Source organism: Tachypleus tridentatus, chromosome 10, assembly GCF_004210375.1.
Source record: "Tachypleus tridentatus isolate NWPU-2018 chromosome 10, ASM421037v1, whole genome shotgun sequence".
Lineage (NCBI taxonomy): Eukaryota > Metazoa > Arthropoda > Merostomata > Xiphosura > Limulidae > Tachypleus > Tachypleus tridentatus.
Genome location: NC_134834.1, coordinates 157,469,169 through 157,613,347, shown reverse-complemented (window position 1 = coordinate 157,613,347; position 144,179 = coordinate 157,469,169). Strand labels below are relative to the sequence as shown.

At 33.0% G+C, this 144,179-nt stretch overlaps 5 protein-coding genes across 18 annotated transcripts; 2 read left to right on the top strand and 3 right to left on the bottom strand.

The window, feature by feature from the left end:
- Positions 1-14,901: 14,901 nt before the first annotated feature.
- On the top strand, positions 14,902-22,448 carry LOC143230737 (uncharacterized). Of its 2 annotated transcripts, XM_076464820.1 has the most exons (11): positions 14,902-15,236; positions 17,134-17,190; positions 17,277-17,327; positions 18,354-18,428; positions 18,947-19,006; positions 19,439-19,510; positions 20,007-20,054; positions 20,563-20,595; positions 20,925-20,966; positions 21,736-21,774; positions 22,255-22,448. In XM_076464820.1, the coding sequence occupies exons 1-11, from the start codon at positions 15,090-15,092 to the stop codon at positions 22,270-22,272; spliced, it is 642 nt and encodes a 213-aa protein (XP_076320935.1). In that variant the 5' UTR covers positions 14,902-15,089; the 3' UTR covers positions 22,273-22,448. The 2 variants fall into 2 exon arrangements, with proteins under 2 accessions (XP_076320935.1, XP_076320936.1); XM_076464821.1 differs by lacking the exon at positions 17,134-17,190 and having other exon boundaries at positions 15,075-15,236.
- Positions 22,449-26,491: 4,043 nt separating this feature from the next.
- LOC143230735 (pappalysin-1-like) lies at positions 26,492-60,617 on the bottom strand. 6 transcript variants are annotated; one of them, XM_076464814.1, is made up of 18 exons: positions 59,580-60,594; positions 57,343-57,572; positions 55,566-56,002; positions 52,506-52,922; positions 50,782-50,927; positions 49,910-50,200; positions 49,473-49,790; positions 48,282-48,556; positions 47,267-47,439; positions 45,378-45,506; positions 44,523-44,614; positions 43,493-43,689; positions 41,459-42,191; positions 39,631-39,847; positions 35,405-35,561; positions 30,608-30,743; positions 28,283-28,443; positions 26,492-27,131 (listed from the first exon to the last, which is right to left on the bottom strand). In XM_076464814.1, the coding sequence occupies exons 1-18, from the start codon at positions 60,007-60,009 to the stop codon at positions 26,898-26,900; spliced, it is 4,773 nt and encodes a 1,590-aa protein (XP_076320929.1). In that variant the 5' UTR covers positions 60,010-60,594; the 3' UTR covers positions 26,492-26,897. The 6 variants fall into 6 exon arrangements, 5 of the variants coding, with proteins under 5 accessions (XP_076320929.1, XP_076320930.1, XP_076320933.1 ...); XM_076464815.1 differs by having other exon boundaries at positions 39,631-39,844; positions 59,580-60,228; XM_076464818.1 differs by having other exon boundaries at positions 59,584-59,724.
- A 12,589-nt stretch (positions 60,618-73,206) lies between these two features.
- Positions 73,207-104,908, top strand: RabGGTb (geranylgeranyl transferase type-2 subunit beta). Of its 4 annotated transcripts, none has more exons than XM_076464811.1 (10): positions 73,207-73,542; positions 78,333-78,440; positions 78,638-78,835; positions 81,516-81,621; positions 84,714-84,766; positions 89,127-89,237; positions 90,868-90,979; positions 98,373-98,461; positions 100,503-100,577; positions 103,153-104,908. In XM_076464811.1, the coding sequence occupies exons 2-10, from the start codon at positions 78,336-78,338 to the stop codon at positions 103,294-103,296; spliced, it is 993 nt and encodes a 330-aa protein (XP_076320926.1). In that variant the 5' UTR covers positions 73,207-73,542; positions 78,333-78,335; the 3' UTR covers positions 103,297-104,908. The 4 variants fall into 4 exon arrangements, with proteins under 4 accessions (XP_076320926.1, XP_076320925.1, XP_076320927.1 ...); XM_076464810.1 differs by having other exon boundaries at positions 73,209-73,244; XM_076464812.1 differs by having other exon boundaries at positions 73,212-73,331; positions 78,331-78,440.
- Positions 104,909-106,120: 1,212 nt separating this feature from the next.
- LOC143230733 (XK-related protein 6-like) lies at positions 106,121-112,379 on the bottom strand. 2 transcript variants are annotated; one of them, XM_076464808.1, is made up of 3 exons: positions 111,692-112,379; positions 109,451-109,656; positions 106,121-107,753 (listed from the first exon to the last, which is right to left on the bottom strand). In XM_076464808.1, the coding sequence occupies exons 1-3, from the start codon at positions 112,234-112,236 to the stop codon at positions 107,074-107,076; spliced, it is 1,431 nt and encodes a 476-aa protein (XP_076320923.1). In that variant the 5' UTR covers positions 112,237-112,379; the 3' UTR covers positions 106,121-107,073. The 2 variants fall into 2 exon arrangements, with proteins under 2 accessions (XP_076320923.1, XP_076320924.1); XM_076464809.1 differs by having other exon boundaries at positions 106,121-107,713.
- Positions 112,380-115,219: 2,840 nt separating this feature from the next.
- On the bottom strand, positions 115,220-142,273 carry phr6-4 ((6-4)-photolyase). 4 transcript variants are annotated; one of them, XM_076464803.1, is made up of 12 exons: positions 141,989-142,272; positions 138,193-138,415; positions 137,546-137,740; positions 132,974-133,086; positions 132,072-132,226; positions 127,245-127,391; positions 125,567-125,734; positions 122,918-123,058; positions 120,765-120,916; positions 118,732-118,801; positions 118,438-118,573; positions 115,220-116,208 (listed from the first exon to the last, which is right to left on the bottom strand). In XM_076464803.1, the coding sequence occupies exons 1-12, from the start codon at positions 142,221-142,223 to the stop codon at positions 116,141-116,143; spliced, it is 1,803 nt and encodes a 600-aa protein (XP_076320918.1). In that variant the 5' UTR covers positions 142,224-142,272; the 3' UTR covers positions 115,220-116,140. The 4 variants fall into 4 exon arrangements, with proteins under 4 accessions (XP_076320918.1, XP_076320920.1, XP_076320922.1 ...); XM_076464805.1 differs by lacking the exon at positions 141,989-142,272 and adding an exon at positions 139,296-139,434; XM_076464807.1 differs by lacking the exon at positions 141,989-142,272 and adding an exon at positions 138,536-138,796.
- Between the last annotated feature and the right edge of the window lie 1,906 nt (positions 142,274-144,179).

Sequence of the window (144,179 nt, the reverse complement as noted above, 5' to 3'; positions counted from 1 at the left end):
AATAATTGGAAAGTCATCTTTAACAGATTCCGAGAACTTTCTCCCTCAGAGCTTGACTCTAGAATTTTCCAGTCTATATGTCTGAAATTAAAATCACTGATAATTATTACTTCATCAACAGCTGAAATTTTAATCTAATTATGAAATTTTCCACTAATTTCATCAACATCATTTGGTGTTTTTAACAAATTCTTACTCTAAGCGTTTTCTCTTTATATCTACTAATAGAAATCCAAATGGATTCGATCTTCTTGCTGTTATCTTTGATATCCTCAACTTCGACAGAATGTAACTCACGTTTTACATAGCTACTCCTCCGCTTTACTATTCTATCCTTATTAAAGAGCTCGAAATTCTGTATTTTAAAGAAACTTTTGCTATCGAAATAATCTACGTCTAATCATGTTTCAGCTATTCCCATTATATCAAAGTATTCCATTTCTACTAGCTCTATAAATTCTTCTTTTTTATTTCTTATACTACTAGTAGTACAATAGTAACAATTATACCTATCCTTATAACTCTTCACTAGTAGTACAATAGTAACAATATACCTATCCTTATAACTCTTTACTAGTAGTACAATAGTAACAATATACCTATCCTTATAACTCTTCACTAGTAGTACAATAGTAACAATATACCTATCATTATAACTTTTCACCAGTAGTACAATAGTTACAATTATAATTATCCTTATAACTCTTTCTTTTATATTCAGTTTCTGTGCTAAACTTTTCACTGCCTCTTATTCATTTTGCATTTAATTTTCCTAGCCTTCAGTACTATCTAGGCCTACTTTAAAACTTCCTTTACAACTAAGTTTATAGCCTTATCAACCATACCAGTCACTATCTAATTTAAATGTAAATTATCCCTTCAAAAAATCTCCCCTTTTCCGGAAAACTGAACTGATTCCACAAGTCCAACCAGTCAATCTGCTCATCCTTACATACTAACCTAAGTCTAGCATTTAGTCCTTGTGACCTATTGATAACTTCCTCTTCATAGTTATTTCTGTTCAGTATCCCTGACAAAAGTAAGTTATGGTCTTTTTTTTAATGCCTTTTTCAATCCCTTGTACTTATTAATTAAATCCTCTGATCTACTTTTCTTTATATGTACCTCAAAAATTATATTTCTGCTAGCTTCTTTAGTCAATATCCTCCAGCTGTGCCCCTAGGTAACATAAACTTATCCTTTTCTCCCCAATTACCCCACAAACTATCTTATCCACATGCCTTGTCAAGGATTGTTATATCCTTTTTATCATCCACAGCCCTCTCTGACCCTTTTTGTTTTTATTTTTTCCTCCAATCGTTCCTCATCAGCTGAAGTCAAGGGTTGAAATTTGTTCCTCAACAGAATAGGCTCATTATAACTAAATTCCCTGTTTTTACTTTAATAGTACTGTTTCTAAGTTCCTGAAAGTCATTGTTAACAGATGTATCATTTCCATGCAAATGTTTAAGCTTCTCCTGAAATCTCGTTACCACTTTCCATAGTGTACACTTCTCTTTATTTATTGTCTCTACTTTAATTAGAGCACCCTCCATCTTTTCCTTCAACACAAAATTTTTACAAACATATTATACGTCTTCACTGCTAGCTTCCTTTAAAGTACATGCCAGTTTCGAGTTCTCAAATAAAACCCACTCATTGCAACCATTACACATAAACTGTGAACGCATAATTCTTACACCAATCTTAACGATTTATTGTTATTTATAGCCTGAAAATAAATACTGAATACCAAGAACCAGTAGCCTGTTGTCAAGACTATTACTATTTAGCCTAACGTTGAAGAACCAATTATATTCTTATCACTAGTTTGTCTTCACACTAAAGTAATAATGTTTATCTTTAATTATATAGATCTTAGAAATGGAACTTTATTACTAGTGACAGTAATTAGCCTTTGATTATATGTAATGTTAGTAATGCAATCTGTTTAGCCTGATTTATATTATAACCTACATATATATATAAACTGAATTTAAGCTAATTTTATCTAGTTATTCTTGTGTCATTTAACCCAAATTACTACAAACTGCAACAGTAATATTAAATAATTTTCAGAACTCTATAAGACATTAACTTTTCAGAGTCTTCTGTCTTCTGTAGCGTCCTCTAATGGAAAATGTTTAGTGATTCTTCAAAGAGCTAACGCTAATAGGAAATGTTTAATGAAACTTTAAAAAATATACGTTACTGAGATATGTTTGGTAGCACTTCAAAAAGCTGACATTCGTGGAAGATTTTTACTGATACTTCAAAAAGTTAACATTAATGTACGATGTTTAGTGATTCTTCAAAAAGGTGATAATTTACTATTGAATTCTTCATAACTTATTAAACTGTGCCCTAGAATGGTCTTGGGGGTAGTCTGCCTGAACTGTTAGTCCCAGGATTCAGAGTCCGCGGCCTGCTGCCACAGAAGAGTAACTGTCAAACCAGACTGTCCCTCAGATAGTCCACGGCCTGCTGCCACAGAAGAGTAACGGTCGAACCAGACTGTCCCTCAGTCCACGGCCTGCTGCCACAGAAGAGTAATGGTCAAACCAGACTGTCCCTCAGATAAGAATATCTCAAGTCAGAACTTACGTTGTTTTTATGTTAACTCACTGCAAGCCTTCCCTTTAGTTTATCAATTAGACATTAGGTACTGCTATGGTGGCGCACTTTGTAATATAATAAAATTATCGGTAGATCTGCGAAGCTCTTTGCTTTTGCCTCTCAAGATATCTTTGATGTGGCTTACCTTGGAATACTAACATCTGGTGGTGGGCGTATAGCAAAGATTTCGTAACATGGTTTTATGTGCTTTATAGATATTTGTATTAACCAGTTTCATTTAAACTCTACGAAAACAACAACAACAACAATAGAATAGTTGATCTAAACTTTCATTAAGCCTGGATGGCATCAATCTTACCTATTGTATAACAACATCTTTACCAGTTGAACAACCTGTATGGCGAACTGGTGATTAAATAAATTTTTATCCAAATCGGTCGAAACTTCATTCAGTCATCATTTCATCAGTTAGAACATTGATTTAATTAAACAACTTTAAACTGTATACTACCTGCTAATCCTGTTTGAATGAATGTCCATAATTATGTACACTTATAGATATTGATTAAACACTAATAGTTTGGATTTTGCTTTAAATTAAATCTTTTAAATGTTTTAAATTAATGGTATTATATTTTTAATTTACTCAATTGTGCCATTATCATAGTTTCGTGACGTCTTAATTATGAGGTTTTCACGTTGTACTACAACAGGTTCAACAGATAACACTGCCCACTATGTCATTCCACTATGATAGTCTCGCTAAATGTTAGTTCACTGAATCGTAGAATTTTGCTAAAACAGCGTTAAAATGCCGATATGTACATGAAGCGACCTCTACTACGTTTTTACTTGATCTTTAAATAAATCGTACTTTATACTCTCTTAAAGACCAGGCATGGCCAGATGGTTAAGGCACTCGGCTCGTAATCTTAGGGTGACGGGTTCGAATCCTCCTTCACACCAAATATACTCCCCTTTCAGCCATGGGGGCGTTAAAATATGACGGTCAATCCCATTATTCTTTAATAAAAATGTATCCCAAGAGTTGGCTGTGGGTGGTGATGACTAGCTGCCTTCCTTCTAGTCTTACACTGCTAAATTAGAGACGGCTAACGTAGATTGCTCGCGTGTAACTTTGAGCGAAAGTCGAAAGGCAAACAAATAGTATCTTGAGTATTGTTACAAACTGTCAAAATGTCTTTTTTAAATCTCAACAAAATAAATCGAATTTGTTTTTGGTGTTCTGCTCACACATTACTGTATAAATAGATCACTTAAACACAAGTCGAAGGAAACAAGACTGTTTTGTTTGTTTGTTTTTATTGAAACTGTAAGAAGTGTCTCTTTTTTTTTTTACATTGAAATTTTTAATTAATAGTCTTAATGGTAATTTTATTTTGTTGGAAATGAATTCCTGAACAAGCATTTGGAATTTAAAATTCTTATCTTCAAGGCACTTATTGCGTACGTAGCTATACAGCCGAGTCAAAGACCCTAAGGATCAAGTACAGTCATATTCTATGTTGAATTACTTACCAGAAGGGAGTTAGCCATTAGAATCACTCAAATACTTTGTCTCAGACACTCCTCTTGTAGAATATAATCTCTATTGAAATGGTTTCAATAACAGACACTGAAATTTCTTGCAATTGATGTCACTACACAGTAGCCCCACGCTAGTACAGCGGTAAGTCGACGGAGTTACAACGCTCAAATCGATTCTCCTCGGTGGGCTCAGCAGATAGCCCGATGTGGCTTTGTTATAAGAAAAACACACACACACTACACAGTAATCGAAGAAAAAAGGTGTTAAACATTTAATAAGATAAAACTGATAAAACATGGAATATTTCGATTTAACCCCTCTTACCCATCTGTATAAATGAGGTGAAAGCAAAGGAAAGATCCATCGTAATCGTATATCCATCTTTTCTAAATACACAAAGATCATTAAGGATGTTGATAAAAAATAAAATAGTTTGGTGCTTCCTACTGATCCGTATAGGTCAGTTGCAAGCAAAGAAACGGTTCATCATAATCATATATTTGTATTTTCAAAGTAAATTAAAACTATTAAGGATTCATATTATTGCTTTTATTTACTCCAAGTACTTTGAAGATTAAGTAATCTCACATTTTAAGCTGCACTTTATTTTGATCATTTGCTGGTATGAAATGACATTAATGGTTGTTTTTCAACCCAGTCCTCTGTGCTTTACCTTCGTATAGAAGCAGCCACTACAAACAACATAAAACAGGTCTTGTCAACTCGTCTATGTGAAGTCAAAATGACGAGAAATAGGCGGTTTAAGCCACCTGGAGTGCTAGGTACCACTCTGAAAAAGTTTCACCTTGACCTTTATATTAATGGTAATATCAACCATAAAAACGGTAGCATGGCAACGTAAGCAAACAGCAGTTTCATAGTCCCTATAACACACAGTACAAAAAATTTTCATTCAACTGATTCAAGACATTCTTCGCATTTGTGGATCAACATACCTGTAGTTTTTGTATCACTGGATAGCCAATATGAAAAATCGTATCACAAAAGATTTTGAGTCAGAAGAGGAAAGAGAAAAAAAAATTGTTTTGCCAACTTTTTTAGGAAAGATGTCGTACAAGGTCAAACTCGTCTTTCCAAGAAACACGTGCGACTGGTGTTTGTTTTATGTGTTTGTTCCAAATACCTATGCTAAAAGATTAAGGTAAATGTAAACCAGTCATCTGCACGATTCAATTGCTAATCCTGAATTTTATAAACAACTTTCTTTACATCTATATCTCATCATCAGGTAAATCTTTCCTATTCACCTACTGATTTTGCCTATCGTTAGGGGAATATCATTCAAACTAAGTACGATTAGAAAAACTACAGCAAATAAATGAATATTTGTACTGATTAAAAATGATAAATATAACATTTTATTCGTTGTTAAGTTTTCATCTTACTATTATGTTACTATATACTTTTAAAACAGTTTTATAGAAATGGCTCTAAAAATTAAAAAAAAGTAAACAATCGTGTATTCAAAACACGTATTCTACTACTACCAGAAATTTGTTGGATGATTTTTAAAATTTGTGTTCCCATAAGTAAATGGTCAGAAATGTCAAATTACACATTCTTTTGACGTAAGCTGTGCGATGACATGGTTTTAACGTAAATGATTTAGCAACATAAAATGTTTTAGTGTAAACTATGCGGCAACATGTTTTTTTTTTTAGTGTGAACTATATGTAACACGTTTTTAGTGTAGACTATGCAGCATGCTTCAGTGTAAGCTACGTGGCAACGTATGTTTTCACCTAAGATTAAAGACGCTATCTTCCACAAAGCAAAATTGAAGTCAGAAACTTCTACGGACTGGATCTTTCTAGAGTGGTGGTCAATATTTCGATCTTTGTAATAATAAGTCATATGCCTGGAGTCTGGTGATGAACGCAGTTTTGATCTCTGTACTAAACCACATGCCTGATCTGGTGATGAACAACGTTTCGGTCTCTGTACTAAATTATAGAGGCACAGCATGGCCAGATGGATCAAGGCATTCGACTCGTAATCTGAGGATCGCGGGTTCGAATCCCCGTCGTACCAAACATGCTCGCCCTTTCAGCCGTGGGGGCGTTATAATGTTACGGGCAATCCCACTACTCGTTGGTAAAAGAGTAGCCCAAGAGTTGGCGATGGGTGGTGATGACTAGCTGCCTTCCCTCGAGACTTACACTGCTAAATTAGGGACGGCTAGCGCAGATAGCCCTTATGTAGCTTTGCGCGAAATTCAAAACAAACAAACTAACTAAATTATATGTTTGGAGTCAGGTAATAAACAACGTTTCGGTCTCTGTACTAAATCATATGCTTGGTGTAAGGTACCAAAAGACGTTTCGGTCTATGTATTAAATCATATGTCTAGAGTCTGATGACGGGTGACGTTTCGAGTTCCTTCTCTTCAGTGACAACTGCCAGGAGATTGGGTATGTAAAGGCCTTCATCTCACGAAGGCTTGAGCACAAAAATGTAAAAATCATCTATTTTATATTTCTCAGACGAATAAAACCAATAAAAAGTTCCAAATTTTGAAATTCGTCATCTATGTCCAGTATCGGTCCTTTTCATGTTTATTATGTCTTATTTCAACCACCTCTTGTGCCATCATACAAAAAATATAAAATTAAATGAACAATAGCTACAAAACTACTACACTAAAAATATAGTTGTGTTGGTATAAAACTAACTGAAACTTAATATTGCCGTGTTATCTGAAAGACGTTGACGATTGAAGGCGAATAAGTAAAACACGGGTTTACTAGATGAATTTTCTTTAAATAAAAGGTTTTACCAATTGTTCCTTCAGACAATTAACTCGAAAGAGAATGTAAACTGGTATACACCGGTGAGAACCTCTAAACGCATTTAGTTCTGTCTCTTGTCACCTTTCTTACTTGTTTTAGTTTGTGCAATCCTGGGGGGAATCCCTAGTATGTGCATGTTGCATTGTTTGGAAAAAGAGTCATATAAGCTTGTAAGTAAAACGAACAAAAACACGTAATCAAACCTGGTGATGCCTGAGGCCTTGAAGTCCTAGATAAATATCTGCAAAAACATACGTGTGTGCATGAGAATAGTGGTGTTGTACGAATGACTTTAAAATATATATATCAAGGTTAATGATGTGCTAAAAAAAAGTATGGATGGTGTCAGTGAACATTCAACTGTAACAAAGCACAACCCATTCATGGTAGGTTTAACCTGCTTCAAAGTAGTGCTTTTTTACATTATATAACACTGTTCTTCGTGGTCTCGTTTCCATAGGATCATAAGAATATTCTTTATGTTTTCACGATCATTCTTACGTCAGTTAATTTTTTTAATCAACTATTCGTACGGATGGAAAGTTAAGGGTGGTACATTGATCTGTAGTGCTCGAAATTGTCTGAAAAAGTGAAAGTTAAGACTCGTCATATATCAAATTGAAGAGTTTACTCGATACTTTTTAAGAGCTGTGGTTGTCGTCCAGGTGTGGCTAAGTGCTGTGAACTCCCAGAAACGTGCTCCGTGTTGGTCAAAGTGGTCAAATAAGAGCAGCACAATAATTCGTAGTTAGTGCTGTTGACTTGCTGCTTAACTTCCAATCTATTACTCCACAATTAGGGCATAATATAATTTTTTATAATTGTCTATAATTTTTTTTAAATGACACTTTTATGTAAAGAACCAAAATGTGTTCTCCTTTATACCAAACAATATTGATAGGTGCATTTCACCCTTAAAGGGGTTCATAGTTATCCTGTAAGAAGATAGGCTTGCCCTACAAACTGTTTGTTGATACCTATTTTACTCCTTCTTTCAACTCTTCCTTCCAGTATGGTTTTCTTCAACTAGGTCCTGTATGCCCAAAATATGTTTCTTCACCAAACTTTTTTTTTCATATCATATTTTTCTGCACCATTTTCTTTCTTTTTCCACGGTATTCCTTGAAGAGAGGTTGTTGTAGCTCCACGATTTATCACTTTCTGTCTTATTTTCATCACTCTTCCTTAAAGACCAATGTTTACAGCTTCATATAATGCTAATGGACACATAACTGCTTTAGGCAAATGAAACTTCAATGATATGGGGGACACACACAACTGCCCCCTTAACAATACTCTTCATCATCATATGCCACTCGATTCCTTTAAGGAACATAGGGGCGCAATTGCTGCGGTTTCTGTAACAGGCTGGTGTTTTAAGTGAGCAGGTTGTTAGTCTACTGCACAACCCCCAATCTGGAGGATAATTTCTCAGCCCACCGAGGGAAATCGAACCCCTGATTTTAGCGTTGTAAGTCCGGAGACATACCGCTGGACTAGCAGAGGGCAACAATACTCTTTCTTGCCATTTATAATCTCAACAGAACAAAATCCCTTATTAGTAAATAATAATGGATGGTAAATATTTGAAATGCTCTTGGAATCATGTCAGTATGATAAAACTTAAGGCATAATCCACTTACCAATATGATAAAACTTAAAGCACAGTCCAGCATTAAATTAGGTTGATACAATCACATCAACATGAAACAAATCAGTTTTAAGATGCGTTCATTATATCGTCTAAAGATTGCCCCTCCAGTGGCTCAGCAGTAAGTTTAGAAACTTTTAGAGCTAAAATTTGGAGTTTGTTATCTGTAGTGGGCACAGTACAGAGGCTCCACTGTGAGGCGTTGTGTTTAACAACAAACAAAGATTTATTGACAAATGTAACTTTAAAGTGAGTTAATACCAGTATGATAGTATCTATTAGTTTTGAATAAATCGTTAAATCTCAGCTACTTAGTTTTACGTTACAACTTCTTATCCTGCTCATTATTTGCAGATTTTATTGCAGTATCCTCAACTTGTATCAACTGAGAGGTTAACTACGTTAGCTATGGACTCCCAATAAATAGGCCCCAGCATGGCCAGGTGGATAAGGCACTCGACTCGTAATCTGAAGATAGCGGGTTCGAATCCCCATCACACCAAACATGTTCGCCCTTTCAACCATGGGGACGTTATAATGTGACGGTCAATCCTACTATTCGTTTGTAAAAGAGTAGCCCGAGTGTTGGCGGTGGGTGGTGATGACTAGTTGCCTTCCCTCTAGTCTTACACTGCTAAATTAGAAACGGCTAGCGCAGATAGCCCTCGAGTAGCTTTGCGCGAAATTCAAAAGCAAACCAAACCTAACTACCATGTAGTTAAACCTGTATAACTTAGCCCATGAAAACCTTTTTCTTGATATATACAGTAGGAAAAATTAGAATAGTTATTCTTACAATAACATTATGTAAAATTGTTGTAAACTCACCCACACGTGGCATCTGTGAAAATTACGTATAAAATAGAATTTAGAAAATATTTAATGAAGAAATCTTCACTGAATAATTCATTAAGAGTTTGGTTTTGATTTCGCACAATGGTTGGATTGACACATTAGAGGGAACGCAGCAACTCAGCACCATCCATAGCCAACTCTTAAGTAAATAGCGGGATTGATTATAACATTATCACGCTCCCAGATCTCAAAGAGTGAATATGTTGAATAAAAGAGATTAGAATCCATGACATGTAAATCGCGAGTTGAGCGCCCTGTTTATTAGGTCATGCTAGCTCAACATTCTCTGTCACCTATATATGCAAAACGGCTCGTTTGGGTTGAGAAAAATATTTTACGTAGAAGAGCGAACAACGTTTCGATCTTCTTTGGTCATCGTCAAGTTCACAAAGAAAGAGGTAACTGACCGGAAGCTGACCACATGTTTGGAAGGGGTTGTGTAACTAAGTATCGGAATGTAGAGGGCGGTGTTAAATGTTTGAATATATAATAAGTTTATTATATTAATATAGGTATAAAGGCGTTCCTTTATATTGGTTTATTTTGGGTTTAAGTTGTTGTATAAGTAAGGCTTCTTTAATTTTGCGTTTGTTTATGTTTGTTTCTTTATTTAGTATTTGAGTGTTTTCTATGGTTATGTTGTGTTTATTTGACTTGCAGTGTTCGAAAACGTGTGAAGGTGACTTTTTATGTTCTTTGAATCTGGTTTCCATTTTTCTACTTGTTTCTCCAATATAGAAGTCGTGGCAGTTATCACATTGTATTTTATAAATAATGTTGGTGTGGTGTTTGTCAGTGTAGTTTTTACATAGTATAGACCTTAGTTTTGTGCCTGGTTTTTGAATAGATTTGGTATTAACTGGAATGTCATATTTTGTTACTAGTTTTTGCCAAATGTTGGTTATTTGTCTGCTGATGTCAGGAATATATGGCATGCAGCAGTATATGGTTTCGTGATTTTTTGATTCGTGAGATATATTTACTTTTGTTGGTTGATTTTGCTTTTTGTCTAGGTGTGTCCGTATAATGTTTTCTACGGTTTGTGGAGGAAACTTATTGATGTTGATGAAGTATTGTTTAATTTTGTCTAATTCATCATTAATTTTATCTGGTGAGCATAGTTTTATGGCTGTGTTTATTTGGTTTCTTAGTGTGTTGAGTTTTTGTCTTGTTTCATGTGCTGAGTCCCAAGGAATGTATAGTCCAGTATGGGTGATTTTTCGGTGGATTTTTGTTTTAAATTATGTGTCGGTTCTTGTAATTTTGAGGTATAGAAATGATATTTGATTGCTTTTTTCCTGTTCACATGTGAAGTTAATGTTGGGATGTATAGAGTTAATGTGATTAAAAAAATTAAGTATGTGTTCTGTAGATTTGAATCCCGCAATCGTGTCATCTACATATCTGTACCAGTATAGTGGTGGATGTAATGCTGTGTTAATTGCTTGTGTTCCAACTTGTGTCATAAAAATATTGGCTAGAACTGGTGATACTGGATTGCCCATGCTTAGGCCATTTGTTTGTATATAGTTGTGGTTGTTGAACATGAAGTTTGTCTTTATCGTGGTGAATTCTAAGAAGGTTGCTAATTGGTTGCTGGGAATGTCTATAGTTGGGTTAGGGTCTCGGATATAGAGTTCTAAGGCTATCTTGCAGGCTTCAGTGGTTGGAACTTCTGTAAAGAGGGATATAACATCGAAACTGGCCATTAAGAGTTTTCTCGACATCACTGATTCTCTGTCACCATTTAACGCCGTTTTTGTTTAATTATTGTTTGACAGGTAAAAGAACAATTATTTACTTCAACCACAAAATATATAAAAGGCTATTTTTCCGTTTGTCCGCAAATCTCCTCCCATAGTTTAGATCCGATTTGTAAGAAATTTGTCACGACTTTTCAGTGTCATAAGGGAAAACTCGTAACCAAATTTCACTATAATTGTGTTTTTATAAACGAGTTTATTTAGTGCATCTGCCAACTATTTTTTAAAGAAATTAGCCAATAACAACTTCATATCGCACCAAATTAGAAAATTCTTAACTAATACATCTTCACTAAAATTTTGAAACTAATTAGGGTCTTATTTTATATTTTCCTAAATCGCATCTTAAATGAAAAATGGTACTTCTTTCTTTTTTTAATATTTTACATTAATTTTGTACATTTATTATTATCAACGAAACTAATTTTAATATATCAGGTCATCTCTTCAGAAAATGAGAAAAGATTTCAAACGCTTTTCATGTTATTTAATCAATAATGTATGTTCTATTATTATTAATTACTTCCTGCCAATGATTCACAAGCTTCTAAATGCCACTTCTATAAAATTATTGGGGTTTGGAGGGAAAGAATGTAGAGAGGGCAGTTTTTGACATCTTCATTTGTTCCAAGCTCTTTTCCATCAAGATAGTTCTGCGAACTTCGAAATAGACGATAATCAGATGGGACAAGGTCTGGATTTGTAGTTTATTGAAAGACAGTTCTCTACTCGATAATTCATATCTCGCTACAAAAATCAAAATTATGGTTTAAACTGGACAATAATCTAACATTTTATATAAACTAAACGATTGAACCAATGTAAATAAATTAAAAATATATAGAATAGAACGAAGAATTTAAAAACCTGCAATCAAAAATAAAGGACCTGAGAATACCAGCAGCTTCATAGTAATACTATTATATAAAAACAGGAAATTTAAAAACTGAAAAAAATATAAAAATAAGAAAAGTGTGTTCCGATAAAGAGAGAGTAGTGTGTGTTTCTTTTTATTCTTTTATTTTGGACTGGATTCAAATTGGTTATTTTATAATTAGCACAAAGGATCAATTGGCTATAAAGCGCAACCTTGAAAATGGGCCATATATGTCGTTCCCACGTTAAGAATTGAAGGCCAATTTTAGCATTATAAGCAGTCAAGAAAAACTCTGATCCACCATTACAACAGTCTGAAAAAAATACTTTGTTGAAACCGTTTTCACTTTGATGTTAAAAATCTATCGTACTTTCAATTACTGAAAAGAAACTGACTAAAGAACAATGAATTGTCTTGAAGTAGCCACATGTGACACTGTAGCAAAACATGCCAATAATAGCTTCTCTTGAATGTGGAGAAAAAAATATAAGCTGACATCTAGCGGCGTAGAATGTAGCAAGTCAGCTAGTGATACGCCGGTTTGGATCGCATTGTGAGAAAGATATGTCGTAATGGTGAAGACGAAACTAGTTCGAACTAGTTCGTAGCATATGATTATATTCAGTGAATCGTGAAGCCAGACGGCATCATTTAGATTATAAAATTCTCGTAAATTATTTGGTGTCTTCAGACAGAGGTTATTGAAAGCTAGAATATTTTGTCTTTGTTTCTTTTACTGTCTAGATAATAAAAAAAAAGAAGAAGCAAACGGTTGTTTTCATTGTTTCCCTATGAATCGTTTATTACGCTTAAAGTCTTGAACCAGATTAAACATTTAACTGTTTGCAAAGTGTTAGACTGAAACCCAAGTGAATTCAAATTGTTGGAAATAATTTATTTTACCAGATCTAATAATGAGTAGAACAAAGTTTTTTTTCATTATGTTATCAATATTTTCTTTTAGAGTAAGGGTAAACAATGTTTCCAAAATGACATAATTCTTAAAACGAAGCACCTAATTGTGTGGAAAATTCATGGAATAGTATTAACATTTTCGGAAGTTTTAGTTTGTTGGTTTCCTTCGGTTCGAAAGTGTGTTAGCTATTTGCTTCTCTGCACAGAATGAAATTATAAAAATACTAATGGTTAACGTTATTTAATTTAAATTTCGCGCAAAGTTACTCTCCCCTAATTTAGCAGTGAAAGACAGGACAGCTGTCAGAACGAGCTACCAACATATCTTGGGTTACTCTTTTTACTGACGAGATGGGCCTTCATATTGTAATATACCCACAGCTGAAATGGCAAGCCTATTCGCTCACTGAGATTCGAACTCTCAAATCATGAATCGGCTTGGTTAATATTGTTGTTGTTATTGAAATGAAATTGTTAATATGAACTTTAATAATAATTCTTCTATGTTTGGAAATTACTTCAATGTGTCTAATTTTTACTTCATTAACTCACAGGCTTGAAGTTTGTGTATCATCCTTATGTATCTAATCAATCTGAAAATTCATCCGAAAACCTTGTTCTGTGTTTGTTGTTTTTAACTCAAGCCAGACAGAGTTCAAGATAGAAATTATGAAAACGTAGTCAAAACGTATTGAGTGTTACTGACAAATACGTTTTTTGGAAGGCATTACAAAACAACAAGTAACAGTGTATTATCATGTACATATACTAAGAATAAAATATTAACCAACTTTCGATTTTCGTTTTCTGGATCGAATTGTATCATATCTGGCGTTTGATTATATCAACCTTATTTGCTCCTTATACAACACACGGGTTAAACAACCAGGCAGAAACAAACAAGAAAGAAATACCACGGGATGCAAGAATAGCCACACCTACTATACCTTGTTATAACGATGAAGCATGACGGCTAAAGAGATAGGTTTGTGTGAGGTTAAGATAAAAAGAATTATGTATAATTTATATCATATTAATGTCACGCAATAAAACTTAAGTATGCACAGTTACTTTAACCTAAAAGCAGAACTAGTGTATTAATTACGAATACCTCCAAAGTAAAAAAAAAACAACAGGACTTCACTCCTGAACTTTCCAATTCGCAACCTCGTACGTCAATCACTAACCACTACTCTATGCCCAGTCCAATTACACAAACCTGCGATGTTTTATTCTATTGAAATTTTTGGATATGCTACGATAATTCCTGTAGATAAATCTGAAAATGTTATCCATTTTCCTCCATTACGTACAGTTTTTTTCACAAATTGTGATAACGCAATATGGAAAATCAGTAAATGAAACCGAAATAACTTTTATGAAGTTGCAGTCCTGTGTTATCAAAGATAATTTTATGGCAATAAATATCCAAAATTTGTTCAGATGTTGGTACAAAACTACACAAGATATAACTGAGTTAGCCGTCCCTAATTTAGCAGTGTAAGAGTAGCAGGAAGGCAGTAAGTCGTCACCACCCACCGCAAACTCTTGGACTATTTTTTTACCAACGAATAGTTGGATTAAACGTCACATTATAACGCCCATACGACTGAAATGGCAAGCATGTTGGGTGAGGCAGAGATTCGAACCTGCTACTCTCAGATAAAGAGTCGATCGCCCAATATCAAGGGAACATTCAGATATATGTTGACCATAAGTAAGGAAAAAATCAGAAATAACAATATATGAATTGTTATTAATTTTCAAGAAATTGTAGTAATTTATTTTTAAAATTGATGTGTTCAAGTGCATTAAAACAAACATTTTAACTTACAAACCATTTCAACATGCTTTTAGCATCTGTGTTAAACCAAGAGCAGAAATATTTTTTTTCCAGAGCTATGATATGTGTTAGGTGGTCAAGTCTAGAACGCAAAGATCCATCTTTCAACTTAAGTACCAGCTTTTCATGCTCAAATGTGTCATATTCAGGTTTGGACATTTATTCTTGTCGTACAACGTCATATCAACTAGCCAAATGTGCTTTCAAACGGAACGAGGTAGCTTGTGATTGGTTGCAGAGTGTTTATAAATGTCTGTCTTCTCCGTCTGGAACCAGGATTATTTTGAAGATTCCAGTTCTCAAAAGACAACAAAGATGAAAACTTTCCATCTGGCTGTACTAGTTTGTGTCTTGATGGTTGTAACTGCCAATTCTCAAGAGTCCCGGACAGCTCCTGTAAGGTCTTTAATTCTCCTAAAGTAATCTTATTATCTTAAGTTTTCTGACTATTTGCAAGTGTACAGTTAAAGGACAGAAACCTTAACTCTAATTTTATTGAAGGACTCCATTAAGTAGATATGATAACAATTAATCGTTAAGAAATTCAACAGAACTCAAATATTTTAAACAGTGTGTAACTATATTTTATAAATCTCTCCAGGTATAAGAGTTAATAACACATTCACTACTTTAAACTATCTGTGATTATTAAAACAAGCATGATTGGTTCGCTATGACTTGTATATACCTTACGATGTCATTGAAATAAAACGACCTCTAAAATGGATATTGTACTGGATTACACTGATGCCACAATTCTCAACATCCGCGGCTGCGTATAATACTGAAGCGTATTCAGACTAATTCTTCTCGTTTCGCACATAAAATTGAAAGTTTATCTTAACTCTTCCTGTTCGCTCAACATGTAAAACTAACATTTTATCTTAATATGTCCTGTTCGCTTGGCATTTAAAACTGAAAGTGTATCGTAATTCTTCCTACAAATTGGGTGTGAGAGTTTATCTCACTTTGTCCAATTCATTTAACATGTAGTACTTAGCTTTTGTAATAATTAATCTAGTTCATTTGGTTTCAAGAATGTGCGTTATAAGCCTTATTTTAAATATATGTCGTAAAATTATATAATTTTATGTAAAAACAAATTTAAATACATTATATAAATACATGTAAAATTGTTTATTTTGCCCATATATTCTTCAACCATAGCTTCATTTTCTTCTATTGCTTTATATGTATAACAATAGTTTTGAAAAACATAGATAGTGTCAAAGTTTGCTGGACCAACAAGGAAAAAAACATGTACAACACACACATTTAAAGTCACAGCGATCCTTACAGTTAACTGACCAATCACTAATAAATACGTGAGTACACATTTTCTCTGAGGATTTGATTTTTATAATTAAAGTATGCTTCTCATTATACTTAACTCGTCATGAGACATCCATAAAAAAACAAGTTCCTTGTAGCTGATTTACCCACTGTATTAGCTATCACTGAAAGTAATGCGTTATGTAAATAATTGAAGGAACTGTCAATCTAGATAGAAATATCTGAGCCAAATACCAAATCTTTGTTTATATCTGTTTGTAAATACATAGCCTACTTTTACATTTCCTTCTATATCAAGTTATTTGGAGAATACTCTGAAGAACTCTTATTGTACTTTTTAACACTTATATAGTATTTTGATTGTTAAAAAGTATTAGTAGAAATCGATAAGGTGCTAACCCTTTATCTCAGTTGGTAAAGCACTTACAATAAATAAGGCAAGTCTAATTAAAACCTGAAACGGTAATATATATATTATAAAAACACATTACAACAATTAGCTTACCGAATTGTAGACCTGACGTTTGGTAGACGTGTCTCGTTACAATTAAAAATAAAATCGCATTTTGCATTTGTGGATGTGTAATAAGAGTGACTGTAAAATCCCACTAATATGGTGTTTTTTTTTTCTTTATTGTGAGGTATTTTCTCTATGATAACTCTGAAGATAAAAACCCTACAAATTATAACGATTAAAAAGGAAGAAAGTGGACCATTTTCAAACACTTGATTGTTTGCTTTTTGCTCGTTTTATTAATTCATATAGTCTATACTAAAATGTAGTTCGGCCAAGAAAAGACTTAAAATGTTTCAAAGTAAAAGAAAAAGAAAAACACTGAATATCAAAATAAATCGTTTTAATATACATGAGAAGTGATTAGTAAACAAACATTCAACCCCTGAACTAATACTGGGATGAAACTGAACTTTCGAATGTTCATTATGATATGCATAACTGAAAAAATACAGTGTTTTGTTTCATCACTTTGTGTGTTTACAGAATGCATATGGACTCTTTCAAAGAAGTTCATCTTCTCCTACAAAACTCCAACATAAGGTAAGTTGTTGTAGAAACTCAAATTCTATTTACATTTAGGATTTCGAGCTCCAGGTTTCTAAAATTGCAATATTACTGATTTTCAGGAAATCAACTGGGGAAACTGCCCACAACTAAAGCCAACCACTGAGCAACAAGTAAGTGAGAATCAATCAATCCAGCCCGGATTATCCAACTTAAAGTTACACATAGAGTAAGCAGACGTGAATTAAAGGCAATTCCTAATGAATTAAACATTTTAAAACATTTATAATACTTATTACCACTTCACAGCCCCTTAGTGATATAGCGGTAAGTTTGTGAGCTTGGAGCCTTAAAAACCGGGTTTCGATACCCGTGGTCGGCAGAACATAGATAGCCCATTGCGTAGCTTCGCGCTTAACAAAAACACAAAAACATCACTTCATACATTCTCACTGGTCCCTCTAGTTGTTTCTTCTTAATTTACATTAATGAACTAATTAGTGCTATGTACTTAAAAACATGTGCACGTAAATTAATGACAAACATTTAACTCAACTTCTGAATATATTCGAATGCTTCAGAATCATTATCTTTGAGCCATGAAGGTATTTTTATAAAAACTGAAAATATTAGATAAGACGATTCATTTATGGGTATTTTTAAAAGCATTGACTATAATTTACAGCCTATTCTGGAAAGGACAAATCACTTCTTTAATTATAAAACATTTCGATATATTTTCCTTTTTTTGTTTATTAAGCACACAGCTACACAATAGGCTGTCTGTGCTCTGCCCACCGAGGGTATCGAAACCCGATCTTTAGCGTTATAAGCTGTGAGACTTGTAGCTGAGCCACCAAGGGGTTAAATGTCTTTATAGAAACAAAAGGAAATTAAATCAGTTTCCTCAATAAATATATGTGGTTAAAGGCCTGTATAACTAATCAAATTAAAAGAAAAAACACCTAAAAAACTTACCACAATATTCGGGTATTCTCTCTCTACCACGCATTCTGTAAAATGGTTCTTGAATTCTATTAGTTTTAAAATCTGGCATGTGGTTTAAGTAAATCCATAAATAAAAAATAAGGAACTCTTCACTTTAAACGTACACAAAAAGCTCAAGTTTTTGAGTTGCAGATTAAATGAATACAGTGTTAACAAAGCACGCGCGATCATATTTGTGTTTTTAATTTTAGGAAAAAAAGCAACAGGTGATTTCTGAATGCCTCAAGAAAATTCCTCCTCCTAAACCAGAAGACAATCCTAGCGCAGTAAGTTTAACTTAACGTTAAGACAATCCTAGCGCAGTAAGTTTAACTTAACGTTATATCTTTACCCGATTCTAGCTTAAAGCAAGATAATTTCTCGTAAATGTTATTTGCCCAACCGTTTTATTCTTATTTTGAAGTTCTTAATTTCTTAATATGCTAAACTTTAATTGAATATTTACTCTGACAAAATATTAAAGCTCAAACATATTGAAAAGTTATTTAATATAAGCCAAGAAAATCATATAAGTTAACAAAAGGTAATAGTTGAAACACCTGGTTAAATTGAAGGTCTAACACAATGTATGCTCAACAGTTATTAATTGAGATACCTGGTTACTTTGAGGGGTCTAACATCCTAATTATTGGTTCCTTTATATCATACTCGAACGTAAATAAACCAAATTAGTAACTAATAAATAACTCTTGTAGCGTATTACTAATCTAATGTAAAAATAATTAATTGTTTAAGTAAGATCATAATATTTTAATAAAAAAGAAAATGACTATTTTGTTGTTAGGAAGAGCTGGAAAAACATCGTACGGATATTACAACTTGCGCCTTGGAAACTGATGGATGGGTAAGATTACATTAAACCCCTATTTTTTTCATGATTGATGGGTAGCATTACGTTAGACCCCTTCTTTATTTTTTCAGTATACTAGATTTAATCTTTATTGAATGCAAGTATAGACTATTTAAAATTTCAATGAGAATAAAATAGTTTAGTCAGTGTGTGATCATTTTTCGATTATTAACCTGAATAACCACATAATTACAAAAGGGAAATCAAAAACTGTGGTGGTCATTATACATTGAAATTCATAAGTTCCTCATTTCGCATAGGTTAACTTATAGATGCTATCACTAATCAGTTCGTCGTCTCACTAAATCTGTCATAAAAAACTATATTTTAACTTACAATAAAAGCTATTACCATAAAGAAATGTTTTTTAATTGTACTGGTTTTTCTCAGGTTATGAGTAGATAAATAAATTTTATTGTGTTTTAGTTTGATGAAAATGGCAAATATAAGTACAGCAAAGCCGAGGCAGAGATTGAACAGAAAGGACTGGAGACTGAGGTAATAATTTCCTGGTATATTTATAAATAAAAGTGTATAAGTGTGATTTTAGTCAGCTTATCCACATGCTTACATATTCTCTTGTAACATAAAAGCTCCTGTCATATCAAAACAAATTAATAAAAGTACACAAAATTTCCTAGTTTCAGAATGGTGGAAAATATTTCCATATATTTTATTGAGTTTATTCATTTCTTTTTTATTTGAGTAGTAGAAATATTTTGGCTCTATTATCTCTTGTATGGATTTAAGCTTCACTGTAAACTTCAGTTCTTATAGTTTATTTATGTATTTTTTCATGACATTTAGCATTAAATTAGTTTCCTAAGTTTCGTACTTTTGTTTAATTGAAGTAGTAGACTTTGTACAGTTATTAATTGTTTTAATTTTAAAATGTTTTCTACTTTTCAACGTGTAGAAAAGAAAATGTATGCTTTGATTTTTCTTCTTCTCCTAAAGTTATTTTAGATGTTATTAACTTAGTACTAATTTGTAGCTCCTGAAGAAAATGAAGGAGGAGCACTCATCTTGTAAGGATAAAGCTGTAAGTGCTGTTTATCCTATTTTATGATAATAACGTGATATTCTTTGACATTCAATGTTGAAACGTCAACGGAAGTAATTGAAGTATATTTGCTTATTGAATCATCTCCATATGTTTTCACAGTTGGATTTGATATAACACTAATTTAACCTCAAATAAACGTTTTGTTTTTTAGACAAATAACTGAAAAAGTATTTTTATTACTAAACTAACTTACAACATTATATATAGAGGATTTATGTTCAGTTAAGTGGACTTAGATAAGTTAATATGTTTATTTATGTACAGTTAAGTATTTTTAGAAAAGTTAATGTTGTGTTTAGATAAGTTAATATGTTTATTTATGTACAGTTAAGTGCGTTTAGATAAGTTAATATGTTTATTTATGTACAATTAAGTGCATTTAGATAAGTGAATATGTTTCAAATAGACAATTTGACGTTTCACTTGGTACTATAGTATTTTTGTTTTATGTAACAACTATATTTTTATATTTTGTGTTATACAGGAGCAGAAATTTTCTGAAGATAACGTATATCAGGTAAGACTGAATGTGTCGTTACTTGAAAACATTATATTGTAATTTAGATCTAGTATTGTTTCTTGAATTTGGTGTCTTAGTGTTAACAGCTACACACATTAAAATGGATTTATTGTGAATGCAAAGTCTTAAATAAATTATATAACTACTAAGATGCACATTCACACTAACTAAACTATGACGCGCTGCTATCTCGCTTTAATGGGTTTTTAACTTTTTAAATATGAATATTTTTCTTTGAAACATAAAGACTGGTTTCTGTCTAAAACTGTTATTCGTGTCTTTCTGTTTCACGTATGGTCATTTAAAATGAATGTTGCCTGTTTCAGGTTCAATTTTATCAAGAGTGCATGGATTACAGTATCTCTAAGGTAAGCAGAGCAATTTGTTTAAAAAAAAACAGTTTTTGCTCTTTTTAAATATTAGCTACGTATGTACTTCTAATTGCCCAACTAAAAATATTTAAATATACAGATGTGATGTACAAAAATCAAACATAGCCACAAAAGATTACCGTGAATACGTTACTAAAATACTAATGAGCAGTCTGGTAGCTCTTATATTCTTTCTGAACTTTATTTACTCATTGTTTTATTATCAGTGCTAATAGTTTTATTAACCTGTGTTAGTTAAGCAGAAAAAGAAAATCTACAAGTAAACAAATAGCAGGACTCTCTTTGCACTGTTTTTGAGAAAGTTTTTATAAATAAGTGTTTAAGTACAAACTGCACAATGAGCTATCAGTGCTAAGCCCACCGTAAAAATCGAGTTCCAAATGCTTAGTTTATAAGCCCTCAAGTTCAGTCCAGAAATGGGTTTTAATTGATAATATGTTTTTAAGTTAATAACTTTTCATATGAAAACACACACACAACATATATACCTCCAGTAATTAAGTGTTATGTCTGTGAGCTTATAACGCTAAAACCTAGGTCTCGATACCTGTGGTGATCGCAGTACAGATATCCAATTGTGTATCTGTTGTTAAAAGTATAAAAGCAAATGCTACATACACACACACATATATGTGACAAGAAAGGGTTAACTATCATAATCATGTCTCTATTGGATATTCACGCTTTCCATAGAAATATAAACAAATGTATTTAAGATTTTCTATTTATTTTTATTTGCTTCTAGATCTGTGAAATCGAAGTTGTTCCTCAAAGCACTAACAAGGTAGGTTAAAATTTAATTAAAATGAAACTAGAGTACAATTTTATTTTAATTTAGTCACATACATTACAACAGATTAGTTAAAGTAGTTACATATAGCATACTTCTTTAATAATGTAAACAATTTTCAGTGCGATAAACTACAATGGTGAATTGTGAATAGTGGCATGATTGTAATTTTCTTTGTTTTACATTTAGTTCAAGTTCACTTAAACTTCATTCAAAAACTTCTTTTAGCGACCAAAATAAATCTAACTAAGTAAGATACTACTAAAACAGAACTTGTATTAATTTGAACACTAACCTCAAAATTCTTAGAGATCTAATTACCAGTTTCATATTCAAACGTTCTTAGCAGTTTTATAGATTTTTGGTGGAGGTTAGTTTTGAAGCTCCACTTTGGCATTACATAAAGCATGTTAAAAGGTGTCATGTACCTTTCTGATGAATAAGGTTTTAACGTTTACTTTTCCTTGTTTATAGAGTGAAACTGAAGAATGAAGATTAGTCGTAATGTGGCAAAGCATTTATTGAAACATTTCATATCAGCTGTGACATGTAGACCTGTTGTGACTTTTGTAAATGTCTGTTGTTGTTCTTTTATTTCTCTGAAAATTCTTTAAGGTTCTCTTATTTCCACTTTTTAGTTTAATAAAACTGTTATTAAATTTATTTGATCCTGCACTGTGTTTTGGTTTGATTGACCAACAAAGTCAAATAACATCAGGTATAAGCAAACAAATAAATAATTGTTATTTAGCAACTCATAACTTAATATACAATTATTAAAACTGTTTCCATTAAATAACAGTCATTTTGAATATGATTTTAAGTCTGAGAAACACTTATAAGACAGAGGTAGCCTTTATAATTTTTCGTATATTACAGATACTTCTAATACACTGTCACATCATAACAATGTTAACTGCAATCAAGAAACACTTGTTAAACACAATGTAAAATTAACAAAATGCCATAATACATAGTGGAAGAAATCGTGACATTAAATCACAGTACGACTGATAATAATCTCCCCTTCTCAACTGCTCAGGAATGAATCTGAAGGTTAATTTATAACCACTAAAAACCGGATTTACAATATACACAGGGTAGACGCAGCCCATTGTATAGCTTTGTACTTAATAATAAACAAGCAAAACAAACTGATAATAATTTTAATCATATCCGGGTTCATGGGTTCGTTGAGGGTTTTACGGGTTTTCAACTGCTTACATTCTCTATTGGATCAGACCTCAGCACCGAAAATATGTGCGAATTCTAAAGTTCAACGCTGACATTCGATGTTGGTGCGACCTGTACCTTAAGGTCACTTTTGTTACAGTTGACCTCCTTAGCTGTTTCAGCGTTGAGTTCAGTCAACTCAACAGCCGAAAGCGTTGAGATTGAAAAATTCAATATGGCAACTTCTATGAGGGACGTGGCACTTGTGATAAGTGATTTATATTTTACTGTAAATAAATACTGAAATAGGTTTTTCTTTTAAAACAAAATCACCGTAAAAACGCAACGTTTTTTTTTTTTTTTCACTTACCGTGTTTCTCCGAAAATAAGACAGGGATTATATTAATTTTCACTCCAAAATATGACACTAGGGCTTATTTTCGGGGGGATGTCTTATTTTGATATATTAAAAAATGAAGTTACAAAGCAAAAATTATAAGACCTATAAATAAATAGAAATTACGAAAAACATTCAGAAACTCATTAACAGGAATTTATTCAAAAACAATCATATCATCATCCTCTGGAATGTCTATGCAAATCATATGTTTTTAAAATTCCTGCTGAGTTTTCACTTTACTCAATTTCTTGTAGAATTTTCGCACCTACTCTCTCATGTTGAGCAATAGAGGTTTCATGGAATGAGAATTTCTTATCCAAGTAGCCTGCTAGTAACGCGTTGGCAATACAGTTGTCTGTAATTTTGTTCCATGAGTTTGTCACCCAAGTCACAATCTCTTGTAACCCGGGCTTCACAAAGTTTCCACGCTCATTTCTCACCATTCTATTTTCAATGTAATCAAAATAAACTATTATTAAACTATTAAACTAACTGATTAATACTTAAACAAACTAATTAACTAACTATTAAACTAATTAATAAATTATTATTTTTTTATTTCTTTCCTCTTCCTGCCACTCTTAACTAGGGCTTATTTTAAGGGTAGGGCTTATATTAAAACTATCCCCAAAAATCACACTAGGTCTTATTTTATGGGTAGGTCTTATTATCGGAGAAACACGGTAGTCACGTTTAAAGAAATCAGTTTTCATAAGGCTTAATATAAAAAATTAAAATTACACCTGACGAAGAACAGTTGCTCGAAACGTCGCTAAAAAATAATTTTATTTCTATTTCAAATTTGTAATTTTACTTTATTACATGTTTACTTTATTACATGTATCTCCTAATGTCGTGCAAGTTACGTTTCTTCTTAAAACTTTCTCGAAAATTTCAACAAAACTGACAAAGTGTTACAGTCAGTATTGAACCAATCGTGACGCTATGATGGATCGTCGAATTTTGGAGTGCGCCTTATTCTGAGGGACAAATCGCCCTCTCACACTGTAATGAATGAAATTTTGTTGATGAAAGAATCGCAGCATACAGTACCAATGTGCTCAGTATGATACAAGTGTTGCAGAAGTGTGAACTTGGTAATGAAAAAAACCCCACGGGGAGTGTGAGATATCCCCATCTATAAGGTAAAGGAGAAGAAATATCTCTCCTCCCGAGGGTGGAAGTTTTTTTGAAAATGAAAGTGATTTATATACAATTTGTTTCATAGACAGATTATATGTATATACAGGGCGAGGTAGAATATACTATACAGCACGTGCTTGAGACAATTTAATTATTATTTGTTTCAGAGTAAGATATTATAAATTAAATTATAAATGAAGCAACTGTGTAACTTCTGTCCAACCCTGTATACAATATTTGCGGAACAGTTTCATTGTTTAAAGGTTAACGAACTTTGTTTTAGGTTGTATTTAATATTTAGATTAAGTATAATCGATAAGTGCAATTTTTAATCTTGTTAATGCACACTCTAATGTACAAGCAACAAATGTATCTTTGTTACTTAATACACACACAAATGTTTCAGTTCTGTAGATGAATACTTACATTTCCAGGTAACAGTGTAAATAAACCATGGAATTATTTTTGTCGGTTTTTCAATTAAACAGTGTTACATCTAAGTAACATATCCATTTATAACTTACCAAAATACATTCAATTAAACAATTTTTTGTGCAATATATACCTATTTAGTAAAAATTCGAAGAAAGCATTTTTCCAATGTGTTTTCGACATTCGTACAAGATAGGGCTAAGCAATCCTTGTTATCAAACTAAGCCAGCACAAAATTGCTGTTATTATTTACCCATATACAGATAATTCTATGTAACTGGTGCTATAACTACTTTACAGAAAATATTTAAAGATGTTAAAAGCTATTTTTAAAATACTATTATTGACACGTTAAAGTACGAGCTGTTTGCCTTGTCCAGTGAAATCAATAGCTTTTCAAACATAACGGAACCAAATCATTACATTTAAAATGTTCTGCAATTTCCGCTTTTTTATTTGCAGTTTCTGCACTCGAGAGTTTGTTTGTTTTTTTGAATTTCGCGCAAAGCTACTCGAGGGTTATCTGCGCTAGCCGTCCCTAATTTAGCAGTGTAAGACTAGAGGGAAGACAGCTAGTCATCACCACCCACCGCCAACTCTTGGGCTACTCTTTTACCAACGAATAGTGGGATTGATCGTCACATTATAATGCCTCCACGGCTGGGAGGGCGAGCATGTTTGGTGCGACCGGGATTCGAACCCGCGACCTTCGGATTACGAGTCGAACGCCTTACCACGCTTGGCCATGCCGGGCCACAATCGAGAGACACTGAATAATAAATAAAAGGTAAAGTTACTGGTGAACCAGAGATTTGAATAAATAGTTGTTTTTGTTTTTTACTGGGAAGTGTTTTTATTGCTGTCCTTTTCTAACGGTATGACAACATATCGTAACTTGAAAGACGAACTGTGGCAAAGTTACTGGATGCTGTGTAAGATTAACACGTGGACTGTAAAGAAGTTGTAAAACACTTTGTGAGGTGAGGATATGAAGAGGTTGTAATATGAAGTTACGACGCGACCCTTGGAGAAGTTGTAATGTGCTGTGTGAGGCTAAGACCTGAACTATGAAAAGTTGTAGAATAGTATGTGAGGTAAGGAGGTAAACCGTGAAGAAATTAGTGTGCTGTGCAAGGTTAAAAGATGAAATGTGAAGAAGCTGCAATGTGATGTGCAAAGTTGAGAGGTGAACTGTAGGGAAAGTGTAATGTTTGTATTTAACTTAAAAAACACATGTTTTGTATATAACTTTTGTACGATATTCATAAAGTAAAATTATTACTCATAACCTTTAAAATAGAGCATCTTTGTTGCGAGCCGTAAAGAAGCAGTTAATAGGCGTTGTTATCATAACGTCTTTTCAACGTTCATTAACTGTTTTACAGATAATATTATAATGTAAAACTTTTTTGTAAGCATTTTAATAAAGGAATTGCTTAATTGCGTTACCCGTATTGAATTTCTTTGGTTTGTTACAACCTTTACCAAATATCTCTTAAAACTGTTTTTAAGACATGCTTAAGTCTTCTGTCTAGGAAAATATTACCCTGTTTCACAAATTCATTCACGTACGAAACCTTTTATTACACTATAAACTTTACAACAGTTTCAAATATATCTTAAACGTTTTACATGCAATTTCACATGTAAATTTATATATATATATATATATAATTTCCACAGTGTTAGTGTTAACAATTTTCTTACAGACTAAGTTACTGTAGTGTCGGTAGAACATGTTGACAGTTAATATTTATTTTCTATTAAATTTGCAGTCTCTTAAAACCATTATGAGACTAAATCTAATTAGCTTCAACTTTGTACAGAAATTTAAATAACGTATTTTCAGTAAACTGAATAAAATTTTAAAGCAATATTATCTGGTGTATTAACTTTTATTCGGAGAGGTTTTGTCTTAGGAAAGTGATTTAAAGGTTTCAACATGTAATCTCGACACCATATGAACAGTTTACCCTCCATTTCTGTAGCGCCTCTTCGCTACAAATTCTTTACCCTGTTTATTGTCAGTACCTCGGTTGTTCTCTAGAGCATTCGGATCTAAACAACGACACTCGGTTTTACAATGGGCAGGAAACGGTTTTACCTCGTGACCTTTCACCGTGGATTGACAACAGTCGCCACCGTCCCAGTGACAGAGTTCTCTGTTGTTAACACCATCACAGTAGCTGTCACCTACAAACATCTTCCAACAGCAGACCGTGTTTCTAAAATTACTTTCTGAGGATAGTAAAACTTTTTTTTTTCTAAATTATGTTGAAACAACTTAAATTTGTGTTGTAAACATAACTAAAATACGATGTTATATAAAGACATATAAACACTGTAATCTACTTAACACCTTTCCTTCTCTACACCTGATATAAATATCACACCTTCTAGGAGTTGAGTTTGTGTGATTGTGTAAATTTGTATAGTGGTTCGTATGCTGCTGCATTTTCAAAGTCTTGCAGTTACATACTACACAAAGACACTATTTCACGTCCCAGCTAATGTTGTAGCGTGGTCTTTATTTTGTAAGTGTACTCACGTGTTTTCGTACTTTAGTACTTATACACTCGTATTTTTCTCTTATCGTCTCTACACTACAAATACATTTGCAAACACTCTTGTAATCTGGTCTTCCATTCATTGTACACGTACATCATAAGTAACGCATATTACAATTAAACCACTTTTAAATCTACGGAAATCCATAAACAATCAAAACATTCATCTGATGTATTTCTTTCCATAGGCTAAAATTAAAACAGCTTAGATATCTCGCTCCTCTCAACAAAGCAAAAGAGAATCCTCAATAGCCGTGGCTGAAATTAGATCTTAAATCGATCAAAAGATGAAGCTACAAGCTGAAGGTTTGTTCTTAAAAAAACAATAGTTCAGAGCCATTCTATGAGGCGCTGTGCCACGGCTAATAATAACACCTCTACTCTTACGCATTAAGCTAATTACGATTGAAATGTTTGTTTGGGCTCAAGCACAAAACACAGTGGGCTGTCTGTACTCTGCCCACCACGGGTATCGAAACCCGGTTTATAGCAGTGTGAGTCCACAAACATACCGCTGGGCCACTTTGGGGCAACAGTTAAATTATCTTTTATAACATTATGAGACTCGTTTTGTTAGCACAGTCTTTTAAGACATGATGGAAATGTCACTTTCATAGGAAAGAAAACATATTTTGTTAGTATAAAAATCACTAATAACGTGACGTTATTAAATAGCTTATTAGTTATAGCGCAAGTTTTCATTCCTTTTGCCTAACAAAAAGTTACGTCGTATAGTGTATGCATATCTTTTATTTAGCATTACTAGAATACAAAATATCACTGTTACCTCTTTACATTTTTCCACACAGAAAATGGAAGATGGATCAGGGTACCATTTTTGCCGGGCAGTACACGTAATTTTTTGCTCAACAAACTTGATATTTTTGCCTGCTGTCCTTAACGCTAGTTGATGGTCATAGGTTTGACAAGATACATTGCAAGCTTCACCTGAAACCAAAGCACAACCTGGAGAAACGGTTCTTAACGATACACTACAAAATTTTAAGTTATATTCTAAATACTACTTAAAGTTAATTACGAGGATCATTCAGATGTCGCCCTTAACTATAAAATAACACAGTATTCTTCCCGAAGTTCTTCATGCTTGTAATATAAAATTTCTGTTTTACAAAAAACACAGTTAATCATATATAAAATTGACATATATTTCTTAATGTTAGAAGTCATGAAAAACAAATATCATTATGCTTAGCATTGATTTAAATATAGATCTTAAAAGACAAAAGTTAAATATTCTCAATAATTCTTAAATACATTCATTTCTACTAGGAAGCCTATATCTGTAGCTTCAAATCTCAAAACTAATCCTTGAAATATATCAATCATCAGTTAACATCTTCGAAATTCTAAAATGGCTAACCAGTGACGACCTGTTTTTCGCTTCACAAATAAATATTTTTCCAAATGGCCATAACATCTGAGCTTACTTTCAAACTCCGATCAACCAAAAACAGAAGAAATGTTGAAAGATAACCCTTCTTCTTACATAATATTCCTCGTTTGATTATTTTAAATATTGACCAATGACTTGAAGAATATAATTTTATATTCTTCAAGTCATTGGTCAATATATCATTACATAAAATATTCATAATCGAAACAAAGTCAAAAATTATTTTTGTTCATGGGTATAAGAAATTATGATTAAATACACTTATAACGCTAAAATTTGGAGTTCGATTGTCCGCAGAGGATATAGCAGAGAGCCCACTGTGATTTCGCTCTAAAAATAAAATTTGCAAACATTCTAAAATGTTTCACTGGATGAAAAAAGAAGGCTTAATTATGATGAAATGACTTATTTTTTCATAATAGTAAATAACAAACAAATTAATTAAAAGGTACTGTTTATACTTCCTGGAAAACAAAATGACGTTAAATAAATAGGCCAAAAGCTAAACTGACGAAAACATTTGAAGGCTGTCCAAATTGCGAGTAACGAGAGCAGTCAGTAAATGCTAAAGAAAATGTCAGTGCCATACTTATTAACGTAAAACTGCAGCTACAGAAATCTACCTTAAGTGATTTATTAATTAATAAATAAAGCATGTGTACGTGTTTTCTTACAATAAGGCCACATCGTACTATCTGCTGAGCCCAACGAGGGGTATCGAACCCCTGATTTTAGGGTTGCAAATCCGTAGACTTACCGCTGTACTAACGAGGGGCATAAGTAAAGCAAAACAGAGCTTTGTACATTATAACGGTGACTGATTGTATAAAGTTAAAACTGCCATGAATTGAAATATGGATATGAGGAAGAACTTCCAACCTGTGGACATGACCAATTTGGGAGTAAATTCCCAATGGTGTGAGAAGATGGGCGTGTAGATTGGTACATCGTAACGAATGGTTATCTAAAAACTGCGTTATAGAGGAGGAATGCTGGCAACTACAGCGAGACATAATGAGCAGTAATGCTCGTCCCATTCATGCCTTTATCATCAATGAAGAGGAAGAGCTTTTTTCAAAAATTCTGTACGAATTTCAACTCCAGTACATCTAGGACTAGCTACAGTTGAGATTTATCAATCAACTAACAGGAGCAGGAGGGTTTGGTTTGTTTTGAATTTCGCGCGAAGCTTCTCGAGGGCTATCTGCACTAGCTGTCCCTAATTTAGCAGTGTAAGATTAGATGAAAGGCAGCTAGTCATCACCACCCACCGCCAACTCTTGGGCTACTCTTTTACCAACGAATAGTAGGATTGACCGTCACATTATAACGCTCCCACGGCTGAAAGGGCGATCATATTTGTTGCGACGGGGATTCGAACCTGTGACCCTTAGATTACGAGTCGAATGGCTTAACCACCAGGCCATGCCAGGCCCGAGCAGGAGGGAAAAGCCTTGATAAAAGATGAGGATATATTTTCAGAGGTTTCATACACAAATTACTATACAAAATACAATGAAATAGAAGAGTTGTGTTGATTGTTCAAGGCAGACATATTTGATATTAAATGAACTCACACATTCTAGGAGCTAGAATTCTGACATGCGTAGATTATCATGTTGAATGTAAGAGAGTCGTTGTTTATATATGTAATATGAGTGTGTGTATGTGAAATTTCGCTTAGCCAAGTATACTTACCAATAGTGACTTTATCACAATGAAACTCGACACCTTTTCGTTCAGATTTTGGTTTTTTGCAAAAACCACTGCCAGGAGAACACAGTGGGAAAGGTTCGTTCCATAGTCCATCCACTTCACAGCGTCTAACAGTCGGCTAAAATTTACAGAAAGAAGAACTAGATTGGTTACAGAGTTACGAAATGAACATGTAGCTAATAACATGCTCTGACCTGGGATGGTTACAAAGACACGAACTAAACATGTAGTTAATAACTTGTTGTAAACTGGCATAGTTACATTCACGAAATAAATGTGTAGCTAATAATTTACTGTGAACTGGAATGGTTACAGAGTCACTAACAAACGTGTAGCTAATAACTGACAGTGAACTGGGATTCTTTATCTAAGAATCTCGCTTCTTCTGATTAATACATTTTTATTACACCATTCACAGTCATGTTTAATACAGTTTTATGAGATCCAACCTTCACTCTGGCAGGTCAGCAGTAAATTTATGGACCTATAAGCTACAATTTGTGTAGACAGCTGTTGTGTTAGGAAGGAACCAATCAATCGCTCAAAACAAAACACACATTAATGTTTATGGCCTAATTTCAAGGGTTTATATTTTTACTTAATCTTTATTATCAAATATTATAATGTATATTCAATGGTTTCTCTTTTCTGATTTTTAGAATTATTTATATCCCAATATTCTTGTTTGTTTGTTTGTTTGTTTTGGAATTTCACACAAAGCTACTCGAGGGCTATCTGTGCTAGCCGTCTCCAATTTAGCAGTGTAAGACTAGAGGGAAGGCCCCAATATTCTTGTAAAAATAAATAAAATTCATATTATTATCTGGTTTTGTTTTTAATTTCGCGCAAAACTACTCAAGGGTTATCTACACTAGTCGTTCCTGATTTAGCAGTGTAAGACTAGAGGGAAGACACTAGTCATCTATCCACCGCCAACGCTTGGGCTACTCTTTTAGCAACGAATAGTGGGATCGACCGTCATATTATAATGCCCCCACGACTGAAAGGGCAAGCATGCTTAGTGTGATGGTGTTTCGAACCTGCTATCCTCATCTTATCCATTTGGCTGTAACGGGCCATTTTTATTTACACACACACATATATATATGTTTGTATATATGAGGTTTATTAAATCTGTGTGGAGGTAAACACAAACTCTCAGTTTCACACTGCACGACTTTAGGTTTCCATGAGACGTCGCTTCTTGTTAATCATGTCTATCGTGAAAGTTTTTTGGGTCCGATATGTGAAAATTTCTTGTTTCACATTATATATCTTGCTCTTTTTATGGACGTTTCTGCGGTTTTTACATACAATGAAAACAGTTTTTTATGTCTTAAGATAACCTTTCATTAATCACGAATTTACATAACTTCCGTCCAGAAATAAAGTGCCTCACAGTAAGATTTTCTACATTAATTGTATTAGTTTTTGTATTTCTCAAAAAAAATTTAAATATTCTATTTGGTTTTAGTTTGTTTCAAGTTAAGCACAAAGCAACACAGTGGATTATCTGTGCTCTGTCTACTATGAGTATCAAGACCCTGTCCACAGAGAAAGCCCCCCGCCAGTATAGCGGTAAGTCTACGGGTTTACAACGCTACAATCAGGGATTCAATTCATCTGGGTGGGCTCAGCAGATAGCCCGATGTTGGATTTGTTATAAGAAAACACACACACAAAGATATCGCGAGGCAACTGAGGGGCAAAACTTAAAATTTATCACAGTTCATCGTACAACGTGATATACAAATAATTTATCACAGTTCATCGTACAACGTGACATACAAATAATTTATCACAGTTCATCGTACAACGTGATATACAAATAATTTATCATTGCTTACCGTACAACAATGTGATATACAAATAATTTATCATTGCTTACCGTACAACGTGATATACAAATAATTTATCATTGCTTACCGTACAACGTGATATATAAGTAATTTATCATTGCTTGCCGTACAATGTGATATAAAATAGTTTATCATTGCTTACCGTACAACAATGTGATATACAAATAATTTATCATTTCTTACCGCACAACGTGATATACAAGTAATTTATCATTGCTTAACATACAACGTGATATACAAATAATTTATCATTACTCACCGTACAACGTGATATACAAATAATTTATCATTGTTTATCGTACAGCATGATATACAAATAATTTATCATTGTTTATCGTACAACGTGATATACAAATAATTTATCACAGTTTATCGTATAACGTGACATATAAATCAGTTCTCAGGTTTATTAAATGACAAGAACCACGAATAACTTATATTTTTTTCTTCCGGCGTTAAGACTTCACTAGAAACAATGAATTTTGATATTTTAATACATTGCTTACTACAAACTCACTAACAATAAATGAAATTTGTTTGTTTGTTTTGTTGGAATTTCGCACAAAGCTATTCGAGGGCTATCTGTGCTAGCCGTCCCTAATTTAGCAGTGTAGGAGATGGAAGGCAGCTAGTCATCACCACCCACTGTCAACTCTTGGGCTACTCTTTTACCAACGAATAGTGGGATTGACCGTCACATTATAACGCTCCCACGGCTGGGAGGGCGAGCATGTTTAGCGCGACCGGGATGCGAACCCGCGACCCTCAGATTACGAGCGCATCCCTTAACGCGCTCGGCCATGTCAGGCCTACAATAAATGAAAAGAAAATAGGATCTTTAAAATCCTTTTCTCTTGAATAAAAAGAGTTAGATGGGATCTGGATGAAGTGTTTAAGATTCTAAAAGGAATTGGTAATGTTGATGCATAAACATTTCTCATACACAATAGCGAGAATTGTAGAACTAAGAGACAGAAATATAGATTTAGGTCATCAGGTAAAACAATTTTATTTTTCAAATTGAATGGTTGGCCTACGGAATGGGTTGACTTCAAATGTTATGGAGGCAGTAAATTTGAACGAGTTTTTAAGAATAATAAGGGCTGGATCTAAACTTTTACTTTGATATTTTTAATTTGGCTTAGAGGACGGAACATTATACTACGTTGTTATAACACACTAACAACAAATTAGCTTGCTTTAATACTCGATTTATTTGTACGTAATTCACTGGCTTTGACATTGGTGGAAAAAAAGTTAAGAAAAGAAGTACAAAGAAGATAAATTTTAGAGGTTTATTTTAAAACACGTTAAGACAGATATTTATGTGTTGAATTTTAGTGAATTAAAAACTGAGCATGCAAGAATTTTCAAGTAATCTTTCTTTAAAGAATAATACAGGCCTGCGTGTGTGTGTGTATTAGGCACATCGGGCCGTCTTCTGAGTTCACCGAGGGGAATCAAGCCCCTGATTTTAGCGTTATAAATTCGTAGACATACCGCTGTACCAGAGGGAGGCCACAGGCCTGCGAATTCAAACTTCATAAAAAATTTCTTTGGTTTTGCTAAGTGATTTTCGATGATTTAGCTAGACAGATTTCGAAAATAATATTCAGTTTTTTCTCTCAGGATTTTTTTTATAAATTGGAAAGGAAATAAAACTCTGACCTAGACCAAATTAACCACAAATATAACAGAATATGTTTGGGCCACTTACACAACCTTTTGTTGCCATAACGACGATTAAATATTGAAAAATAATAATAATTATGTCAAAGTGCACGCACAAACAAAATCTACCCGGAAATGACATATCATGTGACCTGTTAGCAGCTTATGTACTAGCGATGTGTTTCTTCCGGGTTCTAGAATAATCAATAAAGAAATCTACAGCCAGTAGTTATAAAATGCTTAAATATAAGAAAATGTGAGCCGATTTTAATAAAAGTAATTCGCTTACGTAAAAGTACATGTGACATTTTGTTAAAAAGCTATACGTTATGAATGTGTGTTTTCTTTTAGCAAAGCCACATTGGGCTATCTGCTAAGCCCACCGAAAAGAATCGAACCGCTGATTTTAGCGTTGTAAGTCCACAGACATACCGCTGTACTAGCGGGGGACTCTACATGATGAAGAAAAATGATTACCTTTTTCAGATTAAGCGTACAAGAATTACTGTAAAATACGTAGAAATTTCAAAACAAAAAAAAAAAACATCGCAGGCCTGTGTAATAAACCTCAGAAAGATACTTCTTTCTCCAAATAGACTAGAATAATTGAGATATTTTTAGAGCAGTAAAAAGCATCACGGATCCAACCATTCTCGAGTATTAATAAAAAAATTAATTTATATAATTGGGTAACATTTTAGGTAAATAAAACATCAGTGAATCTTAAGAATAAACTTTTGGCATTCACCTTTTATAATAATCTCATTTTGTAGTAATGGAACAAATTAGTTGGTCTTTACAGAAATATAGCCCCCCGCTAGTACAGCAGTATGTCTACGGACTTACAAGGCTAAAATCAGGGGTTCGATTCCCCTCGGTGGGCTAGGCAGATAGCGAAATGTGGCTTTGTTTAAGAAAACATATAAACACTCAGACTATACAGAAGTATAGCATTAAATGTCAATTCAATTTGATGCAGTGCAGATTAAACCCTTGTAACAATTGGAAGGTAGAAAATATTAAGCACCCATGTTTTATTCTTCTGATATTTACAACTCTTTTATATCTGAATAACGAATTAAATTGAAGGAGAGAATATAACGTTTCATACAAAATGAATATTAAAGAACTTCCCAATAAGAACCTCAAGAACTATCTGGTTTATTAATGTTATTTATTAACTATTGTATAGATCATACAAACTAGGAAAAAGCCTATGCAGAAATCGTATGTGTAAAATGCTACTTACTTTTCTGTTAGGACAGTAAAACGTACATTCACTGCCGTACAGGAAACCATTTGTGCAGTTATATACTCCAGAGTACATAGCGTGCATTGGAGGACAGCTATCTGGAACACAGTGTGGCCCATACCACACTCCTCGATCACCACAGCGCAGATAATGGCTGTACAATATAGAAGGTAGACACTTATTGACTGTCTACCTGAGTCAGGCAGAGCAAGAGTTCAACAAGAGTTCAAAATCTTGAGAATAATAATAATAGAGTAAGATGCATTGATTTTGTTTTATTCAGGTGTACATGGCTCGGCATGGCCAGGTGGGTTAAGGCGTTCGACTCGTAATCAGAAGGTCGCGGATTCGAATCCCGGTCGCACCAAACATGCTCGCCATTTCAGCCGTGAGGGCGTTATAATATGACGATCAATCTCACTATTCGATAGTAAAAGAGTAGCCCAAGAGTAGGCGGTGGGTGGTGATGACTAGCTGCCTTCCCTCTAGTCTCACACTGCAAAATTAGGGACGGCTAGCGCAGATACCCGTCGTGTAGCTTTGCACGAAATATACAAACAAACAAACAATTCAAGTGTACAGTGTAGAAGGAATGGCTTGGTTCGAATTTCGCGCAAAGCTACACAGGAGCTATCTTTGCTAGCTGTCCCTAATCTAGAAGAAATAGACTAGAGGGAAGAGAGCTAGTGAACTATACCCCCCGACAACTCTTAGACTACTCTTTCATTAACGAATATGGGACATACCATAACATTATAACGCCCCCACGGCTGAAAGGGCGAGCATGTTCAATGACAGGGATTGGAATCCCAAACCTTCATTTTGCTAGTCAAGCGCCCTAACTATCTGGACGTACCGGGTCTATCATGAAAACAACTCAAAGAAAAATCTACAACAATGATACACAGCCCGAGTGTTTTAAGAGAAATTGGTTTGGTTTGTTTAGAATTAAGCACAAAGCTAGACGATAGACTATCTAGACAATAGATTATACCACGGGTATCGAAACCTGGTTTTTAGCTGAGTCCACAGATATACCTCTGTGCCACTAGAGGGCAACATAAATTAGTATTCTTTAAATCAGTACAGTACCAGAGCCAGGTACGTAACATTTAGTTAAACAATAATACAATAAAACAATACGTAAAACCTTAAAATCTGCGTAATCAGTTTTGAATTCATAAGCTAATTAGGAAGGCCCTCAAAGATTGCAATCTTATCCCGCAGGGTTATTTTCTTTTCTTTTTTTTACTTTTCTGTGATCTTCCTAAAACACACACCAAACAATTCCTTGCCCTCGAAAATGTAAGTCTATGTGTCAAAGTTCTATTCCAGCTTTTTCTCGACGTTTGATAGTTTTTCAAAATACCAATGCTAATCTTCAATGTGACTTGACGTATAAGCTAATTCACTCAACCTTTGTACTAAATCTGAACAAAGTCAGGTTAAAAAAATACATAAGTTATACGGTTAACACAAACACGCACATCGGTGGAAACAGCCGGAAAGAAGTAATAAAGCAGTATGTGCAAAATAATGTGTGTGTGTGTTTTTATTATAGCAAAGCCACATTAGGCTATCTGCTAAGCCCACCGAGAGGAATCGAACCCCTGATTTTAATGTTGTAAATCTATAGACTTACAGCTGTACTAGCCGGGGTGTGTGCAAAATAAAATATATTCTCTTTGTAAGCCCCCCCAATAGCTCAGCGGTATGTCTGCGGACTTACAACGCTAAAATCCTGGTTTCGATATCCGTGGGGCATAGCACAGACAGCCCATTGTGTAGCTTTGTGCTTAATTCAAAAACGCCAACTCCATTCTCTTTGTACAATATGTGGTTTAGGGTTTACGGAAATTTCCTCGAAACCAGTTCTTCAAAATAATAACTAATAATTTTAATAATAAATAATAATTTTTTAGATCGATTTTTCATCATAAATTAATGTATCATAGTGAAAATAAGAATATATATTTAAAATGTCATATAATTTATATTTAGATGAACTTTCAAAGTTAATGGACTTAATATAAAAATGAGATATTTAATCAGAATGGAGAATATTATTAGATCATGAAATTAAAATAAGCAGTTTAACAGACATTAAAGACATTCAAAACAAATAATATTATTACTTTATTTTAATCATGTAATTATTAATCATTAGTGTTATGTGCAATAAATGTTATGAGTTATTTGTTGATTGAAAGACCTTTACAGTCACGATATATTTTGTAACCAAGAGAAATTTAAGTTTCATAACTAACGTAGTTTCCTCACGTGAACTTCCATATATTAAGATGATTTGCAGAAACTTGTTGTAAAAAATCACGATTTCATCTTTACATAGAATTGTTAGTTTTTAGCAAGTCCTGTTGCAGGCTTCCTAGCAGTTGCACACCTGAAACTTAAATACAGAATGTCAGAATCGTTGTCTTCGATCAGGACGTCTAATCCAAGTATCCTCAAAATAATCAACCATAGGTTGAGCTTCGGGTAGAAAAATGTTTTCATAAAATATAAATTTAAACATCTCTGACACGTGGTATGTAAGAATAAATGCCAGTACAAAGAGCATGCGAATCTTTAAAGCGAAGTCTGCATCCGTGTTATATCTTTCTTTGAAGCCACTTTCACTATTTTTCGAAAACCAGTTACGATTAACTGTACTTGAAAATTCAATGTTAATTATTTATCGTTGCAAGTTCAAAATCTGTTAGACAAGGGATTTAAAACAGGCATTAGCTCCTTTATCTCTCTAAGAAGTCTAATATTTGAAGTCTAATATCTTAAATATTCCAAAAGCATACAAATGGTCACAACTTGCTAGTAATTAACTGTAAGTTCTTTATTGTACAGAAAACCAATATTCAATCATCTGAAGCTCCAAATTCAAACATTAAAACTGTTCTCCATTTCCAGTCTTAGTGTATTCTTCTTGAAAAACAATATTTCTTCGATAATTTGGTGTAACTAACCCTAGATTTGATTCATATATAAATTCCGAATAGTTATTTTTATGGTGTCTACGGACGGCAAATTAACTGCCGCAACTTGGCTGAGTCCAAAGGATGCGTGTGAGAAAATATAGTGCGCTACATCGCATGTATTCTTTGAATCACTTCACGTGCCGTGCATTGGACTCACGTTATCCTCATATTTTACCACACAACCTTTGGATTTTTTTTCAACTTGTTCACATTTCTAATAAAAAAATGTGCGCTTTTTTGTCTTTAACAAATAAATATCCATCCGTTCAAATCTTACTTAGGTCTCCCTTTCTCACTTTTAACAACATTTAACACTTTGGAGGAACAAGTCTGCAATAAATTTCTTATATATTTCTCGATATAATACACACAAACAATGTACTGTGTACAATCACTTCACGAGATTGTGTGTATACAGTGACTAATAGTTAGTCGATGGAACTTTGAAACACATTCCTATGAACGTTGTCCCCCAGTGACTCAGCGGTGTCTGCGGACCTCCGACGCTGAAAACCGGGTTTCGATACTCGTGGTGAGCAGAGCACAGATAGCCCATTGTGTAACTTTTTGATTAATTCAAAACAAAGAACAACAACCTATGGACGTTTCAAATTATCCAACACTACTCAACACTGATGGTGAGACTAACACATCAAAAGAATTTCTATTTCTATTAAAACTACTTTTCGGAAAAAAAATTTTAGCATTTGGATGTTGCATCAATGTGTCACAAGTGTTATACTATGACCGAGATATCAAAAAATACTGCTTACTGACCACTTCATCACACTTGCTTAACTGTCATGTGAAGTAAAATCATTGACATTATGGGGTGTTGTCATTTGACCTGCCTTGTGAACTTAGTTTCATATTTTTGCTCTTAAGAGAATTAAAATTAAACGAACGTTAAACAGACAGTGTGGTATGTGAGAAATTGCAGTGAACCACTAATGCTTGTGAATATGTGTTTCGAAGAATTGCTTTCAAATAATTTACCACATACAGTTTCGAAGAACTGTTTTTCAAGAAATGCTTCGAAGAAATGTTTTGAAAAGTTGTTTCTCAACAACTGTTTTGAAGAATTTGCCGCATACAGTAGTTTATATTTCTATAAGGTACAGTAAAATAACAATTTATTAAATAGACAGTATTATCTCGGTAAAGTCTCTAAAAGCTCTAACATTCATTCAAAGTACTGTTACGTTTAGCAGCAGTTCCGAAATGTCTACTAACCTTCGTTCTGAATAGCCAGAAACATGATAGCCTAGCTTGCATCGATACCAGCATCGTTGCCCATACTGGAAACTGTCAGTTATCTTACACTGTTGACTAATTAGGACAGCATGTGTTGGAGGTGAGGGCGCCACACAAGTCACTTGGCACTCACTAGTCGGCGAAGACCACTGACCTGTTTTTAAACAGCTAACAGCTGACAGGGTGTCGGCACCTGCTTATAATCAGAGATAGATAGTCAATTTTTTTAATTGTGGAATTTTAAGCATCCAAGAATGTGAAACTGTAATATATTTTCTTAATATTAGCTAATAATGTAATTGTAGAAATTAAAACTAAAACGTCAAATAGAAAATAACGAAACAAATTCCATATATAACAGACTGACTAGAAGTGCTTAATGTCATAAAGCAATATACAAAAATGTTAAACCTATTACAGTTGGAATGCATTGAATCATCTATTTGAATTAATGATATTTTCGGTCGCAATTCTAATAATATATGAAATTACATTTGGTCAACTTAGGATATTTAGATTAGTCTGAAATCATCAACTAAGCAGTTAACGCAGAACAGTATTTACAAAATTAAACTTAAAAAACAAAATATTGTTTGTTTGTTTGTTTTTGGAATTTCGCACAAAGCTACTCGAGGGCTATCTGTGCTAGCCGTCCCTAATTTTGCAGTGTAACACTAGAGGGAAGGCAGCTAGTTATCACCACCCACCGCCAACTCTTGGGCTACTCTTTTACCAACGAATAGTGGGATTGACCGTCACATTATAACGCCCCCACGGCTGGGAGGGCGAGCATGTTTGACGCGACTCAGGCGCGAACCCGCGACCCTCAGATTACGAAGCGCACGCCTTAACGCGCTAGGCCATGCCAGGCCTAAAACAAAACATCAATTAACAATTACCTAAAAATATAAGCAATAATATCAATCAGCGTAACTAGCTATAATAAAGAATGAAGTACATTATTAGAAAATGAATACAAAACGTTAGTTATTAACTTCGAACAGAGTCGAAGACCGAAGACCAGCGAGCGGGAAATTTAATCACCCGCGCCCGCCGCCTACCAACTGGGGTACCCATTGTTTTGGTCTGTTTCGAAGATCTGCATAGATTTGCTCATACACAAAACCTAGATACATTTATAAGTGTTAAAACTTCAAAAGAACACTTGTCAGTAAACTTCAAGTTTAAACCTCTGAAAAGTTATTTTAATCAGAAAGGCACCTTTTGCGCATGTGGGCTTAAATAAGAGATCAGAGATATAAAGGGTGCAAATGTAGCTGTCTATAATTTTGAAATATTGACCACAAACATAAGTGAACTTATCAGGCACACCTGTCGCCACAAAAGCTTTGTCTAGCGCTTTGAACCAAATAACTGGATTAGCTTTCATCTACTTTTATAACGGTTAACCCCTAGACTTTCCAATTTCCAGCTTGATGCACTAACTATAAGGCCACGCTAGCGCCTTATGTTAAAGGCTGTCATAACTCAAGGGGGCCCATTTACCGAAGAAAAAATCCATGGAAAAATTAAAAAATAAATTAAATATAACGAAAAAAAGAGGTACAACAAAAATATAAAAAAACTGAAATGGAAAAAAACATTAATCTCTCTATCAAGAAGACTTATATTCGAATTCCAACCACTACATGAAAGTCTTCCTGAAGATTTTAATAGAAACAGCAAGAGATTATCAGACTAAACGTAAGATAAAAGCTAGTCATTAATGAGTATATTGTAATTTAATGTCACTAAAAAAATCACTCAGCAACGCCACTCTTTATTTAATGTTATTTTCACAAACTACCTTTTAATCTAGCTGGTGGTCGACATTTGAAATTACACTGTTTTCCAAACGTCGTTCCTTCAGGACACCCTGCATCAGCGTGAGGTATTCTGGGAAATCCACAGTCTAGTGGTTTACAGAGAACTGGCTCGCCTTTCCATTCTCCTTGATTACAAGTAATTGTTTTGTCTGTAGAAAAAGCAACGTAGCCATCCTCACAAGACCATCTACAAACATCTCCATCCTCGTATCCCGTACAGTTTAAAAAAGCATTCTTCACCAAAGGCTGATGACATCGTGGTTTCTGACACAGATAATCTACACATCTACGTAGCGTCGGGCTATAAAGTTGCCTTGGCAAACACTGGGACAGAGCGATGGGGTCCAGGTATCTAGAAGAACGCAAGAGTATCCCACTGATTGCTATTCTGGAGTTCATGAAGCTAATTTTCACGGCTTTTGTATGAAAGAAAGGTTGGCTGAGGTCCTGAAACCAGGGTGTTTCTAAAGGGTTCCTGTTACAAGACAAAAAGAATTTACCCATCAAGTGACTGGATCCTTCGGTGTCCAAAAGCTCTATTGTTATTTCAGAAGAATCGTGACTAATGGCAGAAATTCCGTCAGAAGTAAAATAAATGGACACTGATGTTGCAACCACTGTGTCTGGAAATAACGCTTGTAGCCAGAAATCGTTATTATTAATACTATCACAAGGATACCACGAATAGGAAGTGTTTGGTGAAGCTTCACAGGTCTGAAAAATAAAAATAAATGATAAGAGGTCCACTACTGTCAAAATTACCAGATTTGCATGTAATTGGTGCTATTTAAATCTTAGAATATGCGAAATTTTATTTCAGATTTTGTTATTTTTCAGTTTTCATATGAATTTTCAAAACAGAAATATGAAATTCACGTTACTCTTGTATTTGTCACACGTCATCGATTAGACTATTTCCATCTTTTGTGCAACTCTGAACAGAGAAGCAATTAATCTTTCTATAACGTCTGTTTGATCATTACTCTGAAAACAAGAGCATCATAATGATTGTAAATTTCGTCTCCTAGTTAGTTGTCAAGATTGCAAGTTTGCACAAGATGGCGTCATATTTCACCTTCGAAAACTTAGAAGGTCCTTTCCGGATCAAGAATTATCAACGATCCGAATCATTTTTATAGTGCAATTAGGAGTCTTAATGTAAACGTGCACATTAAATTTGGCACAAATTCGATCATATTTTACAGAGTTATTAACCTAAAACCACGAAAATCCCCTATCACTCTATTATAAAAAACGCATAAAAGTGATTCAATAAACGAATCCGGACCAAATTTTGAGAGAATTGTCCCTTACTTACTCTCCATCTTATGTAAACTTTTCATCTACATCGACTTATTAATATTTGAGATACACTTGCAGAAAGACACACACACACACATACGAACAGCATCAAAGAGTAAAGAGGGTAATAATAACAGAAAATTTAGTATTATTTTTCCATAAAACAATTATAATCTGTTTATAAAGTACATTATGTTTATCTATAAAAAAACAGTAATTTATCAGACTCATTCGCAAAGTAACATTTGGACATTATGTTCGATTTATACTTTGTACTCATTACTGAACACAAAAAGTGAATCGCTCAGATTCCTCACTGGTTTCGAACACACTTAGTTCATCTGTAACATTAGTTCTCAAATTGTGGGTTGTAAGGTATATAAGGATTGGCCACAAAATAGAATACATAAAACATAAATAACTTTTTATTTTACTATTATTCATAAAACCACTACTAGTTACTATCTTTTGCCACGAATAATTCTTGGCAAATAATTCACTGAACTTTTGCTCAGTTGTTTCTGAGTACAATTCTCAGGTAATTGCTTGGTTATTGTTTAACCAGTTTAAAATAAATAAGAATTAATTTGACGAAGTCGTTTTTAAAACGATGTTCAATATTTTTGCTCTCGGTTGTACACGACATATTTTATACTAATATTACACACTATGATGTAACTTAAAGGGTCCATACACCTATAAATGTTACTTACCCCTGGCTTCACCGGAGGACCTATAATCACTTGAGGAGAACATTGTAGGGTATGTGGTTCGTTTGTTTCCACTTCTGAAGCCCATTGGTCCCTGAAACCCGAAGGAGTGTGAAATCCGCAATCACGAGGATTGGAAAATTGCTCAAAATGTTCACACACTCCATCTCCTTTGTGCCAGTAGCAAGAACTTGGAGTGCCTACACACAAAGCTTTCATTTGTTATTAAAGCCAAGCTAATTTCAAAGCAACACAAGTATATTAGCATATGTTTTACTATAACTTACAGTAAGAACAAATCACAACCTCCTCTTTCACTTCCATTTAAAATGTAGTCACCCAATCGGATTCTCCTTAGACTAAACCTGATTTTTTTACTCTAACTATAGAACATAAGCTACTATGATCTTTAACATATATAAGATACTTCTAAAGAACTACGTCTAAAAAGAGAGGATAATTTAGTCAGCAGTCCATGTGTGTGGGGTTCTGTACATTTATGAATACTAAATAATAGGGATTTTGACCATGTTGATTATTATATATTTTTACCTGTTTATTTGTACCTTTTACATATTTTTCTGATAAACCATTGAAAAAAGCGATTTTTTTCAAACCTACCTAAATAAGAATCTTCAGTTTGTTTCCATTTAGTATAAGAAGCGTCACATTTTATTTATTCTGTTATCAATACTTTTCCAGGAATTAATATTTTATGCATTATTGAAATTTTTCACATATGCTTCCAATGATTCGACAAAGTAACTTCTCTTTCATCTATATAAACTACGATAGCAATTATATATCAAATACAAAGTTAACAAACAAAGTAATATCACGAATATTTCACCTAACTACCATGCAATGTCTTAAATCTTTGTGAGCTGAATATTCATAATAATGTCATGTTTAAAGTTTAAATATGTATTAATTGTGGACTTGCGAATATATAAACCAATTATTAAAATCAATAGAAATATTTATCAGAATTGATTTTATATAATAAAACACTTTTAAGAGCAAACTGTTGTACCTCGACAGAGAAATGATTTCTCCACTTTACATTGTTTATCACAACCATCCCCGTCTATCAAGTTTTCATCATCACATTCTTCTCCATTTGATCTGTAAAATTATTAATATTAACGAAAAGAAGCTTTAGATATAAATATATTCTAGATAATTTGAATATTGTCGATTTTCATATTCAGCCATAACTGGAATTCACTTCTAGCTAAGTTATACGATATTAATCAATGAATTATTGTTCACGTCTTTGCTAACAATTCTGCTATGTATCTCAAACAAAACAAAACTAAAACATTATCCAAAATGACACGAAGAAAATAAGGATACTAAAAAAAACACTTCACATTTCAACAAAAATACTAATTATTATTTAACAAACAAAATTACTAATACAGTCATGTAATGTGTTTTTTATTACTTTTTCTATTAATGCCTTGAAAAAAAGCAGTATACTTTGAAACTTTATGTCGATTACCTTTACCATGTTATGAAAACCAAGTTCGATAAATTTCTGAAATCAGCCACTCATAAATCACATTATGATTTATAACTGATACAGTGATACCTCTTAAAATAATTAATTATATTAATTACATCATGATACAGTAATACTCCTTAAAATAATTAATTACATTAATTACATAATAATACTGTGATACTCCTTAAAATAAAAACAAAACATTTCCAACGTATATTTAAAAAAAGCAGAAAGGAACCTAGAAATGTTCGGACAGAATAATATGTCTCTTTTGTTTAGAAAGAATAATTAAACTCTGTTATATTTTTCAAGTTAGTAGGATAAGTATATCATTACCTCATGTGTTCTGTTAAAGTAAATAATAGTTTTAACGCATCTCACCTAGAAATCTTTCCATCTCCACAAGTCTCATTTCCATGGAGATATTTCAAAGAGGGAGAAAGGAAAGTCTCCCGTGAACCTAGCCATGCTTTAACTGCATATGTGTAGACTTGTTTCTTGACCACTTCACTGTAAAAAAGGTATAAAACTTGTGGTATTATGTTAAACACTAAACTTTCTCAGCCAGCTAAACATTTCGCAACTTCATAGTGTGGGACATATTTGTGGTACTGAATTTTTATTGTCTTCTCAGGGCCATACCTCATCATACCGAGTATGAATTCAATACTTTTGTCCAATTGGATTAGGCTCGACATGGCCAGGTGGGTTAAGGCTTTCGACTCATAATCTCAGGGTCGCGGACTCGAATCCCCGTCACAACAAACATGCTCGCCCTTTCAGCCGTAAGGGCGTTATAATGTGACGGTCAATCCCATTATTCGTTGGTAAAGAATAGCTCAAGAGTTAGCGGTGGGTCGTGATGACTAGTTACCTTCCCTCTAGTCTTATACTGCTAAAATAGGGACGACTAGCGCAGATAGCCCTCGTGTGGCTTTGCGCGAAATTTCAAAACAAACAACCCAATTGGATGAAAAAAAATTGAAATCTGAACTTCTTCTTTTCAGGGCAAGGAAATTGAAATTATTAGTTGTGATAATATTTTAAGCTTTAGTTAAAAGACATTATTTACAAAAGTTTTATTTTTTAATTCATATTAACTGCATTATTATCATTTTTATACGCATGTGTTTTTGTAGTTTCTTCTATGACTGAATCTTAACTTTACATATACAGGGATATCGATGCTACTTCCTAGTGAATATTTTTTTCATATTGTTTATACTTGTAAAAAAGCTTAATTTTTTATTGTAACTGTTGTCTAACATAATTGAGGTATAAATTAACACCTCAAAAACGCGACGTACTATCATCGATTACAAAAAAGCCTAACCTAAATTAAACCTATTCTATCAGTGCTAATAAAACGTTGATGTCAGAGTGCTTCATCAGGTTAGTTTCCTCACCTATTTCTTAATAGACTTGTTCGACCAAAAGAAAACTAAGCACCCACAGAAACCTCCAACATTAATTATCATTACTATTCATTAATAATAATAAACAATTTCAGGTTGTAGCAAGAAAACATGTTACAATTAAAAACACAATACCGTGATACTATACTAACATTTCATAACAAGGTAGAGCATAGTGCTCAATGTCAATGACTATTCAAATAAGTCTTGTTCGGGTTACTATAGTGAAGATGTAAAATCCCCACTGCCTCTATGAGTCCCGATGCTCTGCTCGCAAACTAAGGGTCGTGGGTTCAAATTCTTGTCCTTTCAAACGTGGGGCTGTTATAATGTGACGGTCGATATCACTATTCGTTGGTAAAAGAGTAGCCCAAGAGTTGGCGGTGGGTGATGATGACTAACTATCTTCCCTCTGGTTTCATTGCTAAATTAATGGCTGCTAGAATAAGTGGCCCCCGTGTAGCTTAGCACAAAATTCAAACCAAACCCACCTCAAGAACCATTATAGGAATACTCCAAAAGAAACTTCACGACTCTCTTTCAAATGTCCTTTATCTTGAGACGATTTAATTTTTAAAAAAGTCTGCGAAAACCTACTGAATTTTATAAACTTTTATATGATGGAAGGAAATAATATCAACTGCACGCTAATCATGTATTACGAGAATAAGTATTAGATTATCCCATCAATAAACAGTATATACTAAACTGTATTATAAGTGAAGTCTTGGAGATCCAGACCATATTACTGGAAAACTTTTATATGCGAATAAGAAATGTCATGGTAAACTTTAGCCAGTATTCACTTTAATGCAATATTACACAGTTACGGATAAGTAACAGATTAATAACAACCTATCTGTAAACTCAGTATCATCAACAACTTTGCTATCCCCAGAAGAAAACGGCGGAGTTCGGAACACTCGATATCTTATTGGTTTGCAAGGATCACACTTTGGGTGGTTTGGCACAGAAACGAGCTGAACGGCGTCCACTGTCACTGATGGGGCTCGAGTTTTCAGAAGAATCTGCAGAAAATGTATCATACGTCAACTCTTAATTTCGAAATGTTATTTAAAACGTGTTTACAAATAATATTTCAAAAAGTTGCAGTTGATGTTTGTTTGATTATTTATAACAGAAAACGTTGGGAAAGATACTCTGAGGTTGTTCGATTCTTTTATTTTTACTGGAGGTTGGGAATGCATAGATTAAAACTTATCTTATTATTTCTCAGTATATTAGTGTGTCGGTAATATTTCTGTAGATTTTATACTAAACAACGAGAAAAAAAAACACTGAAGCGTTTTGAGATAAATATAATCTATAGTGTTAAATAAGACGTTGTCGATTTTTTTTGCTTTGGTTTATTCTACAAGCACTGATGACATGTATTTATTTCCAAAACCACTATGTTAAATTATCGCTAAGCCCTTTTTGATAGATTATTTAGGTAGAGTATTCGTGATAAAACTGTGTTAAATGGAGGGTAACTGCCTGTTGTAGAAACACAAGAGTAGAGGACGACGTTTCGAAATTTTCCGCCTTTTCTCTTCAGGCGGAAGTTTTTCGAAACGTCATCCTCTACACTTGTGTTTCTACAACAGGCAGTTGCCGTTAATTCAGTTTAGTTTCATAGGTGAGCTTAATCAAAATGTTGCACTTTAGCTAAAATCTCTCTTCATCAAACCTTTTTAGTGCGGAGAATATGTTTATCAGTTATGTTTTTTGTATTTATTAATTCACGCTATAAACTTTACAGACCATGCATTAAAAAATCCTAAAATTTCGGGAAAAAACTTGACAATCGGAAACAAACATTAAGAAAAGTTTCATACAATGTTAACATACAGACTAATTAATGATTTACCTTTTCCAATGTCTTGTCCGTTGAGAGTGACAAAGTTAACGGCATATCACAGTAGGCTTTTATATTTGTAATGACATCGACAGTGCCATCTGTGAACGGAAATACAACTTCGGATAATCCTTCTTTGGCATTATAAGAAATCCATATTGATAGTATGGCCGGGATCATTGGAAAGTCAAATATCAAAGTAATCGTGCATCCATTTCCATTGCAATGATGGAAATCTGGCATCCAAGCTTTTTCACTGGGTGTGCATGAGATGGCGTCGGGAGGCCCTGAACAATAGATATTTTACTGTTAATGAGGCTAGTAAGTGAAATAATGGCCTAATCCAACTACTTTATCATTTAAAAGAGAAACACAAGTTTACGATGTGTGAAGTATATGCGTCTGTGTGGTTTTCTTAGAGCAAAACCACATTGTGTTATCTGCTGTGTCTACCGAGGGGAATCGAGCACCTAATCTGTGAAAATTAACGGTAGGATTATGAGGGATTGATTTGTGCCGAGTTACACCGTACTTTTACATGTTAATGTTTGTTCCTTTGGAATGAATCATAAAGCTACACCCCGAGTATCAAAACCCGGTTTATAGTATTCTAAGACCACAGATATTCCTTTGTGCCATTGGAGGACCTTGATGTTAATAAACCCTTTGAAATACTTAACATAAACATTTGTCCCCCAGTGGCACAGAGATATGCCTGCAAACTCACACAACTAGAAAACGGATTTCGATACCTGTGATGGATCGAGCACAGATAATCTATTGTGTAGCATTGTGCTTAATTCTAAACAAACAAACGTAAAGACTGTAATAAGTAATTCCATACCAGGCATTATTGCACAGGGTCGTCTTGCTTAATGTGAAAAATACGTGACCAACTCGTTTCGAAACACGATAAACATACTTCCTTACCACATTTACCTTACAGTGGTAAATCTACGGATTTACAACGCTAAAATAAGGGTTCCCCTTCGGTAAACTTAGCAATAACCCGATGTAGCTTTGCTATAAGAAAACACACACACACCACAAAAAATATTAAAATGTTGTTGTATTTTTATTATAATGGGTGTGAGTGCCTAAAGCAGGATTTTAAAACTATGGTACTATTTTTATATCATTAAGACTCAAACTTCACGAATCGCTTTTTTTCCTGTTCGAACTTGGCTGAAGCAACCAACTGACCTGTAGCCTGGTGTGGTTTCCATGAATCTCCATAAGTAGTGGAGGTACTAGTAGCCTCGGCTTTACTGGCGTACTGGAACAACGCTCTGTCACTGGAACACATGGAACAAACTCTGTCGTCGTGAAATCCTTCCCGATCTAAAGGTGGAACCCAAGATATTGTTACTGAATCTTCTGTAGCCTGGACTACTACTGGAGGAATTGGAGGTGGTGGAGGAGAACGAAGACTTTCATCTTGCCATTTGTGATATTTTAGATCAAGGTAACAGTGCATTCGCGCCACCTGATGGTTTGTAAACGTGGTTGTACATGGATCATCTGCGAACACAGAAATTAATAATGCATATTAAAGCAAGCAAAGTTGTGTTCATGTAATTTAAAACGTTGTACACAATAATTGAAACATAAGTCAAGAAAAGACTAGAAACAAATCAAACCTGCATAGCTCATGTAGTTATCATAAGGGGTATTCTTAAAGTTCTTAAATCCACATTTCCCTTTCTCGGAAGGGGGATCCGTACATTCGTCATTCTGGGGAGTGGGGTTGGTATCTGCACATAAATCCCCAAGCGTCAAGGAAGCTTCTGTTTCAAGACAGGTGTCGTGGCACCCCATTTCTGACACACCTCGGTGAACATGCCACAGACCTAATGCATGACCGAATTCGTGTACCAAAGTGTTCATGTGGCCATCAACTCCAAACTCATTCAATTTCACTACAACTCCCCCTGCGATAAACAAAGATCAGCAGAAAATTTTATTATACGTATTATTAATGTGTGTGTGTGTGGGCGCGCAACACATCAACATAAAGTTGAAAAAATAGATCTGAAACCATTGAAACCTACGAAACCGACCATTTAAAGAGCATGTAGTTTTAAATAAGTCTATAAATTAAAAGGGAGAAATAAGGAAGTTACTTTATGAACTACATATATGTATAAGTATTTACAATATGATATGAACATGAATTTCTATAATTATTATTGTAAAACAACAATGTCTATCTCTTATAACAGTATATTAAAGAAATACAATAGTACAATTTATAATTCGGTAAACTAAAACGAATTTCAAACAATAAATGTCTCAGTTAGTACAATTCTATTCTTAAACGTATTTTAGATTTTATCTCCTTAATGTATTCTATCTTCGATATTACCAGGAATGGAACAGATTTATGAAATGGCTAGTGTTAATCAAAATGTATATGGTAATATATATATATAAAAAGCTGTATCCAACAAAAGCTCATATTAAGTTCATTCTTTTGTTTCTTTAGTTGTTAAGAATCTATACGCCTTCTTACCAAGATAAGAGAGCACCTCCTTTTCCCAAGGGAAAGCAGCTATGCCGATTATGTCTTTGTTGGTCCAGCGTGCAAACAGTACATTCAATTGTTCTTCGTTGCTTGAGTTCAGAACTGACTTGTATTCGTCTAGGCTGATGTACATTCTAAAAATTAAATCAAAAGTGATATTAACGGAAAGTAAACAACAGCATTATGCAGCGGTTAAGTGCATTATAGTAAAATGACTTTGTAACCTCATCATTGTCACAGTAATTTTCTATTTGACGGTCATGCAAATGAAAATAGCTCTGCCGCAAACTTTTCATTGTAAAAAGCTCCATTACAAGGTTTCCAAGTCCAAAGCACATCACTCCTCCATGTTGCTTTCAATAATCCATTTAGTATTCGGAGAAAAGTTTTACAGCACCTACTTCAACAGTTTGATCGTATAGAAATCCCTACGCATTGCATTTGGCAACTTCACGGTATTTCTTATGGAATAGCATTGAACACCTTGAGAGGGCTGAATGGATATATTGTGTATCAACTTTGTATATACAACTTGTCGCTCTTCATGAAAGAAGATATTTCAAATTGTTACATATTATCACCTGGGCACGTGAACGGCATTTATCTCTTACCTTTGTATTCGTGGATTTTCAACTATTATAAGACATCACATTTTTTTTAAGATGTCTTGTTGCAAGTCCCCTTCGAGATGGTCGTAGTATCCCAAGTTGATCTATATTTAATTGTCTTCTAATGCAATTAAGTAAAAAGGATATCTTCGTCCTGTACTTTTTAAAATTTCGATCTAAACACATCACTATGATCTAAGTTTATGAATGTTTTACGGTGGAAACTGTTATTACATGTCCTTCGCAAAAGCGATCAATTTTTAAGTGATATTACACGGTCTACTAAACTCCAATGTGAAAATATCACTTGACGAAATGCCGATCCAAAGCAAATTTGTTTCAGCTATAATTACCCAGTGAATTGCTGAATTACATGTTCAAAATTGTTTTAATACAATTTACCCTACGCTTATGATATAACACAATAATCAAATGCTATGTCCGCCGATCGTTTCATACATTACAGTGGTATGAATACGTCAGTTTATAGACATAAGGGCAAAGCTCAAAACAATTTTTGTTCACATCTACTTTTCATCCTTCAACCTTTTCTTCTCAAATTCTTTTGATTTAATTTTTGCTTCTCAAGACAGTAATGGAGGTTTCATTACCCAGTTATCTATAAAAGCGTCTCTAAACATATACTAACTGGTAACTGGTATTTAAACATTGTTTTATGGCAGTAATTTCCTCGTGTTCATTCTCCTATCTTCCCCCTCCTTACTTCAATCTTCCCTCCTTTCTTAGGAGCGGATACAGCTAGTCTTCTGTACAAAACTTTCTTCACATTCCATTTCCCTACATCCTAATCACTTCTTAACTTTTTTTTCCCCTTTGGCTTTAAGAAAACAGGTCCGCAATCTAATGTATTGTGACTCAATTAATCAAATTAAAATGTTGGCTCAGCACCATTGTTTTGATAAATATAAAATATAGTTTGTATTTAGATTATTATTTTTTGCACTTTTTTGTTTTGAAAAACATCACATATACATACATATATTTCATTATAAATTATGGCTGCTGAATAGTCTTTCTCCAAAAATAAAGAAAAATTTACAAAGATCTCGTTATAGCTTAAGAACTGGTCAGGGGTACTATTACCTGTTAGGAGACGATGGATCCAAACACGTGGAGAGGAATTTCTTAGCCTTACCAGTACAACAGTCTCCTCTGTCCCATTCGTTGTAGGCCTTATTACACTCATGGTCACATTGACCATCACCCTTTTTCGCTTCCGGGCACAGAGAATGCTCAACATCACAATCTCCTCCGTCATTTCCTGTTAGCGAAAGCTGGCATTCAGGATCACATATTCCATTTCCAACGGACTGCGGGCGGCAATCCAACAAGATTGTACGTCGACGTAACGAGGTGTTGCGGACAGGAGTATGTTGTAACACCCAACTAATATTGTAAGGGAAAAAAGCATTCACCAACGCTCGATGCTGCTTTCTAATCTGCTCATCTGACACAGTGGGGTTCGAACCATCAAAATTTTTCACGTTGATGACACGATAGCTGAAACATAGCGATAAGAGACTGCGTTTACAGAAGGGCATGTCTCACACTTTATTTAATAAACTACTTAACCATTGATCAAAGTATAAAGGTAGATCTAAGTTTGATACTTTGTTCTCTAATATCATTAATAGTATATTGTACTCATGGATTATATGACGACTCTCCATAACCTTGACCATAACGGGATCACAAGTAAGTCCTAATATAGCTCTAAACTCTTCACGGTATACGTTCTTGTACTTTAAAAGGCTTATGCAATTATTTTTAGGTTAAAAGTCAAGTAAGCCTCTATTACTAGTTACAACTGGAACAGTGTTTGAAATTTACTTAGTACTGACAGAAAATAAATTAGTCAAGTTGAACATGTGAGCTAAATGTTAGTAATGAAGATATTAATTATCAAATTGACAAGACGTAAAAGAATATCACACTTAGTGTGAAAAATGTGTGAAAACTTAATATGAACCAATGTCAATATTGCTCAATAAACTGGTGATAACTTTTGTTTTTTTAAATGGCACAAACTTTTGTTTATTCGATTATAGAGCAAAGTCACACTGGGCTATCTGCTGTGTCCACCGCTGAGAATCGAACATTTAGATATAAATATATTAACAACATTGGAAAGTTTGTTTCTTTCAAAACGTAAAGAAATTCTGTGATTCTCAGGTTCGAACCCCCATCCCATCAAACATGCTCACTCTTTAAACCGTGGGAACGTTATAATGTTATGATGAATCCCACTATTCGCAGGTTATAGAATAGCTATAACTAGCTGCCTTTCCTTTCACTACTAAATTAGGGACGGCTAGCGCCGATAACTCTCGTGTGACTTTACGCGAAATTCATAATAAACCAATCTTCCATCCACAAAACTAATAATGAATATTTTAATTTAGCTAAATTTTTCACTTTGCACATTAGACCTGACCAAAAATATTAAAATATGGTAGCTTTGTGTAGTCTTAGTAATGCACTTGAGTTTTTGCATTATCATTATCATTATTCATTATTCATGAATGGCACATTTCTTATTAACCGCTGTTTATATCATTGAATATTGTTCTCCTTACAAACTAATAATTCACAAACGTTATTGATGATATATATATAACATTTCAATTCACTTAAAAACTTGTTAGGCGTATCTCTAGAAGATTGTTATAGAGGGGCATTTCGAAAACTGGTGATCTTCTTACAATCTTGTAGAACAGTAGAATGTTACAGAGGCTAAATACGCTATAATGAAATAATTTTGGATGTTTACCACATCGTTGCAGTCTCTTTGTCGCCACATCCAGTCATTCTCTTCCTAACAACTGTTCATCTTCACCCTTATCTGCAGCGTAGTTCAAATGGCCTCCCAGTGGCACAGCGGTATGTCTATGGGCCTATGCTACTAGAAACATGGTTTCGATACTCGTGATGGACATAGCACAGATAGCCCATTGTTAAACTTTGTGCGTAATTACAAACTAACACACGTGACGACAAAACTTACGGAATCTATTGTCAGTGTTGACGATGAATATAAAGTTAATTTTTTCATGACGAATGAAACAATTCTTCAAAAGACTCTGTCATGAGGCTCTTATGGTCAAACCCAACCACTTCTCCCTGTATGCATCCCATATTCCATCTCGTATACAAGAATAATGATTTCCCACCACTAAATTATGTCTTGTAAACAGCTTGTCCGTAACTTGTGCAATTTTTCCAGACAGAGATCCTTCTTTATTGTGTTGCATACACCTGTTCATGGATACTCATCTGTTACGAGACATCGCTCTTTTATTACCACATTTTGAATACAGCTTGTTTCCACAGCTCTTTCTGAACAGTCCTAGTGGCCCAAGTTAATTTATATATTTTTAATGCCATTAAATATAAAATATATCTTCGTCTTATAAACTACAAATCCCTGATATGAACACATTTTATCATCTGAGTGTGCGAATACTGTGTCGAAAAGAGCTGCAATGTACCTTTCTCAAAAATCGATCAGTTTTCAATTTGTTTGGTTTGGTTTGAATTTCGCGCTTAGCTACACGAGGGTTATCTGTACTAGGTGTTTTTAATTCACTAGCAGTTTAAGACTAAATGAAAGGCAACCACATACCACAAACTCATAGGCTACTTTTTTTAAAATGAATAAAGAGATTGACCGTAACTTTATAACGCTCCCACGGCTGAATAGGCGAGCATGTTTGATGGAACGGGGACTCAGATCCGCGACCCTCACGTTACGAGTCAAGTACACTAACCACCTAGTCATGTCGGGCTATCTATTTCTAGCAGTGTCACACTATCTTCATAACTCCAGCGTAAAAATATAGCTCTCTTACATACTGTTCTATTACGACTTTATATTGGCTATGTTTGTGACATAAATTAAAATTGTTTAAATATAACGTAAGTGTATACCCACTGTATAGAATTACCTTTAATTACCTTTGTTATTCTATACAATGTTGCCTAACTTAATGAAGCAGAAGGTCATTTTTTCTTATCGTTTCAATATGTTATACCTTAACTTTGATTATTAATTACCGAATTTCTAATCCATTTGTTCCTCCTTACTATCTTTACTATATTTTACTTAAAAACTACACTATCCATTAATTAATAATTAGGACATACCGAACTATTTTCTGTCGACGTAACTCCCAATGAGAACTGTAACTGCGAATGACGTCAGGAACATCACATACTGTTACACCACAAGGTGGGGGACGTAAACCTAAATGAAAGGGTCGACTTGGAGCGTCTGACATTACCAGAACAGGCGCAGGAGTAAGTTTCTGTATCTCGTCCTCTTTCCATTGCCACATGTCCAAATCCTGAAAGTTTTCGGAAAAGATCAGGCCTTGAGTTTTAGGTTCAATTCTCTGGTGGCTATCACGTTGGTACATTTTTGAAGTAATCTCTTGCTGAGATTTCGCAACATTCCAAATCCTGAGAGCATCGATAGTACCACGATAGTGATGTCCGCTATGACCTCCAAGTTCTAAAACACGGCATTGAAAAGTTGTTTCTTGCTGAAAAATCGGTCCTGCAATGACGGAGTTTGCTGCTACCTGTCATTAATTAAGAGTTGTTGTTATTTTAATTAATAGCGATTTCTCCTTTTAACAATAAACGATCATTTTAAGTAGATGACTTAGTCCAAACAATAATTAACAACTGGATAATTCACATGCATGATAATTGTAACCAAGTTTAATTTAAAAAGTATCATTGTTCTCAGCTTATTTGTTATTTCGAAGACAAATATCCATAGATCAAACTAAATTATGACAGTTAGTCTGATGTGTTATTTCTTTTGGTGAGCAAACATCAAACAGAGTAATCAAAGCCGCTGAAAGGAGGAAAACTGACAGCAGTAAGATCAGAACACTACATCTTAACCAACTGGTCAGGTCATCTTTATATTATAGTGTGCCATGAAAAAAGAAAAGAAATATACTTATTATCTGAATATGCAATTAACCTGCCCTCTGGTACAGCAGTATGTCTTCGAACTTACAACTGTAGGAACATGGTTTGGATACCCGTGAAAGGCAGAACATATAGCTCATTATGTAGCTTTCTGTGTAATTACAAACAAACTGTGTGGAATCGGTTTCATTAAAAAATAAATAATAATAGTAGTGCTTGAACACATTTTTATTCATTTACTTTGAAAAATTAATTCACGAATTCTTTACGTTTTCCATCATTAATCTGAAATAACTTCCACATATTTATTTATTTATTCGTTGAATTTCGTCAGAAGTTACTTCAAAACCACCTGCGCTAGTCGTCTCTAATTTGGAATGAAAACTAGGGGGAAGACAGCTTTGCGCGAAATTCAAAACAAACCAATGCACATAGTTTAATGAAAAAATATATTTATTCTATGTGGCAGACGTAACCAAATGTAACTGGACTAAAAAAAATTCCGAATTATTCAGTAACTTGTCGCGTGCTTATTTTAATGTTGTTTCTTCGAGTTATCTCTCGTTTAATTTGTTTCTACATTAATTGAGCAACCGTGTCTGCTATTTTACGATACTTTAACCCCTTACTGCAGTTCCTCAAAGGAGCAGATCGTTAATATGGTTAATACAATTTTTTAATTTGTACGATATTCAGACAACAAAGGTGTGAAGCTCTTTTTCTTTTTAGGTTCGTGTTTCAAAGTTTTCTCTTCGTTCCTCATATTCCATGCTTTTGAGGTCACTAAATCAAGTTCATTTGAGTAATTTGAGAAGAGTAAATCATCCATCAACGACGTCATAAGGTCGCACATTATTTCAAGTGTGATTTTATTATAGGTTGGTTTAATTCAGGCTAATGGATTTGATTTTAGATGCAATTTTTCTACACTGATAACCACGTCTTATTATGGGCGTTAAATTAATGACTTTAAACGAACCTGAGCACCGTTAACGAACAACTTCAAGTATTCCCCGTCATATGTCACAGCTAAATGATGCCATTTACTCGGGATATACTTTATAGGAGAAGCAAGGGTGCTTGTCTGAGGATTTCGAGATGGTCGCATGTTAAAATAAAATTTTGCATCTTTCTCCCCATTTGTGTCCGTTGTTCGAATCCCGATTTCCCAGCCTCTGTCTGGAAATGGTGTGCAAAAATCCACAGCCTCTGAAAGATAGGTATACAAGTGTATAAACTCAAAAACACAAAGAACATTAACCGATTGATAAACAATAGTCTCTCTATGACATAATGGTAAACTTGAGGGTTTACAATGCTAGAATTCGAGGTTTCATCTCAGTGGTGAATGTATGAAATGTAACAACTTTGCGTTAAAACAAAACAATACAGACAAAGGCAAAGAAAGTGTCTAATTTATTGATCTACAGTAAAATACGTTTATTAAGAGACAAACAAATATGCTAAGAAAAAAGTGAATGATTAGCAGGTAAACTGGTTGTATGGTAGACAAGGCACTAAAGAGGGTAGAGTGAAATATTGTAATAATTACCGCATCCTTAATTAAGCAGTAATTACAGTTTCAGATCTATAATCATTCATGTTTATTTCACTCACTTCAGGCTGGTTGCCTTCCCTCTGGCGTGTAGAAAAATGGTTATACGTGAGCTCTTGGGGTCGATAACATGATATTTAAGATTACCTGATGTTTAGATTAAAAACTCTAATTACGTAGGAAACAAGATAAAACGGAGACCGAGAGTGGCGAACTGTGGACCGATGGGTCCACTATTTACGTCCCTTTACGAAAAAAAGCGCTCCTCACTTGGCTGTGAGTGTTTTTATAGTGATGGCGGAAATATCCAACTATTAGACGAAACAAGAGCAACCAAAGCGTTACTGTCTGTCCTCTAACCTACCAGTTCAAAATAAGGACTGGCTAGCGCAGATAGCCCTTAAATAGCTTTGCACAAATGTCCGAAAAACAAACATAATTTAAAGCTCACTATTTTAAATTATTGAAGGAAACAGAAAACTGCTGGAAAATTTCTTAGAATGTTTAAGGTAATATAGTTTGAAAATCCCACTAAGATATTTTATAAACTCGTTATTTTGAAGTGGGAAATTATTCAAGATTGAGAAAGGTACCTAAAATTGACTAAATTTTAAAAACAAGACGGAAAAAGATAAGGATCTGTTGAAGAAACACTAAATGTTAAAATGACTGTTTTAATTAACTGGTTAAAAATAATTAATGACAATGATAACTTTCTATATAACCTCCCATTTTTACCAAACCTTATAATTTTTCTTGACACTCTTTGTTGCCCTGATCTGAATTTATATACATTTTAGGTGATTTCCCAAAACTAGTTTTTCTCTTTCATTACTCATTTCATTTTATTCCAATTTATCAAAGATATTTGTTTCTTATCTTAACGTCCTGGAAGTTACTAAAACGATCGTTCAGTTTGAATTTATACTCTGAATACAGATTGAGGTCATCCAGAGCTTTAATTATAAATGAGGAGTAATACGTATATACTATAATATATGATATATCTTGTATAGAAAGAAATGAAAAAGAGATATCTCACCAAATTACTGACAAATTGTAGAAGAAATTAATACAATACCGTCATACCTTTAAGTGATGTGCGTGTTTTTCTTATAGCAAAGTTACATCGGGCTATCTGCTGAGCCCACCGAAGGGAATCGAACCCCCTGATTTTGGCGTTGTAAATCCGTAGACTTACCGCTGTACTAGCCGGGGAACCTTTAAGTGATAATATAATACATAACTCAGTTACAAATTTTAATCAAATTTATAAGTTTTAAACAGCTGTTATATGTTTTTTTTCTTATAGCAAAGCCACATCGGGCTATCTGTTGTGTCCACCGAGAGAAATCAAGCTCCTGATTTAAAAAGCTTTACTTTTGTATATGGTGTTACTTGTGGAATAATTTTTCAAAATAAATAAACAGAAAATCGCGATGACAGTAATAGTTTGTTTGTCTTAAAGCAAAGCCACGATGGACTACCCACTGTCTACCGCGAGCGATCAAACACTAGATTTTAGCGTTGCAAGTCCTTAAAGTTACCACTGTCCCATCAGGAGACAGCAATAACTGTAAAAAACGGAAACATTTACAAGCCATACAGTAGAAATACTGTAAAAGTGAAAGAAAAAATACAAAATAATAGATTAAGCATACCTACAATAACAGCTGGATTAGACTGCCCTCCCTCTGGCTTAGACCACAGCTCTACAGTGAAGTTTCCAGCTGGAATTACCTCAGCTTTAGGGAATTCCCTAGAAAACAGCGTTCCCCTTGTACCAGATATATACAAGGCCTTGTCAGTACTGGTAATATCTGCTGCCCGGCGACCTCTTCCATCTCCCAGGTTGACCACGTTACCAGAAGGGAAAGGACCAAAGTCTGTAGTATGAACAGGAGATACAGGATTTGACGTACATTGGGTCCACGCTTGTCGTTTCTGCTTGAGTAATGCTCCAAATAAAACCTCTTTGTCTACTCGCCCTCCACGAACTTGCTGAAGACTTTCTGATTCTTTTGTTGCAGTCCCTCCAAAATCAATACGGGTAAAAATAAACAAAGATAAGATGATTGTGAAAATACTCATGTTAATTATTGATACGTCTTAGTCTAAGTAACAAGCACTTCAAACTTCTTGCTACACAAATGATACACTTCGTCCTCCGCCCTTTCAACTACTTACTCTTATAAAGGATATAGCTCGGAGATTATTGATGATTAATGCGAAATGAGGGCAAAGTTCAATTATTTTTTGTTTACAAGTCGCCACTTAAACTTCACGTGATTTCACCTTGCCTTCAAAATGTCATCTTCGTTTATCAAGGCAAAAAGAAGGAGGGGGAACCATACTGTGCCTGGAAGATCCATGAGAGATACATATAAGCTTAAGTTAAGAAAACAACATGTGTAGTTACGATAGACACTGGTGTTTTATCAATGTAGACTAACGATAACAAAAAGAAAACCTTATTCTCTTTTTAATCTGAATAGCTTCATCCCAATAAAAGAAATTTTGAGGTTTGCGGAATCCAACAGATAGCTCCCGGGTTGTAAGGTTTGTGAAATCCAACAGATAGCTCCCGAATTGTGAGGTTTGTGGAATCCAACTGATAGCTTCCGGAAACAAATTCAGAAGACGACCCCTTACAATATTTCACCCATTGTTCTTTTTAAATGGCTCCTACGAAAGACTTTTACCTTCATGTTGATGCATATATGTTCTAGTTTTGACATGAATACTGTCTCTTTATTTGCTTATTTTAGAGCAAAGCCATATTAGAACATTTACAGTGTTCACCGTGAAGAATCGAACCCCGAACTTTAGTTATGTAAGTTTGTAAGCTTATCGCAGTTCCACTAGGGAGTGAGGAAATGTAAATTGAAAACCAGTAAATTCAAAAGTTTATGGAAAATTCACAATAATTCACTCTTCCCCTTTCTTAGTCTTGCTTTTCATTGGCTTAATCTTCAACGTCATGGTTTAATGCAATAAATTATCAATAGCTATTGGTCTAGTTAATTATGCTTTCAAATCCCAAGGCGCCTGAAATCCGATAAAATGTTTATTGTGAGAAAAAAATGTGATAAGTGACGTACAGAAATTTATCAAAATGTACAAGTATATTAAAAATCAGTAACACTCAGTAAATATGTTATGAACGTTTAAGTTCAAATAATCTTATGATAATATTTGATGAAATATGACGCACATGTCGCATCAGTATCAAGAATGTTTCAAATACACAATCTAACTATTAAAACATACGTATGTATTAAAACAAATGTTGATATTTCACGCATAAAATTACCAATACTTCCTGTAAACTAAATAATTAAATCGTATTAGAAACAAACTTTTTTTTAACACAGAAAGTTTCATATTCTTCCCATACCACAAACCCAAGTGTTCTATTCATCCCTTATCTAAAATAGCACTCATGTTATTCAAAATAATAATTTAACTAACAGCTACAGTCAAGTTTCCGATACAATAAATAATAATGATACAATTCAGACTAAAATATATAGAATTTCCTATTTACTTTTACCTATCATGTTAAAAGTGAATTTAAATTTAACTTTAAGCCCTCAGTTTATCACTTCACATCACACAGTTTATATAGCATCAGAAAACATAAAACAACCTTAATGACTCGAGAGTCTCAAATTTAATGTGAAACCTAGCTGATGGGTTTTATTCGGTGTGCGTAAGTTTAATGTGAAACCTGACTTAAGTTTTTTACTCAGTTGGCTAATTTTAACGTGAAACCTGACTTAAGTGTTTTTACTCAATAGACTGAAGTTTAACATGAAACCTGACTTAAGTGATGGCCCGGCATGGCCATGGGGGTTAAGGCGTTCGACTCGTAATTTGAGGGTTGCGGGTTCGAATCCCCATCACACCAAACAAGCTCGCCCTTTCAGCCGTGGGGGCGTTATAATGTAAAGGTCAATCCCATTATTTGTTGGTAAAAGAGTAGCCCAAGAGTTAGCGGTGGGTGGTGATGACTAGCTGCCTTCCCTCTAGTCTTATACTGCTAAAATAGGGATGGCTAACGCAGATAACCCTTGAGTAGCTTTGCGCAAAATTCAAAACAAACAAACTTAAATGTTTTTATTCAATAGGCTGAAGTTTAACGTGAAACCTGATTTAAATGTTGTTAATACTATTTGAAAAAGTATTGCATAATATATACTAGCTAATGTAGTTTATATTACTGTTATAAACACAAAAAACCGAATGTCTGATAGTGTGGATTGTAACGAGTTTTACTATCTTTAAAAAACACAGTGAAATAGTCTTGTACGTTGGTATGAGCAGAAACTTTCACTTTGTGCTAATAATACAATTTATTAGAAGAGTAGATGCAAAGAATTCCAATAACAAACAAACGAAATTACTGTATGATAGAATTGAAAATATTAAGAAATAGTTAAAAACCTTATAAGAGAAAACATTTAAGATGTTAAAATTTCGACCGTATAACCTTCACTTTGTTATAAAAAAAATGAAAGTCCGTCTACCTTCAACTTATAAATATCGAAGGTCAAATCCTAATTAAAAACGTCTGTTAGAATGAAGGTCGACAGCGGTGAAACACAGGGAGTAGACGAAACTGAGGAAACTTGCTGAAAGAGTATAAAAAGGAAGTGAAGAGACAATTTGGAATAAAGTATTTGAATTTCGTTTCTTTGCTTATAGCAAAGCTATTGTCCCACATTTTGAATACTGACCAGAAAAAACTACATCACGTCAGCAAAACACGTAATACCTGTTAAGGTATTAACTGTTACTCATAAAACACATCCACAACTTAAAACCAAGGGATACTTTTTTGTTATAGAATGGGTTTCAGCCCCTCCTGCTACGCCACCTGGAATAAAGAAAGCAGAAGTTAATGAATAGTGACAATAATGTGCAAAATAAAATATAAAGTAAACAAATATAAAAAATTATGAATAAGAAGTTATTAATATAATTTGAAAAAAAGAGTTGACTAAACATACTAAAAAGTTCAATGTTTTTATTTTTGTGTTATCCTCACGTGAGTCCCACCACCTGTTAGCTCCTAACACCCAGAAAGGTCTCTTAGTTCCGTTTGTCGTCTTTACCATTTATTTGAAATTTTTAACTGCAAATAATTTTAAATGGTATTACAGGCACATAATCGTAATTTATAAACTGCAGTTGTATATGGTCACCTGGGAAGGAGGGCAGACTAAGTTCACAAATTTACAACGTTAAAATCTAGGATTCGATTCCTCGCGATGTACAAATAGACACAGATTATCCAGTTTGGTTTTGCTCTAAAAGAAACAAAAGCAATCACACTATGTTAAAATTCTGAATGTTTTGAACAATATAAAACAAACAGCACAAAAATGGGTGATTGATCTTACTCAAAGAACTATTGGTATACATAGTTAGGTAAGATTTTGTTTCTTTGTTTTATTTTTAACTTCAAAATAAAATTATAAATAACGATTCAAAAGATATTTATTTCATCAAGATTACATGTTATACAATTGAAAACAATGCCATGATAAAATCTTTCAGTTAGGGTTTGTTTGTTTTAAATCTCTCGCAAAGCTACACGAGGGCTATCTGCGCTAGCCGTCCCTAATTTAGCAGTGTAAGACTAGAGGGAAGGCAGCTAGTCATCACCACCCACCGCCAACTCTTGGGCTACTTTTTTACAAATTGACCATTACATTATACCGCTCCCACGGCTGAAAAGGCGAGCATGTTTGGTGTGACGGGGATGCGAACCCGTGACCCTCAGATTACAAGTCGCACGCCTTAACACGCTTGGCCATGCCGGGCCCGTTTATTAAATGTGAATGGGAAAAATTGAGATTTGATCATTTAGGTTTTTACTAGTCAAACCTGTATGCTTAAAAATGATATCTTTTTTGTAAATGGAGATTTATCACAAATATAAGAGCTGGATTTGGTCTCAAGCTTGGGATCTGAGGGCTCATTTTCACAGTCTATTGCCGCAAAAATATGTTCTGCAACTTATACCAGGGGAAACGCTAAAATGTGACAGTCAAATCTTATTATTGGGTCAGACAAAAATATACCAAGAACTGGTTGTGAGTGGTGTTAGCCACCTATATTATTTTTATCATTTTAAAATTAATAACACAGACAGCTGTTTAGAAGTTTTGTGCAAATGTTCTCAAGCAAATAAACACAATTGAAAAATTCTTGTTTGTTTACCAAATAAAATCGTGATATTCTTATATCTTGTTATTCAGTAATACTCCAGTAAAAAAGGGCCCGGCATGTCCAGTTGATTAAAGCGCCCAACTTGTAATCCGAGGGTTGCGGGTTCGAACCCCTGTCAAACCAAACATGCTCGCCCTTTCAACCGTAGGGGCGTTATAATATGAGGGTCACTATTTTACCACTATTCGGTGGTAAAAGAGTAGCCCAATAGTTGGCGGTGGGTGGTGATGACTAGCTGCCTTCCATCTAAACTTACACTGCTAAATTCGGATGGGTAGCGCAGATAGCCTTCGTGTAGCTTTGCGCAGAATTCCAAACAAATCAATCAAAAAGGCTTAAATTACTCGATTTTCATACTTTCATAATGGTAAGTCTTTAAGAATAGAAGTTAGGGTTTGCAGAAAGTTTTGTTACGAAAATCAATATCAAATTTTTCAAAATGTGCCAACATATAGAAGTAAGTTTGAAATCTCCAAATTTTAGTTTGAGAGTAAAATTTCGAACACGTTACACCTAGATAAGTCTGGAAGTGCAAAACCAGTTTAAATTTAACATTATATATATATATAAACATAATAGTACTGTCTATTGTCTATTGATGTCCATATAACTACTTGGCAGTATGTGAGTGAATATTTATCAAAACTGGTATGAAAGCTCATTAGGTTTATGCCTAAATACTTACAAAGTTTCAGGTTTCCATTTTGCTTTTTTTCTACTACTTTGCCTATTGTTGATGAATCTTCACCAACTTTGGCATGAAGGTTTGTTGTGTGCATGCAGAAATACATGAAAATTTGCATTTCACATTTTATGTTAAATATGTTTTTACGGACGTTTTAGAATTACACATAAGGAAAGGAACTTTTCTTGTCCTAAGATAATCTTTCATTAATCAGGAATTTTCGTGATTTCCGTCCAGGAACGGGTACTCCAGCTAGTTTTTAATAAACATGGCATCAATGATTTAAAGCTCTGTAAGTTCACGAATAAAAACTGAGAAATTGTCAATCGTTGCTGTACGAAGCTTCATACAGTTATAACTCCATCACTACTTAACATAACAAAATTATGTTATGAAACATAAAAACAGCGTATTTTATTTATTACTTTCCAAAGTGTAATAGATTTCCCGGCATGGCCAGGTGGGTTAAAGCGTTCGACTCGTAATTTGGGGTCGTGGTTTCGAATCCCAGTCGTACCAAACATCCTCGCTCTTTCAGCCGTGGGGCGTTATAATGTAAGTAGCCCAAGAGTTGGCGGGCAGTGGGTGGTGATGACTACTTCTCTTCCCTCTAGTCTTACACTGCTAAATTAGGAACGGGTAGCGTAGATATTCCTTGTGTAGCTGTGCGCGAAAATCAAGCAAACAATAGATTTCCTAACTGCCGCTTTACGTATTTCAGACGCTATTATTAATGTCAAAATAAACGTTTTTGCTGAAATCTATTAGAAAAAAACACTTTTTAGACAGATCATAAAGGTGCAAAAAGAATATTATAGAATAACTATATATAACTTCTTTCAAGAGCAATAATAGTTATTCTAGTTCCAGTCAGCCGAGATTATTTGCAACCATAAATCAAAAAAGGTAAGTATATTGGTTGTGACATAACCACTAAACGCTTAACTTTTGTTTATTGAATTTCACGAAAAGCTACTCGAGTGCTGTCAACTCTAGCCATCCTAGTAATGAAAGATTATAGAAGACAACTAGACAACAACACTCACTGCCAATTCTTTATTAACAAACAGTAGAAATGCCAGTCACATAAAAACGCTTTTACAGATAAAAGGGTGAGCATTTAATGACATTTAATTCAAAGTCCTAATCTCTTTCTGGGTTTATGCAGATGTCACACAATATGTCGGCATATCATGCGTTTTTCGCCATCTTTTATTAATATAACAAGTTCAAATTTTTAAGTTAAGTCTGGTCGTGTGACGTTTGGTAGAAACACGTGGCTCAAAACATTTGTTTGTTTATTATTATGCACAAAGCCACACAACGGACTATCTCTACATTGCCCACCACGAGTATCAAAACCTGGTTTGTAGCGGTCTAAGTCCGTCCGCTGTCCACTGTGGGCGTGGTTCAAAAACCGTTTGTTCTGGGTACTAACACTTTTTCCATTTTTCTTAAGCAGGTAATATCTACTTTGCATGCAAGGGCATTGCTGCAGCCTCGCACATTGCGTTTGATTAAACGACACCAATGTCCTTCAATGGAAGAGAGATGACATCTAGAAGCTAAAGCCATTGTAGACTTTTTCGCTTCTGGATAAAACTAAGGTTTCTCGTTGGTATGGAGTATCGGTTTTAGTCACAATGCAAAGAATTCTGCTTGGTTCCAGAAGTGAATCAGTCAGTAGAAAGTCATCTCAAGGGATAATAAATGTTAATTGACCCATGGCCCAGTAGAAAGTCAACTTACCAGCTTCATTGCAAGTAAAAACAATGTTTTTTTGTTGTTGTTTAGCTTTTTAAATAAAGACTTTGTACACTTTACAACGTGTGTACTTTTTTTTTTAGCTTAAATGCAGTCATTTAGTTACATTCGGATTTAATATTTAATAATCCTTCACGAATCTTTTGTTACAGGTGGGCGTGTCTAATACTCGTGTGAAAATCAATTTGATCTAAGAATACCAAGCAACCATGAAATATTATATCGTAAAACTAATTGCTGTTCTTTGTTTGTTTGTTTTTGTTTGTTTTAATTTCGCGCAAAGCTACTTGAGGGCTATCTGCGCTAGCCATCCCTAATTTAGCAGTGTAAAACCACCCACCGCCAACTCTTGGGCTACTCTTATACAAACGAATAGTGGGATTGACCGTCACATTATAACGCCCCCACGACTGAAAAGGATGGCTGTCCTTAAGAACAAAAAAAAGATTAATAAACTATGTGCACTATGTAGGTTAGTCAAGCAACGATACTTGATTAAGATAAACGTTCAGGTTATTCTATGATGTTTTATTAATTTCGTATCTTAAGTTCGTAGTTTAAAATGAATAATTGAATACATTGGACAATTTTTAATGCAACTAAATGCTATAGTGAATTTATTTACTTACTATATATTCCCTACACGACATTTTCAAATTACGAAACAAAAACTAACAGTTAGGATTATTGATTTATATAATCAATTTTTTTACAAAAACTAGAAAAATATCACGCTTTTCATGTGTGTTATTATAAACGTACTTCACACTTTCAGCCTTTTTATTTTAATATAGTATTATTCGAAATAAATCAGTCATTCTTGTATATTAATCTTTTAACATAACATGTGGACAATTAAACCATTAAGTTGATTTAATTCAAACTGATTTTGTTTGTTTGTCATTCTCTGGAGATAATACATGTTCTACCCTTTGAATGTATAACTGTAATGTTGCACATTGTGCATGAATGTAGCTGTAGCTTCTACTAGAAAGTGAGGTGATATTTTGTTTGTTTGTTTGTTTTTTGAATTTCGCGCAAAACTACACAAGGGCTATCTGCGCTAGCCGTCCCTAATTTAACAGTGTAAAACTAGAGGGAAGGCAGCTAGTCATCACCACCTACTGCCAACTCTTGGGCTACTCTTTTACCAACAAATAGTGGGATTGATCGTCATATTATAAAAGTAATGGTACAAACAACGTACCAGCATGTAAGCATATGTTTGTATTACTTAAAAACTTTTCATATTTATTATACATCGTGTCTAGTCTCTTTATTTTGTTCTCGCAAGCTCAGCAGATACCTTATCAAGTTTGTTATTATTCAGTAGACCTAAATCATCATTCACAGGATAATCATTTTGATCAGAATATACTATTGGTTGGACAGTGATGAAAAATGTTTGGCTTTGCACAGATAGGATATCTTATAAGTGACATTATGAACAACTTGTGACTAAGAGGAAGAGTTAGTCACCGAAGCAAAACAGTTACAAGGGAGAATTGTCAAGTGGACGAAAAGTCTTCTCAGGGAAATTTGAGTTTTGTTAATGCTGCAAAGACTCGTGATTTCTAGCTCATTGCAGCTGAGGGATGTAGAAGAACAGTCAACAGCGTCTATTGCACCCAAAGAGGTTGTTCTTGCTCTTTCCTTAAGTGTCAACCTCAGAATAAGAAAAACTGAAAATTGAGGGTCGTCACAATGGTTTGGTACATAGTGAATCTAAGATCGAGTGAGCGAATCTGTATAAGACCTTAAATCTTTGCTAAGCAAAGTAACCCAACTCCAACTTTGCTCTGAGACACATGAGAATATCAAGAAAAAGCTGGAAGTGCAATTTGTGAACAATGTCTGCCAGCATAAGATACCTCACTGATTAGTGAGATAATGGGCTTCAAATGATGAAGTAAATGGACTGTTGAGCGAAAGATCATGGATCACAAAGTTGCCTGGAGTCATGCAAAACTAGCAATGCTTCAACCTGATTGGTGTCATAGAAGGAAAGAGCAAAATATGTGCTTCACCTGTGATGCATTTTTGACTGAATTATTCAACTAAAAGTTAAGACAACCACACACTCATCCTGATGATGTGATACAACCACACTGACATCTAGTGAATGGTCAAGACTATCCCAGTCTTTTCATGGTTTACATGCCATAATCTATGTTAATGATGCCTCCACATGGGCATCATCCTGGAAGAGGGTAAGCTTAGCATAGCCAAGTAGCGAGGCTATTGGTTTTAACCATTGGCTCGGCATATGCAGTTCAGCCAATAACAGATAGTAAACAATAATGGTACAACTCTGGGAGCCCAAGTTATTCTTGGCATACAACTTGAGAAGGGGTGCAATACTCAGCTTATACCAAAAGGTTTGGTGGTCAGAAGATGTTTTTTAGTTCTGAGTTCTGGTATGTATCTTTTAGAGTACAAGAAAGAGGGGTAGAATTCTTAATTAATACAGAAGTGATCAGAACACGCGTAGATATCGTGGAATATCAGCTATTCAAAGAGAAACCGCCATTGAGACCAACAGACACAAACTTCGTCTTTGCAAGTTAAAACAAGCTAGTCTTGAATCGAAAGATGACCCTTCAATGAATATGTCTACAAGGTGTCTCTCACAGAAGAAAGGTAATCGTGCTGGCCCTGGTTATGTTATTAGTATCTCTTAGATGGAGGTAATATGAAGCTTATCAATCAGTTGTGTTTATGCAACTGGTGAGCTGATGTTCCTTGGGAAAGTTATCCCATACCAACAAGAACAGACCTAGAAATAATAAACTGCATGAACATTTATTGGAAAAGAAATTACGGGACCTCAGTAATGGTCCATTGTTTATTATAAACTATGTCTAGTCATTGACACCAGACAATACTATTATAGAGTTGAACTCAAGAAATAACCATATTCCTGTTCTAAATAAAAAAGTATTAGATCCAAGAGAAATTAAGTTCAAGTGCTGCTCTGCAATTATGGATAATCAACTATGAAGCTTTATACTAAAATTATATAGTTGGCATAGTGAGCAAAGTGGAAGTAACCAAAGCTAATAGTAACTCTAGAGCTGCATCCGTTGTGTTACATTTTCAAGGGAAATACACAGTTACTAATACATCCCAGATTTATGGTTGAGGAATTTGCAAACAAGCTAGACTTAATGCAACAGCAACAGCGCAGTGATTTGTTGGCTGAATATGTCAATGTATTTGTAGTAACAAGTGGCCAATTGAATTGCAAAAACCCCACAGCCTCAACATAGTTATAAGTGGTGCAAATTCAACTAAACAACCACTAAGCAGTCTTCACTAGAGTAAGAGGGATGTGCAGTGATTGTTATAGAATCTTTAGAGAGTTTTTGGTCATCTCTAATAGTGATTGTCAAAAAAAAAAGATACACCCAAATTCTGTTTGAACGTTAATGGTTGAACACAATAACTCACTTCGATGGATTTCCTCTAACAGGAAGAAATGAACATCTGAATGTCTTGGAAGGGGTCAAATGATTCAATATATTAGGCATGTAATTGAGATACTGGAAAATCGATCTTATAACGAGAGTAGACCTAAGACTGTTTTAACATAAAAGATGGCCTAACTGAGTCTTCTGTCATGCCATTTAGCCTGTGTAGCATATATACTACTTTCAAGAGGATAATGAAACCTACACTAAAGGGGTTGCAAAAAGAGGGAGACGTATCTGGTTTATATCAACAATTTTTCGTGTTTAGTTGTACGTTTACGTGTGGTGCTAAGATTCTGGGAATGTATTCAAGAGGATAAAAATGTAGGCTTGAAACTGAAAGCAGAAATATGTATGTTTATATCATGGAATAGGAACTGTACATTGTTGATAGAAATTAAACTTCGTTAGATACTGCTAAAATAGTAATGGTACAAGATCTGCATCAAGCAAAAACTTATAATTTCCTGTGTTTCACATTTACTATTGATGGTTTGTTGCTAAATTTCCCAAGATTGCCACAACACGAGTTATTGGCTCCCACTGAATTTGAGATGAACTTCAGATCAAGTGAGGATTGTGAGTAAGTGTTTCACTTCATGATAAATGCTTTAGAAGAAGCAAAGATGTTGAAATATGCAGTACAGAACTGTGAGTTATTTTCAGACACCAAAAAAACTGATAGTGAAATGAGAGCAGAGTGTGTAGTACTTGTTCAGATGTTGGACTGTTGCTTCTACTTATCATAAGGTTTTCTTTCCTAACTAGGTCAGTTGTATATATCAGGAGTATATACTGCTAAAATTTAATGTTTCTTAAGTTTAATTTATCCAGTGTGACTAGCACTGCCCAAGTGATAGCAATTTCAATTTGAACATAAAAGAGACTAATCTCGAAATATCACTTTACTTATCACTGAATAAACAACGGTCTACACTTTTGCACAATATACAACATAACAGCTAAAACTTTCAAAGAGATGAGTTATTTATGCGATTAATAGATTTGTGAACATGTTATTAATGTCTGAGTTTTAAAATATCAGTTTCTTAATTATCAAAACATTGCATTATATAGCACTCTATTTTCCTTCACATTTTCATTCATATTTGAGCAACCAATCCAGCTAGACGTAAAAAATTTTACATCTCAGTATTATGACTCCATAGTTGTTCCGTTTCTCGTTAAGTGCCATGCAAGTTCAACCGATAATCCTCGACAGATTACTCCTCGATTTCTCTTCACTTCAAACTGCCACCTTTATTTTATAGACATCTTCATAAAATCCGAAGTAACCATCGACCTGACAATCAATCCCACTATTCGTTGGTAAAAGAGTAGCCCAAGAGTTGGCGGTGGATGGTGATGATTACCTGTCTTCCCTCTAGTCTTAAACTGCTAAATTAGGGACGGCTAGCGCAGATAGCTCTTGTGTAGCTTTGCACGAAATTCAAAAAGAAACAACTTGTTTATCCAGTTCATGAAGGTGGTTACCACTTCCAAACAAGTTCCAATCTTTAGATTCTGTAATCCCTGCTCTGAAAAGTTACCATCTCACTTAAATTTAAAACTAATGTCTAAGCCACTAGTTAAATTTAAAGTTTTGTTGTAAATAACCACTTTTCACTACAGTTTAAAGCCTTTTAACTTGTAAACCTGTAATTCAGGAACTCGCTACCTTACCACAGCCTTGGTCTGAGCCACCATTCATGGACCACGTAGCCAACATTCAAGCTGTCACTATTATCCTTCCAAGTCATCTCTCCTTTTCTTCTTCTTCTTTTTCGTCTCACAGCTTTCCTTGAACACCACATAAGGTTAATGTTAGCTTGACAGCCTGTAAGTTATCTCAAGGGATGCAGTATGCATCATACTCACTGAGTAGTATCAATATTCATCTTCAATAGAACAAACTCTAATTCTGCGAGTGGATTTGTTTGTTTGTTTGGAAATTTCACACAAAGCTACTCGAGGGCTATCTGTGCTAGCCGTCCCTAATTTAGCAGTGTAAGAGTAGAGGGAAGGCAGCTAGTCATCACCACCCACCGCCAACTCTTGGGCTACTCTTTACCAACGAATAGTGGGATTGACCGTCACATTATACACCCCCACGGCTGGGAGGGCGAGCATGTTTAGCGCGACGCGGGCGCGAACCAGCGACCCTCGGATTACGAGTCGCACGCCTTACGCGCTAGGCCATGCCGGGCCATCTGCGAGTGGAACTGAAGAGAAACAAAAGTTTCTAAGTTCCCCTTCGGGGCTTGTGAGAGTCAAAACCAAAACAACTGCCAAGTTACTTACTTCAAATTATCTCCTGCTGGGACAATAAGTCTACGGATTTACAACGCTAAAGTCAAGGATTCAATTCCAACAATTGTTCAATTATCAACTCACCACAATGAAATTGTTAAGAAAAAGTGGGGAAACAAGTAATGAAAACAAATGTTCGGAAATGAAGTATGATGTAGGGATGACAGTGCCAAAAAATACAAAAACAGGGTAGGAAACCACACAAAAATCACTACACACGTTGTCAAATCTTTTCAATAATAACTTTTATCTACAACTAAATGTTGTATTCCTATCAGTTGCGTGAAGTCTGGTTTGAATAAAAGCATTTAAACTGAATAACGCTATACAGTGACTAATAATCATAAGCTTTTAAAATTGGATCTGTACTTATTAGCTACTTACGTAAAGATTTTTGTATGGTCAGTGTATTCATCCATACCCTATTTCTGTTCTTTTTGGTATTTCAATCGCTCATCATACTTATTTTTTGAAAAATGAGTCAAGTTAAAAAACACAAAAACTCATAATTACCCCACATTCCGTATCTAATCTAATACTTCTTTTAAAGCGGACCTATCCTGTCTTCATATTAATCAGTTGACTGGAATATATCATCCGAGTGCGTAACAAACAAGTAATGTGGTATAAATGTTGGGTTGAGGGTAAATATCTAACATGTGCACTATACAATAAAAATAATACATCCTTTGCATATAGGAAATATAAAAAAGCAAAATATAAAAATATTAAATTTTCTATGCTATCCCGTTCCCTTCATATGTTATTACGTTCAGAAAGGTCGCTAAAAAACTGGGTGTCTAATGCGGTTGTTTAGACGGTAGAGGGATTTAAACTACATGTTGCTTATTTTTGATAAAGTAAATTGGTATAGTATAGGTTAGATTAAGCTTTTCGGGTTAAGCTGAATTTTTGACAATAAAACATAAGAATAAATATTACTTTTTTAGGTAAACTCTTGTAAAGTATTTTCGTATTTGTTATTATCTAATTTATGGAAAATAGTAATATTTAATAACTATTATTGTAATAATAATATTACTGTTAGGGTTCTAGCTATCAGTATTATTCTCTAGTACTGGTACAGTGGTAGTGGAACAAGCAGCTCAAATATTTCATAATTAACTAGTAGAAATATTATCATTTCGATTACTGTCAGTAAGTATGTATGGAGGGTATTATTATTATTCAGTATTTTGGATTTACAGTTTTTAATGTATTAATGAAAACATCTTAAAACATGTCAAGAGTTTTAAGTCGAACTTTGGACCAACTTCCTGTTTAGTAATAGTATAATATGATACTCGGTTTATTGTTTAGTAATTACTATGTATAAGAATAAATTAAAAGTCTGTTTTTAGACATATTACTTTTACATTGAATAGCTAAAGCTCAATTTGATTGAAAACTGTTTTACAGTCACAGTAATAATAAACATTATTTTGCAGTCTATGCTAACTACTGCAGTAATTTAAATGCTTATAACTAAAGTCAAAAGTTATTAGGCCAGTTTATCATACCATCTTGGTATGATTGTATTTTGATGGATGGATTTGTTTATTATGTGAACTTTTGTTTTTTGTAATGGATTTAAAGTGTGATATACACCAATATTGTTGTAACATTGATAGATTGTCATTTCTTTAACCTTGTGTTATGTAATCCATAAAACGAAAATATGTTTTATTATAAACATCACCTGTGCACTAACTATATATATATTCTTGTAAATAGTTTTAGTAATACTGCTAAATTGAGACTATTTTTATAACTTAGTGTATACAGTTATTTACTCTCACTTTTAAATTATTTAATTATAAAGAGTAATGGAGATTATTAGATTTTTGTAGCTCTCAGTTTTCACTGTTTTTGCTTTATATTTAATATTAAAATAATAAATTGACAAGGAACCATTTAGTCCTTAAATAATTTTTTTTCACCTACTCTTGAAACGATTAAAAATTTAAACCCTTTGTTTTTCAGGAAACTGTTAGTTCCCTTCATAATTTGTTAGCTTGTGCTAATTTTCATATTTCTTATAGTAAATTCCATAAGCCTATTAGAAAAATTGAACTTTTTTAAAATTGAGCCTGGTTTTTCTTTTTTCTTCAGTTCATAAGCCTATGTCTTCTCATTCTGTGGTCTTCATAATATAGAAAGAAATTAGAGACTGTGATTCTATTGATCACTCAGATAACCCTGTAAACTTTACTCAAATCATATCCTACCCTTCTGTTCAAGTTGTAAAAAGAGGAGAATGCTGCTGTTTTACAAATAGATATGTATCATTTCCTCAGTTGGGGATGTGGCATTTAACTATAATGTTTGGGACAACATAGGACCTATTGATCTATCTTGGCTGTTTTACTCTAACTTAAAAAGACCTTCAAGTCAGCTCTTATCATTCATATATTCATCAAGTTGTTTCTTAATATGTTGGCTTCCACATGACTGACCAGTGGATCATGGTAGTCTTCCAGTTAGACCCACACAACCTACCAGCGAGTTGTGCTCTATTTTATTTTTAAAGGGCCATTTATAGGCTTGGACACAACAGTTACATATATACTCTTCCCAAAAGCAGTAATTGTAAAATGACTAGTGGAACCCTAGAAAGTATCAGCAAAATAGGCTTGGGAGTCAATGGGTTAAATTCACAGCCTGTACAACATCTGAAGGCACCCAATTCCTTAGGCCTTTTAGATAAATAAATACATTCACTAATTTCCATTCTTCTGGTACCTGCCTACTATTCAAGGACTGACAAAAATAATAGTACATGGCTCACAGGTTTAATCTTTAACCTCCTTCAAAACTCTTTGGTCCTTTTAGCTGTAGGTACATTATAATGTGATGGTCAATCCCACTTTTCATTAGTAAAAGAGTAGCCCAATAGTTTGCAGTGGGTGGTGATGACTAGCTGTTATCCCTCTAGTTTTACACTGCTAAATTAGGGACAGCAAGCACAGATAGCCCTCGTGTATCTTTGCATAAAATTTAAAATAAACATTTTCCTCTTAAATATTTTAGTTTTAAAGATGTTAGGTGCAATCAAAGTCTTAAAAGTAAATGAAGGTAAATGAAGTATAACAAACTATCACATTACAATACAAAAAATGTTTTAATACTGTCTAAATAACAATAAGAACCTCGAGGAAAGCACTATATTGTATTGAATCATTTGACAGACTTTCTAAAATCAAAGAAAAATAAAAATTTAATGACCTATCCATCAGTATCGTCAGATACTAATCTTCCTTTATCATCCCTTAAGGGTCCTTCTCCCATTCTAATATTTTGTTTAACCTTAATGTATGTAAAGAAATCTTCACTGTCAAATTTTACATTTTCAGCCAACCTTTTCTCATACATCCTATTTAATGTCCCAATTTCCTGTTTCACCAACTTGATATTCTATAATCTTCTAAGCCTCCAGTTGTACAAATCACTCTAAATTTCTTAAATTTATAAGCTTTTCTTTATCTCTTAAACTCTTTCTTCAAAATGTCCTTTTCTAAAACTTCTAACCAATATTCTTATTCCTTATCTCCATATACAGCAAAACATCAAATCTAATGGAGCAGTAATTACTTACACCCAGATGTTTCCCAATTTCTACATTTTATTATTTCTGTATTTGACATTAGCAACAAATATAAATTAGCATTGTTTCTAGTAGGATCCTTGAATAATTGGTAAAGAAAGCCATCCTGAACAGTTTCCAAAAATATTTCTTCCTTATGGTTTGACTCTAGCATTTCCAAACTATATGTCTGAAATTAAGATCACCCATAATTATCCCTTTATTAACAGCTGAAATTTTAATCTCATTGTAAAGATTTTTACTAATTTCTTCAGTATTATGTGGTGGTCTGTAACAAATTTAAATTAAAACTTTTTCCCCTTTATGCCCACTAATAGAAACCCAAGTGGATTCAATATCCTTACTATTATCTTTAATATCCTCGACTTCAGCAGGATGTAACTTGCATTCTACACATAAAGCCACTTCTTATTTTCATATTCTATTTCTATTAAATAGTCTATAACATTGTATTTCAAAGAATTTTCAGTGACCAAAAACATCTATGTTTGACCATGTTTCAGATACTCCCATTACATCAAAATTCTTCATTCCTACTAATTCTGTGAAATAACTTATTTCTTACATTACAATAGTAACAATTAAGCCCATTCTTATAACTACTTCTATACTTATTTTCTTTGCTAAACTTTTCTCTGCCTCATTCTTTTTGCACTGAGTTTTTTCTAGCTCTTACCATCGTCTAGTCCTAGTATAAAATTTCTCTTCCATCTGAGTTACTATCCTTAGGAAACAAGCCAGCCCCTATCTTATTTAAATGTAAGCCACCCTTTCCAAAATGCTCCTTCAACGGAACCAATCCAATAATTCAACTAGCCAATCTGCTCATCCTTACAAACTGATCTAAGTCTAGCATTTAGCCCTAGTGACCTAGTTATAACTTCATTCCCACAGTAATTTTGGGTAGTATCCCTGAGAAAATTAAGTTATGGCCTTTTTCAACTCTTTGTACTTGTTAAGTAGCTCCTCTGACATACCTTTTCCTACATCATTTTCCACATGCACCATAAAACTCCATTTCTGCTATCCCCCTTTATTATATCTTCTGCTCTGTCAGTTATATCCTCCACCTGGTAGCATGGACTGATTCTTTTATCCCTATTTACCCCACAAATCATTCTATCTACATGTCAAGGAATCATTTGTAACTATAACATCCTTATTATCTACATCCTTCTATGATCCTTTTGTTTTCCTCTCTTCCAATAGTTCCTCATCTGTAGAAGCTAAAGGCTGAAATTTATTGTTTAACAGAATAGGCTCATTATAGATAAATTCACAAATTTTAACTCTAATAGTACTACTTCTACCTTCCTGAAAGTCATTGTTAGCTGATGTATTCGTTACATGTAAAAGCTTAAGCTTCTCCTAAAATCCTACTGCCACTTCCCAGAGTCCACACTTCTCTTTATCTATTGCCTCTACTTTAATTAGAATAGCTTTCATCTTTTCCTCCAACCTTCAAATTCTACATAACAATTGCATGTCTTCATTACTAGCTTCCTTATGGTATGTGTAAGGTGATGCATGTATATTATCTTAACTTGAACTGTAATTACTACCTTGATGGGAATCAACACAGTTATGTTACAAGAGAAAATGTGAGCATCTACAGAATTTTAACTAGGATATAACAGGGTATAGGTACATGTATATATAATACATATACACACACATACCCCTGGATAGCTGGTATGGGTATTAACACTTTTACCAACAAAGCAGAGAACAACGTTTTGACCTTCTTAGGTCATTTTTGGGTTAAGAAGGCTGAACTGTTTTCTGCTTTATTAGTAAAAGTGTTAATACGTATATTAGCTGTCCTTAGGTATATTTTTACTTTGTGGGTTTCTTGTCATCATGAATTGTCTCTACCCTTATACACACACACAAATACTGAATGAATAAAGAAATGCATTTATCATTTTCCAGTTTCTTGTGTCTAAGAGTATCACACTTGTTTCATTGTCTCGTATAGCTAAATTCTGCTTATACCTCTAACAAGACCAATATATGGTTTAAAGCTTTAATCACTTATTCAACAGTCTGCCTCAATAGGAAGTGTGGGATTTAACCACTGAAACATTACCATCTTTTAAATTGAAAGCCATGATAATTATTTTTCATTAATATGGAATGATTTTTTTTTTTTTTGAAATACTAAGTCTGTACTGTCAAACATATCAAATCTTAAATGAAATATCTAAGGAAATTCTACTGTTAGTCTTTCACAATGAAAAGTTTATAGAAATGAAGATATAGCTCATGCAATTTGTGTAAGAGAGGTCAAAAAGATAGATTGAATATGTTAAAGGTTATATTTATTATTTCTCTTACTTTTTAGAACATGCTTACAAAGGATGTAATAATTTCAGAAAACTCAACAAAACTGTTGTTTTTAAAAAAGCATCAAGACTATTTATCAGCTTATGGGACCAAAAAAGATAATTATGTAAGTATTCTCACTCATAAGTCTAACATTTTTAATTCATGAAAAACACTTGATCATTAAAAACTTCTTTAACTGTTAGAATTATTATATGTGTTTATTTTACAAGCTTGTTATGGTTCTGTTACTTTATTGTGAACTGGAATGACAAGCATCTTGTAGCTAAGCAGGTATACTAAACATGCAATTCTCTCATTAAGGAATACTGCATGACAGAATATCTGAGAATGAGTGGAATTTACTGGGGAATAACAGCAATGGATTTGATGGGAAGTTTGGATCTTCTAGACAAACAGCAGATTCTAGATTTTGTTCGGGAATGTCAGCATGTGTGTGGAGGTATTGGAGCCAGCAAGGGCCATGATCCTCATCTCCTGTATACATTGAGTGCTGTGCAGGTATGCTGTTATCATTAATTTACACAATGGTATTTTGCAAGTTGGTTGGTTGGTTGTTAACTGGGTGGGTGAAAGAACTTATCACTGTAATAATTTAAGACAAAGTTTTACTTGAATGAGCAAATGTGGCTGCCATTAAGACAATTCTTAAGTTTCCAAAACTATAGCTATTTCTCAATCTCCAGGGTTTCTACTCTTTGCTCATCTAAGCATTGAGCATGTTTGCTTCAGTCTTTTATTACCTACTCAAATGTCCTTGGAAGATTCTAATTTTCAAAATTCACCAACCAGATAGATATTGTTGTATGACCAATCTAAACCTGATCATTTGTTGTTCCCTGTCAGGGCTATGAAATATTATGCAGCTGATACTAACTCCTTTTAAGATACTAAGAATCAGTTGTTCATTCGTTGGGATCCTTCAGTTTCTCATGACTTATCTCCTGTTTTAATGGATTATACACACTTCATTCTGATAATGTTATCATTTTCTCTGCATAGGTTTCTGTAAACGAGTGTTGTGATTATTCACAATTTGTGTTGCCACTTTTAATGTGGTTGATATTTCTACAGTTATATCTTTTGTTTATATATATCATTTATATGAAAAAAAAAGTACCAACAGGTATTAATTCTCAAGTTAATGTTTCTACTATGGAGGCCAACAAGACTTTTTTTCCTTCCACCTCTGCAGTCTGGTGTTTCTCAACAAACAAGGGAGGGGTCACTCTGAGTCAAAGCTGTCCATGATATGATCCATTATGAGATGGAGACATATATGTGGATTGAGAGTATTACTAAGATGGCTTTTGCAAATAAATGACCTGGAACTGGCTGGAGAGAATTTTCGTTTCCTGGTTTCTGCTTACCCCTCCCTGTCATATTCTCTTGGTTACACTGTTATTGCCCAGCTCAAACATGATTTTTGCTTCTTTGGTATTTGTAGGAATGCAGATACTTCTACTTCTTTAATATTGGCCATATCTTTTGAGACAATCTCTATCAGACATTCTCCACCCAGATGTTTGTAAACTCAGTCTTCATGGCTGGAAGTTATGGGGTCTTTGGCCTAACATAAGCAGTTAAAGTTTCTCTGTATTTAATTAAATCTCTCCATAGATCACCTATGGCCATTTATTGATGAAAATGACATGCTTATTGTTAGTGGTATATTAAGGTAATTTAAACCCTCTTCAACCTAAAGTATCTACCATATTCTGTTTTATGACTTTGGTGTTTGAGAGGAGTCTTGCTTTGTCTACAGAAGCTTTATGTAAGGCATCCTTATCCACTATTTTTAGGTCTACTCAAAATTATTTTGTATCCTTCAGCCCAAGTGACCTTTTCAAATTACTGAATTGATATTTTACAGTTATTTTACATCTGTTGTCTCTTCTTCCCTTTTGAGTTCTCAGTGTCATGTTCCTTGTTGTTGTTTTTCTTAAATAATATGTTGTTGTTGAGTTGTGGACATTATCAGTCTGAGATGTTAGCAATCCATGTGCATTGGACTCTCTATAATTCCACATTTGTCCTACTTTAACCCTGATATGTCTTTTCTTCCCAAGACTGGCAATCAGGGAAGGGAAATGACCATCTTGCCAATCCATTTGCCAGCCATTTCTCATCTGTATGACCAATCTGATCCTGATCATTTGTTATGCCCTGTCAGGGGCGTGAAGTGTTATGCAGCCGATACTAACTCCTTTTGAGATACTAAGAATCAATTGTTCATTCATTGGGATGCTTCAGTTTCTCATGACTTATCTCCAGTTTTCCTATTGTGGTTCTTTGCATGTTGATTCATAAGGTCTATAATGAATTATTGTTACAGATGTATGTTTTGAAAGTTAACATTTCCCTAAGTTGAAAATTTATTTTCAATAATACTTACCTCCACTGACACTCTCTTGCCATGCCTCACCAATGAGAGGTGGTTTATGTTTTATAAGAAAAGTGATTACATTGTCTGAATGAGGTGATTATACATAGTATCTAGACAGAGGGTGCATTTAAAATGAAGAATTTGCAAATTATAATTTGGCAAGGGCATTTGAGTGAAGTATAAAAAAACTGCAGCAAGCATGTTCAATACCTAGATGAGCAGAGGATGAAAACCCTGGATATTGAAAAATAGCTATATTTTCAGCAGAAGTAAATACTGGAAATTTTGGTATTGTGGGAAAAGAAATGCAAAAGGTTTATTACATTCATTGCTCCTACAAAACAGTACTAAGGTTTTTATGAAAGTCACAATCCTTTATAAGGTCAGAAGTATAGTGTAGTTAGTATTATTGGAAATTTTAGTATTGTGGAAGAAAAAATACAAAAGGTTCATTGCTCTTAAGAACAAAAGTACTGAGGATTTTTAAGAAAGTCACAATCCTTTATAAGGTCAGAGGTATAGTGTGGTGGAAACAGTGTATGTGTACTCTGATTTTTAGCCAGAATGCCATTCTATCATTATTTGAATGGATCCCACTTTCACGGTTATGCTGTAGATTATACATTTTGGTACTTACTTAGCAATACACCACCACATAAGATCAATAAAAAGTATTCATATATAGAGTAAGAATAAATTGCTCAAGTAAAATCAGATTTATAGTGTAGTTTATTATTATTTTTATGGTCACTTTAAGAAAAAATGAGGTATTAATTTGCTTCTTTACCTACTTAGATTCTTACCATCTATGATGCCCTTGATGTAATTGATATTTCTGGTGTGGTTGATTATGTAAAAAACTTGCAACAGGAAGATGGAAGCTTTTATGGAGACAAGTGGGGTAAGATGATTTTTCATGTCTTAACAATCCAAACATCATTGACAGTGGCATATATTTGTCACTATGCTGCAGTTATAGCTTCAAAGAAAATGTCTTTTAATTTCTTTTATATTTAAACCATTAGTTTTAAAGTACTTTCAAACAACAACTGTTATTTGGCTCCTTTTTGTAGGCCTAAAATTTATCTTTAATGATGGGTAAAGTTAAACAGTGAACCCTTTATTTTATTTCTATACTTGATTTCTAACTTTCACACAGGAATAGTGCAAATCTTATACAAACATGAAATTATAGATACTCCATTTTCCTATATCTATGTTGCATTCTTAAAAATATAGCTTTTAGAATACAATAAAAGAAATGGCAATGTTCTTAAGTTGCTTAATCCTAAACACAAAATCCAATTCCTCCAGCATTATTAGGCTTAACTTCATTAGCATGTGAGTTGCAATTTTAGATCTTTCACTGCAATTTATCAGCATTTCTCAGAAGGATTTTATCATGGAAATACCTCTTTAAATAGGCTGAAATAATTATAATGTATCTTTTTATTTAACCTTAACCTATTATATCAAGCATAACTAAACTCTTAGACTTTTTATATAATGTTTGTATGATTTCAGAGCTTTAAGCTGTTGATTTGCTTTTGTTTAAGTTTGTTGATGAGGGATGATATGTACCCAAATGTAGTCTAAGTGACGTATAAGTTATTTATTACAATAGAAGGAGTCTTACTTAATTTCTGTTGTATACTTATGAGGCTATGTCTGCAGATAAAGAATTATTTTTTAATTGATATGTTTAACACAAAATTTAATATTGTCACTTACACTTGGGAAGTTAAATGTTTCAGAAGGTTGTGGCTGTTTCTTAACACTTACTCTTAGTTATTTTGATAAAGAGTTTGAACTGAGGAATACAAATAACAGTGTGTGTAACTTACTGAAACCTATACATAAACTTGAATTAAGTAATGAATAAATAATACCCAATTTACTTTTAAAACTTGTTTGAATATTTATTTCAACACAACTTGTTCATTGTTAAGTTCTAGTTATAACATCTGTAGTTTTTTTTATGTGTGTGTTTGTAATATTGTTATGCATACTCGGGTTTATTTGTAGTATTGGTATGCATACTCAGGGTTATATTTTACACCATAGCTTTATTCTGCTTTAGTTTAAAAAAAAAAAATAACTGAAACTTACTGTATTTTGACACTTTTTAATATATTTTTGAATGCCAAAGCACTACAGTGTATCAAATAAGATGTATAGGCTGGGTTGTCTAACAGACAATTTTCACACCAAGTATTATTGTTAGGAACAACTTTAGTTTTCCACACTTGAATGAACAAGTTAGTAAACTAATAAAAATTACAAAATTAGTGTTACATTTTTTGTGTCATAACAACACCCAATATTTTGATTATTTACTCGGCTATTTGGCCTAAACTACCAAACCTTTTTTTTAATCTAAGGATGAAAAAATAAATTCTAGATTAAGCATCTTGCCATATACCTGCCTGTATCTCATAATTGCAACTAATGGTCATGTATGATTTCCTTACTGATTTTGAGCTCAGACTTTTTTAGACACCCATTAGAATTATAATATTAAACATGCAGAATTAAATGAATAAACTTAAACTTATAACAATATCCACACCCAGTCACAAGCCATCTTCTTGCTCTTACCTCTTAGATCTCAAGCATGAGAAATGACAAGATGAGCTACTCAGCATCAATACCTCAGAGCCATGAGGCTCTGACGCCCTGAAATGTGAACAGAAAAATATTAAAGCTCATTCCATTCAGTTTAGTCTTAACACTGAGAAAAGTATATAAAGAAGAATTAATGGTTAGTGTTGTCTTTGTAGAAAACACTGAAGATCAGCATTACCTGTGGCACAGCTAACTCTTGTGATGTAAACTTGTGACAACCACTTCCTCTGTACCTGTTTATGGTTGAACCAAGTTTTAACACATAGATGTATGTGAATTATGTTATTAGTTGTAATTGCCAGCATTTTATACTGCAAATTTACATGAAAAAATATTGTATATTAAATGTTTTCACTATTCATGATCTTGCTAACTCTTGTCTAGTCAGTCCATACTTAACTGTCAGCAAGTACTATCATTTAGCAAAACTAATATAATAATTTATCTCTAACTATTTTATGAAAGCAGTACCTTGTCCAATTATCACCTCTCAGAGAACATTTTACAGTTTACTCACTGTTAGAAAGATTGTTTCATTGCCAGAAGATACTGAGATAAATGCCTTAAACATTTGATAATCATGGCAAGTATCAACTTCTTCCCAGTGGTATTCACCCTGAAAGAATTCCAGAATGATAGAGATGCTAGATATTCATCACAACTAGTGTTTATAAAAAAAATATGCACGTGTGATACAACAAATGCTTGATGTGGAAATTTCTCTCTTGTAGATGTAATTCCCTTAGTTTATTATTATAGCATAATTATTGGTCTTTAATTTTATTTGCATATGGTTATGTAATTATACACACCCACAGAAACTTACCACCAATTTCAATAGGAATAATTTTCAGTTTTTTGGTAAATTGTTTTCTTCTTGGTTTATTATTTTGATACATTTGAAGATCTTAAAATCCAAAAGTCCTGAAAAGTTTCCTCAAGGGATTTTGTTTACTTAGTCCTTGATTTAATGGTACATTGTTATTTGAATGAAATGGTATTTTGTGTGCTTTGTTGAATTGTATCCGAAAAGTCACTAGTCACTAATTTACTTCACATATGTTATAAACTTCATATTTATCTAATATCTGTTCTACTTTATAATTTCAAATATATGTATTTTGTAATTTTATTTAATATTCTATCAGTTATCCATGTTGCAAAAGACTTATAAAGTTGAAAATATTATTTTTAATGTATTAAAAATATGTAAATAATTATCATTCAAGGATTACATTGTTTGATTTTTTTAACAAGATGCAACACTGTATGTGAAAAACAAAGAACAAATTACAAATATAGTGTCTAGAAGTTTAGGACAAAACTACAACCCTAAAAACATGCAAATAAAATTTGTTTTTTTTGTAGGTGAGGTAGATACCAGATTTTCATTTTGTGCTATAGCTTGTTTAGCACTTTTGGTAAGTTTTTCTTGCATGAAATGTTTTCCATAGGCATATTTGTGTGTGCAAATTTATAAAACAGTCAAAATACCATTAATTTCTTTCCTTCTTCCTGCATCACTACTTCTTTACATCTATTTATCAGTACCATAACATGTTACGTAGTTGTGCATAAATAAATACTAAGGAGAATAAATTAAGAGGAAATTGAAATGAAGAAAAAATTCAAAATGTTAACCACTCTCTGACAGTTTCATGGTAGTTAGCTTTTACTGTAGTAAATATATTGTATAGATTATATCTGGGTTATTCCATGTCAAATCATCCAGGGGGCTGCAGGTGACCCCCACAGAATGCCTTGAAAAATTTCACATGTGCTCATCTACCCATATAATGAAACCTCGCCAATGGTTAGATCAATATCTGTAATAGTTTGATTTACAGTCCTGTATAATTTAGTGTGTTTTTTGTTGTTTTTTTTTTTGACAAATTCCTTTCTGAGCAGATTTGGCTGCTAAAACTGCAAGAGTAATGGTGGTAGAAGGCTGAAATTTGCTACACTGACTGAATTAATCTCACAGAATTCAAAAATGGTCTCAAACCAAGTTTATCTCTCTTAGGATTTTCATAGTGAGGTTGTAAAATCACCTGAAAACCAAAAATCATAAAAAACATTGGCTTATTTAATAAGCCATAGCTCTAAGACTTAATATGATACAAAGCTGAATATTTTTTTCACATTACCTATAACATAACAGTTGATAAATCAGCAATTGTTGTAGTTAAAAGTCTATTAGATCTCCTGTAAAAATATTTAGTTGCATGCAACTTTTTATGATTTAACTAAAAATAGCCCTACTTCAGGCCACAGTTTGACCATGTCACTAGTTATTCACCATATTTAGATTCTTACCATATATTCTTACATCTCTGAGTAAAAATCAGGATGGTGTTCAACCTACATTTTGCATTATAATTTTTTAAAGTATCCTCTGACCATACGTTTTTTATTTTAAAAAATTCAGTTCAGGTGTGTTACTGTGAGCAAATATATCCATACAATTTTGAAAAATATCTGTCAGAAGTTTATGAATCCCACTGAAATATTCTAACCAGCCTTTTACAATGTTAAATAATGAAGTTGTAAGAAACAAGAAAGAATTAATTCATTTCTGAACAAGTTTATTGCCATAAGTAGTTAGATCACATGGCAATGCAAATAGATTGTGTATACATTATAGTTATGCAGATATGGCTGAGTTTAAGATTCATAATATAATAAATACAAAGGTAAATCAGACACAAAAAGCACAGTGCTACAACAGGGAATAACTGAGAAAGATTATAGTCGCACCAAACGCAAAAATAATCGTGACAATGCAATGTTTCAAAAATTACTTTGGTGATAAATTAGCCTTAACAACATCAAATAAACATTGCTTTGTTCAGACAGCTTGAATAAACTTCTGAAATTTGAGTTTGATTATGTTGAGATCACTTTGACTTGGAACATAGTGGTGAGCACTACTGCCTTGCACGGTTGATGCACTTATCAGACAAAGAATATGTTGGAAAGGAATCCAGCTTTCATCTATACATGACCTTGCAGGCCATGAGAACAGTTTGTTTCTTGATATCTTCATAAATAATACCAACACATCGGAATGTTCATCTGATCTATCTTTTATGTTTCCCACATACCATTCATGATCGTATATGCAAGCCACATATTTCCCTGGCTGATAATTGTTATTGCTATCATTAGACCCTATTTCAGCTGCTGCAGCATCACTTTCACTGTTACTACCAACAGTTACAACTGTGTACACATCATCCTCTGACAGCCTTCTTATATACAATTTGTTGGTAGAGTGGGGAATAAAATGCTCAAGTTGATCAAACTTTACACAGTTCTGCAGGACTGATTCCTGTTTGACAAGAAAGAACTGAATGCCCTGAATGTGATCCTTTGCCCAATGGTACATATCAGAGACACTTAAAATTTGATAATTCATTATTTTTCACAACCTTGATTTTTTTTATGATCATGTCCAGAGATGTAAGAATATATGGTAAAGGCTGATTAGAATGTTTCAATGGAATTCATCAATTATTTCACAATTGTATGGATATATTTGCACACAGTAATACACCTGAATTGAAGTTTGTTTTTTTCTAAGTAAACAACATATGGTCAGAAGATACTTTAAAAAATTATAAAGCAAAAATTAGGTTGAACACCATCCTGCTTTTTTTTGTAGATCATATTCAGAGATGTAAAAATCTGAAAAGGCTGAATAACTGGTGACATGGTCAAATTGTAGCCTGAAGTAGGGCTATTTTTAGCTAAATCATAAGTTTAATCAACTACATTTTTTACAGGAGATCTAATAGACTTTTAATTACAACAATTGCTGATTTATCAACTGATATGTTATAGAAAATTAGAAATCAAAATTCAGCTTTGTATCATATTAAGTCTTAGAGCTATGGCTTATTACATAAACCAATATTTTTTATGATTTTGGGTTTTCAGGTTATTTTACTGCCTCACTATGCAAATCCTAAGAGAGAGAAACTTGGTTTGAGACCATTTTTTGAATTCTATGAGATTAATTCAGTCAGTGTAGCAAATTTCAGTCTTCTACCACCATTACTCTTGCAGTTTTAAGCAGCCAAATCTGCCTGGAAATGAATTTGTCAAAAAAACAAAACAAAAAAACACTAAATTTTACAGGGCTGTAAATCAGAACCTCTTACAGATATTGATCTAATCTTTACAATGTTTCATTATATGGGTAGATGAGCACATGTGAAATTTTTCAAGGCATTCTGAGGGGGTCACCTGGAAAATTTTTCCAAAATCTGGATGATTTGACATGGAATGACCCATTTAAAAGTATGGTATGAGAAAAACTTAGTTGTGAGATTACTTTAGGCTATACATTAGTATACACTGAAATATAGTGAAAGTATTAGCTGCTGTTTAATAATAGGTGTAATCATTTTTCATTTCTTAATGTTATTTTTAGCACAGCAGTTTACAATTAAAAGTATTATTACTCATGAACTGAATAAGTTTCATTGAAACTCTGATGGAATTTTCTGCAGTATCTTAATAGTTTAGTTCAAGACACAAGAATCATGTGTGCAGGAACCTTACAAGAAAGCTATGATATTAAGACATTATTACATGTAATACAGGAAACACAGGTTGTATAGAAAAACTATCTTAAGCAAAGTGTAATAACTTGTTTTATATAATTCTGTAAGTACCATTCACAAAACAGTCTTACACATGATATTGCATATTTTTTGTAAGTAAATAAATTTTCTGAAATCATTAAAAATTTTAGCAATTTCAAGTAAAGTTTAATGCTAATAAATGTTAGTTTTTTAACTGAATTCTGTAACATCATTTAGTACAAATTTTGTCTTTTTTATAACATACAAATCTCTGTAAATATACACTCATTATATTTAGTATCTCCTGCACTCAGATGTTCATCACCTCTGTCTCTTTTCTGTAATGGGCTGAACACAAAAATGAAGCCCATAATCAGAGATCTTTCAACTATTCAATACAAAAAAACTTAAATAATGACAGATGTTGTAATCTATCCTTTGAGATTGTAAACTTGTAGTCTTTTGCATTATTCATTCTTCGTCATAAGTTTTAATACTGTCAGAAAAATTTAAATCACCTTTACCTTAAACCATACTCATGGCTTTTCTTTAAACATGATCACGATTTAAATGCTAGTTTCAGAGCCAAAGATGCTGAAATGGCTGTTATTTTTTACTTTATTTTTTTATGTTTCTTAGACTTGAATATCCAGTTTTAGTTATGCACACCTTTGGCAAGGAGTATGTGCTTAGTCCCAACTTTCTTGAGATTACTTTTATCGTGTAGTATTAACAAATAGTTACCATATAACCAAATAACATTACTTTTATCATGTAGTAATAATAAAAAAACAGATAAATAAACATTACTTTTGTCTTATAGTAAAGACAAGTTGCCATATGTAACAACGACAAAAAGTTACCACACGATCAAATGGTATTTCTTTTATCGTGCAGTAATGGCAAATAGTTACCAGATCACCAAACAACTTCTTTTTCGTGTAGTAACAAAAACATAACAGATAAACAAATGTTACTTTTATCATATAGTAATAACAACTAGTTACCACTGAATCAAATTTGAGAAATGTTTTTTTATAAAATCTTTTCTTCAAACTTAAGTTATTGTATAGAATAGTGTAACAATATCCACATCTCAACATATTTATACAAGGTGTTATATAAAAGTAAAGCACACCACACATTGATAGCCATTTTATTTCAACTAGAGTTTTTTTTTTCTATTCACCAGGGTAGGATTGATGCTATCAATGTTGATACTGCTGTGGAGTTTATCTTATCTTGTATGAACTTTGATGGTGGATTTGGGTGTAAACCTGGATCTGAGACTCATGCTGGACAGGTAAGTTTACTAACTCTTTCTTCATTAATTTTGACTTGTTTTTTAAACACCTTTTTTTTTAAATGTATCTCATCTTCTGAAGATAACCTAGGAAGGTCAAAATGTTCTCTGCTTATCAATAAAAGAGTTAATGCCCATACCATCCGTTCTGAGATGCATTTTTATTTTAAGTGGGTTTCTCGTCATCGAGAAGGACCTTTTGTTTTCCTTTGAAAAGCTAATTAGGTAAAGCTAGAATTTAAAAATGTAAAAAATATGAAATACTTCTTACTTTTGTATTATTTTCAGATTCATTAACTTAACTTCCAAATAGTAATCACAAGTAACAGTAGGAACAGCCAGGATGTGTACCGTAGGGTTAAAATTGCAAAATTGACTTGTCTGAGATGAAAAGAAGAAACTGTACTCAATGTAAAAAAAAAAAGTGAAAACTAATCTTTATTTACTTAAAACACAAGTAAAAGACAAACACACCAACACTGGAAAGCTTTATTCATGATACTAAGAAATCTTGCCAAGAAGAACTGTGGATGAAGAATGAGTGTATATCATATACACAAAATATTAGCATCATCTTTTTTACAGCACAGGTGCTACAAATTTATTGACTACACCAAGAGAAAGTATGGAGAGTTTAATTTCCAGACATTTCTAAACCAAATTATGAAGACATCACCAGAGAAAGCTGGTATAAGATTATAAAATAAATCTTTCCTAACATTATCCTTGAGAAACATTTTAAAATAACTAAGTGAACATGCGTCTTCATCATTTGTAATTACCACATAAAATAAAGCAGATTTACTGTACTTGAAAGTCTTTAAACTTTGAAATTTTATTAGATTTCAATCAACTAAATATTTCTTATAATAAAAAAAATATTAAAGAACAACCCAAACACATTAATAACTAAATAAATAAATATCATACATAAGATACATAAAGCTGATTGTTTTCATGCCGTCTTTGCTTGTGTGCTTGAATGGTTTGGGTAGTTTGGAGTTGTAATAAGCACAATGTGACAAGTTAAGTTGTCATACTATCAAAGATGGCAGGAAATTGAACTGACATTCACTATGTGGTAAAAAGTATGTTTGCCTCATTTAGAAATTTTAAAAATGACTATGGCAAAAAAAATTATTTATATTGAAACTTATGCAGTAATTTATTGGTGACGTTTTAGTAACAAAACACAAATGAGAGTGACATTTATTTATAGAGGACTTCCAGTAGCTTTCCTGTCTAGGTTAATATAAAACAAAAAAACATGGTACTTTTTCCAAGTACCACACTCACTGTAATAAATGATGTAGAACATACTGAGTGTACATTTGGCTTCTCAATAATTTGATAAATCTGAGATTTAGAAATTGAATTTTATATTAGATTTTTTTATTATTGCCTTGATTCAATCCAGTAATTCAATTTGAATTACAGGTTTTTCAGCTCAAATCTTTTGTATAGTTTTCAAGTGTTATATCACAAAACTGTGTTTTCCCCCAAAATACAATTTTCTAATTCATATAAGATATATTATTACCCAAGAAGTGAATCTTTTTATTTAAGAAAAATCTTGGATAGAACTATTAAAATTTACAAAATGTTTATAAATGTCTTCTCTAATTTTTAGATTTACTGCTGCTTAGGAACATTAGCCATTACAGGAAACCTACATTATGTGAATGCTGACCTGTTAGGATGGTGGTTGTGTGAGAGACAGTTACCATCTGGTGGACTAAATGGTAATTATTAATTTACTGTTGATGAAATTTGCTCTCTTGTTGCATTTTCACTTAGACTACAGTGATGTGATTTGTGTAATCATTTTCCCACATTGATTTGAACAGGAATCTTAAAAAACAAATTGTGATCACCAGTGTGCACTAATATTTTTTGCCAGATGATAACACTATGTAACAAAATTTTTACTTTTTCTTGTTTCTGGGCAGAAAGTGTTATTTCCCAGTTTCTCATGCCTGAAGTAAATGGAAAAGACCTAATTTTCACTTCAAACTTTGCTTTTGTGACCTGGAAGCGTATAAGGAATACATGATGGGAGACTATATTTGGGGGCTGATACGTGAAAGTTATTTACATTACAATTGCAAATCTTGAAAAACTACTCACTTCTAAACATTTTTTATAACTTTAGTATAAATACATGTAAATTTTTATTCATATGTTGTTTTATTCAGACCATGTGTAAATGAAAATGTGCAAATTTGCCCATTTTACATAGAAAATAGGATAATTTCTATATTTCATTATCCAGGTCACAAAAGCAAAGTTTGAAGGGAATAATGGCTATTTTCAGTACTTTTAGAACATAGGCAGTTAAGAAATAACACATACTATCCTGGAACAAAATTTGTGTTACATAGTGTAATCTAGGCATGATTATTACTATTCATATCAGTTCTAAACAATGTTAAAAATTAATTTATTAAAAAGCTCTCCACAACCATATATTTGTCCACGAAGGAAAGGTGATCAATGAATTCTCCCCCCACAGCTCTAAGTGTGGCACTAATACAAGTAACTTTTAATGTCAGTGGTCAAAAATGATGTTAATTTTGATGTGGTGGAAGGAAAGTGGAATCACCTCATTTCATCTGCATTAAGAGGTTATTTAATAACTATATATATTGCTTATTACTTTTTTCCAAAGGAATCCCACAAATAGTTGGTCATAAATTACTGTATCAATACCATAGAATTCCCTCCCCCCTTGTGGTGGATTCCTGTACGTGATGAGGGAACCTCCCAGAGAAAGTTAGCTGTATGTGGTGACCTGTGAAGGGGAGGAGATGATACTGGTGATTGAGTGGTGTCTGGGGCACTGTAGCACACCAATTTGGCTTTAAATTATTGTAAACAGGTGGCTTTGGAGTAGCTCCCCAAAGTCAATCAGCTGATTCTTTTGGGCTAGCACAACTGAGTACCAATGTTGGGTGTACTCTACAGGTATTGTGGAGATTGTGTCTGATGCTGGTGTTTGAGTATTGTGCTTACAAAGCACTGGAGTTACTGCAGTGTAGATGTTTTGGCATCCTCTTATAGGAATTTATGGTAGGTGAGGTCAGTGGACTTTGAATCAGTTTTTATTTATAATGGATCTCCCAATTCTCAAAAAAAAAAAAAAAAAAGCTGATCGGTAAATGACCATGCATGGATGACTGTTAAGAAATCACCTTCACATTTGGAACCTATACCTCGATTTTTAATTCTTTGTTCTTTATCTGACAAATCCTTAGGGTAAATGTCTCACTTTTTCATTCCGAATGGATTAGAGGAGCTTGCTGGCTCTCCCTAGTCAGTCAGGATGTTGTACTCTGAAAACATTCATGAAAACATCTACACTTATGCATAGCAAACTCCTCCTGAGGTTGAAGACCATTGGGGATATACATATTAAGATTACTCAGCAGGCTACTTTGAATTCCTCTCAAGAAGTGATTGTTGGGATGGATTTGAAGAACATCCTGGAATCAGAGATCCTTGCTGGTTTCTCCAGCTAAGTCATTTCTCCTTTTCACTGTATCTCCACTTGTGAGAACTAAAGTATGTTACCAACAAGTATATTAATTTTTATGCTTACATTGCCTACAAGTGTCAACCATAACTGCATCAATTGTGGTGATTTTCACCCCTCTTACTACCAGTCTTGCCCTAAATGGGTGAATGTAAACCTCTCTTAAAGCAGGTCATCTGAACTGTAAGGTGTGGCAAGGTGTTCCTCACCCTCTCAGATGTTTCCAGTGTCAGAGGTTTGGACAGTAAAAAACATCTTGACACCTACAAGTGTTAACTGGATTTTCAATGCTTCAATTGTGGTGGCTCCCACCCCCCTTACTACTGATCTTGGCGTATGTGAATAGAGGAGAAAGAGGTACAATATTTGCTTATTGTCCATAACATTTTTTACCCTGAGGCTTGAAAGGTATTGTTCCACACTCCATCTTGGACAAATACTACTGCACTACATTTCACTACTATAGTGGGAGTGCAGACAAATCTTTCCATGCCTCCAACAGAGTAGTTCTCAAACCATGTAAAGTTTTTGCTCTCTATGGAAAAACAAGTTGACAAGTTCATGTCTTCTATATCTTTCCTCACTGTTCCTTTCATTGACTGCCAAGGTCCACTTCCTTCAGCTCAGGCTTCCAGTGTCTGGTCGGGTCCACAAATATCAACAGACCTCCTTCTACTGAAGAAAAACTGTGGTCATAAACAGAAGGGCTCTCTACCCATTTCTTATCCACATAAGTAATAATGGTTCCTTTAATACAATGAACTGTTAAAGTTTCTGTTCTAACCTGGTGACATTAAGGCCTTGATTTCTTGAATCAAACAACCTCCTCTTATTCACCCAGTATGGTTTCTGTCAACAGCACTCCACCTTGGACCAACTATTCAACTTGAAACATCAATCAGGGAAGCCTTCCTTGAGAGAGAGTCTTGTTCTGTCTTCTTTGATCTTGAGAAGACTTAGGACACTATATGGAGGTATGGCATTATGTTAAACCTCCATTCACAGGAGTTGAGTGGCCATTTGCCCACTTTTATTCATAATTTTTATCTCAATGGAGATTTCCAAGTCTACAAGAACTTGAAATCCTTCACGGCTAAGTCTTGAGTGTCACATTTTATAATCAAAGTCAGTGCCATCATTATCCAGCTTCCTCTTGCTGTTGAAAACAGGATCTATGTCAACAACTTCAAATCTTGTGTCGAGTATAGAGTTTATTGAGAAGCAGCTCAGACTGCCTTCCTTCACTTGTTAAAGTGGATTACAGCAAACAGTTTTTCTTTTTCCAAAACCATTTGCATGTATTTTTGCCACTACCAGCATCTACACCCCAATCCTGAGCTATGACTTAGTGATGTTGTTGTTGTTCTCATGGTCCATGAGGCAAAGTTCTTGGAGCTTATCTTTGGCCACAAGTTTACTTTCATTCCTTACATAAAGTAGCTAGGTTTCAAATGTATCAGGGCAATGAACATCCTCCACTTCCTCTCTTCCACCTCTTGGGGAGTGGATCAGTTTTCTATACTCAAGATCTATCATGCCGTCATTTGATCCAAACTTGACCACGAGTCTGTGGTTATGCCAGGACCTTGACCTTGAAGATGATGAACCCCATTGACCAACTGAAGTCATTGATAATATTTAATTTGAGTTTCTTATATCTGACACTTAGATATTGTTTAGTTTTTAATCTCTATTTATTTTTACATATTATAAAACTACTTTTATGTTTTTACTGGTTGTTTGGCACAGATAGTCTAGTTGCCTTTTGCCAAAAATATGCTAAACAACCAACCAAGCAATCATAAAATTCCACTGTGATTTATCAAGCTCAGTAACTAAACTGTATTTGAGTATAAAAAAAAATGAAATTTTAAGCTTGGAATATAGCATGAAAAGAAAGTTTCCCACTCAAATACTTCATAGAGGCTGAGAAAGCCACTAGGGGGACTTTCTGAGATTTTGATTGGTTATTCACACACCATACATAGAAATAGATGTGTGTAAGCATTTTCAAAAGTAGAAAAGGTTGGGCAGAGTTGTTATATGTGTTTCAGTGAATGCAGCAACATCTCGGTAAATAGAAAAGATAGGAGGTTCTTGTTTTAGATTCTAGCTCTTCAGTATCGGTAATTTGAGTTTCTAATTCATAATGAACTATAGGCTTTGTATTTGGACATCACAAACATCTAATTTGAATCAATGCTGCATTCAGCATAGCATGTGACACACAAAACTCGATATTGAAGATTTCTTTTTAATATATCCTTTTAAATTAAATTCACTAATGGGTAATACTAACATTTGAATTATCTATAATCTGATATACATTTGTAAAATAGTAGATCAATGAAATTTTGAATACTAGTCAATAAATGTGATGACATAGCCTTTAACCTGTGTGTATGTGCCAATTTGGGGGGGTGAATTTAAAATGTGTTTGGTGATATATTTTGGTATGCTAATTTTGGACATGTAATAAGCTGGAAAGTTCTGTTGATCTTGTAAAACACATGCAGAGATTAAACTAATTTCTTTCATAAATGATTTCTGTTTTTGGACATGTATGTATAGAGTAAATTATTAAAAGCAAATGAAATTAGTTGTTATTCCATATCAGTTTCACATCTGTACATGTTACTTGGAATGAAGCGAGAAACAAAATAACTTTTACAATGAGAACAAACTAAATCTTAGCAATAAAACATTTTCCTTTATTAGAAAAAACAAAAAATTGTATCATCTTTTTCTCCTTACTGTCCTCTACAGTTTAAATACTGATTGCATTACAATAAAGTAATTTTTACAGCTTTCTTGAATAAATATGAAATATTTATTAAAATTAACATCAAAGTAAAATAATCCACAGATTTTTTAAAAATATGCTAAATAGGGCTATTAAAAATAAAACATTAGAAACACGTGTTTTTATACAAATCCAACTAGTTCACATTATTATCTGGAGTAATATAATAATTGCCCAAAATATATTACATTACATAATCCAGTGAATAAGCCTGAATTTTATATCCTTTAGTATCAGTAGAAGAATATTAAATAAATTAATGTGGTTGATGCAAGATTTGATAAAAAGTTTAATAATGAGAAAGTTGTGTAGCTCAAAAGAACTTAAAAATGTAGGTAGAATGTTAACTTTTAAAATAAGAATATAATTAAAGTTAAGCAATTTTTGTGTATGTAATTGAAGTAGTTGCAAATTATGTAAAGGTTACTTAAAACCAGTGTAAATTAATGGATCAGTTAGGGAAGTAATTTATATGTATATAAGAAGCTGTAAAAATGTTTCATATCTTCAAATATTTTTGTATTAAAATATAGTAATTGAACATTTTAAACCATATGAGTTATGAGTAGGTCAAAATGCGTGTCACAACTTTTTTACAGAGTTGTATTCAACATTTAATTAAACAACTCTATCATTGTATGTCAGTAAACTTGTCATCAAAATGTATTTTATAATTCAAAGTTTAATAGTCCCAGCATGGCCAGGTGGTTAAGGCACTCGACTCGTAATCTGACGGTCGCAGGTTCAAATCCCTGTCACACTAAACGTGCTCGCCCTCTTAGCCCTGGGGCATTATAATGTGATGGTCCATCCCACTATTCATTGGTAAAAGAGTAGACCAAGAGTTGGTGGTGGTGACTAACTGCCTTCCCCCTAGTCTTTCATTGCCAATTTAGGGATGGCTAATGCAGATAGCTCTCATGTAGGTTTGTGCAAAATTCAAAACCAACCAAAGTTTAATATTATATAAGTTTCAATTTCTTAATTTGAAAAGAAAATATTTAAATAACTTTCTCAGTCTTTACTTTTCTGTAATACATAACACTTCCTTCAAATTCTATATTTTAGATTTTCGTTCTACCAATGTATGATCTGATTTGTTACAAATTGCACTCATATCATTTGTATTGCTAAGCTATAATTCCAGTTTCTAACTTCTTTATTTATTGAAATACAAGCAAGAAAGCCAAACCTACATGCCACACCCTCTTATAATGCAACTTTCGAAAAATGTCAGTAATTCTTCCTGATGTTTGCTGTTGGATTATCTATGACAAATACAGGGTGTTTAAAAAGTCACTGTGCAGTTTTGTAATCATATTTTATTCAGTCTATTTCAAGCCAGCAACTGATAGCTGTGTTTAGAAACAAAATAAGAAGGATCCAGGTCTGCATTGATGCCAACAGGGGTCACTTTCAACATTGTTTATAATTGTCATTCATATTTACTTTCTTTATTCTATATTGAAACATGTCTGTTAATAAATATATAAGTGCACAGTGACTTTCTGAACACCCTGTAGAAAGAAATGGTTTTAGGTTAATAAATGCTTTATGAAGCTAGCTCCTTCTGATGATAACTTTTGAACTATTTGCTTCAATTTCATTACTTGCTGATGTAGAAAATTGGATTCACCAGTTAATGGAGTTTGTTTAACACATTTAAAGGTTAATTAAAAAAACCACTTAAATTATATTAGTTCTGGGACATTATGTTTTTAGTGCATGATAATGTTGTTCTAAACTGCATATTTGAAATAAATAAAAATAAATATATCCTTCTGTCATTGTTACAAAAACATGAAATTATGGTAACTCAAGATCTGAAAGCCAAAAGAACAGAAACTCAACCTAAAATTTTAAATTTATTGTTTTTTTACATTCATTTTTTTATTTATTGTTATAAATGTTACTAAAATGTAAAACGTAATTAGGTTAAATAAGAAACATTAATTAATTACATTATTCACAATAGGATAAGTATGGTTATGTAATTTTGAGCATGTGTGCTGCATAAATGGCCTTTTGTATACTCTGAGAGCATCTTAAAGCATTTATTAGGGAAATGTATAAAAAAAATCTCAGATTTGAAAGGTTTTAACTCTAGCTGCAAGAATAAATAGTGTTTGTTTGTTAGAATGTGCAATCATACCAAAAAAAGAAAAATTAATTTATAATTATTTTGTATTTTTCATGAAATTTGCTTTGAGAGCTCCCATAATGCTGTGACAGCTGTTATAATCATGTTTTTTGAGGTACTTTAAACCTCTCTTCAAATTAGTGCTGAGAACTATTTTTGTTGATCCTTTGTTGTCACATTTTTATCAATTATTTATGCACCAAACTACCTGTGATTTGTTAATTACAGCTCTCCTAATAGTATTCAAGTTACATTAAGTCTGTAAGTAGTGCAATTAATCTCACTAATTTCTGCTGAGATTTATTTTATTTTTTACGTAGGTAATGAGTGGTTTCATCTACTAATATTGATCAGTACACTGATTTGTTTGACTGGCAAAAGAAAGGTTTACTTTTTGAAAAACCTTCAAGTTGGTTTGATTCTCTAGGTGTGATCTATTAACTTGTTTGATCATATAAATTTCCCAAGTTTCGTGAATGAAATTTTTGTGCATTGTTTTTGCTTGTTCATATCTTTTTTATTAGTGCTTAATGAGATTAAGTGGTGAGAGGTTTTGTTAAAGATTCAACAAATATTAGAACCATATTCAGGGTCTAACTAAAGACCAACAAGCTGTTTGAATTGTGTTAGAATTTTTAATTTAAATATATTTTCTTCCAGGACGTCCAGAAAAATTACCTGATGTTTGTTATTCATGGTGGGTTTTGTCCTCATTAAAAATTCTGGGAAGACTACACTGGATAGACAAGGCAAGTTGAAATGTCAAACTAACTACTAAAATTGCATACTAAAACATTGAGTTTTATTAGGAGTTTGTAATCGTAAAATCTTATATCTGTAGTTGGAAATACTTCTATTAAAATTTATATCAAAATATTTTTAGTAATGTGTACAAGTATTAAAATTACTAAAATTTTTGTTACAGTGATACATTCCAAATATTTGTTTTATATGTGAGCTATGTATTTTTTCATAAATGTCTTTTGCAGTTTGTGTAGATTGAAACTAAACATTATATGTATTTGATAGACAAGGTATCTATTTTGGGTATTTTGTAGATAAAATTACAAATTTTAAATATGAAGGGTATTCAAAGTTTATGGCCTTACCTGTAAAAGAATGAGACACTTTCAACAATGATTTACTTGTCAATATAATCTCCTCCTGAATCTATACACTTGAGCCAGCAGTGCTTTAAGATTTTTAAGCCCTTCTGAAAAAAATTCTTCTCAATCTTCAAGCCCTAACTGGACAAAATCATCATCATTCTGATATCTTTCACTTTTCAGAAATATTTTAAAGTTTGGAGAAGAGAGAAAAGTCACTTGGAGCTAAATTCAGTGAGGAAAAGAGGTGACTGTGTAATCTGAAGCCTACATTATGGATACCATTGAAAGCAACATATAATTTATGAACTTGGGACATTGTCCTGATGGAAGATACACTTTTTTTGAGTAATCCTTTTCCCTTTTCTGTGATTTCTTGATGCCAGTCGTTGATTAAGGATGCATAACAATCTTTTGTAATGCTTTGGCTCCTTTCCAATTAATCAATCAGTGAAATGCATTCGGTATCCTAAAAAAATGATTCCATGACTTCCCCAGCAGAGGGTTGTAACTTGAACATTTTTAGGGTGGGTGAGCTTGGGTGTTTTCATTGCAAACTTTGCACTTTTGTCTCTGGGTCTAAGTGGTGCAACTATGTTTCATCTATAGTTATGAATCTATTAAAACTTTTGTAGTATAAATTGGCTTTCAACAACTTGGATCCATTTCTGCTTAGATGACAATATAATTTGGAATCCATCTGGTATGAACCTTCCTCATGCTCAAACTGTCATTTAAAAATGTTTGTAATAATACTTGTACTGATTCCCAATTCTGATAACTTTCTAATGGAGTTCTTCTGTCATATATAACCAAATCATAAACTTTGTCTTCATTTTATGTTGTGATCAATGTCAACAACTGACCTGACTTCAAATCATCTTTTACATGATTGTTTACTGTTCTTAAATTCAGTAAATCATTTCTTCACTGTTGAATATACTGGAGTATCCTCTCCTAACAGTGCTTCTATGTCTTTATGGATTACCTGCAGTGTCAGTTTCTTTAACAGACTATCACGATTGACCTTTTCCATGGCATTTTAAAATAAATGTGTTACATACTCATAAAAAAAAATTCAAACTTAATATTTTTAGGTCAGGCCATAAATGTTTTTCTGACAACCCTTGTATATTGTAAACTTAAACTGTGTTTTTCAGTTAAACTTCAGGTAACTAAAATGAGATCTTAAACCAAAATGTTTCACTTCTTTAGCAAAGATTTAACACTTGGCCAAAGGAGGATGCTTTACTGAAGAAATGGAATATCTTGATTCATGGACATGAGCTACACATTTCAAACACTTTAAAAGACATACTTACACACACTAGAAGTTTTCTAAACAAAAAAATACACAATTATAAACGTTTTTTTGGACGTATGCTATACATTTTTACATGCTTTATAGACATCTACGACTTTACAAGTCATAATGAAAGTAACTTTTCGTTAAAGTGAGTTTTAAGTTTTTTGAAATAGATATTTTAAATATATATATCATGCAATAATTTTTAACAACCAAAAAAAACACAAAAATTTAACCTCAAATTATTGTTTATCCCTGGTAACAAACTAATCTGTTTCAAATTAGTAGATAAGCACATGATACAATGGAAAACAATTTTACAAACTTACTTTAATTTGTAAATGATATATGGTGGTTTGAATAGTTTTATGTTTACAGGAAAAACTTGTAAAATTTATCTTGGCTTGTCAAGATGAAGAAACAGGAGGTTTTGCTGACCGACCAGGTGATGTGGTAGGAAAACTGTTTTATAGCTGTTTCTCTAAATATATTTAATAGTTGCTTGTATGATTCAGAGTTTATCTTCTTTCTAGAATGATTAGTTATCTTGAAAGAATAATAAGGTATTATAAAATAAATCATGAGGTCAACTTTGTTTCACGTGTATATATTTGTTAATAACTCGACAGATATCGATATATATTAAAATTCCTTATTTTTGCAATAATTTTATCAGCCTTTGCTTAAACATATAAGCAGATGGAAATATTTATTTGCCTCAGTTTTCAAATGCACCTTATAATGCTGGTCGGAAGTTCATATTAATGGCTGTTACAAAATACAGCTTCTGTTGTGGCATGTTTAAATAATAAAAGTAATATTAATCAACACAAACTAATGAGATCACAGACACATGAATCCATGATCCCCAGTGTGTGCTACATCTGCTGATTGAGTTCAGATTATCATTTGTTTCAATGATGACCTGCATCCTAAAGATGATGCAATGATAATCCAGTGTTTAACAGGACTACAAATGCTTTTGGATGACTCCCTTAATTTTTTAATTGAGGGGTTACCTAAAGTGATTTGTGTATCATTCTAGATACTACATCTGTTGAATATTGAACAGCTGTATTGTGTCATCCTTAGAATGTGGACCGATACTGACATGATAGGTAGCCATGTTGAACTGATTGACCATTAATCCATTGGTGCACCTACCAAGAATTGTTACTCCATAATGATATTCATTGTATTATGTTTAAATACACCAAAAAATTTTTATAAGAACCTTTAAGACCTGTATAACTATTCAAAAAGCCTGTAATTCCCCATTTTACTTTTGATTTAAAATATAAAAGTTGGTTCTTAGTCATATCTGTCATACATATGCTCTGATGTAGACACATGAGTATTGTCAGCTCCAAGATAAGAAAGATTATTTTGTATTGAGAGATAGAAGGTGGGAAACAGTATGTTTAAAGTATATACCCATATTTGGTTTTATATGATTATAGCATAGCATGTCTGCAAGGTATATATCCCTAAAATAGCCTATATTTTGGTCAGTTCAGTGTGTAATTGATCTATTTTAAAAACTAATAGCATCTTGCCTGTAAATTGCAACTGCATGTTATAAGAGTGAGACCAGCAGCAGTATAAGCAGTAATTATTCTAAACAAAACATCATCTGTTTCAGTTTACACTTTCAAGTGCATGTATGATTTTATTTTTCTGATAAGTGTATGAATGATTAAGTCAAAAGTGTGCATAACTGATACTTATAGCCATTATTATGTGTTGAAATTCCATAATTATAGAATTTAGGAAAACATAGACATTATATGTTTCACAAACATTTCTTTTATTATTACCATTGTGTCTCACAATCCATTTGTGGGTGGAACCATGGTATCAAAAAATTAAATATTTGAAACGTATAATTAGCTTTGTTATACTCATTCTTCAAAATATGTAGTCAACTACTTAAAGACATCTTCAAAATGGACCTACAATCTGCCATCACTTGCTTTAAATTTACAGAATATCTGTAATTGTTGATAAGTGTTTGTATTGTCTGACAGTGATCCTGCTTTACATTTTCTCTTGTTTTTTATTAAATAATTCTGCTGTCTTTATTTTGTAGAATTCAACAAGTGATGCTATGAAGAAAATTTTGAATATCTTAAAATAAAATAACTCAAAGTATACTTAAATACAGGTTAAATGTGCAGTTTGAATTAATAAATGTGGTAAATCGTGCTTTTTATCTAAAGTGTGAGAATATGTGGAGTTGTTCAGTTAATCTGAGATCGTACAGTTGTTTGATATAATCAGTCCTTTTACTTTATTCTGTGACTTTTTAAAAATCTCTGTCTTCCTGATTTTTTCCCATAATTAGAGTTATGTTCCACTAATTAATTTACCACTATAATAATAAAACTTCTTCTTTTGTATGTTAATTCTTCTAACATATGAGAAATTCTCTGAACCAGTTACTAGAAATATCAGTTATCAAAGAGCTGTAATACAAGCAACACATGTATTGTCTTAATCCCTCAACTAATCTTCACGAAATATTGTATAGAAATCTATCACACATTATAGTATCTCTTCCTGTGCAACACTTTCCCAATCTGCACTAAAATACCAACTTCCTTAGTATTATCAAATGAAATTAGCATTTCCCTTGAGGTTGTATAATTATTATGCATTACTGAGTTATATTTAAGAAAAAAGTTCTTACATAAATATTTTTACATTTCTAATAAATGTTTCATTGACTGACATTTTCCAAAATACACTTTTTTTTTTTAAACTGGTGACTGATGTATCTCATTAAATTTTTCCAATATTAGATTGACTCTTTCCTCATATTTTTTAACCAGTAAGTATGTTTTGTCATAGTTTTTAACAACTTTCCTCACACTTTATGAATTAGCTGGTATATACATTGTGTTTTTGTAGTTATACCCTTTCCTCATAGTACATAAATTAGCTGATATATCTTATGTTATGCTATTCTAGATTTCTTCAAACTGTATGGACTAGCTGGTATATTCTGTTATGTTGCTTCTTGTTGTAGGTTGATCCTTTCCACACATTATTTGGACTGGCTGGATTATCACTGTTAGGAGATCAGACACTTAAAGAAGTTAATCCAGTGTTCTGTATGCCTGAATATGTTATCCAACGTCTTGGATGTGATCTTCAACTGTTGAATGTGTGAGCTACTTGTAGATTAGTGGGACAGCATTATTCATGCCCAATTCATATGTAGAAGAACACTTTGAAGCTGTCATTAAAATGTCAACTATTAATATTCAGTTATCTGAAAAGCAGCATGCATTTCATTCTGACTTAACTTGAAAGAGGAACTGTTCCAAATGGTATAAGTGATATCAATGTAGTGCTACTGCATAGGGTCATAATATAATATATTTATATATCATATTAATATAAACTACATCCTGCTACACTTTTTTTTCAGTTAAATAAATTGCCTTTAACAGTACATATAATTAGCACATGCTACTACCCCTTAAGACATTTTTTTTTGTATTGAAAATAATCTTACATAATTTAATTGAAAATATTAATTCATTTTCTATTTCAGTAAGTGCAATTTCCGTATAATATTTGCCGACTTATACATGATCGTGCTTGATTAAATTGGTTATATAAGAAATGTAAACACCTACACTTATAATTATACCTATGTTTTCTTCTTTGTTGGTGTTTATGCTGCCTTTGTATAAAATACACACTATTAGTCCTAGTGATAAAAAATACTGGGGTTATTTTTGTCATTTTGACAATTGTTTAGTTTGAGTGTTTTTAAAAACTAGTTGTGATAACACAAAAATAAAGTTAAAATGAAATACTACCCTTTTACTTTTAGAAAAGGTTCAATTAACTTGCCACATCTAAAACCAAAATGAATGTAGAAACAATGCACAGTTTGGTCTTTTGGTGATTCTGTGTTTGCTAACCCTTATTTACGTTTTTCCTGACATTTGACTGTTTACCTTTTCTGTAGTTTTACAAAACAAGATGTACTAAACCCAAAAACTAAGTTCACTTTGGTATATTTATTGAAATTTATTTAAAAATGATGTGGATAATGTGGAGGCTTAATTTTACAAGTGTAATAAATATGTTAAAAATGGCTGTTGCTAGCTCTACTTGGATCTCTTGGGGCATTTTGTGTTTAGTTGGGTACCCAAACTAATATCATTCAAGTTATTGTACCCCTGAATATGTCTTAGCACTATAACACCAGTTTTCTTCTGAAGACCAAAATAATTTTGTAATTAACTGTCTATCAACCAAATGGTGAATTTGAGTGAAATTGTGTGGTAGTGGTTATGAAGTAAAATCCTAAAGAATTGTTCCTCTTATTTTAGGTACCTGTGTATTTGTAAAATTAAGCTCTTAAAGTCAAACATCTGATTAACATAGTCTGATTACTTTTAATTCTCAGTATTTCTGCAGTCAGTGTTTATGAGAATACTGAGCAGATATGGCAAAAGTCTGTGTAGTTTAGATAAAATTAAGAACACAACTATTCCAAAGTTTTCTATCCTTAAAAAGATTTTTGTATTTATTAATATTTTGTATTTTAAGCAGTCTAATGAGCCAATAAACTGGGTATGGTGCATGTAAATACTACCTTTACAGATTTTAAATAGATTGACTTTAACAAAATAAAGGAATATTTCTTATGTGGACTATTGTTTTGTTGTGAATGGATATAAATGACAATCAGTTTTATCGTTTGACTATTTTGATTTTGCCAGAAATGTAAACTACATGAATAAATATATCAAAGATAAAGAAAACTCAATGAATGAAATTTATATTATTTAATTTAATGTTAGTTCCAGTTAAACCCATGTACATCTTGGTAAGGAAATTAAACTTCTATTTTTAGACATCAATTCCCTATTATTGGAAAGATGTTATTTACTGTTTTGTTTTTTGGATAAACATATATACTCATATGAGTATCATGTACAGGATGTACATAAATTAAGTTATTAACATTCAGAATATGTTAACTTCTCTAGAGCCCGTGTTGTGGTGGGTCAGATGTTCTACCTGTGATATCCATAAGTGCATGATACGTTTACGGACTTTCAACTTCTTAAATTCTTTTGTCTAGCTTTGTGCTAAAACAGATAAAACCATGCGTATACTACAGTGTATCACCGTTGATTGAAGGAACGTATAATAGTCATTGTAGCAGGGGTTCAAGACTTGTTTCTAAACAATTTGAACAATTAATATAATTTCCCGACACCTTGTTTATAGTAGGAAACAAATCTAATCTTTTTCGCAATTAACTTTGACGTTAGAATTTCACAAAAGAATTACCTGCCATAGGATTTGGGCAGTCTGGTAATTTATGTATTTTCCCCATTTGTTTTTATTGCTTTATTATACATGTAGGGAATGAAACTAATCTTTATTTTCTAGCTATTAACTGCGTTGTTAGAACTCAGTCTCTGATATATTTTTTAAGTGTTATGTTGACGTAGCGCAACGTTTTCAATGCTATTAAAATAGTTTTCATTTATAGCACCTTGAGAAGCACAACCAACATGAAGGTTTATGTTGGTGAAAACTTGCAGGAATTTTCTAATCGTACATGTGCCTCAGGTCTAAGAGTAACAAAGTGAACACACAGTATTTAATCATATTAACTTTTGGTAAATCGTTCATGCGTGAAAAACCGTTGACCACGACTATATTTGTTGGTCACCAAGAATTACAAAAACATTGCTTTATATTGCACCTTAGGGGCCCGCCCTGGCCAGGGGGTTAAGACGTTCGAATCACCGTCGCACCAAACATGCTCGCCCTTTCAGTCGTGTGGGCGTTATAATGTTACAGTCAATCTCACTATTCGTTGGTAAAAGAGTAGTCCACGAGTTGGCGGTAGGTGGTGATGACTAGTTACCTTTCCTATAGTCTTACATTGCTAAATTAGGGATGGCTAGCGCAGATAGCCCTCGTGTAGCTTTGCGCGAAATTCAAAAAACAAAACAAAAAATTATTGAAACTTTTATTTGATTTTAACGATGTGAAACATTTACTGACTAGGAAAACGAACCAACACACAATAATATTTATATTGACACAAAATATATGGAAATAATCAACTTAAACATTGTAAAAATGAAACATTTGAAATTGAGGAAGTCTTTCCCATCCTACAGCTAAAAATAATATTTGACTGAAAAATAAATTTGTATCAAATTCATTATTCGCTACTGTTTCACTGTTGAGCACTCGCGGTTGTATACTTTGACCACTTTAGTGCAGATTTTTTCTACTGACTAGACAAAGGCTTGATACAAATTTCTACTTTATCGTATTAGAGCAACTGCAGACTCAACATTCTTACACTAGTACTGTGAGTAGCTTTGTCCGTGTACCTTAAGTTATATATTAAATGAAACAAGATTATCTCTTAATATTTGTTAATTTTCATGAGTCACACAGTGATTATGGTATCACTTATTCTACTGCTGGGGAAATTATAAGATCCTATTATAAATTTTATTTTGTGTGTAAAAACCGACGCGTTTGGCACAATTGAAAGACTAACAGTTTAAGTATGGTGCGCGTGATTTAACGTCTTCTGCAATACTCTTTAAAAGAAGGATGCAATATATTAATAAATAAAAACGTAGATAGACTATTTTCAAGCCAATGAGATTTAAAGACAGTGCAGATAATCCTTGATTTTTGTGTCTGGGACTCCTCTTATCTATCACTTTAACCCGTTGTGATTAGCGTTAGAACATTTAAACATTGTTAGAACAATAAACTTAGCATTTTTAATGTCTTACTTTAATCTTAACTGTCAGTTACTAATATAGTATAAGTAAACATTTATTTTTACTTTAGTCTTAACTGTCAATTACTAATATAGTATAAGTAAACATTTATTTTTACGATTAAAATTTAGTTAAAATAAAGAATATTCTAAATCTTAGCTTCACTCGCTGCTACCTTTGCCAAGGGGCACTGGAGATAACATTTTCCGGATTTTTTTCAAGTGAAATGGTCTGAATAGGCCTAAATAGAGTAACATGAAAAGTACACCCAGGAAAAAGCCTACAAAATGACAAACAAGTATAGTTGGATGAAACCAATAGCTCTTGGCGGCAGTAAAGTATGCTAATAATACGATCACAGTGTTTTCGGTAAAGTTTAAAATATAATATAGGATATACAGTGCTGCTGTTTTACCGAGTTGACTAAAATTCACTTTGTATTCAACAAAACAGAAGATGTATATAAATCCCATGAACAAAGCAAGTATAACATTTTCTACTTTTACACTGTCCAAAGTGTACACAAGTATAAAAGAGGACATAATTATCACGTGGAGTCCACATACCAGAAACAGCCAATACGAATATACGGAACCAAACATCGCCAAAGCGATGACACGTGCACCAATTGAAAAAAACCACCAGAGAAATTCTATGCCAATACAACAAACTTCGCTATGTTTCTCATCTTCCTCGGAAATTTCTATATCAGTTCTTGCGATAGGTGCCGCTGCTATTGCTTCTTGTACTTTTCTTTTCTGGTAATTTTCTATTTCAAACGACGTCACTACGTTGGTCAGGCTAATCAGAGAGAAGGACACGCCTATTATTTGTGTCACAACTGAAAAATGATAATAAACGTATCTTAGTTTAATTCAACTTCATTCACGCTTTAACTGTCAAAATACTAGTTTAAAAACGTAATTGGGAAATTAAGTTTTATGAATACAGTTAATTGGTGACAGATTTGTAGAGAGATAAGTCATAGCACTTTTGTATTTATACTGTATCCCTGTCGAAAGCTATAACGAAGTCTATCTAATATTGTTAAAATTCAGGCGTTTTCAAAGAAAAATAAACCAGATGAGGGTTGACTAGTAAGAAATGGTGCCAAGTAAACGATGTTTGTTAGCAACGTAATACTGAAACTAGTCGGTGAAATAATATTATAATGCTACCCAACAGAATCATTACCGTGTATAAATAATAAATGCATTTAAAACTAAGAAAACAGAGCTTATTTTAAACTCCCAACACGTTCATGAAATGTGTTGACTATTTTAGATGAAGTAACGTTTCGATTAAATACATCGAGCTGTTAATCAAGTTATTTGGGACCGTGTGTATGGTTGTAACGAATTTAATATTATTTTAATATATATGTTTGTTTCATTTTAATATATATATAGAAATGTATTTAACTCGTATTGTAAAATGTGTATGGCGCAAGTATCCGTTCTCTAAATTTGTAGATTTGGAGCTTAAGAATCAACAATGTACTTGGTGTGTATGTAATACTGGTCGTTGACAGTATTGTTGCTAAGTGAACTTTCGATAACTCTCCTAAAAAGGTTCATAAACCAACGCGCCAAGAGACAATTGCAGAATACTGTTGGTCAGCTGCAGTCAGTATACTATAAGCCTCGGAAGCTATAATTGTGATGAATGCTAATTAATGGAAAACTACAGAATTTAACCAGAAACGTTTATAGATTTCGAACATTACAAACCGTTTAACTTCAGTGAATTAACTTCGGACGTTAGTATTTCTACGAGGATATTAAATATCTTTCTCGGTAAAACGTCAGCTTGCAAGCAGCATGATGCCAGCCAAGAAAGACCAAACAGTTAACTAGCTTAAGCGAAGTGTAGCAATATCAATTCAGAATTAATTCGCTTGTCGATGACCTGAACCGTGGATAAAATATTCAGTTCCAGAACAGATAGAAGATCGAAAATTGTTCATGAGTTTGTAACATTTTCGTATATATATGTATATTATTTGTAATAACTGTTATTATAAATTGTATTGTTGTTTGTATATAGAATATATTTGTGTTAAGAAAGAAAATTCTGTGTTTTAATCTTGTTGGAAAATAACAAATATTTGATACATCTTAACATGTAATTGACTTCTGAATTAAAATTTCCAGTTATTTGAAATAGCAATACGTAATGTACGTAACATAAATAAATCGGAGGATCGTCCGAGATAAATTATAATACGTAACAATGGCATACTTTACTTTTCTGGTGCTTGGTGCAATTATGAAGTTTTATTTCGTGTATTTAATTTTCTAAATAACTTATATGAATTATCGTGAAAGCTTTCATTTTAAAGAATATTAAACTTTTTTTTTTATTTTGCCTTGATAAAAATATGTTCAAAACAATAACCATCATGTCTCGTCCTGATTTCGTTACGTACATAGATAGAATGGTGCTTGACGAGAAAGTGGGAATCAGCTGGGGGAGAAAAAAAAACGCCTAAGTATTGTAAGTACTTAATCAACATGACTGTATAGGTTAAGTTAATACCTGTATAAACATTTTGTTCTTCTGGCGGGTTTGACAACATGATATACAGCTGCAGTAACAACTGAGGAGCAGATTCAAGGAAGGCCTTGAACACTTTCTGGAACTTAGCATCTTCATTTTCAACTTCATTCAGGTACTTGATGTAATCCATTTGTTTAGTTTTGTTTGCAAGAATCTTGAAACCATAATACAACATTTTCAGATACCTAAAAAATGAAAAATTATTATCAACTTTTCTGTTCGTTGTTTAGCGCAATTGTTTTTTTTGTTTTATTTGAAGTTAACCACAAAGCAATACAAAAGGCTATCTGCACTCTTCCCACAACGGGTAACAACGCCCAGAATCTAACGTTGTAAGTGTGCGGAAATACTGTTGTGTCATTAGGGGGCTAATGCATTGGCACAGAAGAAACTGTATTTGCTCTTTCTACCGTATGCATCAAAACTCGATTTTTAGGGTCATAAGCTCCACTTAACCGCTTATCTACCGAGAGAGGGGAAGGCGCAATAGTCAGTCTTGCCCATATCAGCCATCAGTCATTGAGTATTCAGACCACACTTGTAACTAAATTGTTAAACTATTCTGTTAGCCATTCTAGACAATTCAAATTACATGTTTGATTTTTTTTCAAAGCTCCGGATTTTTAACGTAACTGTTCGCATTTGTTTTAATATTTAGAAAAATTAAAAAGAGCCAATGAATATTTTTTGAGGCACATCATATTTACTTATCCTTCCGAATTCCACTTTCAATAATTCTGTAACCGTCAATTGTAAACACAATTAACATTTTCCAACCTGCAAGGACAAATTATTTAGGCACATTGCAATAAAAATTAACTACCACCCTGTTGAATATTATTCGAATATCGAAAAATAAATAATCTTTTATTTCTGTGTGTTTTCTTATAGCAAAACCACATCGGGCTATCTTGCTGAACACACCGAGGGGAATCGAACCCCTGATCTTAGCGTTGTAAATCCGTAGAGTTACCGCTCTACTAGCGAGGGGCTAATCTTTTATAATTCTTAATTAACTACAGAAATTGGTTTGTTTGGTTTATTTTGAATTTCACTCAAAGCTACACGAAAGGTATCTGCGTTAGCTGTCCCTAATTTAGCAGTGTAAAACTAGAGGGAAGGCAGCTAGTCATCACCACCCACCGCCAACTCTTGAACTACTCTTTTACCAACGAAGAGTGAGACTGACCGTGATATTATAACGCCCCCATAGCTGAAATGGCGAGGATGTTTGATGTGACGGGGATTCAAACTCGCTACCCTGAGATTACGAGTCGAGTGCCTTAACCACCTGGCCATGCCTGGCCCAATTACAGAAATAAATCAGGCTAATTCAAAAGAAAAATATAATGACAAATGTTTTAAACAAAAATATACTGCTTTTTAAATTTGAAGTTATCACCATTGGTTTTGCTTGTTTTCGGTACACGTACAACTTGTGGGCCATCTCCTGTAGTTATCTTTAATGGCCAGATAACCATTAAAGTACCGGTAATCTGAGTTTGCCGGTTCGAGTTCACCTCACATCAAAGCATGCTTGCTCTTTCAGCCGTAGGGACGTTATATTCCACGATCAATCCCACTATTCATTGGTAAAATGGTAGTCCAAGAGTTGGTGGTGGGTGGTGATGACTAGGTGCTTTCCCTCTAAATTATGAACGGCTAGTTCAGATAGCCCTCATGTAGCTTTGCGCGGAATTAAAAAATAAATCATCCCCAATTTTGAAATGCTAGAGTAGAGAGGTAAGGCAGATGGTCAACATCACCTACTGCCAACTCTTGGGCTATTCTTTGCCAACAAATAATGCGATTAACCATTACATTACAACACCCCATAGCTGAAAAGTTGATAGTGTTCAGCAAGAGATTTCAATCGCCCTTCAGTACTTCTTACTTTACTTAAACATTCCTGAAATATGATGGATTGTAGGTGGCAGGATGTTGCTGAATGGCTGTCTTCCCTCTGTTCAACAGTTAAAAATTAGGGACGGCGACAGATAAACTTAGTAGATTTTCAATACATAAAAATAAATACAAAAGCAGTTAAATACCCTTTCTTATCACAATGAAAAGCTCAAATAATTTTGAAAAACCAAATGACAAGTTGAAAACTGGTAAAGTAAAAAACGCTTTACATGCACGTGGTCCTTTTCTTCTTACCACTTATAGGGTCAGAAGATAATTAATAAAAAGTTGGACATACTTAAGAATATTACTAACCTGAATAGCGGCCAAAGAATGACCCATACGGCTGAAACAGTGTAGAACAGAATCCAAAGTAATTTTTTCGGAAATATCATCTTTTGGTCTCTAACCATTTTTAGTATTCCAAAAAGGGCAAACATAATGGCAGGAGTAAATATCAGTGATAAAGTTAGAGCGAACCACCAAAAGTTCCCGTCTGCGTAATGACGAGCAGAAACGGCAGCGTCACTGACAATATCCGATACATAACTAAATATGAAAATAACTGTTGGAGCAACAAAGTTCACGAACAGCCACAGGGGTCGAGGGAGGGGTATGCAACATATTTGAGATGGACCGTAATGATGTTCCATCTCACTTTCATGACAACCGGTGCAATCTTCGTCCTTCTCAATGTCTTCCTCGTCGCCATCTTTGTTCTGAACTGAGTAAGTCCCGTATTTTTCTGCCATTTTAAGATCGTAACTAACAGACGATGGCGAAACAAGTTGATTCTTATTTCTCGATCTGGTCGACATCTTCCTTCCACCATATAAAACACCGCGTAACTTCCATTGCATATATACTGAGTTTTAATAACATACTGTTATCATTGAACTATTCAAACTTCCAAATATCACTCAGGAAAACTTGTTCTTTAAGCTCTTATATCATCGAAGGTTAGTAAATGAGTTTGAAAAATGCCTGCATATTGTTCAAAGTTCAGTTATTATCTAGTGTAATAACCAACCGAGTATGATTAACTTTGATAATAAAAGCTCAAGGTAATCTTCCTAAACATAAAGATTATGAACAACGTAAAAAACAAATAGAATCAAACTTTGAAATAGTATTATTTACCTATGTATCATTACTAACTTGTTAATATATAGGTTTCAGTATTGATAACTATAATTTCTGAAAAACGAAAGAGGGAGGTAGAAGTTTCTTAAATGCGTTGTGTTACATTTTTGCGACTTACTTATTAGAGAACAGATTTCGGTAATTAATGTACATGAAAATATAATCCTACTTATAAGTAGGATGTAACACAAAAAGCTTTAAACATATTTTGTAGAAAGTTTGAAAGTAAACCATGCTTATTTATCCCTGACAAAGAGAAGACCCCCTTTCGAAAGCGCTCAGGTTACAAGGCTTTCTTTTATTTATATTTATTAACCTTGGCGTTTCCCTAATATCAAAACTCTATAAATAGTTCAGTAAAATTATGGTTAATCGAAAAAAATCACATATACTGTAGTCAGGAGCGTAGATTGTTTTATTGCATTACAGGCCTACAAATTGTGTTTGTTCTTCTGATTCTCGTGTTCTTACCAATGGAATTTCATAATTAGGCCTAGATGTAGGCTTTTTCAGTAGCCGAAATGTACATCTTTAATATAGGCGTGCTTCTAAGCTTTTCGATCTAAGCGATAGTTCGTAAGTATCAGTCAGTAGTCCTAAGTATACATGCAAGTATCGTAGCAACAAGATTACTCTGTGACTGCATGTTTACAGCTTTCAGGTTCACGTAATCAGAGATTACCAATTTGTAAATTGACCAGTCCACATAAGTGGTGGCAAAAATCATCCCCCCCCATCGGGTGTAAAAAATCTACGCCCCTGACTGTACTACTGTTTTAATAAGTTTTATTTCTATAATGTAGAGTCGTTATAAACGTGCTTATTTCAACATTGATTGTGGTAACGGGTTATATTTTTTACTACATTAATTAATAAAAACGATTGCAGGCTTGAACTGCAGATGGAACTCAAAAAAGACCTTCTGACCTGCCAGCCAGTGGAGATTAAAAGGAATGGTAGTGGTGTAGAAGAGAAATTAAAAAGAGGATTGTTTGTTTTTTTAATTAAGCACAAAGCTACACAATGGGCTATCTGAGCTCTGCCCATCATGGGTTTCGAAACCCGGTTTTTAGCATTGTAAGTCCGTAGACATACTGCTGAGCCACTGGGGGGCTTTAAAAAGAGGAAGCAGGGTTTACTGACCCAAAGGAATAAGCGCCACAGAAGAACCCATTACAGCTGGGGTTCAGTGCTCATCGTAGGGCAATAGAAGTTATTAGAGCCTGGATTATTAACTACATTTTATGTAATTTACTGTAGTAGTTGTTATAATAAAATAAAAAGTGCTTCCCCTAACCACGCTTCCTATGACAATGAACGGGATTTTTATTCACATCAAATTCCGTTAATAAGACTGTGTGTATACAATTTTAATATAAACAAAATCGAGCTTTTCATTTAATTTTTTTCCTCGGTTGTTATCATTTTAAAATACACGTATTTCACTTGTCCTAAGAAAGTTCAAATATGAATAAAAAAGGGGGTTATGATTTCTTACTATTATATTGCAACATTATGATTATATCTAACACAAGGTCTTTTGTAATGTTCCTCAGTGGATCAGCTTTAAGCTTATAGACTTACAATGGTAAAATTCGAGGTTCAATTCCCTGCAGTAGATAGAATGCAGGATACCCCATTGTGTAGCCTTACACTAAGAAAAACACCAACTTACTGTAGTTTGAACACGTGCATAATATGCAAAACGTTTTTGAATATGTGAAAGCCCACTAAACCAAATCAACTGGTCAAAATAATTTTCCACAAGAAAGCTTAATAATTAGAGGTTTGTTAGAAACATGAGATAATCAAACTTTCAAGCCTAGATATAAAAACTTTTCTGTTGTAAGTTACATTTAAATTCTGAAAGAGTAGCAAAGACGTAGTTGATTTCAGAAATGACATTGCATACAGTCATTAGTTCAGATCTTTTGTTTATGTGACTTGTAACAAGCAACATACAATACGTTTTTTTTAAAGTTAATACAGACTTTCATAAGCCTAAAATTTTACGTTTGTTATTCAAACTAAATAATTTATCATCAAAGCCAAATGTTATTAAAGCTTTAGAGTCAAGAGTTGGCCCTGTGGTAGTTTCTGAAAAAGTTCTTGGATTTCTGAGCTGTCAAGCATGGTTCAAAACTGCACAATATCACAAAACATCTCTCTCAATTTAAGTTAAGGGTACATTATATGAATAACAGTCAATCCTTTAGTATGGATGGGAGGGTGCTGCTGATCTGTTGTCACTGTGATAAGTTGTACAAAATTATTCATTTTTGCCATACATAATATGATCTCTAATGAACTCTTTACCACTCAAGTTAAGATCCTAAAGTCAAGAATCTTATGCCAATGAAAGTTCTTTGTAAAATATTCTGGAATTTCTTATTGTTTTATTTATTCATAATTACGTGCACTCTACTTCAGTCAGCATTACATAATTAAAAAAACTAAATACTTTTTAATTTAAGCTACTAAGTATGTTCAAATTATATAGTGCAAAATTTGTGGTCCTTTCACTCCCCCTGCTACCCACCACAATTAAATTGACTTGTCAGTTTATAAATATCATAACTATTTATAAATTGAAAAGCTGACTGAGAAATATTTTGTTGATTAATTTATCATTTTTCCACTTTATTAAACTGCCTGCTTATTAATTAAATCAACATATCATTTTATGAAACTTACACCTAATTTTATTTATTAAACTGCTTTATTTATAAATCAACAACTAAAACTCTCGGCCAGTTTCTACTATCATAAGATACATACAATACCATATTTCATTTTAGTTCTTTTTTGTTTAACAAGTATCAGTGGAATGTTAAAACGATTAAAACTTTCAAAATGTTACTTGAATTAAGAAAGTAAGTTAGATTAAAATAATTACAATATGTCTGTCATTTATACTACATATGAATACAATTAAATCAGGTTAAAACAATTTATGTTAAGCATAGGCAATATTTTAAAATTTTGTTAGTAAAATGTTTGTAGTTTAGAGTTTAGACCATCTTAATAGTATTGGTAAACTACAAACAATACTTTAATATAGTCTGTTACTTTTATTCCATAAAAAGCCTCAAAGAGTTCCCCATGTAATTTATGTATGTGTATGAAAACCATTAACCAATACACATCAAATACTTAAAGATTAAAAATAAATATGATGCCCAAGATTGTCAATGAGTTACACAGGTTTCAGGAAATTCTCCATTACTAACCCTATACAAGGGTAAACTGAAAGAACAATACTACACTTCTCTTCGTGGTATAAAGCATATTACATGTATGGTGTTCTGAGCTGACTTTACTCACCAAACTGAACACTTATTTGTAAAGGATTTGAGAATATGTAGCATTGCTACTACCAATTTATTATGCTTATAAAAATATTAAATCAAATGTAAAATATTTAAAGTGATAAAAATAAAGTCCAGTCTATTATTCAGTTCATCACTTGTTACTAAGTAAATTTTGTCAGTGTTTACTTTTAAAAATCAGAAATAATAATATATACTCAAAAAATTCAATAAGAAAATTGGAAAGTATCTCTGAAATTATATTTAAACAAACAAATCTTGGTACTTGATTCCTTTAAAATATTTTTTTGTTCTAGGATTTAGTTTTCTTTGTAGACAAGAAACTCCTCACTGTCTCTTCTGGTGATCTCTTTTTGGTAGCTAATAATTGAAATAAAAAATGAATTTAAGTACAATGTTGCATAAAGCTACTGTAATAGTAGAAAATGAAAAGAAAGCATTACAACAACAAATTACATAAAGTCTGCTACGTTAATGAAAACGTCTCATGTCACTAATATGCACAACCTCATTCTACACACTCTCTCTTTCTCTCTCTCTCTCTCTCACACACACACACACACACACACATAAAAGTTGTAAAAATATTGAAAATATTTTTTGCGAAAATTCACTTTGTGTTCTGAAACTGGCATTCTGCCCGTACGTTTTTTGACAATTTATGTGTCACATTTGAAATGATATATCTGTATTTTGATGGTACTGAAAAATAACTATGGCCCATGAAAGTTTTTGTTGAAATGAATAAAAAAATAAAAATAATATCCTGAGAAAAACATTTAGAAGCAAACAAAATAAATCAATTCCTGAAAGAAAGCATCTAATTCCTAAAATTCAAGAGTCAGAAGAAAAAGTACACTATTAAAAGTACTTGTATTTTTCAAAGACGTCCAGAACTGAGTGATGAATATTAATTAATAAGGCTTACATCCCATTATCATTGTAGATTAAATTAAACTATTATGAAACATTTTTGAGCATCCTAGAAAATGATGAGACTTGGGGTTAACAGCTGAGCAGATGACATAATGCTGAAAACTTTGATACAGAAATACTAATTAAAGTGTTATACTCTCCTTGCTAGTGTACAACTGTAAATTGAACAATGTGCCTTCATTTATTAGTTTATAATGCATTCCCAGATTCTAACTAAATCAGAACTCAAATTTATGTTGGCATTTATTATTTTAAAGATGTTTTGTGTTGTATACTATAACTGGTGTCTTGAAAACAGAACATTATTATAAACATCTACTCATGTTTCTCATCACAAAGTTTTAACTTGGATGTTTCTACGAGAGACATTATCAAGTCCAATAAATCACATCAGAAAATGATCATATCAATAAAGAAAACACAAACTGTGAAATTGCAGAAAGCATATAAATTTTACATGAAACAGTTATCCAAGCAAAACATTAAACATAGCTTATCATTGCAGTATCTCCAAAGTGGATCATGAAATTGTTAAACTGATACTGTTAATTATTATTTCCTCTATATATAAATTAAGCGATTTGATGGAAATTTCTTAAACATTACGTTAAAAAGTATAAAGCAGAAGTGAAACAGTGAGCTACATGTTCTTTTTCCTGACAAGCAGACTAATTACACAATAACCTTCCTGACAAGCAGACTAATTACACAATAACCTTCTTGACAAGCAGACTAATTACATAATAACCTTTTGTACATTTGTGTCTGTATCTCAGAGATTTCCTTGAAAGATAAAGAAAAAATACTAAAAACAAAAGCATAAGAATTTCTCTACCATATTGTCACATGAAAAGATAGTATATATTAAGTAAATGGAGCATCTTGATGGGTGTAGTTTTAAATGTAGCCTCTTCAGCCTTATGCAGTACTAGCTACAATTTAGTAGTGAAGCAACTTACACATGTTGTTCATATCTAACAAACCATCACAAACTTTAATAATTAGAAAATAATACATTCATCAAGTCTTTAATTATCTCATACTTAAGGTTATTTTAAACCCATTTACCCAAAAGAGTACCAAAGGCCAGTTGTAAGTATAAAATGATGTCACATAAGGGATAGTTAACATTGCAATTTGTACTGTTGTGATGTCAGTAAAATGTGCTCATGCCATGAATAATATGGAGAATTATGCACTCTGTAGGCTATAGTGTGAGAAACAAACTTAAAAATCAAGAAAAAATATATTTGTTACTCTTACTTTTGATTTTATCTATTTTTGAAAGATAACACTTTTGGATATCCTATACAAGTACATCTAGTTATAATTCTACAATTGATACAAATTACACTTTACTTTTGCTTAAATTAAAACAATCTGTAAATTCATAAAACAGCAAAGTCTTTTTTATTTTTTGTAATAACTCAGAAGTTAAAAAACTTTCAGGTATGCGCCACCAAACAATGCAAGGTATAAAGTTTAAGAGTTAACATATCTTAACCTAAAAACACATGACATAGTGTTTAAGAGTTAACATATCTTAACCTAAAAACACATGACATAGTGTTTTTAAATGAAATAAAATGAAGGTTATGAAGTAAGGCTAAAATAAAACAAATTAAATAACTTTGATCAAACAGTTTAACTTACTCTTCTGTTCATCTGCTGTTTTGTTTTCTTTGTATGCTTTGTTCATTTTTTCCAAGTTTTTCTTCCTGGCTTTATCGTGGTCAACGATAGGTTTTGGGTAGTCTTTCCCAATTATGCAACCTATCTGTTGTTGAACCTGGAAAGAAAGTTTACAGATTGGTTGTTGTTCAACTTATTGGTGCTATCTCTTACTTTAATCCAAGTATGTTACAAGAGAAAAACCTGTAAGTGCCTAGTAAAAGTTAGATATCAAAACTATTTCTTTAAATCACATCATGAGATATTGGGTACTACCTTCAGTGGTGCTTTCCAAGGTTCATAAATGTACTCTGAAGGCATTCTCTTTAGTACAGGAAGATATTTTCTGAAAGAGCAAGAAAACAATAATTTGGAAATACCTAAATCATCAAAAGAATTATTAGCTGAATTTTACACATCTAGTATTATATATATATTGTGTTATCTTACAACTAATATGTGTAGATGCTTTATTTTTAAAGCATATTTTTGTAATAATATCAAACATCTTAGTTATGTAGTAAGCTAGAAATAAAGGTATTCAAGAGATTCATAACTATCAAAATATATATACATATCCTCCAACTCGAAATATTTTTATCCACTTTACAGATGAAATGTTTTATTCATAAACATGCATGTATTGTAGTTAATCGTAAAGCACATTGTAGTAGAAAATAAGAATTATATTTCCTTCCCCAGGGCTTGTTAGTTAAGCCTATAATAAACTCAAATTAATAACTGGCTAAGTTTATTTTCACCATAAGATGAGATGATAGCAAGTGGATAGGCAAATAAGGGAATACTTGAGTTTTCCAAAAGGATGTATTGATTTGTCAACCATTTCAATTTATACACAAAGATCTATATTTGATTACTGAAATACTTTTTCTCAAGTTCTTTTCTGTATTTATTTTCATATTTCTCCTATCATATTTACTGACCTGTCCATAGTTCATCATAATTTATTTTCAGGCTGAAATGACTAATAAAGACATTATCTTTTATTATGCCAAAAAAACTTTTAATATACATGTGTGCATGTGTTTGAAATGTGGTCACATGTTCTTAAAATATCAAACCTATTTACTGACAGTCTGTTTCATTATAACAAGGTCTTGCACATGAAAGTTTAAATACTTGCTGTTATCCCATATTTTAATAACAACACACTGCTCTCAATATATATGTGGCTATAAAAGTAACAAAGGAGTGCATAATGCCATAATATAAGAATAAATGATGCAGAAGGTCTAATTTAATATACCAAGCCAAACGGTTCATTACCTAAAACTATTCTAATTAACTAAGTTGTTTCAATTTCAGTGAAACTGATAAAGTTATTAATACAGATCACCTTTTCAAAATTACATCATTTTCATTCAACTTGATTTTTAATAATAACACAATTAGTAAGTGTATCTCACATTTTCTTATTAGTTTTAATGGATTAAGTCTTTATTTTGAAAATATCTTTTCATTACTGAAAGAAATAACTTTGATTTCTTCTCTTCCAGAAAAAGTTTTTGTTCTTACAGTATTTCTGTTTTAACATTTTAATCATGAAAGCATTAACAACATATTTAACACAGGAGTAACACTAAAATGTGGAAAATAAGCAATCTGTTTGAGAAGATAAAAAATTTTTCTCTTTCAATAAGGCCCCAAAATTTTCTATTTTCATTAAGTTATATAAAAAAAAAGAGATCTCTATTATTATCTTAAGTTTTCATAAGATGTATTTCCATGGAGAATACATATTTGTGTGTTGCCCTTCTTTGCTGAAAATGACAAAAAACTAGACTGCTTATTTTACTCTATCATTCCAACTAGACAAATGATGTGGAATTTGAATATCATCGAACTGTTTTCAGATTGTATCTATTAATACTAGCTCAACTATTCATATGTAGATTAAAACAAATGTCTCCAAAATAAAACCTTGTTATCAAGCTGCAAAAGTGGTGGCATTAAACCAGATTGTTGTTTGAAGATTGTTTTGACCTGAAAAAGGCCTCAGTATAGCAGTATAAATGTTGAACCACTCCAAAAACAGGGAGGTGTTGCCCACCCAAGCCAAGACTCTTCTATTATCCCTATTCACTACAACAGATGCATTAACAACCAGATATAAAGAATTTAAGTTATGTTAACTAACATTTAAAAATTAACATCTTGTAATAAAAGACACATCTAAGATACAAAATTATTATATAAATTATTTTGATAATAAAAATTATTAGAAACAAGAAATGTCACGACATACAAGTCACTGTACGTATTCTCAAGGTAAAGAAACAATAAACTACCTGATATAGTCTCCATTTTTGTCTGTATTTTTTCCAAATGCAACAGGACTGTAGATCCTAAAGTACTGATGAAAAAAGGCACTAGCTGATAGCCACATCCAGTTCCCTGCATTCAGACTCCAGTCAGCATCAAGGAGGAACTCCTCAAATACCTAAAGAATCAAACCAAGTGAACAGGTTTAATATCTTTCAACAAGATGAATTACACATTGTATTGTGTAATACTGATAGTCACTATTATCAACACACATTACCAGGTTCTCACTGAGAGTCACTATTATCAACACACATTACCAGGTTCTCACTGAGAGTCACTATTATCAACACACATTACCAGGTTCTCACTGAGAGTCACTATTATCAACACACATTACCAGGTTCTCACTGAGAGTCACTATTATCAACACACATTACCAGGTTCTCACTGAGAGTCACTATTATCAACACACATCACCAGGTTCTCACTGAGAGTCACTATTATCAACACACATTACCAGGTTCTCACTGAGAGTCACTATTATCAACACACATTACCAGGTTCTGCTATAAGAAACTGATTTATCAGCCTTTATTTAACTGAAATCTTCAATTTAAATCAAAAGTTCTTCTCAAGTACTAAACCCTAATACAAAATAAGAATCTGCTAAATGTACAACTACCAAAATATTCTAAGCTTTCAAATATTCCATTAATAAATGAACATTACCTTTGACATATACAGAGCTCTCACAAACTATGTTTGTGTATAAACACAAAGATGGTTGGATAAACATGGCACCTACAGTTTTGCCAGCTGGTATAAAATATATAAAATCAAACTGATCGGGTGGTTTTAAAATTTGATCTGCTTATTACATCAACTCATCAGGAACAGTAGTTAAAATCATGAGTTTAATACCAGAGCTCAGTCATTCACTCATCAGTTGATTAACAAGACTTATAACTATCCAAAGTTAAAACTTGAGAAAAAAATATTCATTTCAAGTGTTTCACCTCATCAGAGGACATATTCATCATGATTTGTACTGACATTACTGTATTCATAAGACAAAATACAATTTATTGCGTTTCAAAATCACCATGCATTGTCACCTGTAGACATTTATTGTTTATTTTATATTTCTTTTTACTATTCTATCTACTGGAAAAACTGGAGGTTGTATAGATCTCCCACTACTACTAGCCCTATATTCCAACAATGTATTTTCTCTCTTGCTCCATCCTAAATATATATTATACTTCAGATTGTTTTTAATCTACTTAAGAAAAATAACAGAATCTCTTTTATTTTCATATCATTTCATATTGACGATGAAAGTGTTGGAAAGCCATAATTTGTTTATTTACGGGACTATCCAGCTAAATGTTTTTGGCAAGTAAAGTGTTTTAAATGCATAAACTTGAATGTTTAAACATGCAATTCATAAAAACAAAAGTGTATGTGGGCCAAATAAACTCAGTAATGGGGGCTGTATAGGCCCTGCAAGCTGCCAGATGATTTACGCTGAATTCAATTCTTCAACACATTATGCTAACATAAACTACCTTATCAAATTATTACTGAATCAAGGTCACTGGCATTTACCTCAAAGCAAGATTCTAAATTAAAAAAACATGGAACAAATGTTTCAAAATGTTGAAGAAAAGCATGGTGCAGAAGGAATCGAAATACTAAAAGATAAGCAAGTGTTACAGGGCCATAAGATATTTTAAAATACAGACCTCATAATGATATCTCAAGTAAACTTATTAGCAGGTACAAAACCAAAGGCAATTATTATTCAGTCTGTAAGAAGAAATAATGAAGGACATAAACACAAACAAAGCAGTTATCTTAAGTTTGAAAATGCAGTAATACATAACACACACTCAAGTAATGTTTCCCATTTGATATAAATAGAAAAACTGGTAACAAAATCAAAACACAAGAGTACAATCCCAATACTCAACAATAAAGAAACTATGTTCTTAATGTAATTTTTTATTGGAAGTCACCATTAAACACAATGTAAAGAAATGCAAAAAGTGATGTGTTTCACCTAGCAAGCAAAAAAATATCTTCAGTTGGGTATAAAAACAGCTTCTGGAATAATATTTGAAAGAACATAACTACCACTAGTAATACATAATTAAAGATATGTACTTTGTTATACCTTCATGCCATGTTCCCATGAGACCCAGAGGTCTCCACGAGTCAAGAAGCAAGCAACAGCATGCCTAGCAAGGTGATGAATCCACCCCTCCTGTCTTAATTGTGTCATGATAGCATCAATGAATGGAAAGCCTGTTTGAGCCTAAGAATAAAACAAAACAGCATAAAAATATATGTCCACATATTAAGTTAGATCACTATTTCCTAAAAGGTTCATAAAAAATAGCATAAAGTAATACACATAAAAATACATTTCACTTTTATACTGATATTCTAAAACATACAATACACTAAAATAAATCACAATAATAAGGTTAAAGTGATGAACAGCTGAAAGCAGAATCATAAGCCATCTTATTTACCACTGTCTGCTTGAAATATCCATGGGTATGGCTTTATTCTCACTTTACTAAAATACAGTAATGAGAACTGTGTGTGTGCCACAATTTTGTTAATACTTGCAGATGTGCCATGAGTGCTTTAAAACATCAGCTTTCACAGGAAATCCATCATTGCTTATAAAGTCTGAAGAATATACTTACTACTAAGATTAAAAGGATAATGTAGAAACAGCATTATAGGTTAACAACATAAACTACAGCTCTGAACCTTTATGTTGTCCTTCAGTGCTGACATAAAACAAACTGTAGTCTATACTATTCTTCGTATTAATCAAATAATCAAGCTTTAATTACAAACATAGCTCTAATGTTGCATAAGATGATATTACAGGAAGTACACTGAAAATAGAAATGACTAAAGAATACCTTAACTTCATACCACAGACCATCTTATCTCTTGATGTTTAGTAGTACAATGAAAAACGTTATACTTACCAACCAAAAATATATGAATTTCAAATGCAGATTTTGCTTTTGCTATTTTTTTGTACATTTTACAAAAATAAATTAAACTTAATTTTAATTTCATTTCTAGAATTGTGACAGCTCATCTACTAACTGATAACATTCAATAATAAATATAATAGAAAACATTTAAAAGAATTATAGAAACTGATAATAAAAGATAGAGGTTACATAAATCTATTACTTAAAACATTAACAACTATCTTGACATGAGAATTGATTAATGATACATTTCTATTAACCCTTTTGCACTGGAACCCCTTTAAATGCTTTTCTGAGCTGGTCACTGTATTACATTCAAAATTTAATTAATTATTGTTAATGTAAATGTATGTGAATTAATTTAATATTATAATGTGTATTATAATATGAAGTTTTATTTTAGCCAAGTCTGTAGTCCTTTATTGCAAAATAAACTTTTAAAAACTACTTAAAACTTCGTATGTATTGTCACATGACCAACAAACTATAAAAAATCTATACTTTAGCTCTCTGTATCTTCAATAATATAATGGAAATCAAGGCATGTTTAGCCACTAAGATGCTACATAATCTTATGACTTGTTCCTTTCAAAGTTTTCTGAATGAATACAGTTCCAACAAGTAACTTTTTCAACCCCTTATTGCTGCTATGCCCACTTTCAACAGATTTGTTGGAGCTCTATCCTCTCCATGTGCAAGCTACATACAAATGTCTACATAACAATTACAAAGAGCTCAGTTTACAGTATAAACAAACGGGTTATTTTGAAATTGGTGTACAGAGTTCACAAAATTGACCACAGTATGGTTGGTGCTTGAATGATAACACTAATGGTTGTTTCTTACCTAACTATGCTATAATTGGACACAGTTTAAATTGTTTGAGGTCTTATTATTATATTTTAGTTGATTACGTATTACTTATGTTTTATAATGCATAATTAAAAGATTTAAACTTTTTTTTTTTTTTAAATATAATCATATTTTGCATCCTTTCTTAAAGCTCACAACATTACACACTGAAAGAAAATTTTACTGAAGGGTTGGGCATGTCTCTCAAAGAAACTGTAATATACCTTGAGGGACAATTTGACTTGTGTCATGATGAATAACACAAGAGGTAAAGAAGGAAAAATAACACATTAATGGTCAAGTATATCTGAAATGGAAAATGAGATGAAATGACAAATTTAACAAAAAGAAACTCTTCAAAGATATTTTACCAACAATAAAGGTATATTTTTTCAATTTTCTAATGTTAATTATTTTGTTGCACTGCACATTGATGACAAAAGCTAGAGTTGGTGATATGGTATAAAAATGAGAAATAAAATATGTAAAATTGCTTAAAAACTTTTAATATCCTTTTAAAAGTTGTAAAGATTATGGAAATGAAATATGAAAACTGAAAGATGAAAAAAAGTATTTTTATACTTAAAATTAATCACTTTGGACTCAATTTGTTAATAGTTTGAATGCAAGTGACTACAACAGAAAAATATTATATTTTTAGTAAAAACAATCCTAAAACTGTAATTATTTGTGTACAAGATACTTATAATCTTTATCAAAATCTTTTAAGTTTTTGAATGGATGCATTACAAAATCTCAGAGTTACCTTGTATACTGTTGTACAAGTAAAATTCACAACTTGATTCACACAAACTACAAAAGGATTAAACATGAAAGATTTACAATGCCTTCTAAACCCTTTCTGAACACTTAGATATTTAGCATTGTTGTAATAACTCATGAAAATAAGATTTATTTGAAGGATTTTAGATATCTAATCTTTATTTCACCTTTGTCCAAGCTTCCAAAAATTCAGGGTTGTTGCTCCAAGGAATTTGTTTACAAAGAGGGTTTCCCTTCATTTGATCAAAATTAGGAGTTGCATAGCCAACAATGTAAAAAAACTCTCTCCACAACAGCTGTCCTTCCAAAGAAACTGGGGGCTTTGTACAATTTCCCTATGATCAGTTATACACATGTTTATCAAAAACAATTATTGTTTGTATTCCAGAAAATTCACAAACATTTCAATAAGCCCACATAATAGCTTGTGATAACTGAATTCTACAATTCAAATGTTATTTATCTCTCATTTATTACCAAATAATTTTCTTACTCACAAAATATAATGAAAATTACACATTACAAGAGTTTTTAACATCTAAATTAAAAAATCATAAGTATAACTAATAATGCACAATGGGACTTCTGAAACCATTAGGACAGGTTGTAAATCAAATTCTCACCTCTTGGATAATTAATGTTTCTTAGATAATCTTACAATACATTAGCTACTTTATAAGGCTCCCCACCATATTCTAAGCAAAATGATATGTTTTGTGTTTGTAGATTTCAAAACCCATAAGTCAGGAAATTTTACAATTTAAGGATGTTAAACATTTTCAGAATATTTTTCTTAACAAACTTATAATATACACCTACTTTAAGATGTTACTTTTATACAAACTTATATTTAAAATATCTTTGCATAAAATGGGAATTTGTAAAATCCTTCAGCATATTATCACTCATTTGAAAATGTTAAGTTTACATATAAATCTGGATATTCTAGTTATTTGATCTGATAAAGATTTTACTGTTAATTCCTATCAAAAGCCTGTGTTTACTGTTTTATACTTTAAGTTTCAAAATTTTATTCATGAATTCTTTAAATGAAATTTTATAGTATTCATAACTATTAGAAAAAATTCTTTGAATAAAATTTAATGCATCTTAATCACTAGAATTTATAAAATTTACAGTTATACTTTTGCATTTAATTTGAAACAACAAATATAAACAATTAAATTCATCAATTCCAGTCATCGAGAAGTTTACTGCTTAGCACCAAGCTATACAATGGGCTATTTGTGATATGCTATATAAACTGACTGGTTTAAATAAAAAGTAGGTGTTTTTGCTATAACGTTCAGTCCACTTTGTGTAATCTGTTTTTGGCAGAAATACCCTGAGACTTATTAATGAGCTAATGTAAGGGGGGAGGGGCACTTTGCATAATAGGTATCATTCTGCTTCTACCTGGAAATTAAAACATTCTCATGAGAAAACCTATGAATAAAATAAAAAAAAACTCTTTGTCACAATTATAATAAAAATAAATTATATATACACACAACTTGTAACTAATATCTTAATACAAACTTTTTTGAAGTTCAGTGTGTATGAATACATTACAACAACAAACATGAATCTTTACCTACATCTGCTCACTTTCAATGCCCAATGATATTCTTTAAGTTTGAACTCATAAACTTACTATCTATGAGCTTATTAGTTTATAAACTAAAATTTCACATATCTATATGTGTGTACACAAATTGGTTATAACATCAGACAATAAAGAAACAGAGTGGGTGTGCAGAATTTCACCAGAAGAAACAATGTGAACATTTTTTGTTAACATTGTGATAAAATCTCTTTCCCATTTTGGTAAAATCTCCTTCTCACCTTATAATTGTTGTAGACATCCTGTAGTCTGTAATAAAGTGTTCTAACTGAAAGACACCCAAACTTGAGGTAAGGACTCAAAACTGTCGTACTTGGTTCCAGTGAGTTTGGTTGTGTTTTAGGCTTCTCAAACTTGCAAACCCATGACTGTGAGTTGTGATAACAAAACTGTCAGTGATCCATATTAAAGTTTGAAATGTACTAGAACTTAATATGACAGATAAAATACTTTTCTTATTTATTTACATATGACTGTGCCTAAACATACAAGTCATTGCAAAGGGGTAAAAAAAGCTTAGTACTTTGACATACTACAAATTTTCAGTAAAAGAAATAAAACCTGCATAAATAAACACAAAACTTTGATATATTTTACAATATTATGCCAGCACATAAATATAAATATGTTAAAACTCAAAGAATAAAAATTATAAATAGCTAATATTACTTTAAAATGATAAGTGTATGAAAACAAACAGAACTAAAATAAAATAATTTAATCACATAATAAACAAAGAACTTTTACAAATTACTGCCAACTCAACATGATGACATTATTTAGTATTGTAACTTAAAACACAAGTTTTTCTAATTAGATGATAATTCTAAAAAAGTAGAGAATTACTATACAACTTCTTTAACTTGCCCAAAGTCCAAGACATACAACATACTAATAACCCAAAACAAAACGATGCTACTTGGTCCAGCTACCTATTTTTTAATACAATTTGTCTTAAATACCTCCACTCACATAAATACACTGCTGGCCAAAATCTTAAGACCAATGAACATAAAGAAAAAATATGCATTTTGCGTTGTTATACTTAATCACTTATTTGAGTAGAGCTTCAAAAGATGAAAATAAGAAAAGGGAAAATAAAAATTAAAAACCTTTTAGCATTTAATAGGGAAAATGTGAGCACTAAGAAATTAGCCTAAATACTAGCTGGTCAAAAGTTTAAGACCATACTGAAAGGAAGCATTAATCAGTAAACACATAACAAAATTTAGTCATTTGTGTTCAAGCATAAGCATTGTCAACATCTCCCACTGACATCTCCTGTGTTACATTTGGTAAAAACATGGCAAAGGCTAAAAAGTTGACAGAGTTTGAACGTGGCAGAATTGTCGAGCTGCAAAAGCAAGGTCTCTCTCAACGTGCCATCGCTGGTGAGATTGGGCGAAGTAAAACTGCTGTTGCAAATTTCTTAAAAGACCCTAAGGGAAAACGGAAGGAGAATTTCAAGTGGTCGGCCCAAGAAAATTTTGCCAGCGTTGAGCAGGAGAATTTGACAGGTTGTTTGGCAAGACACCACCCAATCGTCGAACCATATTAAGGCCCTTACAGATGCAGAATGCAGCTCAAGAACAATAAGACATCATCTACAAGTGAAAGGCTTTAAAAACTGTAAATGTCTTCAAAGGCCACATCTCCTTCCACACCCCAAAACTTTGCTGAGAAGCACCAAACATGGGATGTAGAAAAGTGGATGAAGGTTTTGTTCTCTGATGAGAAAAAAATTAACCTGGATGGTCCATATGGCTTCCAACATTACTGGCATGTTAAGGATATCCCACCAGAGACATTTTCTACACGACACAGTGGAGGAGGTTCCATCATGATCAGGGGGTGATTTCTCATTCCATGGAACAATGGAGCTTCAGGTTATAGAGGGGCATCAAACAGCAGCTGGCTACATTGGCATGGTGGAGAGAGCATCATTATTGACTGAAGGCCCTCCTTTGTGTGGAAATGACTTTGTGTGGAAGTGTTACATAGTTATATATACATACAATTTGTTTTTTATTAACATTTTCAGGAGATGCCTCCATGGTCCATCACCACAGTGTCTTGAATCTGGAATATGGTAAAGAACTCTCAAACTCCACTAAAAATAAAAAGGGACAGAAAGCTTGGTGGAGGAAAGTCTGGAGGAATTACAACACCTTAGAAAGTGCAATGGGTGACCACAAAACCTTGTTTTGAAAAGCAAACTATACTGATTAATTCAATTATTCATAAGACATAGCACAGATGGGCAGCTATCCCCTTCTGCTTTTACCTGTGAAGTCCACATGTGAGTACAGTCTGGAAAGGGCATGTTAATGTAAGTTTATCTTCACAATATATTTGCTACAAGTATTTTTGTGGAACACTGAATCTCAGCAGTGTGTGTTTAGTTGCTATGGAATTAAAATTGTTAAGTTATCATGGCTTTAGAGTGCAGTTTTTATTAATTTAAGTACACCTGGCAGGCACCATTCACCATAAAGAAAAAAAGAAAGGATAGAAATGCTCCTGAAAAATCAAAGGTATATATATATACTAAAAAGTAACTTAGTCATAACCTCACAAGAGAGTGAAGAATGGAAACAGATAGATGACAGTTCCATGACAAGGAAGAAACAGCTACCCACTGTAGAGAATGAGAAATGAACATATGAGGTGTAGTCCCAGTGCTTGACAGACAAAATACAGACTACAGGTTTGATATGCAGGCAAAAAAGAAGGTGCATGGTTGGAGTGAAGACACCAGGAAGTGATAATGGAAAGAAAAATATAATGAATTAATAACTAATCAAATCACAAATAAACCTAATAGGTCAGGGAGGAAAGACTAAAAATCACAAACAAAACAGTGAAGTGAGGGAATAAACTTGTATAAAGGGATTTAAATGGAAAGACGTATTGAAAACAGTGAAAACACTAAATGTACATACTAGACCAACAATGTCATCTGGAACCAACTGAGAAGAAATGTGGAAGGTGGTAAAAAACAGAAGAGTCAAAAGGAAGGACAGTGATATTATGAGCAGGTAAAGTGGATTCCAGCCCCCCGAGGGCCCACACAAACAAAATTAAGGGTAAGAAATATAAATTATAAATTAAGTGAAATTAACAGTAAGAAATTTGGTAGTGAAAGAAACATACATAATGCATGTTATGTGTTGAAAACCAATAAAATAGTTAATATAACTAGCAAGTAGTCTAGAAGTATAATTACAGGTAAACCAAAATTAATAGACACATGTTAATCCTAATGCAACATTGAAAGATAAAGGATATTGCAGATCTCTAAAATAAAAACCTTAACCTAACAATAAGTAGAATAACAATGAAAATTAAATAAATAATTAATAATATGAAATAACTGTGTGTTATCAATAATGTGTGTATGAGATGTTATGCAATATAAAACAATATAGTTAAATGAATGATTGATAAACCAACCAGTAAGATGAATTACAGGTAATCCTAAAATAACAAACCCTTAATACCAGTAGTACAGAACAAAATGACACAACTAAGCCTAATTTTATACTTGAATTGGACTATAAATATTGACTAATCTAACAAAACTTGTATTATAGAACTCAAAGAACTACAGATAATAGTAAAAATAAAATTATTCAAAAACCCTTATAATATAATGTTTTATCTTTCCAAAATTAACGGACTGTACATCAACATGCATACACCCCCAAACTCAAAATGAGGCCTTTCAAAGATCAGTTCATTGAACAATCAATCTCCCCACAAAGAAAAGCTGAAAATTTTCTCATAGAGTACAGTGGCCAGAAGACTGTATAACTGTGCTAATTGAACATACAGCCAAAATGGTAATATAATGCAAAACGAATAACCAAACACAAGCAAGTTGGCAGAAACAACTAAAATTTTTTTAAATGAATTAATGTTTTGTAACCGAGTAGAAATATAAAATAATTATACTTTGGAATAACTCAAAAAGTTACAAGTATCACTAATGCATAATAGACTTGTTGAAAGAAATTAATACAGAAATATGGAAAAAATTAAAGCACTTGAAGAAAGCACAAACTAAACATTATTTAGTACTGCTAAATAAGAAATGATAGCTCAGTAGAAATGAATAGTGTGTGTTGCATGCATCAAGAGAGTGTGTCACACCCTACTGGTGGAGATTTATTGCATGATGATTTGCATCAGAGACTTGAATGGTTCAATTCCAGTTGGGTGGGAGCATCAAGGCTTGTAGCAAATGCAAAAATCATTTTTTTATATAGAGAGCAGAATTGAACATTCTAAGAATATCTATTCATGTGAGAAGAGGTAACGTACTGTATCAAAAGCAACTTTTGTATAAAGGACTCATGTTGTTGTTTATGATAGAGACTATTATTTATTGCATTCACACTGTTGCCTGGGCCACATGCATTGCTCTTTTCCACTGCTATTTGTATCTATGGATTCTCAACTGTTATAACACACCACCACTAGACTACAACTTGATGCAAATCTCTGTTAGGATGATCCTGGATCACCAAGTTCATCGAAATTTACTTATTTTCCATTGTCATTAAACATAGTGGTTATTCTCATCTCAGAAATTAAAAATCCCTGATCACAACATATATTTATAATCTGATCTGTGAGTATTTTTGCATTGTAAAGAGCTATTAAACAGTTGCCTATGGAGTATCTATGTCACAATTTAGACCTGATTTATGTTGTTCCACAGATTTATGATTAGTCCACTTAATATTGCTTTTTCCCTATCCCAAGATTTTTGTAAAATAATGCCATTGATACATTTACTAAAGTTATTTCTTAAGTCTGTTCAGTCTCCAAAGATTTCCTAATACATTGATAATCCAGTATTAAAACATGACTGTTCAGTTTTTACCATGCTTATAGCAATACACAAAGAATTTAGAACATAGATTTTTACACACAAAAATTTGGAGTAGCTAAAATTACACACAAAACTTACTTTCAATAAAGGTATCACTGTTTGCTTAATAAACTTTATTACAATAACAAACTATTTATACAATATTTCACACCTTGTTGCTTAGTTTTTCTTTCATTCTTCTCAGTGCTTCTGTTTCTCCACCAGAATACAAGTTTGGGCCACAATCGCTTTCTCGAATACCCAGATCTTTTAAATCAGGGACATTATATTTTTCATCATGGTTTTCTTCTACAGGAGTTGAGCAATCTGAAATTAATATGAATAAAATTATTGATTTCTGTGTTCAAGCTTTACTTTTTAACTGATTGTATTTTTTCTACTCTGTTACAAAACATGGAAATTCAGGTTTTCTTTCTTTCATGACAGTGAGATGACATCCTCTATCTCCAAAATTCATATATTTGACCTTAAAAGATTTTTCAGACATCCTACATATTTAAGAGGAATCTACATTTAACAATATTTCAACATTAATTATTAAAAAAGCTACATATTTTAACTTCATTGACTTGAATTACTTTTAACATTCTACAGTATACCACAAATATGATATAGCCAGAAGACATATCAATAAAAGGAGTACAAATATAAATTATGCACATAAGTAAACATAATTATTACCTGAGAATGTGAAAATAAAATTCCTGGAAAAGCAATAAAAAAAAGATTCAAATCATATCTGCATTAAATAGATACTTCTCATAAATACACTTTATGAATACAACACAAGAAAAGCACTAGTTGTGTTATTTCTACATACCAACTTTATATATACATTATATGGAATTATCTGTAACACTGATGATGTATAGTTCAGTTATTTTTTTAGTCTCTGATAATCTTATGTTATTAGAGACCCTATCACTGAAAAGTCATGAACCCACAAGCAAGTTGGTGTGTAAATAGTCTTAAAAGAAAGGTGTTTAAAATGTTTATGCAGTCCTTACACTAAATCTAAGGTTAACACTGTTTAGAACATCTAAGAAAATTTACCTTTCAAACTATCAAAGGAAGCAACAGGTTTTGGAGGTGGACCAATCCTTTTTAACATTGTTAGTAGTGCTTGGTAAGTGTGTGGAGCAGAGCCATTGTTTTCCATCACAAGCCTATATCAAAAAATACTGGAAATTATTTTCCTCTGAAGGAGCTATTCTTATTTGAATATAGATGTAATGAGTATTGTACAAAAAACTTATATGCACTTCTATAGTGTGGATAAAAATTACAATTTTGGCATAAAATTTTTTAATTTTTTGATGTGTAAAATAAAACAAGGGAAAATGATAATTTAAATATTTTTATTACATGACATTTCAGAGAGAGAAAATAATATGCAACAATTATAGAAAAAAAACAACAACTGCTAACTGCAATGAGTCAATGCATTCTAATCAGGACAGGTTTGCTTTATGAACCTTACATACATTCAGTTGATATAGTATGTTATATTAACATTAATTGCTATTAATTTGTAATTATCATCTCTGTAGTAGCTTGCTAAGATCTGAAATTAATTATAATATCTTTGATAAATATATGTGCCATTAAAAATGAAGAATGTTTGTTTTAAACAGATATTAATCAATAGATCGAAAGATATAATGTAATAAATTTTATATTCCAGATTTTGTAAATATATAAAATTATCAATACTACCTTCATTATTTGTATTTTTCAAATATTTTATTCTACATTTGAAATTAATTTGAATAACACAGTATCTGCATCATACATGTCAAATGACAAATGGAAAATTCATACTATTTCATACTATGTTTTTTTTTCTGTAAAAATATAGAACACATTAACTTGGCTAATTTTTGGGCTACCTCATAATATTACAGTCTTGTTAATGTGCATAATAAAGATTATTATTTTTGAGTTCCGTTACAAGTTAGTTATTTAAAAATTATACATTCTTTCAGAACTATATTTATGCAAGTTGGTCCAGCATGGCCAGGTGATTAAGGTGCTCAGCATATAATATGAGGGTCATGGGTTTGAATCCCTGTTGCACCAAACATGCTAGCCCTTTCAGCAGGGTGTTATAATGTGACAGTCAATCCCACTATTCTTTGGTAAAAGAGTATCCCAAGAGTTGGCGGTGGGTGGTGATGACTAGCTGCCTTCCCTCTAGTCTTACACTGCTAAATTAGAGATGGCTAGCACAAATACCTCTTGTGTAGCTTTGCGCAAAATTCAAAGCAAATAAACAAACACAGCTGCACAATGGACTTTCTGTGCTCTGCCCACCAATGAAGGGGAGCAAATTGAGAGATCAATAGCAGTAAAGGACTGACTAGGTGCATGAAAATAAGTGGAAGAACCAGTATTGAAAAGAGTAAGGATGTGATCAGAAAGCATATGCTCTACAGAGCGACCCCTCCTATCAATAACAGCACTTCCCCAGAGGGGATGATGTCCATTAAAGTCCCCCAGGATTACTAAGAGAGACAACAACTGTTCAATTAAAATATCAAGGTCTGATTGATCATATATCTCTCCACTTGACAGGTACAGAGAACAAACAGTGATGATATGAGCCAGGGAAGCATGAATGGCTACGGCCTCCAAGGGTGTGCTGAGTGACAAAGACAGGGTGGGCACATGCTGATCAACCAACAGTGCCACCCCTCCATGTACTCATCCATCACACAGCTTGTCATTTCTGTACAGAAAAACTGCCAAAAGGTGACTGTAACAGCAGGTTTCAGAAATGTTTCCTGTAAGGAAAGACATACAGGATGGTAGGAAGCAATCAGTGTTTTGGTGTCATCCAGATTAGACTGTAAACCTCAAGAGTTCCATTGTATCAAGGTGGCCATTTTTAATGGTGTGTTAGCGAATTGGCTGGAAAACCCTTTGGTTTACGACCACTTCTTTTTTCCTTACTGTCCTTATTTGGGGAGGTTTATCAACCTCCATGGATCCTGCCCTCGGTCGATTGGGTAGGTTGTTGTTGAAGGGGATTCCAGTGACTGAGGACATGAACAAATAGCTGTTTTGCATCTTGGGGTGAGAGAAAAAGGTGTATCTGGAATCAAAGGATGTGGATCTTGGGATTTGTTGAAATGTATGGGAGGAACAGAGATGGGTGTAGAAGTTGATTCATCAAGTTTTTTAACCATGGAGGTCAAATGACTTTTCATTTGTTTTGAGAACAATTCTCTTGGAAGCACAGAGATCTGTCTGCACTCCCACTGTAGTTGTAGAATGAAGTGCAGCAGCATATGTTCGAGATGAAATGGTGGACAGCAATTTTCGAGCTTCAGGATAAGTATTGTTATGAGTCATTTTCAAATGCTGTACCTCTTCTCCTCCAACCATTTAGGGCAAGAACAAAAGTAGGAAGGGTGAGAACCATTGCAATTGACACAATGTGGGTGCATTTCACACTCATAAGCATCGTGGTCCTTGCCACCAAAACGAGCACGTCAGGGAACCACAACATGACATCTTTGAGTGACCAAACCTCTGACGCTGAAACCATCAGTGATGGTTTGGAATGTACAGCCATACCCTGCAATTAAGATAACCTGCCTTGATGGTGGCAGGTGCATGTGGTGATGTAAATGTCAAAACAAGGATATCTGTCGGCAGTGTAACTCCATTTTTGCAAGTGGAGATGCGCCTCACTGCAGAAACTCATTGAATGGAGAAACGAGTGAGAATCTCTGACTTGGGGATGTTCTTCAAATCTCTCTCAACAATAACTCTTTGCGATGAATTCAAAGTAGCATGAGGTTTAACCTCAATAGGTACATCACCAATTGCCTTTAAATTCAAGAGGAGTTCACTGTGTTGGGATGTGGATGTTTCAACCAATATCTCCAGATCAAAGCTTCTTTACTAACTTTGGAGAGCCAGCAAGTCCCTCCAGTCCCTTCTGAATAAAAAAGGGAGACATTTGCCCTAAAGCTTTCTCTGAAAGAGGATGTAGGAAGAGAAATTGAGGTACAACTGGTGGTACAGATGTTGAAGATTGCTGATCAGAGTCTTCAAGACATGGTCATTTACCTATTGACTGTTTTCTCACTATTTTATTTAAATTTTTATTAAGAGGATCCATGGGGAAAAAAAAATTTTGGTGCCCACTGACCCCACCCACCATGGAGCCCTACGAGGGGACTCACAACAATGTCCATCAAGGACACTGCAGCTACACTAGGGTTTCATGAGCATCATACCCAAACACCAGCATCAGACACAATGTCCACAACACCCATGGAGAACTTCCAACACTGGTATTTGGTTGATTCTAGCCCAAGTGGAACAGTCATTTGACCCAAGGGGGGCCACCCAAAGGCTGCCCGTCTACAGGAATTCAAGGCCAAAGTGGTGTATTAGGGTTAAACCCATCAACTACCAGGATTCTCTCCCCTTCATGGGTCGTCATGCACAGCAAACATGTGGGTGGATGTTTAGATCCCAAAGGAGGTAACCTGAAAGAACAGAACTTTCCCTGGGAGGTCCCCTTACCACATACAGGAATCCACACTGAGGAGAACTAATTAGTAAGCTTCACATCCTTCTAAATGTTTTATTCCTAAACCAGACTGCAAGATGGAAACAAATTTAATTTTTATAATTAATTTTATCTTTTGTAAAAAACAAGTGGTTTGATCTTGCATGACTTTTGAAAAATTTACATTCACAAAAAATATTTGAATTATTTGACATTTGCATTTTATATATTTAAATTAACTAGTAATTCATAGTTATAATGTATAGAACTGAAACAAACAAATTCCTTTTTGATAGTTTTCAGGATGGGTAAGAAGCAATATTCTTTTACTTTCTATATAAGGCATTGCCCCTTCTCATAAAAGGTTTTGTCTTTCTTGTTTGGGCTTTTAGTATTTTGTAGAAAAATCTGAATTAAAAGTACATTTACTTTAAGACATTTTAAGCCAAGAAGAGTTTCAGATCTCATTGCAAAGCACCTTGAAATTCTCCAGCTCCAAGGAGCCTATGTAGCCTTTAAACTCTTATTTATTTTGTCCCCATCATGAGTGGAGTTGTTGTTGTTTTTATCTGGTGCACCACCTACTTGACACATCATTATACTTAAAAGTTCTACACCAAGATACTCAACATAAGAGAGAACTAAAAGCCAAAATGTTATGTGCTAACAGGTGTAACTTTAGTTTATTTGTTTGTAATAAATAGAATGATAATACACAAACAGTAATATAAGACTCAAAAAAAAAAACAAAAGATATAATTACTTTGTTTCCAGGTTTGATGCTAGTATCCATATTGCATATATAAATTATTGAATAAAGAAAAGCACTTCATTTATTTAAAAGAAATTTAACCAGGATTTGAAAAATTACAATACAAATATTATTAAGGATTCAATTTACCACCCTTGAAATAATCTCACAAAATATTACACTGAAAATAGCTGTAATGTTTTGGTCCATTTTTATCTTTTGTCGTTAGCACAGTTTTTTTTTTTAAACGTGCGACTATATGAATGTTTTACCTGTCAAAATATTGACTTCCAATATACAAAGTTAGAAATAACACTGGAATTTTTGTAGATAAAATTAGTAATCTCACCTCTCAATGTCATATAAAGTATGAGAAACTTCTTTTTTCACTGTAACTCCCATTCTTTTGGCTAACTGATCAACCTTTTCATCTCTTTCAATACCATAAGGTTCTGTGTCAACCTCATATGTCAGAGTTTTAACATTCCATTGCTGAAAAATCTTTAGAAATACCTCAAGTGGTTTCCCTTGAATAACAAAAAGCCTGGAAAGAAACAGTATTATAAACTGTATATTTGTAAAATTGTATTTAATTTTCCACATTGAAAATTAAGTAATGATCATAAAAGCACAATATGTCCCAAAATAAAGTTGTTCAAGTGTGTAGTATTACTGATTAACAAAATGAAATATTAAATGAGAGGAAAAATGCATTATATGATATACATAACAAACAATCATTGTGAGACAGATACATATCAAGTCTTTCATAGTTTCTGAAAGCTCACCTAATATACAAATCTTATTTCATGATTAAATTGTATCTGTTCACCTAACACAAAAACTTATTATAAAATTCTACGTTGTCAAGACAGTATCTACCACAAAAAGGTCATTTAAAAAAAAAAACTCAGGAGATTTTTGCACATCATTGTTCAAGTCAAATATATTACACATAGTTGCATTTTATATATAGTGTAAAGACAGAAACTGTACCTGGAGTGTAATTTCTTTAAACTGTTGTCAAGATCTTTTAAGGACTGTAACAAAAATCTCCAGCGATTGGGTCCAACACGCATGTTTTTCACAAACCATGGGTCTAAGATAAATATAGGTCTAAAATGTTCACATTTTTCTACTGCTTTCATCAAACCTGGGTTGTCATGGAGGCGTAGACCTTTTCGAAACCAATGAACACAGGTCTCCTTCATGTTTTTTCCTATTTAACAATAGCAAAATAAAGTATTCACACCATTACAAAGGTATCAACACTGTCATTTTATGGTAAACAGTCACAGAAAAGAGCTGACAAAACTCTTTCAGCTACTTCAATACTTACGATTAATATATCTAGCAGGTTCTAGATCGTTACACCAGAAACAGTAGAAACTACATAAAAAAAAACAATCTATAACTGAAGTAAAATAACTTTTTTAAAACTCAAGTATTTATGAAATTATAACTAAGATGATAATTTTTACTAATTATATATGGTCACAAAACTAATTAGATCATGACCAGAAACGATAAAAACTAAAAACATTATCTAACGCAAACACGCGCACATTGTGTTCGATGCCTGATGAATACGTCATACAACAAAGCTGACTAAAACAGGAACATCAAAATCTATATTCCAACAAAGTTTAGGATTGTTGTTGTTTTTAATTAAAGTATTGCAAAAATAATGTTTGTAAATTTCATTCTTTGAGAAATCGTCCTGATACAATTAAAAAACAACGCAACTCTTCTCACTTTGTGTCATAAATGTATGCTTATAATTTGCTCTCACAATAAAATAATTTCAGGATTTTCCATTAATTGAAAGGATCAAAGATGAACATATTTTATACATTCAAGTCATATAATTTCACAAACATGCTGATCTTGCTGGTAAATCAACATGAAACTAAACTAAAATTCCGAGTTTTCTAACAATTTTCTAACACTACGTATCACATCGGTTTCACTGAGAACTTTTTTTTCAGAAATATGAACTTACTTTCAAAAGATACTTAATAACTATGATAATATTTTTAAAGTATACAAAATAGAAAAAAATCTTAATTGACATTTAATAACAATTTATACATAATTACCGTTTACAATGCTGGATGAGGCAAAGAGTGAAAATTTTCCAAATGTGCTTTACTTTACATATTCTTATAGAGACGAGTAAAAAATTATGTTCTTTTCAAGCTGTTTTGAACAGGACTAAAGGCATAAACCTGACCGAGACAAAAACTCAAGTATGATAAGTCGAAATCGTCAAACCAACAGTCTTTTAACTTATAATAAAAAAAAAACAAGTTCTCGCGAGAGGTTTTATGTTACCAAGTTGATATGATTGATTTGTTTGTTTGTTTTGAATTGCGTACAAAGCTACACGAGGGTGATTTGCGCTAGCCGTCCCTAATTTAGCAGTGTAAGACAAGAGGGAAGGCAGTTAGTTATCACCACCCACTGCCAACTCTTGGACTACTATTTTACCAACGAATAGTGGGATTGAAGGTAACATTATAACACCCCATAGCTGAAAGGACGAGCATGTTTGGTGCCTAAGCTGTCTGAGGCAAAGGTCAAAGCTGGTATCTTCGTTGGACCACAAATAAAGAAGATCCTGGAGTGCACAGAATTCCCCAAGAAGCTCAGTAGAAAGAAAAAAAAACACTTAGGGCAGCTTTGTCGCAGTGGCTCGGGGCTTCTTGGGCAATCACAAGGCCGAAAATTATGTGAAACTAGTTGAGGCTCTGGTGAAGAACTACAGCAAAATGGGCTGCAGTATGTCTCGGAAAGTCCATATCCTTGACGCTCATCTTAAGAAATTCAAGGATAATATGGGAACATACTCAGAGAAGCAAGGCGAGCGCTTCCACCAAAATATACTGGACTTTGAGCGCCACTATCAAGGAGAGTAGAACGAAAACATGATGGGAGACTATATTTGTGGGTTGGTACGTAAAAGTGATTTACGTTACAGTCACAAATCTCGAGAAACTACTCACTTCTAAACGTTTTTGTTCACTTTTGTATAACTTTAGCATAAATACATGTACATCTTGATTCATACGTTGTTTTATTCAGACCTTATGTAAATGAAAATGTGCAAATCTGCCAGTTTTTATATAGAAAATGGGTTACTTTCTAAATTTCATTATCCAGGTCACAAAAGCATAGTCTGAAGGGAATAATGGCTATTTTCTGTATTTTTACAACACAAGCAATTAAGAAATAACACTTACTATCCAGGAACAGAATTTGTGTTACATAGTGTTATTATAGGGTTTATTTGTCTTTATAAAATATAAAATAAATCGTTTGATGCACTACTTATCAATAAAATAATTGATAATTCCAGAAAATGAAATAACTTTTCCAGTAATAGCTAGTACAAAACATTTCTGTCTGATACTTTTTTGCACAGATAGCCCTTGAGTAGCTGTGCGCGAAATTCAAAACAAACCAAATTAATACGTTTTTACAAAACATTAATTGTTCACATTATATAAATTGGTTTATTTAATTTCTAATAATACACGTTAATCTAATAACCAAATAATATAATATAAGGTAATATATAAAAATTTCCTTAATCTTTTATTGCATTTGTTTTTGAAATTTGCACAGAGCTACTCGAGGGCTATCTGTGCTAGCCGTCCCTAATTTAGTAGTGTAAGACTAGAAGGAAGACAGCTAGTCATCACCACCCACCGCCAACTCTTGGGCTACTCTTTTACCAACGAATAGTGGGATTGACCGTAACGTTATAACGCCACCACAGCTGAAAGGGCGAGCCTGTTTTGCGCGACGGGGATGCGAACCCGCGACCCTCAGATTACGAGTCGCACGCCTTAACACGCTTAGCCATGCCTAACTTTTATTGCATATGTTTGACTATCAGTACAGTCAACTAAGGTCGTTTGTTTGGAATAAGGCAGAAAGCTACACAATGGGTTATCTCTACTCTGTTCACCATGGGTATCGAAACCCAGTTTCTAGCGTTACAAGTTCGCAAACATACCACTGTACTGTTCAGGTGTAAACTGAAAGCTCCGCGCTAATACAGCGGTATGTCTTCGGATTTACAACACTAAAATCAGGGGTTCGATTCCCCTCAGTGGGCTCAGCAGATAGCTCCATGTGGGTTTGTTATAAGAAACACACACGTAAACAAAAGTTGAATGGAAAATATACAAAATGTGAATAATTATAGGTTTTTTTAGCTGCATAATCATGATTTCAATATTATTTTTAACAACTTATACAAGCATTTTTTCTTCTGTATAAACTTCTTATTTCAACTTTTTCAAAGTAGTAGCAACAGTTTCTCTAAGTATTTACATATTTTTTAATTTTTTTTTCGTTAGACCTCCATCGAGCTTTAGGTCAATGAAGTTAATGAATGAAAGTAAGTTAACACAAATTGTCGACTCACTGTACAAAACAACTTTTGGACGAATAATCGATTTACTACATAAAAAACAAACATCGAAATATAATTAATAAAATAATTGAATTAAATTCAATATCTAATGTTTCTGAAAAATATTTTTGTAAAATAATCGATTCTAACCCTCTTGTCAAAATTTCTCTTGATTCTTTCAGTTTAACAAACGTATAAGTATGATGCACTTAAACTGACTTATTACTATTACTATATGCTCAAAGGTCGATCTCACAGTACTTCCAATATTCTATAAGACATACATTTAACTATTCACTTCTTTTCAAGTTTTATTTAATATAAATTTCTGTATACTTCGACAAATTTTGAATTTATAACTTTACCTACCAAAAAATGAAAATACATCCAGTAGCATAGTTTTTATCCTTCCTATAAAACCTGACATTACAAAGTCCCAGAATACTCGTATATTACCACTGTCATCTTCTTCGAAATGACCTTGTCGAATATTGTTGGACTCCGAAGCATAAAATTCTTTGGAAAATATCAACTGTGAACTCATTAAAATTAAAATAAATGTAAAAGGTGGAATAAAAAAACTATAATACTTATTTCTTTTCATGTTTACTGAACAAATAATCTCAAATCATTGAGTAAGTTACCAAGTCTTAAGATGAACTATGGCCTCGCTGAGTTATCATTATATTGTCACGTGGTCGATAGTATGAATGAATCTCAAAACTGCTCATACTTGCAAGTTGACTGATTGCTTTAACTCCAGCAAAAACAAATACAAAACCATATACTGCTGCATACCATATATTCCCGACATCAGCAGAAAAATAACCAACATTTGGCAAAAACTAGTAACAAAATATGACATTCCAGTTAACACCAAATTTATTCAATAACTGGGTACAAAACTGAGGTCTATAGAAAACTACACTGACAAACACCACACCAACATTATTTATAAAATACAATGTGATAACTGCCACGACTTCTATATTGGAGAAACAAGTAGAAAAATGGAAACCATATTCAAAGAACATAAAAGGTCACCTTCACACGTTTTCGAACACTGCAAGTCAAATGAACATAACATAACCATAGAAAACACTCAAATACTAAATAAAGAAATAAACATAAACAAACACAAAATTAAAGAAGCATTACTTATACAACAACTTAAACCCAAAATAAACCAATACAAAGGAACACCTTTATACCTATATTAAAAATAATAAAATTAATAATATAAAATTATATATTGAAACATCTAACACCGCCCTCTACATTCTGACACTCAGGTACACAACTCCTTCCAAATGCTCCTATACGTAAAATATTTTCTCAACCCAAACGAGCCATTTTTACAGAAACGGGGCCCGGCATAGCCAAGCGTTTTAAGGCGTGCGACTCGTAATCTGAGGGTCGCGGGTTCACATCCCGGTCGCGCCAAACATGCTCGCCCTTTCAGCCGTGGAGGCGTTATAATGTGACGGTCAATCCCACTATTAGTTGGTAAAAGAGTAGCCTAAGAATTGGCGGTGGGTAGTGATGACTAGCTGCCTTCCCTTTAGTCTTACACTGCTAAATTAGGGACGGCTAGCACAGATAGCCCTCGAGGAGCTTTGTGCGAAATTCCAAAACAAACAAACAAAATACATATACGGTGATTGCTTGTGCAATATTTGATTTGGAGGTCAGAGTATTGTTAACGATATTGTTTTGGATCTAAACAATATGAATCAAGCAGTGAATTAGTTCCCCATATTGTAATAATAGTACATTTAATGGAATATTTGTGGAACTCTGGTATTTTCATGTTTAACTGTTTTAAAATATCATCAACTTGATACAATAGCGCAAAAAATAACAGAAAAATGAGCTAATTTGCAAACTACCGGTAACAAATAAATAGATAATACAGTGGAAATATTTTAGTTATTAAGGCCAAGTTATAAGTTTTAACTAACTTGTACAGACAATATCTAATCTTTGCCATATGAAAGTAATGGTTGACAATAAGATTAAGAAGTCGCCATGTTTTATGCTGGTCCACTTAATTTACTCTTAGAACATCTAAGAAATTACTGACAGAATTCTGCTAGTGATGCTTCATCAAAGAAATACAATTATTTGCATCTCACGTTATTTACCGCCTTGAGAAAGGAAGATTAAGCTTAGTACTTTTATTGTTTTTGTTGATAAAGTTAGAATAGCTATTACTTATTCACAGATGTGTGTGCATATGTATATATAATTTAACGAAATTCAAGATATTGTAGTTCTTTAAAAGTTTAAGCGTGTTTCTATGTTTGCTGAAGTAAGATATAACCACATTTATATAACTTATAAAAATTAAATATTTCTTTTAGGCCTCAAGCGAAGAAAGCAACGGATACAAATATGCAGGAGGCTGTGTTAGCGTAATTTGAGATAATACCTGTAATTTCCAATTCTTGACGTTTGGATGTTTGGTTTGGTTTGGTTGTTGTTAAACGCAAAGTTATACAATGGGATACCTGTGCTCTATCCACAACTGGTACAGAAACCCGATTTCTAGCGTTGAAAG

Coding starts and splice junctions, on each gene's coding strand:
- LOC143230737 (XM_076464820.1), top strand. CDS start 15,090: ATGTCTGTCTTCTCCGTCTGGAACCAGGATTATTTTGAAGATTCCAGT. Junction 20,055..20,562: donor CATCTTGTAAGGATAAAGCT/GTAAGTGCTGTT, acceptor TGTGTTATACAG/GAGCAGAAATTTTCTGAAGA. Junction 20,596..20,924: donor CTGAAGATAACGTATATCAG/GTAAGACTGAAT, acceptor TGCCTGTTTCAG/GTTCAATTTTATCAAGAGTG.
- LOC143230735 (XM_076464814.1), bottom strand. CDS start 60,009: ATGAGTATTTTCACAATCATCTTATCTTTGTTTATTTTTACCCGTATT. Junction 50,201..50,781: donor GGAGGTGCTCTCTTATCTTG/GTAAGAAGGCGT, acceptor TGTTTATCGCAG/GGGGAGTTGTAGTGAAATTG. Junction 28,444..30,607: donor TTGTGATAAAGTCACTATTG/GTAAGTATACTT, acceptor CTTTGGTTTCAG/GTGAAGCTTGCAATGTATCT.
- RabGGTb (XM_076464810.1), top strand. CDS start 73,224: ATGTTGCTTATTTTTGATAAA. Junction 90,980..98,372: donor ACCATCTGGTGGACTAAATG/GTAATTATTAAT, acceptor ATTTTCTTCCAG/GACGTCCAGAAAAATTACCT. Junction 100,578..103,152: donor CTGACCGACCAGGTGATGTG/GTAGGAAAACTG, acceptor TTCTTGTTGTAG/GTTGATCCTTTCCACACATT.
- LOC143230733 (XM_076464808.1), bottom strand. CDS start 112,236: ATGCAATGGAAGTTACGCGGTGTTTTATATGGTGGAAGGAAGATGTCG. Junction 109,657..111,691: donor ATTCTTTGGCCGCTATTCAG/GTTAGTAATATT, acceptor TTCATTTTTTAG/GTATCTGAAAATGTTGTATT. Junction 107,754..109,450: donor AGAACAAAATGTTTATACAG/GTATTAACTTAA, acceptor ATCATTTTTCAG/TTGTGACACAAATAATAGGC.
- phr6-4 (XM_076464803.1), bottom strand. CDS start 142,223: ATGAAAAGAAATAAGTATTATAGTTTTTTTATTCCACCTTTTACATTT. Junction 132,227..132,973: donor TTCCTTTGATAGTTTGAAAG/GTAAATTTTCTT, acceptor TATTAATTTCAG/ATTGCTCAACTCCTGTAGAA. Junction 118,574..118,731: donor CTTGGAAAGCACCACTGAAG/GTAGTACCCAAT, acceptor CTTTCTTTCCAG/GTTCAACAACAGATAGGTTG.